At 42.3% G+C, this 144,179-nt stretch overlaps 4 protein-coding genes and 1 pseudogene across 4 annotated transcripts; 3 read left to right on the top strand and 2 right to left on the bottom strand.

Moving 5' to 3' along the window:
• Positions 1-39,447: 39,447 nt before the first annotated feature.
• LOC139573764 (zinc finger protein 385D-like) lies at positions 39,448-82,217 on the top strand. Its single transcript, XM_071397599.1, has 8 exons — positions 39,448-39,838; positions 47,372-47,517; positions 68,061-68,168; positions 72,513-72,681; positions 77,351-77,701; positions 77,967-78,148; positions 79,778-79,879; positions 80,619-82,217. The coding sequence occupies exons 1-8, from the start codon at positions 39,817-39,819 to the stop codon at positions 80,862-80,864; spliced, it is 1,326 nt and encodes a 441-aa protein (XP_071253700.1). The 5' UTR covers positions 39,448-39,816; the 3' UTR covers positions 80,865-82,217.
• A 5,786-nt stretch (positions 82,218-88,003) lies between these two features.
• LOC139572599 (protein phosphatase 2C-like domain-containing protein 1) lies at positions 88,004-90,860 on the top strand. The gene is made up of 3 exons (XM_071395297.1): positions 88,004-88,014; positions 88,185-89,002; positions 89,113-90,860. The coding sequence occupies exons 1-3, from the start codon at positions 88,004-88,006 to the stop codon at positions 89,922-89,924; spliced, it is 1,641 nt and encodes a 546-aa protein (XP_071251398.1). The 3' UTR covers positions 89,925-90,860.
• LOC139573763 (ras-related protein Rab-5A-like) lies at positions 90,015-98,928 on the bottom strand. The gene is made up of 6 exons (XM_071397598.1): positions 98,730-98,928; positions 94,751-94,978; positions 94,373-94,524; positions 91,907-92,029; positions 91,674-91,767; positions 90,015-91,563 (listed from the first exon to the last, which is right to left on the bottom strand). The coding sequence occupies exons 2-6, from the start codon at positions 94,914-94,916 to the stop codon at positions 91,448-91,450; spliced, it is 651 nt and encodes a 216-aa protein (XP_071253699.1). The 5' UTR covers positions 94,917-94,978; positions 98,730-98,928; the 3' UTR covers positions 90,015-91,447.
• On the top strand, positions 96,617-108,692 carry LOC139572598 (EF-hand domain-containing family member B-like). The gene is given in 11 exon segments (XM_071395296.1): positions 96,617-96,760; positions 101,413-101,590; positions 101,706-101,816; positions 102,056-102,185; positions 102,330-102,394; positions 102,521-102,598; positions 104,393-104,547; positions 106,672-106,879; positions 107,003-107,140; positions 107,336-107,487; positions 107,764-108,692. Coding segments are annotated over 11 exon segments (1,506 nt in total). The 3' UTR covers positions 107,911-108,692.
• A 2,654-nt stretch (positions 108,693-111,346) lies between these two features.
• On the bottom strand, positions 111,347-113,025 carry LOC139572597 (m-AAA protease-interacting protein 1, mitochondrial-like; annotated as a pseudogene).
• Between the last annotated feature and the right edge of the window lie 31,154 nt (positions 113,026-144,179).

The following is a 144,179-nucleotide window of genomic DNA, read 5'->3' as shown; positions in this document are numbered from 1 at the left end:
AGTGCAATATGTGCCATGTAAGAAAGCTAACATTTAAGTTCCTTGCTCAGAACATGAGAACATATGAAAGCTGGTGGTTCCTTTTAACATGAGTCTTCAATATTCCCAGGTAAGAAGTTTTAGGTTGTAGTTATTATAGGAATTATAGGACTATTTCTCTCTATACCATTTGTATTTCATATACCTTTGACTATTGGATGTTCTTATAGGCACTTTAGTATTGCCAGTGTAACAGTATAGCTTCCGTCCCACTCCTCGCTCCTACCTGGGCTCAAACGAGGAACACATCGACAACAGCCATCCTCGAAGCAGCGTTACCCATGCAGAGCAAGGGGAACAACTACTCCAAGTCTCAGAGCGAGTGACGTTTGAAACGCTATTAGCGCGCACCCCGCTAACTAGCTAGCCATTTCACATCGGTTACACCAGCCTAATCTCGGGAGTTGATAGGTTTGAAGTCATAAACTGAGACTGCTCTTCTCTGTGTCACGGAGGCGCTCCGCACTGCTAAAGCTAACTCTCTCTCCTCTGCTCTCATCCTTCTAGACCTATCGGCTGCCTTTGATACTGTGAACCATCAGATCCTCCTCTCCACCCTCTCCGAGCTGGGCATCTCCGGCAAGGTCCACGCTTGGATTGCGTCCTACCTGACAGGTCGCTCCTACCAGGTGGCGTGGCGAGAATCTGTCTCCGCACCACGTGCTCTCACCACTGGTGTCCCCCAGGGCTCTGTTCTAGGCCCTCTCCTATTCTCGCTATACACCAAGTCACTTGGCTCTGTCATATCCTCACATGGTCTCTCCTATCATTGCTATGCAGACGACACACAATTAATCTTCTCCTTTCCCCCCTCTGATAACCAGGTGGTGAATCGCATCTCTGCATGTCTGGCAGACATATCAGTGTGGATGACGGATCACCACCTCAAGCTGAACCTCGGCAAGACGGAGCTGCTCTTCCTCCCGGGGAAGGACTGCCCGTTCCATGATCTCGCCATCACGGTTGACAACTCCATTGTGTCCTCCTCCCAGAGTGCTAAGAACCTTGGCGTGATCCTGGACAACACCCTGTCGTTCTCAACTAACATCAAGGCGGTGACCCGTTCCTGTAGGTTCATGCTCTACAACATTCGCAGAGTACGACCCTGCCTCACGCAGGAAGCGGCGCAGGTCCTAATCCAGGCACTTGTCATCTCCCGTCTGGATTACTGCAACTCGCTGTTGGCTGGGCTCCCTGCCTGTGCCATTAAACCCCTACAACTCATCCAGAACGCCGCAGCCCGTCTGGTGTTCAACTTTCCCAAGTTCTCTCACGTCACCCCGCTCCTCCGCTCTCTCCACTGGCTTCCAGTTGAAGCTCGCATCCGCTACAAGACCATGGTGCTTGCCTACGGAGCTGTGAGGGGAACGGCACCTCCGTACCTTCAGGCTCTGATCAGGCCCTACACCCAAACAAGGGCACTGCGTTCATCCACCTCTGGCCTGCTCGCCTCCCTACCTCTGAGGAAGTACAGTTCCCGCTCAGCCCAGTCAAAACTGTTCGCTGCTCTGGCACCCCAATGGTGGAACAAACTCCCTCACGACGCCAGGTCAGCGGAGTCAATCACCACCTTCCGGAGACACCTGAAACCCCACCTCTTTAAGGAATACCTAGGATAGGATAAAGTAATCCTTCTAACCCCCCCCCCCCCCTTAAAAGAGTTAGATGCACTATTGTAAAGTGGTTGTTCCACTGGATATCATAAGGTGAATGCACCAATTTGTAAGTCGCTCTGGATAAGAGCGTCTGCTAAATGACTTAAATGTAAATGTAAATGTAATAAACAGCAGAGCTGCTGGCAAAACGCACGAAAGTGCTGTTTGAATGAATGCTTACGAGCCTGCTGGTGCCTACCATCGCTCAGTCAGACTATATTTCACTGGTCATCCCCAAAGCTAACACTTGCTTTGGCCGCCTTTCCTTACAGTTCTCTGCTGCCAATGACTGGATCGAATTGCAAAAATCACTGAAGCTGAAGTCTTATATCTCCCTCTCTAACTTTAAGAATCAGCTGTCAGAGCAGCTTACCGAACACTGTACCTGTACACAGCCAATCTGGAAATAGCACACCCAACTACCTCATCCCCATATTATTACTTACCTTCTTGCTTTTGCACCCCAGTATCTCTACTTGCACATCATCATCTGCACATCTATCACTCCAGTATTAATGCTAAATTCTAATTATTTTCGCCTCTATGGCCTATTTCTTGCCTACCTCCCTACTCTTCTACATTTACACACACTGTACATAGATCTTTCTATTTTTATTTTATTTTGTGTTATTGGCTGTACGTTTGTTTATGTGTAACTCTGTGTTGTTGTTTTTGTCGCACTGCTTTGCTTTATCTTGGCCAGGTTGTAAATGAGAACTTGTTCTCAACTGGCCTACCTGGTTAAATAAAGGTGAAATAAAAATGTTAAATAAAAACAATTTATAGTATTCAATTTTGCATCATTTTGATAGAACCACACAGAAAAATTCCCTGTTTTATAATATGTAGAACTACTCTGAATAATCTTAAGAGGTCCAGTGCAAACTTCTAGCCGTTGAGATAATTGAGCTATGAAATGCAATAAAGAAAATTTTATTTGCTTGAATTATCTGAGGAATCCCTTAGGAGTAGAGAAAGTAAGGACTGGAGCCTCTTGAAGGTCCTGCCGTGTATGTGTGTGTCTGTAAATGTGCGTCTGTGTGTGTGTGTGTGTACTGACATGTGCATGTGTGTGTGTACGTGAGTGCATGTGTTTGTAGCCTACGTGTGGATGTGATCGTCTGTGTCCCGGCTCCCCCTGTGGGGACGTGTGTGAGTGATGGCTCTGTGTCTGAGACGCCGTTGTGTGTGAGCAGCAGAGCGTGTAATGAACGTTACCGTCACCCCCACTCCCCCCTCGTTCTCCTTCATCCCTCACTCTGCTACAGCAGATCCTGTACCGGGCCATTCCCATCACACACATCACAGTACATCCCTCCTAATCACTCGAAGTTATCAGACCACACATACTCCACTGTACACAGACGCATAGGCTACAAGGAAGTGTGATCATCTGATTCACTCCTTCAATGTGTCTACATCTAATTAGCTCATTTGAACACAGTTGATTTCATTCTGTGAAATTTAGGGGAAATATGATATGTAATGGAGACTGGATGACGTCCTCAGAACAATCTCTATGACAATGACAGAGTAATACTGTTGGCTACATGCGGCAGGATGGAAACAGAAAATGAGCTGTGTCAGGTTGGATGGGGAGCGTCGCTGCACAGCTATTTTCAGGTCTCTCCAGAGATATTCGATCGGGTTCAAGTCCGGGCTCTGGCTGGGCCACTCAAGGACATTCAGAAACTTGTCCCGAAGCCACTCCGGTGTTGTCTTGGCTGTGTGCTTAGGGTCATTGTCGTGTTGGAAGGTGAACCTTCGCCCCAGTCGGAGTTCCTGAGTGTTCTGGAGCAGGTTTCCATCAAGGATCTCTCTTACTCCACTCATCTTTCCTTTGATCCTGACTCTCCTCCCAGTCCCTGCCGCTGAAACCCCCCCCCCCCCCCCAGCATGATGCTGCCACCACCATGCTTCACCGTAGGGATGGTGCCAGGTGACGCTTGGCATTCAGATCAAAGAGTTCAATGTTGGTTTCATCAGATCAGAGAATCTTGTTTCTCATGGTCTGAGAGTCCTTTAGATGCCCTTTGGCAAACTCCAAGCGGGCTGTCCTGTGTTTTTTACTGAGGAGTGGTTTCCGTCTGGCCACTCTACCATAAAGGCCTGATTGGTGGAGGGCTGCAGAGATGGTTGTCCCTCTGGAAAGTTCTCCCATCTCCACAGAGGAACTCTGGAACTCTGTCAGAGTGACCATCAGGTTCTTGGTTACCTCACTGACCAAGGCCCTTCTCCCCCAATTGCTCAGTTTGGCTGGACTGCCAGCTCTAGGATGAGTCTTGGTGGTCCCAAACTTCTTCCATTTAAGAATGACGGAGGCCACTGTGTTCTTGGGGACCTTCAATGCTGCAGACATGTTTTGGTACCCTTCCCCAGATCTGTGCCTCGACACAATCCAGTCTCGGACCTCGTCGGACAATTCCTTCGACCTCGTGGCTTGGTTTTTGCTCTGACATGCACTGTCAACTGTGGGACCTTTATATAGACAGGTGTGTGCCTTTCCAAATCATGTCCAATCAATTGAATTTACCACAGGTGGTAGAAACATCTCAAGGATGATCAATGGAAACAGGATGCGCCTGTGCTCCATATCAAATCTCATAGCAAAGGTTCTGAAAACTTACAGTATGTGAAAAGGTATTTCAGTTTTTTATTTTTAATACATTTGCATATATTTCTAAAAACCTGTTTTTGCTTTGTCATTATGGGGTATTGTTTGTAGATTGACAAAGATTTTTATTTATTTAATCCATTTTAGAACAAGGCTGTAACGTTCCAAAATGTGGAAAAAGTCAAGGGGTCTGAATTCTTTCCAAATGCACTGTATACCCAGATAAGCACACCCATTCCTAGAAAACCTTTAGTAGCGTCGGCACACCTGAATGCTCCAAATATACATTATGCTTTGTGACACACATTCTGCTTTTGAATCAGTACTCTTAAAGGCAAACAGTTTGACTTTAAATGCTCCACAAAAGGCTATGTTGACCAATTCCCAGCAGCTCCACTGTTAAAACATGACCCACTCGATCATAGATCTTTGGTGCCCTGATGCATGACAACCCAGTTCTGGCTAGTGTTAAAACCCCTTCAGTGCAGGCAAAGCAGCTCTCACTGCATATGGGTTACAGCCACCTTTCTTTACATATCAACATATTTCCTGAGTTGGTTTAGAGGTCCTGATTGGGTGAAATTTCAAAATCACCACTACATACAGGCATTCCATTACCACAGCTACAGAGGGAGAGTCAGGCCGCTTCCCAAATGGCCCCCTGTTCCCTACACTGTGCCCTACTTTTGATAGGGCTCTAGTCAAAAGTAGTGCACTAAATAGGTAATATGGTGTCATTTGGGATGCAGACTGACTCTCCCTCTGTAGCTGTCTTAATGGAATGCCTCTAAGTAGTGGTGATTTAAAAATTTCACCCAATCAGGACCTCTATGCCGTCTCAGGAAATATGTTGATACGTAAAAGAAAAATGTGGCTGTAGGCTTTAAGGCTGACAGGTCACAGTTCGACGTGGAGGTGTTACCTGTTCTGAGGAGATTGGTTTTGTGATGAATTGTTCGATGCTTGTCGTCGCCTGCAGTGTATGCTCTTTTCTCTTCCCTCCACTTAGTTGAAATGCAGCCGGGGCCAGAGGTCCTTCCCATTCATCAGGAAACTGATGCCATCATCCAGCAAACTGCTGCATATGGGAGAAAATGTGGAAGAATGAAAATATTGTGTGTAGGAGGATTGATCCAAACATGTGATCTGTGATCAGTAGAACTGTCAAGAACCTGAGGGATCAAAATAGATACAATGCTGACTGGATTCAATCTATGAAACATCCAAAAATGCATGGATGGATGCTGGGGTGATTTTGATTGGACGGGTCAAGAATAATAGGAATGAATTCCTTATTGTTTACATTCCTGCTGGGTATACAGATCTGCGAGCTGATATGTGTTATGAGACTTTGCTGAGTAGCATTAGTTACAGAGGCAAAAACATCACACACACACACACACACACACACACACACACACACACACACACACACACACACACACACACACACACACACACACACACACACACACACACACACACACACACACACACACACACACACACACACTAAGAGAGCAGGAATTCCATCTGCTGGAAATATTAAAGCTCATAATTTTCTCTGACCAAAAAGAAAAACGTGCAAAAATATTGACGATAACATTTTTTGGAAAAGGTTTGACGAACGCAGAGAATACAAAGATCTGCGACGTGTGTTACTTTCCACAGCTTTTGCAATTTATCCTTATTGTTGCCATTATTGTCAATTAGTTGAACACATGGCTCATGGAACATGACTAATGATGGTGAGTTATGTAAGCATTATAAAGACCAGAAGGTTGTCAGAGATTACTGATGTGGTGGGGAAGGATTTTTGTGGCGTTCTCGCTGGGCACTGCTATTATCAAAGAGAGCTATCTCCTCCAACAGATGCTAATTGATACCAGCTCTGGCTTCTGGGAAATGTTGGAGACAGTTTTTTCCCGCTCCTTTAAAGAATCCATATGTTATGTTAGATGTTATGACGTCACAACTTTAAAGGGTCTGAATCTCATTTTCGGTGATTGATACCACCCTTGTTTTTTTTTTTTTTACAGTATTTTTATTGGAATTTCACAATTTTCACCCATATTAAAGAGATACAACAACAGAGACAAGGCAAAAAATAATAATAATAATAAAAAAATACGGCACCCGCCTACACATATCTGCGCATACATATATATATACACATATACCTATACACACATACGCACACCACTTTCCTATCCCCGCTTCTCTCACCCTATCCCCATCATTGCGTCTCTCAATACATACATTTTAAACAAACTTACAAACAGAGATTAAACAAAAAAGCTCGGTTTAAACTAAGAAGTTAGGTTCCACACATGGAACATACAGTGTAGTTCTGAATACATAGATCACCACCATTCTAAGAGAATCCTTGCAGCATAATAGCTGATACCTCAGGTTCTAGGTAATTTAGATAGGGTTCCCACACTTTGTAGAACTGATCTGTTTTAGAATGCAATGTACATGTCAGATATTCCAGAGGCACCCATTCAAAAAGTATCTTATGCCAATCTTTAATAGAAGGAACCTTATCACTAATCCACCGTAAAAGGATGTTTTTCCTTGCAGCAAAGGTAAGGATGTTATAAAGCCTCCTCTTACTCACAGAAGTAACATGCCTACTAGGGAGACCCAACAGTAAAGAAACTGGGTCCAATTCTAGATCAACCCCTAGGATCTTTTCAATTTCTTGCAGAACACCAGACCAGTATCTTTGTATTTTGGTACATGACCATAAACAATGTGTTAGGGTGCCTGTATCAGTTTTGCATTTAAGACACTGAGGAGAAGAGGAAGAGGGGCTAAAGGCATGTCTGCGATTTGGGGATATATGCAATCGGTGTATTATTCTTAATTGGATTGCTCTAGTACGATTACATATAGATATTGTTTTTGCATATCTCCAAATGTCCTCCCACATCTCTTCGTCAATAGTCACAGACAATTCTTTCTCCCACACTTGTTTCACCCTCTGTGTATCGACAGCAGGAAAGGACCTTAAAGCATCATAAAACAGACTTACAGACATTTTCCTTTGTGGAAAGAAAAGCATTCTCTCAATGACAGACATATCAGGGTTACCAATTAAGGTGGTGCTCTTCACAATATAATGTCTTACTTGTAGGAAGCGGAAAAAGTCCTGCTTTGGGAGTCGGTATTTCTCCACCATCTGCTCAAATGACAATAGAATCTTATCAGCAAATAAGTCATTTAGTCTGCGTATGCCCTTATTAAGCCAAGAGTTAAAGCCAGCATCCAGCAATCCTGGACCAAAATCTGGGTTGTTAAGAATTGGGGTAAGAGCAGAGGTCAGTTTGGACCTTCCCAGGAAGCGCCGAACTGACCTCCACACCTTGAGTGTGTTAAGTGTAATAGGATTATTGCAGTGATCTTCTACAGACTTGAAACTTCTGAAAAATAAAAGATCCTGTAAGGGGTATTTTGAAAGAGAAGTCTCAATGTCTAACCAAATAGAGGAGTCATCGTTTGTGATCCAATCAGAAATATAACATAGGTGGGCACACCACTGATAGAACCTGATATTGGGCAGATCCAAGCCCCCCATAGAACTTGGCAGCTGCAATATTGCCATCTTAAGCCTTGGCTTGCGTTTACTCCATATGAAGGAACTTAGCCATCCATTTACATCCTTTATTACCTTATTGGAGAGTAATACTGGGATCATTTGGATTGGGTAAAGTAGTCTAGGTAAAATGTTCATTTTCAAGAGGGATATTCTACCCAACCAAGAAATCGGGAGAGAGTTCCAGCGCTCCAGATCCTGTCTTACTGTATCAAACAAGGGAACAAAATTGGCTTTGTACATTTGCTGGAATTTAGGAGTTACAAATATACCCAGATACGTAAAGCCTGAGGGAGACCATTTAAAAGGGAAGGGGGGAGAAGTATTAGGTACAGAGTGAAGGCTACCAAGTGGCATAGCCTCTGATTTAGTTAAGTTAATCTTGTAGCCTGAGAATTCGCTGAATAATTGAATAATATTAATAAGAGATGTAGTTGAGGTCTCGGGATTAGAGATGAATATCAGGACATCATCAGCATACAAGCTTATTTTATGGTGAACATCACCAATGAGCAGCCCCTGTATAGCAGGCGTTACCCTGATGGCCTCAGCCAGTGGTTCCATAGCGAGTGCAAATAGGAGGGGGGACAAAGGGCAGCCCTGTCTGGTACCTCTGTATATAGAGAAGCTATTTGACCTTAGCCCATTAGTAAGGACAGCAGCCTGAGGATCCTCATATAAAACTTTCACCCATTTTATAAAGTTGTCCCCTAGACCAAATTTATTTAGAGCAAAGAGTAGGTAAGACCACTCCACACGATCAAATGCTTTCTCAGCATCTAGGGAGAGCACAAGACCATCCCTAGCACTTTGTTGGTAGGCTTGAATTACATTAAGAAGCCGCCTGACATTGTTGCACGACTTACGGCCCTTAATGAAGCCAGTTTGGTCTCCTTTCACAATTAGTGGCAGTGAGTCCTCTAATCTTGTGGCTAGAATTTTAGAAAGTAATTTTCTATCCACATTCAGAAGGGAAATTGGTCTGTACGAGGAACAAGACTCTGGACATTTTCCCTTTTTGAGAATAAGTGATATGTTGGCTTCCCTCAGCGTTTGAGGGAGCTGGTCATTTGAAAATGAGTGGTTAAACATATCACGCAATGGCTCAAGGATCAGGCCATGAAACTCTTTATAGAATTCACTACCAAACCCGTCTGGTCCTGGGGCCTTACCGTTTTGCAGATTCTTAATTGCGAACATTATCTCTTCCTCGGTAATAGGGGCATTAAGGAGAGACCTCTGGTCTTCGGAGATAGTAGGGAGCTCAATCTTAGAAAAGAAATTCTCCATTAATTTGGGTGCGTCATTTGGCAGTTCTGAGGCATAAAGATTTGCATAAAATTTCTTAAATGAGTCATTTATCAATTTATTTTCATATAACTGATTGCCATCCGAATCAGTAATAGTAGCAATTGACTGTGAGTCAGCTCTCTTTTTAGCTAAGTACGCCAAGTACTTTCCTGGCTTATCGCCATGTTCGTATAGCTTTTGCCTGACAAATCCCATTTTCTTTTCAGCGTCCTGTGTTAGGAGAGAGTCCAACGTTGATCTAAGAACTGATATTTCCTTTAATAGGGCAGGAGTGGGAGTTTTAATGTAGTCCTTCTCTTTAGTTCCTAATTCACCCTCTAACCTTTTTTGCTTTTCACGCTTTTTCCGCCTCTTAGTGGCTGTGTATGACATAATCAGACCCCTGGCGTACGCTTTACAGGTTTCCCAAAGGAGCGAGGGATTATCTGTTGATTGAGAGTTAATAGAGAAAAATGCTTTAAACTCTGTAATAAAATATGATGTGAACGTATGGTCTTTAAGGATGGTTGTATTCAACCTCCAATGTCTTGACAGATTGAATGCCCCGTTGAGTTTTATGTCCAGGATCACCTCCGCATGATCAGATATGACTATGCTTCCTATCCTAGCAGATAAAACAGACTGCAAAGACGTCCTGGGCATAAAAAAGTAATCTATTCTAGTCTGACATCCATGAGGTGCAGAGAAAAAAGTGAACTCTCTGTTGGAGGGGTGAAAAGTTCTCCAAACATCAGCATACCCCAGATCATCACAAATAACTTTAAGTGACTTAGCTCGAGGGGAGAGTGAAGCTATACCGCTGGGAAACTTATCAATAAGGGGGTTCAACAAACAATTAAAATCTCCTCCAACCACTGCAGTGTCTGAGTTTAATTCTGAAAAGTCTAGAAATACCTTGGTGAGGAAATCAGGGGGGTGGGCAGGGGGGAAGTAAATATTCATTATGGAGATGCTCTGCCCTTGTAAAGTACCATTAATTATAACAAAGCGACCAGATTTATCTTTCACACAATTCAAGACCTTAAGTGGTAAGTTCTTTTTCACAAGAATTGCTACACCTCTACTTCTGGATGTAAATGATGAGAAAAACACTTGACCAAACCCCCCTTGTTGTAATTTCAGATGTTCCTTATCATCCAAATGAGTTTCTTGCAACAGGGCAATATCAACATTTTCTTTTTTCAAAAAAGACAGTACCTTCTTCCTTTTAATGGGATTATGGCTCCCTCTAATGTTCCATGTACATACACGCAGTGTATTACCTGCCATTGCACTTTGACCGTTTCATATTCAGACTGAATCCCACTGTAAAAATGGGGTGGTACCTTTTTCCATGTGTTGAACTCTCTTCTATCTCACCGAGCATAAACAAACGATATGAACCCTGAACTCTAACTATACTAAACCCAAAAATTAAACATGTAAAGATCCAAAAGGGGGTTTTCCCACTAGCTAACATGCAGGGGATTTCAACTTTCCAATGTAGACTCTTAAGTCTGCATTGCCACTCAATAGCCTCGTCCTTTATACATATGAAAATGAAAATCAATATATGAAGATTGAGGCTCTTCCACCTAAAACCAAGCCTGGGCACCAATATAGATTCACCCATATCTCAGCCTGAGCTATAGCGGCAGTTACTTTAGCAAGAAAAATAATAAAAATACGAATATTACTGAACCGGAGCATGTGAGAGCTCACACCACTGTTTCATGATCAGGTTCAAATAAGATAATAAAGTTATCCAATGCTGCGGCGGCGCAGCTTAAAGTTATTTACCCGAGAGAGTCAATAAACGCAGCAGCCTCTTCAGGTGTGGAGAATTTCTTAGGCGATCCGTTGACCATAATCTTCAATGTGGCCGGGTACAACAGTGCGTAGTCCATCTTCATTCTCCTGAGTCGAGCCTTCGCCTCATCAAACCCTTTGCGTCTTCGTACAACCGCTGTGGAGTAATCATTGAAGAATGAGACCTTTGGACCTTTACGTTGACTACCGTCAGAGCCGATATTTCTAGCCGCATCCATAACGCGCTGCTTGTCGGTGAAGTTGTGGAACTTTATAACCACTGGCCGTGGGCGCTGGTTGGGACCGGGTATCGGTGCTTGAGAGCGATGAGCTCTGTCCAGCTTCACACGACCAGCCTTAGTGTCCATTTGTAAGTAGTCAGGGATCCATTCCTCAAAAATTTTTACTGAACGTGTCCCTTCAGAATTTTCCGGGAGTCCCACAACACGAATATTGCATCTGCGTCCTCGATTATCCAAGTCGTCAATGTGCTCCGCCATTTCGCGCACCTGTTTCTCAAGTGCTTTCATCTTAGTGTCCATAGATGTAGTTGAGGCTTCCACTGTAGCGATTCTTCCTTCCGCCTCATCGACACGTTTGACCACCCTCTGTAATTCAGCTGAATGGCCTGCTATTGCTTCCAAGACCGTTCTTATCTTAACATCGATCACTTTAGTAATGTTGTCCGTCATCTTTTGAATCACCAGGTCCATTGTGCCTGGATCCGCAACGGTGCTAGCCTCGCTAACGTAAGCTAGCTCCTCCTGCACATCTACAGGGATGGTGGTTTTGGTCGAGTTCTTAGTAGCTCTGCTGGGCATGTTGTCGGAGATTTTTGAGAAATAACCGTCAAGACTCATTGCAGGATAACTTATTTAGCCAATTCTACCACTTTTTCAAGCTAGGAGATTAATGAAAGAATATAAATTTACGAATGCCACGGGAGCTCGCTGAAACACAGTGTTCTCTCTACGGCGCCATTTTGTCCCCCCACCACCCTTGTTTTTGAAGAATTGACATAGACTTTAATAGGTACAGTACTAGCATTAGAGAGATCAAGAAAGGTATTATAGTTATAAACAGTTTATTATGTTCTTGAAGCAATTTTGAGTAAGGAGATTTGCTCATCTCCGCACGTGACCCAGTAAATGTGTTTCGGATTGTGTGAAAAGGAAAGAGTAAAGGTTTCAGGACAAACAAACAAAGGGGTCAATGTGTACATCTTTGTCTGTCTGTCTGTCTGTCTGTCTGTCTGTCTGTCTGTCTGTCTGTCTGTCTGTCTGTCTGTCTGTCTGTCTGTCTGTCTGTCTGTCTGTCTGTCTGTCTGTCTGTCTGTCTGTCTGTCTGTCTGTCTGTCTGTCTGTCTGTCTGTCTGTCTGTCTGTATGTATGTATGTATGTATGTATGTATATCTCCAAGCATTTGTTTGTGTATGTGAGCGTGTCTGATTTAAAAAAGAAAAATACATGTAACCTTTTTATTTTACTAGGCAAGTCAGTTAAGAACAAATGGTTATTTACAATGACAGCCTACCGGGGAACAGTGGGTTAGCTGCCTTGTTCAGGGGCAGAACGACAGATTTTTACTTTGTCAGCTCAGGGATTCGATTCAGCAACTGTTCGGTTACTGGCCCAACGTTCTAACCACTAGGCTACCTGCCACCCCAAATACACTGATACACCGACAGGTTTGGAATGTTCTATCTCTGATGAGACAAGGGGCATTGCTCTCTCTTGTCAACATCATTTCCAAGCAGGGCAAAAAGGAAAACCCGCCCTTTCTTCTCTGTCATATTGAAGAATGGCTTTCATTTTAATTCGTTAATGCTTTCAAATGTTTATGAATAATTCTCTAAGAGCTGAGGACCATAGGCTTCCATATCTTTATATATGAGTTCCCGTAATCATACATCTATTATGTTGACTGATGTATATATACTGTATGTATAATAAGAGCTATATCTGTATCCTTACCATATATGGTTATCCTTATGTCTTTCTATGTCTCATTATCTTGCCTTTGCTGCAGAGTTCGTTACATGAAAGGACTTGCTTATCAGAATTGCTTATTTCATTTAAAATCTCAGCATTCTTCCACATCCCCCTCTGCTAACTCATCTGCAGATTATCTGTACTTGCAAGGTTGTAATCTCAAGAAATACTGCCACCCTCCATCGACTCCTTCAGGGTAGCTCCTTGATCGTCATTGGCCAGGAGCAGGTGATGTGCAGATCAAGCCATGGAGACGTTACTAAGAGGTTTGAATAATGGATGAATCATCATTCAAATGTAATGCCAAACGTAGGGCAAAAAGGTGCACCGGTTTTACTACTTCCTGTATTAGTTGTTAACGAACCAGGTACCCACACTCAACAGATATCAGTCTCACTGCAGCACTCACACACAAGGTGACAGAGGCCAGGTAGATCATTGTGGGAGCTTCCATCATCCATGCAGAAAGGACAGGGAACCTTTCAGTCACCAGGCCCCCATTGTTCAATGAAGGTCAGTGGAAAGGGGGAAATTAAATAGGGTGACACAGCAGAGAGATAACACATAATGGAGACGTAATAACACATATGCCAACATAAAACATATTCATAACCACTATATATCACTTACCAGCAGCTGGTAAAATCCAATCATTTTATTTATCACATTCTTCGTAAACAACAGGTAGACTGACGGTAATGTGCTTACTTACAGGCCTTTCCCAACAATGCAGAGAGAAACATAGAAGAATTATAGAAAGGTAACAACACAAGGAATAAATAAACAATCAGTAATGATAACATGGCTATAGACACGGGGTACCAGTGCCAAGTCGATGTGCAGGGGTGTGAGGTAATTGAGGTAGATATGTGCATATCTTTATTTAACTAGGCAAGTCAGTTAAGAACAAATTCTTATTTTACGATGACGGCCTACTCCGGCCAAACCCTAACCCGGATGACGCTGGGTCAATTGTGCGCCGCCCTATGTGACTCCCAATCACAGCCGGTTGTGATACAGCCCGGGATTGAACCAGGGCCTGTAGTGATGCCTTAGACCGCTGCACAACTCGGGAGCCCACATATGGGTAGGGGTAAAGTGACTAGGCAACAGGATAGATAATAAACAGTAGCAGCAGTGTATGTGACGAGTCAAAAGAGTTAGTGGGGGGTCAATGCAGATATATCATGTAGATACTGTACAGTCGAAAAACACGTTTATTGGGTAATATTTGGACTAAATCAAAAGACTGGTTGGAGGCATGGGCAAACTAATGGTAAACAACATGCTGCATACAGTACTCTGGAGTCATAATTCTGTCTGGAAAGCTTCCCAGTCAAGTCGGGCTCAGCATGAGTCATTATGTACAGTCCTCTTTGAATTAGATCCTCTGGAATGATTAAACCTTTACAACCTATAGGGGTAAGTGAACAGCGCACAAGAGGGGATTTACCCCCCGTCCCCCCAAGCAAATCAGAACCTCCTGTATACTTCACCAATAATGATTTAGTCCCAAATAATGACTTTCATATTTTTGGATACAGATATTATTAAGAGTCCTCTGCTCTTTATCGAGAGCTATTATTTTAATAGGAAATGACATCACTGGAAGCCCAAGGTGGGCCCGTTAAGGGACAAAACAACTGCACTGCCCATTGGCACAAACATGCTAGGGCCGGTTGTTTTTTTTTCACAGATGAGGGAACTGAAATTAAGGGTGTTTTGTTCACTCACGCTAGGGTCCGAAAAAGATTATGCTGGGACTTGCAGAGACAGCTGGATAGTAAAAAAAAAAAAGAAAAGAAAAGAGGAAAATCCCCAGAAAGAAGCCTGGTCTTAATTACAAAAGGCTGATGGGAATGGTTGAATAGAGGAGCTTTGGAGAACAGATATTTGCAGCGGGATCAAAGGAGAAATGAAGGATGACAAATAACCCCCGGCCCAAGTCTGCTGGAATCCAACTGGTAGACAGTCTAACCCCAGGGATACGGAAAGAGAAGGAGAGAGAGTGTGGAAGGGGAGATGCGGATTGCATCCATCTATTTGAGTTTGCCCTTTTCTAGATTTTTTCCAGCAACGTTTTGGCATTATTTGTATTCAGAAAATAAGGAGCAGGTGGACCTTGCCAGTACTATCTTTTAACCAATTGCAATCCCCTCGAGTTATACCAATATGGTACTGTTTTACAACTTTATTTTGCAATCGCAGCATTTCAATGACGTCATCAACAAACGACAGCAGAGTAGGAGAGTTTCTTTCAGCTCTTGTTGTGATGTGTATTCAATGTCCAGTTCAATGTTTCACCAGCGCTGTCAATGGAACTGTCACTTTAGGCAAGCTTTGGTGAATTGAGTGCGGGTTACAAAAACAGGAAATAAAGTCACCCGTTTTTCCTCTCATTCCGAACATGCAATCTCCTCCGGCATTTGGAGAATTCCCAGCCCAGCCACACTATGAGTCCCGATTGTTTACACACTTCCTCTATTCAACACCAGGCCGACTTTATGAGAGGCTTTATTGTGTATTTGTAGGCTGTTCTTAGACCAAGAGTAGGGATCAAGACTAAATGAAAGAGGATTGCCAATAATGTGACAAAAGGCAATCCTTTTTGTTTGACATCTGTTTCCACTGCCGAGTGGTATCTTGAGTCATAGTCGTGGGAAGTAAGGGTGCTGAGGACGCTGCAGCACCCCTGAAAACTGCGAATATTTTTTGTTGTTTCCCACGAAAGTAGTATACTTGGCCTTTAATAGTTCTGTATTAGTGGACTGACATAGCCGTCTGTAGCGCAAACACAATTTAAAAGGATTCCACCTGATCATCTACTGTACATACCTTTGAAATTACTGTAAGATGATTCAAGTACTGAGCTAACGCAGTATATTTTTCTTCCTGTCCTGTTCATGTAACTAACTGAGCCCATTGCTTAAAAATCACCCATACAAAGGATTGCAAAACCGGTGTCAAATTGTTTCAAGGGGTTCGACAGGAAATCACATTCATCTACGGTATATCATTATTGTTACAGGTTTAAAAAAGAACCAAAGTAATCTTCTTCTTCAATAATTCCAGATGTCAGTATGGTGGTAGAAGACATACCCCAGTACCAACCCCATTCTAAAACACACCACAGGAAAGAGAAGAGTAGCATTACAAAACGGTCCGTAGGGAATCTCAAGTTAGTCTATATAAAATAAAGCCGTCTGGTAGGGGAAATGAGCGAGGAACCTGCATTAAGTTACCTAAGAAGTAATACCTTCATCCAGTCCATTGATTTAAAGTGGTGGCTAGTACTCTATGTCACAGTAATTGGCTTTTTAGATAACAAAACAACTTTAATAGGTTTGTGCTGACTGGCTGAGCAAGCTTGTTGTTATCAGTAGTGCAGTGCACTTTGGATGATGGATTAAGTGAGTGGTCTCAGTCACAAGACAACCGGGTCTTTGAAAATTTTACCCTTATCTCGCTGATGTCATCAACGAGAGACTGTTGTCATGACTCATGATACAGCAATCATACATGTCTGGAATGTACAATCACAAGGGCAAGGTAATTACTTTTCCTGCGAGATATTCAGGACTATTTCCTTACTGATTTACTGGAGTAAAGATACTTGACATTGGTTATGAATTTGGAATTCAAATATGCCACTTGTATTACAGGATAGCCATAGTCATTGGTCTTAATTTGGTGTAATTGGGAAAAAAGTTGAAAGCACACAGAGAGATTTTAAGGTGCTAAAACATAATTGCTGCGGTGAAGGAGAACTAATGAATGCCGGCCAAACAGTTTCCACCCTAGAAAAGAACATGGTTAACTGAATCTCTGCGTGCTCCACTGTATCTGAGGCAAATGAAATTCTAGAAGCGCTGTAATGTATTGTGCTGTCTGTTATTGTATTGTGCTTTCAATATCCGCCTCAGCTGGGGCAATACAGCCCTTCTACTCAGTGCCAAAGTTGCCGTTAGCCCAGTGAAAGTAGCCTGTTGCTTCCTCCCTCAGTTTTTTCTTTAAAATTTGATAAAGCCAAAGTTGTCCAAGTTGCTTCAATATGCTGACCCAAAACAACAGAGCAGTAATGGGAAGGCAAGTTTGTCGAAAACACATTGTTATTTGTGTGATTTTTTCATTTTGGGGCGTTTTGCGATCCAGCATGTAAATCCATGTATGTAAAATGAATAACCACTAACCAGTTATGAATATCTATCGCACATCAGATGTTGCCTTAAGTTAATATTATGTCAAGTGGTTATTTAAAGCCCATGTTCCTCAGACACAAAGCAGACCCTTTAATTCAGAAAGTACAAAATGATGTCAAACTACACTTTTAAAACTTCTCTGGGATATGTGGGACGGTAGCGTCCCAACTAAGCAACAGCCAGTGAAATTGCAGGGCGCCAAATTCAAAACAACAGAAATCTCATAATTCCTCAAACATACAAGTATAATACACCATTTTAAAGATAAACTTCTCGTTAATCCAGCCAAAGTGTCTAATTTCAAAAATGATTTACGGCGAAAGCACACCTTGCGATTATGTTAGCTCAGTACATAGCCACATAAAAACACAGCCATTTTTCCAGCCAAAGAGAGGAGTAACAAAAAACAGAAATAGAGTTAAAATGAATCACTAACCTTTGATGATCTTCATCAGATGACACTCAGAGGACTTCATGTTACACAATACATGTATGTTTTGTTCGGTAAAGTTCATATTTATATCCAAAAATCTGAGTTTAGGCGGGACGCTACTGTCTCACTTGGCCAAAAGCCAGAGAAAATGCAGCGCGCCAAATTCAAATAAAATACTATAAAAAATCTAACTTTCATTAAATCACACATGAAAGATACAATATGCATATATTATCTTCTGGGGATGAGTAGCTGGCAGTTGGATTTGGGTATGCTTTTCATCCAAATGTGAAAATGCTGCAGAGTCCTCATACATATTAGGACAAATCATTATCATTGTCTGCTTAATTTTTTATCAACCAGCCAGCGAAAAAGGATTATACATGAAACATACTAAATTGATGTGTGGTCGGGTTTTCAACCCCAGTCAATCCTTTGTGGCTTAGTTATGGAGAGTTTCAATGAACATTATTGGATAAGTTAATTACTTGCCTGTCATCTTTGCTGCATCTTTGCCCAAAAAGAACATTAGTAACATTAAAGAGATTCTCTGGTACTTTTGTTTACTTTTTAGCCAGTAGTCTTGAAAGTAGCACTCACATATGTACAGATATGTGCACCCTGTCATTATTCTCATTCTCACTCTGCTGTGTGTGCATCTTGCTAGCTGTCACTCAAATGGTGAGGGTATGAAGCTCATTGGCTAGAACTCAAATTGCTAGGGGGGTGGCCCACGTGGGAGAAAATGTAAAGAAAATGGCACAGCACAGCTTACAGAAAACAGCCACTTTCAAACTAGGGACTTTGTGGCTAATTGAGGTAATACAGTAATTCTGCTCATAGATTTTGCATGTAGATGAGCTACATACACATTGACCCGTTCAGCCCAAAACAGAATCCTTTAAAAAAGAGTCAGTAGTCGCCAAAGATCCAGAGCATTTCTTTAAATGAAATCTGTGGAAAGGATCAGGGAGTCATCATAACACATTATAAGCCCTACAATAAGACATTATAAAGGCGCATACATGCTTATAACAAGTAATAGCATTATAAGCAGGTGTTAAAGTGGAACTAACAGCATTTTAGCAACATGAAATGTAAATATCTTCATTTACACCCCCAGGAAGAATATGATGCCTTTTTTTATTCTGAGAAGCGAGCACTTAGCTATGACCATTTTCACGTTTTCATACTTCCATAGCATGGTTGGGAATGAAGTAGAGTAAGGGATTTGTGAAAACTCTATAGAGTGTGAAAGCAGCCGTGCGTTTGGACAATTGATAGACACTGCAGTAAATACACACGATACCCGATAATGACAAAGTGAAAACAAGTTTTTAGAAATGTTTGCAAATGTATAAAAAATAAAAAAACAGAAATACCTTATTGACATAAGTATTCAGACACTTTGCTATGAGACTCAAAATTGAGCTCATGTGCATCTTGTTTCCATTGATCATCCTTGAGATGTTTCTGCAACTTGATAGGAGTCCATTTGTTGTACATTCAATTGATTGGACATGATTTGGAAAATAACACATCTGTCTATGTAAGGTCCCACAGTTGGCAGTGCATCTCAGAGCAAAAACCAAGCCATGAGGTCGAAGGAATTGTCCTAGAGCTCCGAGACAGGATTGTGATGAGGCACAGATCTGGGGAAGGGAGCCAAGAAATGTCTGCAGCATTGAAGGTCCCCAAGAACACAGTGGCCTCCGTCATTCTAAAATGGAAGAAGTTTGGAACCACCAAGACTCTTCCAAGAGCTGGCCCGCCCGGCCAAACTGAGCGATCAGGGGAGAAGGGCCTTGGTCAGGGAGGTGACCACAAACCCGATGGTCTCTCTGATAGAGCTTTAGAGTCCCTCTGTGGAGATGGGAGAACCTTCCAGAAGGACAACCATCTCTGCAGCACTCCACCAATCAGGCCTTTATGTTAGAGTGGCTAGACGGAAGCCGGTTTGGAGTTTGCCAAAAGGCACCAGAAGGACTCTCAGACCATGAGAAACAAGATTCTCTGGTCCGATGAAACCAAGATTGAACTCTTTGGCCTGAATGCCAAGTGTCATGTCTGGAGGAAACCTGGCACCATCCCTATGGTAAAGCATGGTGGTGGCAGCATCATGCTGTGGGGATGTTTTTCAGCGGCAGGGACTGGCGAACTATTCAGGATGGAGGGAAAGATGAACGGAGCAAAGTACAAAGAGATCCTTGATGAAAACCTGCTCCAGAGTGCTCAGGACCTCAGACTAGGGTGAAGGTTCACATTCCAACAGGACAACGACCCTAAGCACACAGCCAAGACAATGCAGGAGTGGATTTAGGACAAGTCTCTGATTGTCTTTGAGTGGTCCAGCCAGAGCACGGTCTTGAACCCGATAGAACATCTCTGGAGAGACCTCAAAATAGCTGTACAGCAGCACTCCAACTTGACAGAGCTTGAGAGGATCTATAGAGAAGAATGGGAGAAACTCCCCAAATACACAAGAAGACTCAAGGCTGTAATCGCTGCCAAATGTGCTTCAAGAAAGTACTGAGTAAATGGTCTGAATACTTGGGGTATTGTGTGTAGATTGATGAGGGGAAAAAACGATTTAATCCATTTTAGAATAAGGCTGTAACTTAGCAAAATGTGGAAAAAGTCAAGGAGTCTGAATACATTTCGAATGCACTGTATATGAACAGATTTTAATAAGATTTCATGTTGCTAAAATGCTGTCAGTTCCACTTTAAAGTGTGTTTTTATTTCACTTTGTCAGTCTCTTTGGTCCAGTGGAAAAACAACCACCTTTTAACTTTGATTCTCACAGCTGGCGTCAGTTAGATTTGTTAGGTGTGGTGTGAGCACGGCAACCGATACATATGTAAAAGTGGAATGCATTTTAAGTTCTACATGGTTCATATGCAAGCATGACTTAGGTATATATCAGGTTTCTGTTTGTGTATTCATTGGATGGAAGTCACAGAGTCAACATTGAAGTAGCGATGGTGTTGTTATGCAGTGCTTCCTGTAGTCAGGGAAGTTGAGGGAACCATAGAGGCAATCAACTAGGAGACAGACATCATATTGAGTTCTGGATGCTGGTTGGATGTTTGAAGATACTGAAGTTGAGCAACACTGTTTGGTGTATGTCACTGTGTTAGATAAGGGCTCAATGAATTGCTGGGTTCATCACATTGAAGTGGATGAAATTAGATGTCTCATTGGCCTGCTGGTAAGTGCAGATCTCATCAAAGCAGAAAGGTCTGTGTTCTGAGAGCTTTCGATATCTACAGCAAGACCCCCCCCTTCTTCTCTCATCGCTGTGTTAATCTCTTTCATACTATGACACAGTCCTGGTGTTTCGTATAATAGATCTCACTATAAATACAGTTAGTCCTGGTTGCAGACATTTAAACATTAGTCTCCATGTTAGTTTTAGGATGGGAAAGGCCTGTGTTTTGGTTCAACTGAAGTTGGTCAGACCCTGAATTATGCACTTAGTTCCTAGAAAGTCAATTTAGTATACTGTATGTACCCATTTACAGCCTTCATACAGGTGCACTGTAAATTTAAAAAAAAAAGAAAAGTGGGATGGCACTGTCATCTGAAGTGCTTTTCTGATCGGTAAGGTTGCTAGATCGAATCCCTGGGCTGATAAGGTAAAAATATATCGTTCTGCCCCTGAACAAGGCAGTTAACCCACTGTTCCTAGGCTGTCATTGTAAATAAGAATTTGTTCTTAACTGACTTGCCTGGCTAAATAAATACAAATAAGATGACAGCCTTGCAAACTCTTGGCATTTTCTCAACCAGCTTCATGAGGAATGCTTTTCCAACAGTCTTGAAGGAGTTCCCACATATGCTGAGCACTTGTTGGCTGCTTTTCCTTCACTCTGCGGTCCAACTCATCCCAAACCATCTCAATTGGTTTGAGGTCGGGTGATTGTGGAGACCAGGTCATCTGATGCAGCACTCTATCATTCTAATTCTTGGTAAAATAGCCCTTAAACAGCCTGGAGGTGTGTTGGGTCATTGTCCTGTTGAAAAACAAATTATTGTCCCACTAAGCCCAACCAGATGGGATGGCATATCGCTGCAGAATGCTGTACTAGCCATGCTGTTTGAGTGTGCCTTGAATTCTAAATAAATCACTGACAGTGTCACCAGCAAAGCACCCCCACACCATTACACCTTCTCCTCCATGCTTTACGGTGGGAACCACACATGCGGAAATCATCTGTTCACCTATGCGTCTCAAAAAGACACGGCGGTTAGAACCAAAAATCTCAAATTTGGACTCATCAGACCAAGGGACTGATGTCCACCAGTCTAAGGTCCATTGCTCGTGTTTCTTGGCCCAAGCAAGTCTCTTCTTATTATTAGTGTTCTTTAGTAGTGGTTTCTTTGCAGCAATTCAATTATGAAGACCTGATTCACGCAGTCTCCTCTGAACAGTTGATGTTGAGATGTGTCTGTTACTTGAACTCTGTGAACCATTTATTTGAATATCCAATAAAGTGCATCTTTCCTCACTAACCTTGACAGAGGCTGGGGGAGGATGGAGGTTGCGTCCATTTATCTTGCAGTGCCTTGGCGGGCCGGCACATTTATTAGGATTTACGTGTCACTCGCTGACAAGGTGCACATTCTTTCCGTACATTATGGGCTGGATGATAGCGGTTCTATTTTATTGAGTTATTGAGTTATATATTGTGTCGAATCTACGATTGGGACGAGGCCCACAGAGAAAACGACACAACTACAATGTCCAAGGGAGTGTATAAGGATGTGTAGAAAAATATCTGTTTTCCAGGGGGGGTTCTTGTTTGGCTTGTATCATGTCAAATGTTATGAATAAATTCATGCCAATACCTGGACGTGTCAGAACAAATTCATTCTGAGTTAAATTATGTGCACTCACACTGGATTGAAATAGCTAATGTATGTTCACACTATCTATGAATACAATAGTAACGGTATAGCACATTTGAACTCTGTGAACCATTTATTTGGGCTGCAATCTGAGGTGCATTTAATTATCGATTTCTGAGACTGGTAACTCTAATGAACTTATCCTCTGCAGAAGAGGTAACTCTGGGTCTTCCTTTCCTGTGGCGGTCCTCATGAGAGACAGTTTCATCATGGCACTTGATGGTTTTTGCGACTGCACTTGAAGAAACTTTCAAAGTTCTTGAAACTTTCCGTATTGACTGACCTTCATATCTTAAAGTAATGATGGACTGTTGTTTCTCTTTGCTTATTTGAGCTGTTCATGCCATAATATGGACTTGGTCTTTTACCAGATAGGGCTATCTTCTGTATACCACCCCTACCTTGTCCCAACACAACTGATTGGCTCAAACACATGAAGACAGAAAGAAATTCCACAAATTAACCTTTAACAAGGCACACCTGTTAATTGAAATGCATTCCAGGTTACTACCTCATGAAGCTGGTTGAGAGAATGCCAAGAGTGTGAAATTCTGTCATCAAGGCAAAGGTTGGCTACTTTGAAGAATCTCAAATATAAAATATATTTTGATTTGTTTAACACTTTTTTGGTTACTACATGATTCCATATGTGTTATTCCATAGTTTTGATGTCTTCACTATTCTTCTACAATGTACAAAATAGTAAAAATAAAGAAAACCCTTGAATGAGTAGGTGTGTCCAAACTTTTGACTGGTACTGTATTTTCTTAAATATTAGGTTTTATCAAAGAAAAGTAAGTTGTGTGTTGAAGAAGTAGGTTGCAATTTGAAATATAGGTTTGTTAATAATCAAATACAACAGTTGGCATTGAATCATCTTGGTTTCAACAAATGTAGTAATTGTTTTAGATTGAGAAAACCCAGCTCATTTGCTTGTACCAGTTGACACCATTTTTTTAGGTTGACCCAAAGAGTAATTGTTGTATAAAGTGGTTGGTGAACATGTCTTTTTGCAGCTAAGTTTTTTTCCAAATTGTTCGGCGCTGTAGTCACGTTTTTTTCCTTCTCCTCTCTCCATCTGATGTGGAATTTATTTGTTTGCCTGATGCCGATTGGACAGTCTTGGAACCAGGCTCACCTCAAAGCCAAGATGTCAGCACTGTTTCCAACCCTTTGGCATTACTCAACGACGGTCGAGTCAGTGTCGACTACAAGCTCTCCTCCATTCAGCTCCCTGACGGGTAATTACTGCATTGTGATCTGTGTGTCCGCCTAACAAACAGCCCACCGCTCATGATTGGCCAGCTCAAGGGCGACCGGGCGGCCCAACCTGTCTGCTGCCATTGCTCAACTGTCGGTCCCGGTTCACCGCCGTTCATGCACCCTCACAGATTCCATGATTCGCCTTCCCTGTGCTATCCTCCTTCACCCTGCCAGGGACGACACATCAGGATGTTTCCACACAGATATCTTGGTGATCGAGTTGGAGATGGAAAATAGGTTTGAATATCCAATAAAGTGCATCTTTCCTCACTAACCTTGACAGAGGCTGGGGGAGGATGGAGGTTGCGTCCATTTATCTTGCAGTGCCTTGGCGGGCCGGCACATTTATTAGGATTTACGTGTCACTCGCTGACAAGGTGCACATTCTTTCCGTGCATTATGGGCTGGATGATAGCGGTTCTATTTTATTGAGTTATATATTGTGTCGAATTTACGATTGGGACGAGGCCCACAGAGAAAACGACACAACTACAATGTCCAAGGGAGTGTATAAGGATGTGTAGAAAAATATCTGTTTTCCAGGGGGGGGTTCTTGTTTGGCCTGTATCATGTCAAATGTTATGAATAAATTCATGCCAATACCTGGATGTGTCAGAACAAATTCATTCTGAGTTAAATTATGTGCACTCACACTGGATTGAAATAGCTAATGTATGTTCACGCTATCTATGAATACAATAGTAACGGTATAGCACATTTAGTGATGAGCCGTGCAGCAATTGGATGTGACTATAGCGATAATGAGATATCTGCAGAACTCATTCTTTGTAAGGATATAAATTACCTCATGATTGAATGGTGCACTGGTGTCATCAGGTTAGACAAATATGGTATAATATTTGGGTGTTGCATTACTTCTACATTGGAGCACTCAAATCCAGGAATGATTCAAATGATTTAAATAAGCACAACAACCATTGTCTCACATATTTTACAATAGCAACCTTTATGGACCTGCCTGGAAAGTTTGTATTGGGCTAACAATATTGGGTGTCATCGATGACGTGTTTGACTGGAGAGACTGAATCCTTTAGTTTTGTACGTCCCTCAGCCAATCGGTGTTATGGAAAAATACTAACAGTGGGGGATTCAAGATGGAGATCGATTGTTCAAAGTCCTACTCAAATTACAGTTTTTCATGAGTAAGCAAAACTGGAATCAACGACTTGATTCTATTATAGTTGGCTCTGGTTTCTGATGGGAGGAAAAGTGTAAAGAAGTGTTCCCTGCAGGAGAAGCTAGATAACTCATGCTTGGTTAGGTTCTTCTGATCAAATCCACAATGTCTCTTAAATGAATTGCCTGCACACTCAGCAACCTCAGAATACATCTGTACGTTTCAGCTAAGATCCAACTCATTTCTGTGTTGCACAAATCAAATCCATATTGACCCGGCGTCCTGAAGGCTTGGTGAGCTGAGGAGGCTGCCAATCAATAACCCCCACAGCTCAGATCGGCTTTAGCACCGAGACGCCATCTGTCCGTCACCACACTACCTCTGTGATTCATAGCAGCTAAAACTCCCCACTCATGTCAGCAGCAATTAAGGTCCGGCTATGCCAGCTGTAATAGAGAAAAATAGATGTTGAGATGAGATCCAATCAGTTAAGGCCGGAGCTTTTTCTTGTAAGACACTTTCCCTGAAATGTCCTTCATGAAGCGACTGTCTGTGTCATTTGACACTGTCATGAGAATGACATAGCTTATGCTATGAGCAGCCATAAAACTGTAATCAGTGTGTGTGACAAATGACGTGGCACTGTTCTCCATTGCAGCAGTACGCAACTGATAACCATGATCAGGTGATTGGCTATATACCTAGCCAATCATAATTCATCATGGGCAACCAACACACAGGACCCATCCAACCAATTTGTCCTGTTTGCGGTACTTGTCCTGAGTAATGTAATGTAAATTTGATCATATTACTCCAGTGCTAGCCTCTACACTGGCTTCCTGTTAAGGCTAGGGCTGATTTCAAGGTTTTACTGCTAACCTACAAAGCATTACATGGGCTTGCTCCTACCTATCTCTCCGATTTGGTCCTGCCGTACATGCCTACACGTACGCTACGGTTGTAAGACGCAGGCCTCCTTACTGTCCCTAGAATTTGTAAGCAAACAGCGTGAGGCAGGGCTTTCTCCTATAGAGCTCCATTTTTATGGAATGGTCTGCCTATCCATGTGAGAGACGCAGACTCGGTCTCTTTATTGAAGACTCATCTCTTCAGTAGGTCCTATGATTGAGTGTCGTCTGGCCCAGGAGTGTGAAGGTGAACGGAAAGGCACTGGAGCAACGAACCACCCTTGCTGTCTCTGCCTGGCTGGTTCCCCTCTCTCCACAGGGATTCTCTGCTTCAAACCCTATTACGGGGGCTGAGTCACTGGCTTACTGGTGCTCTTCCATGCCATCCCTAGGAGGGGTGCATCAGTGGGTTGAGTGACTGACGTGATCTTCCGTTCCGGGTTGGCGCCCCCCCCTCGGGTTCGTGCCGTGGGGGAGATCTTCATGGGCTCTACTCAGCCTTGTCTCAGGATGGTAAGTTGGTGGTTGACGATATCCCTCTAGTGGTGTGGGGGCTGTGCTTTGGCAAAGTGGGTGGGGTTATATCCTGCCTGTTTGGCCCTGTCCGGGGGTATCATCGGACAGCCAACTGACATTTACTCCTGAGGTGCTGACCTGTTGCACCCTCTACAACCACTGTGATTATTATCTGACCCTGCTGGTCATCTATGAACATTTGAACATCTTGGCCATGTTCTGATATAATCTCCACCCGGCACAGCCAGAAGAGGACTGGCCACCCCTCATAGCCTGGTTCCTCTCTAGGTTTCTTCCTAGGTTTTGGTCTTTCTAGGGAGTTTTTCCTATCCACCGTGCTTCTACACCTGCATTGCTTGCTGTTTGGGGTTTTAGATGGGTTTCTGTACAGCACTTTGTGACATCAGCTGATGTAAGAAGGGCTATTTAAATACATTTGATTGAAGTGTGTGTTTTTTGTTTGGTTTCTGGTTCTACCCAACATTTCAAACGTTACTAACTTCCACCCAGTTTATCCCAGTTTACTTTTTCTGGTCTTCATAAAGTCGATGTTTAAATAGCAAAGCCATCTTCCACAGCATGTACTTTGTCTTTTAGGCCGTTCTCTCGGCCCTAGATTTGCGTGGGCTTCTAACAAGAGCTCCCAACTGGCTGGAATCAGACGATGTCGAGTCCACATCAGTATCCAATTAGCAGCTGTTAAAGCTTGGAACCTCTCATGTCGAGTTTGGCTCGGCTAAAGGTTCAGAGACATTGCTTTTTCTCGTCCAGTGTCAGTGGAGAGGGGAGAAGAATGTTCCCCTGGTAGTCCAGCAGTGACAGAGCTGGCAGATGAAGCCAAGATGAGATTAAATTAGTGTGAAACGCCTGTTTTCAGAGATCACATCATCCCCAAACCTCTGGATGTTTAATTCCCATGTTAAAAGGTAACAACAATATGTAAGATGTATTGTTTTGACATGTTTCTCCTGACATGGAGTGACTTCATAACTCTGTATAGTGTTGTACAGTGCCGTGAAAAAGTATTTGCCCCCTTTCTGATTTTCTCTATTTTTGCATATTTTGATATTAGATAAAGGGAACCTGAGTTTACAAATAACCCACAAAAAAATTATACTTTTTTAAATATAATTAACAAAGCTATGTAACACCCAATTCCCCTGGGTGAAAAAGTAATTTTCCCCTTACACTCAATAACTGGTTGTGCCACCTCTAGCTGCAATGACTGCAACCAAATGATTCCTGTAGTTGTTGATCAATCGCTCACATCGCTATGGAGGAATTTTGGCCCGCTCTTGCATGCAGAACTGTTGTAAACTCAGTGACATTTGTGGGTTTTTGGGATTAGGTCCGGATGTTGCCGAGGCCATTCCTTTTAGACATTTTCATGTAGACTTGATTGTGTGTTGCTGCATGACCCAGCTGCGCTTCAGCTTCAGCTCACAGATGGATGGCCAGACATTCTGCTGTAGAATTCTCTGATACCGAGCCGAATTCATGGTTCCTTCAATCAAGGCTTGTCGTCCAGGTCCTGAGGCAGCAAAGCATCCCAAACCATCAGAGTACCACCACCATGCTTGACTGTTGGTATGAGGTTCTTACTGTGGACTGCAGTGTTTGGTTTTCGCCAGGCATAATTCTTTTACATTTTTATTTCACCTTTATTTAACCAGGTAAGCTAGTTGAGAACAAGTTCTCATTTACAACTGCGACCTGGCCAAGATAAAGCAAAGCAGTGCGACAGAAACAACAACACAGAGTTACACATGGAATAAACAAGCGTACAGTCAATAACACAATAGAAAAAAAAGAAAGTATATATATAGCGTGTGCAAATGGCGTGAGGAGGTAAGGCAATAAATAGGCCATAGTAGCAAAGTAATTACAATTTAGCAGATTAACACTGGAGTGATAGATGAGCAGATGATGATGAGCAGATGATGGAGTGTAAGTAGTGATACTGGTGTGCAAAAGATCAGCAAAGTAAATTAAAACAATATGGGGATGAGGTAGGTAGATTGGGTGGGCTATTTACAGATGGACTATGTACAGCTGCAGCGATCGGTTAGCTGCTCAGATAGCTGATGTTTAAAGTTAGTGAGGGAAATGTAAGTCTCCAGCTTCAGCGATTTTTGCAATTCGTTCCAGTCACTGGCAGCAGAGAACTGGAAGGAAAGGCGGCCAAAGGAGGTGTTGGCTTTGGGGATGACCAGTGAGATATACCTGCTGGTGCGCGTGCTACAGGTGGGTGTTGTTATCGTGACCAGTGAACTGAGATAAGGCGGAGCTTTACCTAGCATAGACTTATAGATGACCTGGAGCCAGTGGGTCTGGCGACGAATATGTAGCGAGGGCCAGCCGACTAGAGCATACAGGTCGCAGTGGTGGGTGGTATAAGGGGCTTTGGTATCAAAACGGATGGCACTGTGATAGACTACATCCAATTTGCTGAGTAGAGTATTGGAAGCTATTTTGTAGATGACATCGCCGAAGTCGAGGATCGGTAAGATAGTCAGTTTTACTAGGGTAAGTTTGACGGCGTGAATGAAGGAGGCTTTGTTGCGAAATAGGAAGCCGATTCTAGATTTGATTTTGGATTGGAGATGTTTGATATGAGTCTGGAAGGAGAGTTTACAGTCTAGCCAGACACCTAGGTATTTATAGTTGTCCACATATTCTAGGTCGGAACCGTCCAGGGTGGTGATGCTAGTCGGGCGGAGGGGTGCGGACAGCAATCGGTTGAAAAGCATGCATTTAGTTTTACTAGGGTTTAAGAGGAGTTGGAGGCCACGGAAGGAGTATTGTATGGCGTCGAAGCTCGTTTGGAGGTTAGTTAACATAATGGGACCCATGTGGTCCAAACGAGCAGTTCATGCTTGAAAACCCACAAATGGCGCTGAGTTACAGCAGTTCTGTATGCAAGAGTGGGACAACATTCCTCCACAGCGACATGAGAGACTGATCAACAACTACAGGAAGCATTTGGTTGGAGTCCTTGCAGCTTAAGGTGGCACAACCAGTTATTGAATGTAAGGAGGGGAATTACTTCTTCACAGAGGGGCATTGGGTGTTGCATAAATTTGTTTATGAAATAAAGGAAATAAGTATGTCATTGTGGTGTTATTTGTTCACTCGGGTTGTCTTTATCAAATAGTCGATTTTGGTTGAAGGTCTGATAACATTCAGTATCAAAAGTATGCAAAAGTAGAGAAAATTAGAAAGGGGACAAATACTTTTTCACAGGACTGTATGTCAACTGTCATGTGCCTTTTACTGAGGAGTGGCTTCCGTCTGGCCACTCTACCATAAAGGTCTGATTGGTGGAGTGCTGCAGAGTTGGTTGTCCTTCTGGAAGGTTCTACCATCTCCACAGTGGAACTCTGGAGCTCTGTGAGAGTGACCATCGGGTTCTTGGTCACTTCCCTGACCAAAGGCCCTTCTCCCCCAATTGCTCAGTTTGGCCGGGCGGCCAGCTTTAGGAATAGTCTTGGTGGTTCCAAACTTCTTCCATTTAAGAATGACGGAGGCCACTGTGTTCTTGGGGACCTTCAATGCTGCAGACATGTTTTGGAACCTTTCCCCAGTTCTGTGCCTCGACACAATCCAGTCTCGGAGCTCTACAGACAATTTCTTCGACCTCATGGCTTGGTTTTTGCTCTGACATGCACTGTCAACTGTGGGACCTTTATATAGACAGGTGTGTGCCTTTCCAAATCATGTCCAATCAATTGAATGTACCCCAGGTGGACTCCAATCAAGTTGTAGAAACATCTCAAGGATGATCAATGGAAACAGGATGCACCTGAGCTCAATATCGAGGCTCATAACAAAGGGTCTGAATACTTGAATACATTTGCAAACATTTCTAAAAACCTGTTTTTGCATTGTCATTATGGGGTATTTTGTGTAGATTGATAAGGAAATGTTTTTATTGAATCAATTTTATAATAAAGCTGCAACGTAACAAAATGTGGAAAAAGGGAAAGGGTCTGAATACTTTCCCAATGCATTGTATCTTGCTCTTTTCTGCACACACAATCATGCCTTTCCCCTTTCCCCTTTGTATATTCCTCTGACAACATCACCCCTGGGTCTCGACCCCGCCCTGTGCAACTGGGTACTGGACTTCCTGATGGGCCATCCCCAGGTGGTGAGGGTAGGTAACAACATCTCCATCCCGCTGATCCTCAACACTGGGGCCCCACAAGGGTGCGTTTTGAGCCCTCTCCTGTACTCCCTGTTCACCCACGACTGCGTGGCCATGCACGCCTCCAACTCAATCATCAAGTTTGCAGACGACACTACAGTGGTAGGCTTGGTTACCAACAACGACGAGACGGCGTAGGTCAGGGGAGGAGGTACAGGGAGGAGGTGAGGGCCCTCGGAGTGTGGTGTCAGGAAAATAACCTCACACTCAACAAAACAAAGGAGATGATCGTGGACTTCAGGAAACAGCAGAGGGAGCACCCCCCTATCCACATCGGCGGGACAGTAGTGGAGAGGGTAGTAAGTTTTAAGTTCCTCGGCGTACACATCACGGACAAACTGAATTGGTCCACCCACACAGACAGCGTGGTGAAGAAGGCGCAGCAGCGCCTCTTCAACCTCAGGAGGCTGAAGAAATTTGGCTTGTCACCAAAAGCACTCACAAACTTCTACAGATGCACAATCGAGAGCATCCTGTAGGGCTGCATCACCGCCTGGTACGGCAACTTCTCCGCCCTCAACCGTAAGTCTCTCCAGAGGGTAGTGAGGTCTGCACAACGCATCACCGGGGGCAAACTACCTGCCCTCCAGGACACCTACACCACCCGATGTCACAGGAAGGCCATAAAGATCATCAAGGACAACAACTACCCGAGCCACTGCCTGTTCACCCCGCTATCATCCAGAAGGCGAGGTCAGTACAGGTGCATCAAAGCAAGGACCGAGAGACTGAAAAGCAGCTTCTATCTCAAGGCCATCAGACTGTTAAACAGCCACCACTAACATTGAGTGGCTGCTGCCAACATACTGACTCAGCCACTTTAATAACGGAAAAATGGATGTAAAAAATGTATCACTAGCCACTTTAAACAATGCCACTTAATATAATGTTTACATACCCTACATTACTCATCTCATATGTGTAACGGATGTGAAATGGCTAGCTAGTTAGCGGGTACGCGCTATACTGTACTCTATACCATCTACTGCATCTTGCCATCTTTATCACTAGCCACTTTAAACAATGCCACTTTTATATGTTTACATACCCTACATTACCCATCTCATATGTATATACTGTACTCTATACCATCTACTGCATCTTGCACTTGTGTGTATAAGGTAGTTGTTGTGAAATTGTTAGGTTAGATTACTCGTTGGTTATTACTGCATTGTCGGAACTAGAAGCACAAGCATTTCGCTACACTCACATTAACATCTGCTAACCATGTGTATGTGACAAATAAAATGTGATTTGATTTGATTTGAATTTCCATGTCTCTCTATTTATCAAGTTTTCATTGGATTCAAACCAGTGAGATCTATTTGTAGTGGGAAACATTTGTCTGAGGGAATGTTATTTTTAGTGGCATGATAAGCTCTTGACTGCAATGTGTGTGTTAGATTGCAGTACTTCCCTGTTCTCTGGAGATCAATACTTCCCTCCTTTCTTTCCAACTGCTCTTCTTATAAGCAGATAAAGAAGAGAATAAAGGAAAAATAGAGAGAGAAAGAGGGGAATGGAGAGAGAACAAGCACATTAAAGAATCTGGAATTGGTTTTGAATGCCGGAACATGTCTTGACGTTGTTCTTGCCTGTGTTCTGCCTGTGTTCTGCCTATGTTCTTGCCTGTGTTCTTGCCTGTGTTCTGTCTGTTGGCTCTATGATGAGATAAAGTGTGGAGTGGGTGAATGAGGGTACTCTCCTCAAACTCTATCTAACTATGTCCATCAGGGTACTTTATCCCAACAAAGTGATGTGCTTCAAATCCCCCAACTGTGTACAGAGCTATAGTACACTCACCTGATGCAGAGGATGAGGTGTGGTTGCTTTGTTCCTCACTGCTGAGAAACTTAGAATAAATTACTGGATGATAAATTCATTGATTGACAAGTGAAGCAGATTGATTAAATATGATTAGAAAAATAGTTAAAACATGTTGTGCGACAGTTTTGTTTAAATGGCCTCATACTGCTGTTGGTCTTGGCTGAGACTCAAATAGAAAATATGGAGCATATAGGGCCCAAACCATCTCTATTTTGTTAAAGGTGTTTCTGCATATTTGTAGGTGGTTATAAATGCTACTTTGCGAGCGTTCTACCCTCTAGGTATGAATGGTATCTCCCTGCTGTACGCTATTGACCAGATGATGTAAAACACATGGTGAGGAAATGGTGGGAACCCAAGTTTTACTCCCAGAAGACACTGCAGGAGGGAAGCGGGCCAAATCGCCGTCCTCACACATGGAGGGATTGCACACAACTCGTGGTACCGTTTGCATGTAATGTTTCATTTCAGAAACAATGTGTAACTGTCAACTATCATCAGCGTAATACGTAGTTTACCTACCGAGCGTGTGGTTAAGTTAACATGGCCAATGGTGTTAATTTTCCAGTGCTGTGGGTGATATTTTCTGTCTTTGAATGACTCATGTTCTTGAGAAAGAGTTTGACCTAGTACTGTTTCTACTTATTCTACGGTTGTCATGACAGTCCTACTCTGTACCCACAACACAGTTCCAACAGTATGTTACAAAATCTTACATTACACCAAGTTTGTCAGTATAGATAACATCTATTAATATTCACACGATGCCTAGCATACATTTTTTTCTGAGAGAATCTTGGGGTTTGACTAACGCTGAGACGAGGGCTTGAGTACCAAACAGTATGGCCTAATAAAGGACAGAACCAGAATGACATGCCTGTAGGGCATTTCTCTCTGATGGGTTTCTTCACTTGTGGTGTAAAGTACTTAAGTAAAAATACTTTACAATACTACTTCAGTATTTTTGGGGGGTATCTGTACTTTACTTTTGTCACGTTCGTTAGAATAAATATCGGACCAAGGCGCAGCGGATGTTGAGCTCCACATAATTTAATGAATAAAGTGAAACTAAGCAAAGACAAAAACAAATAAACAATAAACTAACAACGAACCGTGACTACAGAGATGCTACGTGCACTAACTCAAAACAATATCCCATAAACACAGGTGGAAAAAAGCTACCTAAGTATGATCCCCAATTAGTGACAACGATTACCAGCTGCCTCTAATTGGGAATCATACACAATCACCAACATAGAAAAACAAACCTAGAACCCCACATAGAAATAATAAACTAGACTAAACCCCAGTCGCGCCCTGACCTACTCTACCATAGAAAATAAGGACTCTCTATGGTCAGGACGTGACAACTTTACTATTTATATTTTTGACAACTTTTACTTGACATTCTTAATGAAAATAAATTTCCCTGACACCCAAAAGTACTCGTTACATTTTGAATGCTTAGCAGGACAGGAAAATGGTCCAATTCACGCACTTATCAAGAGAACATTCCTGTTCATCCCTACTGCCTCTGATCTAGCGAACTCACTAAACACAAATGCTTCGTTTGTAAATGATGTCTGAGTGTTGGAGTGTGTCCCTGGCTATCCATAAATTAAAAAATAAACAAGAAATGTGAAATGTATACATTTACTTTGCATTCTTCAGTATATTTTAACAATTACATTTGCTTTTGATACTTAAGTATATTTAAAACCAAATACCTTTAGACTTTTACTGGGGGACTTCTACTTTCATTTGAGTCATTTTCTATGAATGTATCTTTACTTATACTTAAGTATGACAATTGAGTACCTTTTTCACCACTGTCAAAATGTCTATGTGCACTGTTCACCAGGCGTTTGAAAGGGGTCTGAGTGTGTGATTGACAGCATGGCGGTGCTGAAGGCGACACTGGCCACTGTTCCGTGAAACCATAGTCTTTATGCAACTCTGTCAACCCCCCCCCCCCCCGCTCCCGCACACATCTATATGTGAGTTGGTTTAATCATTAGAAAGGAAATTACGGACTCCTCTTTAAATCTGCGTATTCCTCCAAAGCTCAGTTGTCCTGAGTCTGCACAACTCTGCCAGGACCTAGGATCAAGGGAGACACTCAAGTTTCTTAATACTATATCTCTTGACACATTGATGAAAATAATCATGGCCTCTAAACCTTCAAGCTGCATACTGGACCCTATTCCAACTAAACTACTGAAAGAGCTGCTTCCTGTGCTTGGCCCTCCTATGTTGAACATAATAAACGTCTCTCTATCCACCGGATGTGTACCAAACTCACTAAAAGTGGCAGTAATAAAGCCTCTCTTGAAAAAGTCAAACCTTGACACAGAAAATATAAAAAACTATCGGCCTATATCAAATCTCCCATTCCTCTCAAACATTTTAGAAAAAGCTGTTGCGCAGCAACTCACTGCCTTCCTGAGGACAAACAATGTATACGAAATGCTTCAGTCTGGTTTTAGACCCCATCATAGCACTGAGACTGCACTTGTGAAGGTGGTAAATGACCTTTTAATGGCGTCAGACCGAGGCTCTGCATCTGTCCTCGTGCTCCTAGACCTTAGTGCTTAGTGACCTTAGTGTATTTGATACCATCGATCACCATATTCTTTTGGAGAGATTGGAAACCCAAATTGGTCTACACGGACAAGTTCTGGCCTGGTTTAGATCTTATCTGTCGGAAAGATATCAGTTTGTCTCTGTGGATGATTTGTCCTCTGACAAATCAACTGTACATTTCGGTGTTCCTCAAGGCTCCATTTTAGGACCACTATTGTTTTCACTATATATTTTTACCTCTTGGTGATGTCATTCGGAAACATAATGTTAACTTTCACTGCTATGCGGACGATACACAGCTGTACATTTTGATAAAACATGGTGAAGCCCCAAAATTGCCTACCCTGGAAGCCTGTGTTTCAGACATAAGGAAGTGGATGGCGGCAAATGTTCTACTTTTAAACTCTGACAAAACAGAGATGCTAGTTCTAGGTCCCAAGAAACAAAGAGATCTTCTGTTGAATCTGACAATTAATCTTGATGGTTGTACAGTCGTCTCAAATAAAACGGTGAAGGACCTCAGCGTTAGTCTGGACCCTGATCTCTCTTTTGATAAACATAACAAGACTTTTTCAAGGACAGCTTTTTTCCATCTACGTAACATTGCAAAAATCAGGAACTTTCTGTCCAAAAATGATGCAGAAAATGAATCCATGCTTTTGTCACTTCTAGGTTAGACTACTGCAGTGCTCTACTTTCCGGGCTACCCAGATAAAGCAATAAATAACTTCAGTTAGTGCTAAACACGGCTGCTAGAATCTTGACTAGAACCAAAAAATGTGATCATATTACTCCAGTGCTAGCCTCTCTACACTGGCTTCCTGTTAAGGTAAGGGCTGATTTCAAGGTTTTACTGCTAACCTACAAAGCATTACACGGGCTTGCTCCTACCTATCTCTCCGATTTGGTCCTACCGTACATACCTAAACGTACGCTACAGTCACAAGACGCAGGCCTCCTTATTGTCCCTAGAATAAGCAAACAGCTTGAGGCAGGGCTTTCTCCTATAGAGCTCCATTTTTATGGAATGGTCTGCCTATCCATGTGAGAGATGCAGATTCGGTCTCAATCTTTAAGTCTTTATTGAAGACTCATCTCTTCATTAGGTCCTATGATTGAGTGTCGTCTGGCCCAGGAGTGTGAAGGTGAACGGAAAGGCACTGGAGCAACGAACCACCCTTGCTGTCTCTGCCTGGCCGGTTCCCCTCTCTCCACAGGGATTCTCGGCCTCTAACCCTATTGCAGGGGCTGAGTCACTGGCTTACTGGTGCTCTTCCATGCCATCCCTAGGAGGGGTGCGTCACTTGAGTGGGTTGAGTCACTGACGTGATCTTCCTGTTCGGGTTGGTGCCCCCCCTCGGGTTGTGCCGTGGGGGAGATCTTTGTGGGCTATACTCTGCCTTGTCTCAGGATGGTAGGTTGGTGGTTGGAGATATCCCTCTAGTGGTGTGAGGGCTGTGCTTTGGCAAAGTGGGTGGGGTTACATCCTGCCTGTTTGGCCCTGTCCGGGGGTATCGTCGGACGGGGCCACTGTGTCTCCCGACCCCTTCTGTCTTAGCCTCCAGTAGTTATGCTGCAATAGTTTATGTGTCGGGGGGCTAGGGTCAGTCTGTTATATCTGGAGTATTTCTCCTGTCTTATCCAGTGTCCTGTGTGAATTCCAGTATGCTCTCTCTATTTCTCTCTCCCCTTTTCTCTCTTTTTCTCTTTTTCTCTCTTTCTTTGTCTTCTTTTTTTCTTTCTTTCTTTCTCTCTCTCGGAGGACCTGAGCCATAGGACCATGCCTCAGGACTACCTGGCCTGATGACTTCTTGCTGTCCCCAGTCCACATGGTCATGCTGCTGCTCCAGTTTCAACTGTTCTGCCTGCGGCTATGGAACCCTGACCTGTTCAACAAACGTGCTACCTGTCCCAGACCTGCTGTTTTCAACTCTCTAGAGACAGCAGGAGCGGTGGAGATACTCTGAATGATCAGCTATGAAAAGCCAACTGACATTTACTCCTGAGGTGCTGACCTGTTGCACCCTTGACAACGACTGTGATTATTATTATTTGACCCTGCTGGTCATCTATGAACATTTGAACATCTTGGCCATGTTCTATTATAATCGGCACAGCCAGAAGAGGACTGACCACCCCTCATAGCCTGGTTCCTCTCTAGGTTTCTTCCTAGGTTCCGTGCTTCTACACCTGCATTGCTTGCTGTTTGGGGTTTTAGGCTGGGTTTCTGTACAGCACTTTGTGACATCAGCTGATGTAAGAAGGGCTTTATAAATACATTTGATTGAATTTGATTGATTGATTGATTGTGGTTAAGAGTGTCGGGCCATTAACCGAAAATTCACTGGTTCGAATCACGGAGTCGACAAGGTGAAAAATCTGTCTGTGCCCTTGAGCAAGGCACTTATCCCACTCCTGTAAGTCACTCTGGATAAGAGTGTCTGCTAAATTACAAAAAAACAAAAAAAAGTACTGTAGTGTTTTTGCGGACTGTATATTACAATAGTATTTACTGTAGTGTTTTTGCGGGCATTACTGTAGTATTTACTATAGTGTTTTTGTTTTATTATCTTTGACATAGAAGTGGAGGCTTTCTCCTTCTGGAAACCTACTTGAGAAATACTAAAATAGCTTATTTTCCATAACCTGTTGGTAGGTAGGACTGGGGTCTGAACGGATAGTTCAGAGCTTCTGCTATTTCTATAACCTGTAGGGAACACAATAATGTTGTATACTTGGCATGTAGGTTTCTCACTTATTGGTGGCATATGGGGGAGAGGAATGGGCAGGGTATATGCAAATTAAATACTTTAGTATTTACTATGGTTAAAGTGTAGTGTTTTTGCGGACTGTAGTGTTTTTGCAGATATTACTGTAGTATTTACTACAGTGTTTTTTTGTGGATAATACTGTAGTATTTACTGTATTTTTCTACCGTATACTAAAACATTCTAAGTACTACACATGATCGAGGGATACTACAGTGTGTAGTATAGTATTCTACAGTATACTTACTACAGTTTTCTATGGAATTCTATAGTAAGTACTGTAATATTCTAGAGTAGGTACTGTAGTATTCTAGAGTAAACTGTAGTATTTGTTCATGTGGGTCTCTCTCTCTCTCCTGGCTCTTTCCCCTCCTCAGCCTCCCTCTCCCAGATAGCAGTTTAAAGGCTTTGAAAAGCCGGAGACTCTGCCTGTTGATCAGATAGCCCCATAACTAATGAAAAGCGTCATGGAAGGGACAGCAAGATGAATGAAGTAGCCCAGGCTGCACTTGCACGTGGTGCAGTGGTGCTCCTCGGGCTGCGTCGCTGCTCTAACCGCTATTCATGGTGACAAGTAATGCACCATCACTGACACCTGCAAGTCGAGGTTAAAAAATACATTCGCCCAGCCACCACAGCCACTGCCAGTGAAAGAGAGAAAGAATGACCAAGAGAGGAGGGAGAGAAGGAGAGGCTGCCGCTTCAGATATGGAATAAACATATTTACTGGAAGTGGGCTCGGGGGTTGGGCGAGACAGAATGGGAATTCAGGATTAATTGAAAACATCTGTGCGACGCGAGATGGCCGCCATAGCGGAGCCTGAGGGGATAGGAGGAGAGAAATCGCAACACTTGAGAACATTGATTTCTTTTTGGGTCTTGAGGAGACAGTTATGATGTCACTAATGGCTGGGCTGGCTATCTCGGGCTGTGTGTGGACAGACATCACTCTGATCAGGACTGTCTCATTTGTAGTCGATAGCGGTGGCCAGACTTTGGAGCGGTCAATGCTGCTGTCTGACCTTCAGAGGCATTACAGTGAACCAATCAAAGTGATTGTGTGAAAACAGAGCCAAGGGCGGTGAAGGTTAAGTGGGTGGATGCTGATACACACACATATATACAGGCGAACCCTTGTTGTGCATCACAAAACCTAGTTGGTATTTGTGGGTAACAGCGACCAGCCGTCTCTGTGTGGCCGGTGGCTGTCCCTTGTGCATGGTGCTGTTCTGTGTTGTGTTGTGCCTGAGGAGCCACCAGAAAGAGACGGAGAAGAGCAGTGGAGGTCACACCAACAGCACTAATATCAGCCCAGCTCCAGGAGTCAGATTACAGAGAGAGAGCGAGAGAGAGAGAGAGAGAGAGAGAGAGAGAGAGAGAGAGAGAGAGAGAGAGAGAGAGAGAGAGAGAGAGAGAGAGAGAGAGAGAGAGAGAGAGAGAGAGAGAGAGAGAGAGAGAGTAAGAAAACAGACAGAGGAAGAGAGAACAGAGAACAGAGGAAGATAGGTAGTTAAAGAAAGAAGTAAAGAAAGAAAGTTATTAAAAGGAGAGAAAAGGAGGGAAAGATATATAGAAAGTGTGAGAGAGGCGACAGGGAGAGTTTTACACAAAGAAGAGACGGACAGAGAAGAAACCCAGAGAGAGAGAGCGAGGCTGTAGCTGGAAAATGTAGATAGACACCTTGGAGAGAAGAGAAGCACGCAGAAGGGCCAGCGCTCAAGTAGAGTAGAGAGGAGATTGTACAGGAGGACGGGAGGAGAAAAGAGGGGAGGAGAGACCGGCAGAACCAGCAAGACGAGAGAGAGAGCAGTGTGTGGAGAGAAAGAGAGAGCGAGAGAGACGAAGGAGGGGGACACAGACCACTGTGAGAGGAGGGTGCCGGCTTTGCACGGTAACGGCTGCAGACACGACACGCAGACAGAGAGACGGACTACAGAGCTGCACACACACACACTCACACAAACACACATAAAGAGTGTGTGAGACATGCCCAGGCTGCTGCCCATGGACACACACAACCTGGCAGGGCATCCGAGAGGACATACAGACCCCTATGTCTAAGGAGTCATGGAGAGCAGCATGTTTTTCGGTGAGTTTGTGTGTGTGCGTGTGTTTGTGTGGCATTAGCAGTGCATACATCATCTTCAGAGATGGAGCGGATGGTTTGGTTAACGTAAAAGGAAGGAAAGTGTGAAGTTCCACACTTACTAGATTTGACACGGTTGGATAAGCCCTAGGCACCGTGTCTATTCCCCCTAGCCATGATCCATCCTGCCAGACTAGATCCATGTGTGGGGTTGAAAGTCCAAGGTTTGGATTTCATCTCACATGTTTTATAGACTCTCGCTGATGTGTTTATAGCGAAGGAATTCAAAGAAGGACAAAGCTAGCTCACGGTCGGCTTTGAGAGCCGCTTGATATGCTGTCTAGAATAGTTTGAGAAATGAAGGAATTAGACTTCTTCCATTAGATTCGTGTTTGATGAGAGGCTTAGGCAGACTTAAAGCAGGAGTGCTTTCCTTTCAAGTGCTCTTCACATCGCTGGCTTACATTCTCACGTTAGATGAATAATTGCATTGATTCTTGCCGCAGCAAATTACACTGCAAACCTTATAGAGTGAGATTCTGACATCATAAGGGGTTCATTATACATCATGCTGATGACAAGACTTATAATGCATTATAACTGCATTACAATGCATTACACCTGCGGGCTTTAAGTAAAGTGTTACAGAGAGTTTTTGTTTTGGAGCCAGGTGACATTGTGAGCAGACTGTTAATGTGTCCTTTAGGAAAGAGGTTATGATGTAGGATGTGTGTCAGGTGTGATGTATTAGCTCTCAGAGACCTGTGACTGCTGGTTGTCTGGCAGGTGTTCAGCCACAGGAGTATTTTTTGTTGTTGTATCTTATTCGGATCACCATTAGCTGTCGCTGAAGCAGCAGCTACTCTTCCTGGGGTCCACACAAAACATAAAACATGACGTAATACAGAATATCAGTAGAAAAGAACAGCTCAAGGACTGAACGACACACTGAGAATAAGAAGAATAGTACACACATTACTGACAGTTACACACACATCAGTACATATACATATGCCTCAAAGCCTAAGTGCTGTGCGTGTTGTTTTATTTGTTTGCTTGAATATTTTGATAGAAGGGAGTTATTGGCTCTATATGATCATGGATCTATATAATACTGTGTTGCCTTGAATTCATTCTGGATTTGGTTACTTTAAAGAGACCCCTGGTGGCATGTCTGCTGGGGTAAGTATGTCTGTCAGAGCTATATGTAAGTTGATTATACAGACCATTTGGAATTTTCTACACAATAATATTTCTCACAGAAACAAGAATTGATGCAGTCAATCTCTCCTGTACTGATATGCATACTGTTGACATTAGCCCTCTGTGTACATTGAAGGGCAAGGAGTTTTGATGTAGTGGGGACGTGACTGGTCTGGTGTCCTTGGTCTGTGGAGTCACCTCCCTGGTGCCGGCTCAGCCTCGTGACTCATCAGCTTTAGTCAACACACAGGCCCACCTAGAGACAGGGGTAGCCTGTCGGTAGTGACGATATGGTGTTGAAACGCAGTTTTGTCACTTTTGTCAAATGTACAAGAAGTGCATTGTGAATAAAATAATCAAAAGTATATTATGTCTGGAATTATTTTGTTCTTGTACTAATGCCTAATGCCATCATCGATAAACAGCAGCCTCTGATTGGGAACCATACCAGGCCAACATAGAAACAAACACCCTAGATACAACACCCCCCCTAGTCACACCCCGACCTAACCAAAATAGAGAATAAAAAGGCTCTCTATGGTCAGGGCGTGACATTACACCCCCCTCCCCCCCAAAGGTCTCCGGACTTCGGCCGCAAAACCTGAAACCAACTGGGGAGGGTAGGGGGGGTGACTAGTGTCGGTGGCGGCCGAGACCACGGGTTCGGCCATGGAGCTGGGTTGTACGCTGCACCCGGACTGGGCACCGGCGCCGAAGAAGGCTCCGGCCATGGAGCTGAGTTGACTGCCATGCCTGGACTGGGCACCGGCGCAGAGGAAGGCTCCTCCCATGGAGCGGGACTGGATGCCGTGCCTGTACTGGATATCGGCGCAGAGGAAGGCTCCTGCCATGGAGCTGGACTGGATGCCGTGCCTGGACTGGATATCGGCGCAGAGGAAGGCTCCTGCCATGGAGCTGGACTGGACGCCGTGCTCGGACTGGGCATCGGCACAGAGGAAGGCTCCTGCCCTGGAGCTGGAGGTTCTGGCCTGTGGACTGTCGCAGGAGGTTCCGGACCGTGGACCATCGCAGGAGGTTCCGGACCATGGACGGTCTCAGGAGGTTCCGGACTGTGGACCGTCGTTGGAGGTTCCGGACTGTGAAACGTGGCCGGAAGCTCTGGACTGTGAACCGTCGCCGGAAGCTCTGGACTGGGGACCGTCGCTGGAAGCTCTGGACTGGGGACCGTCGCCTGACGCTCTGGACTGGGGAGGCGCACTGGAGGCCTGATGCGTGGGGCCGGCACAGGTGGCACCGGACTGGTGACACGCACTTCAGGGCGAGTGCGGGGAGCAGGTACAGGACGTACCTGACTGGGAAGGCGCTCTTGAGGGAGAGTGCGAGGAGCAGGCACAGGACATACTGGACTGGGGACACGCACTTCAGGGAGAGTGCGAGGAGGAGGCACAGGACGTACTGGGCTGTGGAGGCGCACTTGAGGCCTGGTGCGTAGAGCTGGCACAGATGGTGCCGGAATGATGACACACTCCGCACGGTGAGAGCGGGGAGCTGGCGCAGGACGTACTGGGCTGTGGAGGCGCACTGGAGACCTCTTGCGTAGGGCCTGCACAAATTGTACCGGAATGGTGACACACACTTCAGGGCGAGTACATGGAGGAAAGACAGGACGTACGGACTGGGGAGGTGCACTGGAGCCCAGATGCGTGAAACTGGTGTAAATGACACCGGACTGGTGTCACGCTCCTCAGCACGCCCACGCTGCAGCACTCTCATCGCCACCACCTCTCGCCGGAATCTTTCATCGAGATCCTCCTTCGACTCCCTGACGGTCTCTGGCTCATTCCTCGGCTCCGCCGACCACCCCATGTGCCACCCCCCCCAAATGTTGTGGGGCTGTTCTCCCTTCTCTCCCTGCGTCTGCTTCCACGGAAGGCTTTCGTCTCCAGCCATAATTTCCTACCAAGTCCAGGATGTCTTCTCCTCCTTTATATATACCTTCTCTTCCCGGGCACGCTGCTAGGTCCTGTTGTGGTGGGATCTTCTGTCACGATCGTTGTACGAACTGGAAATATACTCAGACCAACGTGCAGCGTGATTTGGGTTCCACATGTTTAATAAAGGAAACTCACAAAAATAAAAAACAGCAAACGAAACGTGAAGTCATGGAGTGCTCACAGGCAACTAAACACAAACAAGATCCCACAAAAACCAGTGGTGAAATGGCTGCCTAAATATGATTCCCAATCAGAGACAACGATAAACAGCTGCCTCTGATTGGGAACCATACCAGGCCAACATAGAAACAAACACCCTAGATACAACACCCCCCCTAGTCACACCCCGACCTAACCAAAATAGAGAATATAAAAGGCTCTCTGTGGTCAGGGCGTGACAGTCATTGCATAATGGAGGAAAAGGGAGGAAGGAAGCTTGTTAGGTTTTGGTTGTGGAGAACGTGCGTTGCTTAAGCATTTGTGGATGAAGATATTAATATAGTTTGCATAATATGTTAAACTATAAACAAAGCTAAATTAGCTGTTGTGTCAGTGATAGAATACTTTTAGAATACAAATCCAAGTTTGTGGTTTTCCTCAAAGATGTTTTTGGTTGAAAACTTTTTGAATATGCATTTTGAATGATATAAATTCTCATGTCACATAATACTTCTACAAATCCCTACGAATTTGATCCCTTAGAATTTCCGATGGGAAAAAAGAAACAAAAATCAAGGGGGAGAATACCCCTGTGCCCCCTATGCAAATAACCCTCTTCATGAACCAAATGGATGAAGAAGGCCAATGAAAAGACAGTAACTCAGCAGGAGTAATGTCTCCTAGTGTGAGCTGTAATCATAAAAGGGATTAGTGTTGAGTTGGAGGCCCAGAGCACGTATCTGGTGTATCTGGCCTGGCGGTTGGAGTTTAAGAGCACGTAAACATCTCTTTGGTTAACCTCAGATTACAGAGCACAGTGGAAGTGATTGTTGGATCAAACTCCGAGACAGCTGTGTTTATTAGAGGTTACACCGCGAAAGTCATGACAACAGAGCGGGTTACGTTGGGAGGGTGGGGTTCTAGTGTTAGCCAGGCTATTCTAGTCTGAGCCCGGAGCTAAATGCTAACTGTTAGCAATGCAGCGGAGAGCTTAGTGAAATGGATACAAACATGTAGCCTAGGGGTATATTGGCATAAATGTGTTTCTAACTGACCAATCTTCAAATGTTATTGATTAATAGGAGATTTCAATGTTTCTACATGCTTTGTTGTTTTTGTAAATGGGGTGAAAGCACTGTAACCCCTGCATCTTAATTACAGTGATTGATCCTGAGTGTAATTATATGGTCATGGAATTACAATCAGACAGCCCCTAAGAACACAATGCTGTGAAACACATCTGAATAGACATCATCAGGATATTAATGTTTTTGACACGCAGTTGAACTCATATTTCCCAATAATTGGATTTATATTTGCTCTGTGAAATAGTAGACCGTTGCATCGTACATTCTATAATCCATGACAGCAGTTTTCCGGCTGTGTGGAATCTCGGCCCTTTGGACAGATCTTATCGGAGAGCAGTCGGGATCAGGACCAGGAGAGGTGGAGGTTGGAGAGTGCAGTGGAAGACGATTAATTATTCACGTTAGTCTGTGTCCTTCAGACATCTTTACTCTCGCTCGACACACTGCCGCAGGATTTTAGTCCCAGATAAAGACATTTTTAAGAGGGCCGATATGCAAGGCGCCCACATGCACAGGCATGTATGAAAAGACGCGTGACGCACAACACGTTGACAGATACACATTAAACAAACTTACGAGTACACGTTTACATGTATTTATGAGCAGCACACATATCTATTTTACACATGTTTCAAAACACACCACATGAAAACACACTTGCACACTCCCCATAGGAGAACCCTTTGGTTCCAGGTAGAACCTATTTTGGGTTTCAATATAGGACCGTTTTCAGAGAGGGTTCTACCTGGAACCCAAAAGGGTTCTACCTGGAACCCAAAAGGGTTCTACCTGGAACCAAAAAGGGTTCTCCTGTGGGAACAGCTGAAGAACCCTTTTTCTAAGAGTGTATTATACACAGCTAGAGAGTCTCATACCTAGAGACAGGACTTGCTCAAGGCTACAAGCTCCACTCTTAATACTACAATGAGCCATGAGCCAATATAATGTTCAGGTCAGGGAGTTGAAACACTAGCCTTACATGAGGCTGTGTTAAAAGATGGAACGTCTCCTTGTGTGTTTGTGCATGTTGGGAGATCAGTGTTGCTTTGTTATCCTTCGGAACGGAGGAAGTGAAAATGAACGCATGAGGTTAAAGTGTCTTGTCTCAGTACGCCATCCTGAAATGGGGAAATTGTTTTTTGAGTTACTGCACTCTGTTAGGGGAGACTAAAAGATTGGCTCAAATATTGACCGATGTAATTTGTTCGCTTTTTGTCATTCAGAAGAGCTGAGATGTTGGACTCCTATGTGCCTCTTGTAAGTGCAAACATTTACTGTATAACAATTCCATCACAACCAGATCCATTCTTTCCTTTTTTCTATGGACACGTTTATATTTGAAACACCACAATGGATACTGTAGCTCACTCCTCACTCCTCAACCAGAGTACAGTTCTGGTTGTTTTAATAGGCTGTTTTAACTGCACGTTACATTTCTGCTCGGCAATCTGGCTTGTCTGCAACGTGTTTCCACGGTGACGTCAGGCAACATGTCAGTGGAGGATCCTGCAGGGATGATGGCTGCAGAAGGACATGCTTTGTTAGAGGAGAACTGGGACGTGTCTCCAAATGAGCATCAGCATTTGCTGCTTTCCAACAGATGGCAGTGCTCCTCCGAGCGGAGGGAAAAAAAGACTTGTGGTTTCCCTCCCTCTCTCTCCCTCTTTCCTTTTTACAACTGTTTCTTTTTATTCACCCTTACCATCGCCTGGGGACTTGATGTGGCAAACATCGTTTTTATTTGTCTCAAGCCGGTGTTTTGATATGGTATCTGCGCTTTTAGTCATGCTGGCTCTGAGTTCGTCATGTTGTTAAATGTGCTGTGGTAAAAGTCATCCCTGGTTCTAATTAATGGGTACGGAATGGCTTTCTTTAGTTCCTAATGTTTTGGAAAGCTGCTTTCTAATCCCCTGGTGTTGAAGAAAGGCTCTGATGGTTGTAATTCATGGCTTATAAAGCCCACTCTGGCTTCTCTCATGTAGATGACAATAAAAGTATTTACTTTGGTTTTTCCAGACAGTTTTGCACCCCTTGTTATTGAATCTTCTTAGTTATTGATCTGTCTGGTCCATTGCACTCATTTCATATTTGTAATTAAGAGGATGGTTTCAGCATTAAGACATTTCTCTCTTAAAGATGCACTATGCAGAAAACGCTTCGCCCTTTCCTGGTTGCTAAAATTCGAATAGTTCGCCTAATTTCAGTTTCTCTGGCAAAACAAGCAACTATAGTGTAGAGAATCATTGTACCATCAAAACCGCTGTGAAATGTATTTTCCATGACCAAAAATATTGTATTTTCAGCTGTTTGAAGCTGGTGTACTAAACCGAAAGTAGAAGACTCAAAATCAAAACTTAAGAACGGGAAGCATAGAAATAGTGCACATAGAACATATCTGCCTCTTAGACTTGGTTTCAATAAGAATGACAGATTTATAACTTACATTTATTTCTATGTGAATTTGGTCGGGTCACCCAAAAAGCTCCATATATTGATTGCAGCTTTAAACAGTGCTGATGAGAAGGATTATTAAAGAGTCAAATACAACTGGATAAGGCTGACATGGCATTCCCATGATCCAATTAACATCATACTGTATTTGTCTCTGTAGGCTATGTCTGAATTGTCTCGGTTTATCTATAACTTGTTCAGACTCAGTCCAGAGGCCTTGTTTTCATTAGAAGAGAGGTCACCATAGTTAGAGAAGGCAGACCAATATCAGATTTTTTAAATATTTTATTTAACTAGGCAAGACAGTTAAGAACAAATTCTTATTTACAATGACGGCCTACCCCGGACGACGCTGGGCCAATTGTGCGCCGCCCTATGGGACTCCCAATCACGGCCAGATGTGATACAACCTGGATTCAAACCAGGGACTGTAGTGATGCCTCTTGCACTGAGATGCAGTGCCTTAGACCGCTGTGCCACTCGGGAGCCTCCCAAATACAGTCGGGAGCCCCCCAGATACAAGTGCTCTCATATTTAATCTCATTTGAATCTTACTTTTTTGGTGGTTTGGTCTATGAGACATTTTAAATTTTGCTCATAATATCATACTCTTGTTTAACTGAGAACCACCACAGCACAGACCATCGAACAAGGCCCATTCTCTTTCTTCTCCTCTACAGGTAATGCATGTCAAAATGTCCTCCTGTCGACGCTGATACGTCCTGCTCTACCCACCATCCAGCAGTCTCTGGGCATGAAGCAGTTCCAGCTCCCGTTTCCCCTGGATACGGCCTCAGCAGTCAGCCTCTTCCCCGGCTTCGGCACGGTAAGTCCCGGGTCATGTAATAAGGGTCAGCTCAGGTCATTGGGCATTACGATCCTGGTTAGGTCTGGCTAAGGTCATAAAGTATGGTATCTGATATCGTTGGTGCAATGATTTAGATTTAGTGTGATGACATTCATGTTAGAGGGCATGTGATTTGTCTTTTGAAGTGTGAGCCTCTTTCAAACATTTGACCATACATTTCCAATAATTTCAGCTGCTGATGTAAACAATGATATAGGACAGTCGTAAATGTGTGCACTAAACCAGAGCAGGCAGTCAACCAGGGTAATTTAAAAGAATATATTGGAATTGGGACTCGTTAAATACATTGTATATGAACAGACTTCACACATATCCAATGTGCACTTATTGTAGAAGTTGACTGTATTCTCTTGTACTGTTTTCTTTGTACGCAGATATAAATTACAGGCAAATACTGTATGTGGCCTCATCAGGTTTGAATTTAGCAAAATCATCACAAAATGATGACTAGTGGAAAATATTTGACAGATAAAAGTCTACGGCTTGAGCTTTTTGCCTTTGAATTACGGGGGATAGCTCAATTTAAAGTCTGCTTGAAACAGAACCAGAAATATGGAGCACAGCTGCAGGAAAGCACAGGAGACAAGTGGGGACATCATTACGGAACAAGGCTTGGGTAGTCCAGTTGAAAGCCAGATAGTATCAGGAATGGATTTCGTGAGAAAGTTCAAATTTTGCCTCCATTCCTCTTCTCACCCTCTAATCTGCATTTAACAGACCTTTCAGCATATAATGAGTAATGTACTGGGAAGCCTCCAAATCACGGAAAGCTGATACTGGATTAACATGGGGTAATCACCTCTCCCATGCACTCTCCATTTCTCTCTCTCACACTCTCTCTCGCACTCTCTCTCTCTCTTCTTTCTCTGTGCCCTTGACGTTTAATCACTGGCAGAATGAATGTAGGGTGATTGTAAAAGCTAGCGTTGGCACGATCAACAGCGCTATAAAAGTGTTTATGCACAAGTTATTGTTCCATGTTTGGTTGTGCTGCTTACACTTGCATATATTTTGTATTGGTTTGGTTTCAGGGACATAACAAAGTGGTGATGTCTGTTTCTTGCATGTGGGATGGAACGCTTTTTTATGTGTGTGTCCATTTGAAATGATCCATGGTTAGTTTTGTGTGAAGAGGTTTCACAGCATTGTTGCGAGTGGGATCAATTCAATGTTTTGAAGGAAGAGGCGCGACTCTAACTCACAATTGAAAACTCAATGCTTTATTGGTTTAATTTGAGTTCAAATCGTGACGTTTCGACCGTTAATGCCCTTCATCAGAAAGAAGGGATCAATTCAATCAAATGATTGATGAAGTGGGTCAATAACATGTGTGCTAATCATGCAATGATTTCCAGTGTAAATAGAGAGGTATTGGATGTTATTAAATGTACTATACAAGGTTTAGCTGAAGCTACTTACCATCATCAGCTATTGGAAAGGTAGCAGTTTTATCAGATATAATGTCAGTTTTGCTTATGCGCCTCTAGGGCACAATAAACATTTATGCACTCTGATTCGCAAAGTACAAAAGAATCATATAGACTACGATGATGACTACAGTTTTCCGTTAATCTACTCCGGTGTAATAAAGTGTCAGTGTTCTGGCATGATATTCAGCAGATACATTTTCCACCTTCTTTCCAGACCCGGGGAGTTACGTCCATGACCACACCTGCATCTGATGAGATAGATTCCAGTCTCCTTGCAGCTCTCAGTCAATGTTGTTTTGTAATACAGTATGTGACTGACATCATCAGGATACGTTTCCCCTGAAGGGATAGCAGGAATCTTTTCTCGATGTTTTGTTATACTCCTCCTTGGTTGCTATTCCTTCTTCTTGGGCTGTGATACTTCTCATAATATAGAAATGTGTCCTTGTGTAATATGACAGTGTATATATAATATATGACATAATACATGTTTTTTGACTCATTTGCTGTATAGAAGCTGTGCAACACCCCGCTAATTTCCTTTGCATATTAAATTCTGGGCATTGTGCTGCAGTATTTTATGTTAGAAAGAATTGGTTTGTAGAATCTCCTCTCTGCATTTCCTAGAAAACATTAGGTTTATTTGTCAGGATGAGAAATATTGTTTTTGTAGACAAAGAAACAACAGAGCAGGAAGGCCGTTCACGGCTAAGGTGAAACCAACTGTGAAATAGGTGTAGAACTTTAGATTACAGCAACTGCAGTAGTGATATTGAGCTGGCCAGAGTGAAAGAACAGAAACAAACCAAATAAAAAGAGTTAGAGCTCAACACTCAGCACAGACAGGTGTTGGTTTGGGGGTGTAATGAAAGGAGTGAATGGGAAAAGTAGTTTCCAGTTAAGGGGGCTTTCTTCACCGCTGAAAATACCATGTATCTTGCCAGGGGCCTACATTTGTCTTGAAGAAACAATACAAACTATATTTCCTCTGTAGAGTAATCAGGAATGTGAGTTATTGATTCCTTCTTACCGATCTGCAGGTTGGAAAATTGCTTTGTAGTCCCGGACTGAGAATGACACATGGGTTTCAGCCAGGAGTCCCTCAAGCATCACAACCCATTTCAACCCCCCCTCTAAAAGTAAATTATTCTATCAATACCAGTAATGGAAATGTAGGTTTCAAATGCACTTGCGTATAAGCATACGGCTTTATCTGTTCTTGCTTTGGATGATAAATGATAGCGGAGGAGCGCTGCGTGATTTCAAAAAAGAACAAAGGGCGGAGACTATTTGAAGATTTTTATTTGATTTACGGAAGTCTCGTAACAGCTGATAGATTCTGTAAATTGTATTCCCAGAAGGATAGCAGCTGAAACACCAAAGACGAGAACACAGTGGGGATAAGGACCACCCTGGTGGTGCGCCCTTGCAAATTCCACCTGATGTAAATACAGACTATATGGTTATTGCAATGGTTGCTATCAGTTAGCACTCGGTGCTTTTTAACCTCTGCCCCTAACAGTAGCTTTATGTGGCGAGCGCTCTCTTGACGGTTTCTCCCACGATAACATTTCACTCCCCTGGGTAGCGGCCAGCAGAGCTCTCTCAGTAGGAATGCAGAGATAAACTGTGGAGCTAAAGCCAATTCTTTATGGGGATGCTCTGTGCCAGCAGCTTGCCTGGCAAAGTATTGTTCATAATTGTTCACTTATTTTGTAGTGCTTTCTCTCGTCTCAAGATTTCTCCAAAGTAGGATATTCACAAAATTGATTTAGATGGGACAATTATGTACGTTGTAAAATGTTGTGTGAAAAAGTTGACAAGAAATCCTACTGTACTGTATGTGTTATAGTGCATTCAAGGGTCTATGTAGCCCCAATAGTCTATGATACACAGGTTGATTTATAGTGGATCAACCAATGAACCCTTGAGTTCAAAGTCTTTCATAAGAAGGAAACGTGATTCTGTTGCATTATTAGTTGCTCTTAAAGTGGGCCAAGATGAATAAGAAAAGGTGACAATATATCAATCTTAAACTGTTCATCTGGCAATTTTAAGATGTTCAGCTGTTTTCTGTGTATTACCCAACTGCTCTTTCTCACACCCCAGGTAGAGGCATCTGCCCATTGTGGGGATGTGTGCGTGAGGTTCAGGTCTGCACGGTACCATGTTTCACTGCTAAACCAGAAACAGCTGGGGAGTCACGCAAGCAGTTTGCACCTGCGACACTGATTGTTCCCTAATGTTAAGCACACTTGCCATGTACGGTCCCCGGGAAAGATTTAGCAGAGAAAATATTTTCACACCGAGACAAGGTTGACCCAGTGGATTTACGAGACTGACAATCTTTCAAGACTACATCATCGTTTAGATTGTTAGCCTAGAGCGGCTAGAGGGCTGAACGTGCCTATCGTAGGAGATGTTTTGTGGTCTTTTGCCACACCCTACTTCGAGCTGGGATTCTGTGAACATTTATACTTCCCTTCCGCTGTTATGTGAAATGTTTATGATATGTATTTAAATCTTCCTCCACGGTTATCCCCCTGAGACTCTGAAACATCCTCTGATTTGTACACAAACTACAATATCTAGAGCTCAGTAGTATTACAAACTTCAAAAGATATAATTCCTTGCATTCACAGAAAAAAAATGACCATATCACTTCAGGGCCGGCCTTAACCTTTTGAGGGCCATAGGCGAGAATCTGTTGGGAGGCCCCTCCACCTCGCGGGCAAAAGTAGTTTTAGAATTAGATTTAGTTTTAAAGTAAATTTCCTGCAATTCTACACATTTTGCCATGGAGCTGAGAGAAAACTTAGGAATTTTATAGCACATTTCATGCAATTCTACTCGTTTTGCCATGAGGCGGAGAGAAAAATGTGCAGTTCTACAGATAATTTCCTGCAATTCTATATATTTTGCCATGGGGTGGAAAGAAATTTGTGCAGTTTTGAAGCTAATTGAAATCCATGTCTTAAACATTGCTACGTTTCTGAAATAGCAACAAAAAAACTTGTAATCTGCTTGACACAATGTTACTTACCTTACAGATAACAAAGTCAGCTAATTTACACTCCATTCATATGCAAATATGTTTGATTCATACACTGGCTTGTCTGGTTGGCATGTTTTTATTTTAAGCTGCCCGTCCCTTATCCACACTGAAATAATATTATTTCAGTAGTCCTCTATTATGATAAAAATATATCTATCTATCTCGCATAGTTCATTAGTACACCCTTGTGGTTGAATATATATGTACCTATTGTAGGTCCCAGGATACAACAATGAATAATGTTGAACTAGGGATACCTTAAAATTTACAACAACAAACACCTTGTGAAACAGCTGTGAAAACCAACCTGGCAATATTTTAAGATTTAAATATATAAACTTTAATCTTTTTTTGGTTCAGTTGTGTCATTCATTTATTTTCACCAGATTTTTTGGAACACTCACATGGCAGTCATAGACTGAAATACTGAATTCTCATGTGTGTGGAATAGAGAGGAAGTGGGTGCTGTGTGGATGGGAGGTTCTACCTGTCACTTGTTCTCAACAGGCAGCCAATCTCGGAAGGGGGACTTGAAGAGGGAGACTTCAAAGTCCAGGCACTGCTGCTCTCTTTGTTCTGAGTGTTTGCAGTGCTAGTGTATTATGTGCCCAGTATGATGAAGCAAGAACACTTTCTTAACAGATAATGACAACAACAGTAGCCGTAGATGTAATGAATAGTTGGAGGGTGGTTGGTAAGGGAGGACATCCGGTAAATCCACGTTTGGGTGTTAGGCAGAACCCCTAGGTCCTGGAGAACAGGAGCAGAGTAAAGGGAACAGGGTCGGAGACAGAGACATAAACAAGCAAACACACAGGTTACATTTAATGTGATGGATTAGTGCAGTGTTATAAATGGAAGAAATGTAATTTTAAACAGTTTTTGAAGGTATAACCTACCTCAAGCTGGTCCCCCTCAAGCTGGTCCCCCTCCGACTCAGAGCACAGAGAATCAGACTGATACAAACTCAATGGCTCTGTTGGGTGAGATACCTCCTGGGTATCGATAATCGATAGTTGTATAGTCATTCGGAGAGGTAAATGAAGGAGGTACATTTTTATAAGCTTTCTCAAATGTCAACCAAAGCTTAACATACTTTGTCTCATGGGCTTCACCAAAGTGTAGGCTTTCAGTGGTCGACCGTCCAACCACTCCAACTGGAGAAGATTGTTGGCTTCCACCGAGGTAACTCTAGGAAGACAAAGAGAAAAAATCTGCGTCAGGTTATTTTGTGTGCAAATGCAAATAGTTATTATCTGAGATTTTTATATTCACCTTAACAGATGGTGACCCCAGCTAGGAGCGAAAGAGCAGCGAGGTTTCCCAGGTCTCGTCTTCCTTCCGTCCTTCTTCCGAACCAAGTCATTTGCCTCCACATCCTTCTCAGCCCGTGCCTGAAGGTGGTCCTCGAAGGCGTTCTGATCTGGTTCGACAACTTCCACCACATCAGGTGGAGTTTCAGTGATCTGAAAGTATGTTATACAAAAATAGCAATAGACAAATAACACTAAGTCAATCACAAATTTTAAAGACTACAGTATATGCAATAATTGTATATACAGTACTATTGCATTGTTTACCTCAGTCAACAGCTGCCGCTACCGTCCGTACATCAGGCGATCGGCGAGTACTCTGTGGAGGCCTGGACGCTGCTGTTGTGTGCAAAGAGAATTACCTTCAGGTTGTCCTCCCACCGTTCCTGGTACCGTCAAGGGATTTGCCCATGGCAATCTTGAGGGTCTGGTTGGTCCGTTCATCCAAAACCTGAAGAAGGGGGTAGGAAAGGGATATCTATTGACAATGTAAGATATTGAAATATGTCTTATGTACCATCAAATACAATTAAAAAAACCCGAATATAACCAATAACATCCGTACCTTGTTTCACTCAAGATGGCCTCAGGAGAACTGTGGGTGTTGAAGATGTCCATCATCACCTTGAGGTGGCCTCGCCAGTCTCGTTCTTGATTGGTATCATACAAAACAAAAATCTATTTTTGGTTCCAAGCACCGTTTTTAATAGGTTACAGAAGGAATTTAGAGTTAAGCACATTCTCTTCCTTTACTGACCTTAATGGATATTGCTTCCACCCACTTGGTGAAGTGATCGGTCGCTGTCAGACAACAGCTGTTGCCATTCCTGGATTTTGTGAAGGGTCCGATTAAGTACACCCCTAACATTTAGAGTGTTAGAGAGAAGATAATTTTATTCTTACCCGTATCTGTGTAATGCAGTATGCAGATTTTCATATTTGTAAGAATACTAACACACACACACACGCACACGCACACGCACACGCACACGCACACGCACACGCACACGCACACGCACACGCACACGCACACGCACACACACACACACACACACACACACACTATAATAAATAAAGCAAGCATTACAAAACAACTTATCAGGGCAAAAATTGTATTGTTACACTTACTGATCATGGTGAAACAACTTTGATGGGCTTGTCGTGTCTCTGACTTCTTTAATGAGATGACATGCTATTTTCAAATTGATTACCTAACGTGTAATTGATTTTGTGATTGAATTAAACCATGCAACAGTTAAACCATTAATAACCTGGGGCACCACAGAAGCATTAGTTTATATAGAGTGTCTATCTCCCGAATCCACTCCTAAAGATCTGAAGATCTTTTATATCAATAGCAGTCAATCAGTCATGAATTATTCTTTACCAAATATCAGTCTCATCTGAACGTCATAAAATTCTTGGTTATCTGCACAAACCCAGCCTTTACTTATGAGTAATCCGTACACAAATTGGCTCAATTATTTATTTACTAAGTAATTAAACAATTACAGAATATACAATACATAATAACATTATACAGTAAATACCGTCCCTAGTGGACTAAACAAAAACAGTTTGGTTATAACACAATAGATTCAGAGAGAAGAGAAGGGGGTTTTGGAAGGAAAACTAAGGACCATGGGTCTCTATCAGACCTGGGAAGCTATTCTCACATAAATACATATGCCGCTAACGATCGCTCATTCGGAAAAGCAATGCATTGTATTTACGTGAAGCTGGCTTCAAGAGTTGAGCTGGTGATGTGAGGCTCTGGTTTTCCCAGTCAATGTCGCCATCGTCCTTTGAGGAATCTTCCGTTTCATCGTTTGAGAGGTTCACGTGGTCTGAGAGGTTCATCTCACTCTGGAGATGCTTCCTCGTCGGTCAGTGTTCTCGTACTGGATTTGTGCATACGTTCAGCTGCAGTCTGATATATGCTAGTTTAGTATGCGCTTCTTCTTTAGGTGATCAATAGTTCAGAGTTCATACCATTTCACGTGTGGAGCAAGCTCTCACGTTTCCTGGCCTATATAGTTATACAAATTCAAAAAGGCACTCGCACATCTGAGCAATCTTATTTGCAGGTGCATGGCAACAATTGAACAAGATGAAGGAAAAAGGAAACCGCACACTGCTCTTGATAGTATCACCGATATTAAATAAGCTTACGTATCGGCCACACGGCCTTCGTCAGAGCTTTTGGGATTTTTTGAAAGTTGCACCCTTATGTAGACCTGGCCCCACCCACATCCGTTCTACACATCGAAGGGGGTTGGAGGCAAAGGAAAATAAATAAGTGCTACCAAATATAACAATGTGCATTTCATAAATATTACAAAAGTGTATAAATAAGGCGTATTGAACACTTCTGTATAATCTCAATGAGGACATAGCAAGTTCATTAGTCATTGGGTACATCATATGAAAAACGTCAGAATAATCTACAAGAGACACACATTTCATGTTCCAATTCACAGCATAACATACAAAGGCATTTCATCATTAAGTCCTTTTGGAAACAATGTCTGGAGGGTGAAAATCCAAAAACATTCTCTTTTACTCAGAGTATTATTAATATCACCTCCCCTGTCTGATATCTTAACTTTCTCTATGCCACAAAATCTAAAGGTGGAAATGTCATGCTTCATGTCATTGAAATGTACAGCGACTGGATAATCCCTGTCGTTTCTCCTGATTGAACTTTTATGTTCACTAATTCTCTGTTTGAGAGAGCGGGTGGTTTTACCGACATAACAGAGCCCACATGGACATTTAATAATGTAAATAACATGGGTGGTGGAACACGTAATAATGTCATTTATTTGGAACCTTTTTCCTGTGTGTGGGTGACAGAAATATTGACACTTCATCATATTGTTGCACTGTGCGCATCCTCTGCATTTATAGCTACCATTTGGTAGAGGGCGTAAAAGTGCTTGGCTAATTTTCTTAAGTGGCTGGCAGTTGGCATGAACCAATTTATCGCGTAAATTGCGACCTCTCCTATACACAATACGTGGTGGATATTTAAATTCAGCCGGCAAAGCTGGGTCCGATGATAAAATATGCCAGTGTTTCTTGACCACCTCTCCCACTTTTCGCGAATTCAAAGTATATGTAGTTGTGAACATTACGGAGTGTTCTGTAGCTTTAGCGGGTCTTTTTTGTAGCAGTTCATCTCGTGTTTTTTCCAATGCCAAGTTATGAGCTTCATCCACACATTGTGACGAATAGCCTCTTTTTAGAAACCTCATGCGCATCTCCGCTGCTTTTTCTAGATAATCCTCTGTGGAGTGGCATATACGGCGCAGTCTAAAAAATTGGCTTCTTGGAAGTCCTCTTTTTAATGGCTCAGGGTGGAAGCTGTCACCCTGTAATAGAGTATTTCTGTCCGTTTCTTTTCTATATAGACTTGTAAACAAGGTTCCATTTGATTTCTCAATCCACATATCGAGATAATGAACACGTTTAGTGTCACGTTCAATAGTGAATTTGAGATTGGGGTCAATGTCATTGAGTAGTGCCATAAAGTCTGACAGTTCTTCTTCAGTTCCTACCCATATACAAAAAATGTCATCAATATATCGATACCACTTAAGGACTTTATTCAAAAATGGATTCTCGTTTTCATTATTAACAAAACGTTCTTCAAAAAGACCCATATAGAGGTTGGCATAGCTCGGAGCAAATGTAGAGCCCATCGATGTTCCATTAGTTTGGAGATAGTATTCATCATCAAACCTGAAATAGTTGTACGTCAAAACATATTCAGCCAACTCTAGAATGAAGTTTGTTGGTGGATATTCATTAGTATCTCTGTCTCCCAAATAGTGTGCTAGTGCTGCCAGCCCCCCCACATGGGGAATGCTGGTATAAAGACTCTCGACATCTAATGTGACCAAAATACAGTCTTCTTTTAAACCCGTTATTGGTGAGATCTTGTTTATGAAGTCTATAGAGTCCTTTACATATGATGGCAATGATTGCACATGAGATTTAATAAAAGAGTCTACAAAGTTTGACAATGGCTCTAGCATTGAGTCTATTCCTGCAACCACTGGTCTGCCTGGATAGTTGCCTTGTTGTGTTTTAGGTTTGTGTAATTTCGGTAAAATGTATAAGCATGGACGTATGGCACATTTGCAACAAGGATATTCATATTCAGGTTTTGAGATAAGGTTGTTTAATAGGGCTTGCTCCAAATTAGAGCAAATATCCCTTTGGAACACCTGTGTGGGATCAACACTCAGTTTTCTATAGAAACGTTCATTGCTGAGTTGTCTCTGAATTTCTTCTTTATATTTGTCATAGTCTAAAACAACCACAGCACCACCCTTGTCTGCAGGTTTTATAACCAAAGATGAATCTTTCATTAATTCTTTGAGTGCCAGTTCTTCTGTTCTAGTGAGATTCTTCTGAATATGTTTTGTTTGTCTTGTATATACTGACATGGCTTCTTGTTCGACTAACCTACAATAGGTATTAATCGAGGAGTTGTTAACCATAGGACAGAATTTGCTTTTGGGCTTAAAATGGGTGCCAGTTCCTTGATGTGTTACTAGGCCCGAATCAGTGTTTTGCGAAAACACATGCTTAAGTTTAATCTTGCGAAAGAATTTAAACAGATCTACTTTCGTATCGAATGGTTTATCTGTACATGTAGGTACAAAAGAGAGGCCCTTAGATAAGACTGAGACTTGAGCGTCAGTAAGGTCTTTTTTGGAGAGGTTAATTACCGCGTCCCGCTGTAGCTCCGTGTCCACGGCTTATTTAATATCGGTGATACTATCAAGAGCAGTGTGTGGTTTCCTTTTTCCTTCATCTGGCCTATATAGTTGAAATTAGCCGTCTTCAACGTGGAGGATATGTCCTCCCATTATTTGTAACTGAGGTGACTTTTTGTCAAGGAGGCTTTTATTCAAGAGTGGAAAAGGGGTTGATTCATAATTTCCAACCAATGTCTATTCACTTGGGCGTGGCTACTGACTTAGCTAAACTTTATGTGGAAGGCCAATTCTCTCATTTTAAAGGTTAACATCACATTTCATCATTTCGCTAATAGTTTCATCTTTACTCATTCATTTTATACAAGAATTAGATGCAAGCCTCGTAACTGAGGAACCCGTATAAACAGAGTTAGGGTAATGTGGCTGTATTGTCTTTCATGAGGTCACAAACATGAAACAAAACGGACCGGGTTGTAGCTGGCTTCTCCACCAACCGCTTACACATTCTCCAAAATAAGAATATTTATTGTTTAATTCTCAAATTCTGGGATGTAGTAGAATTTGGCAAGAGAGTTCCTTTGTTCTACTGTGACCCTCTCTCTCCCATATTGCATGGTCAGGGAGACAAGAGTCTCTGCATGGAATTTAGAACGTGGTTGTAAAGTTGTAAAACTGCCCCCCCCCCCCCCCCCCCCACCCTCCCCTCCTAACAAGAGAAGGGGGGTTGTTCACATCTCCGCTAGACAATTCACTGAAAGGGCTAGCGTCATGACAGGCTTCAACTCTGGCGCCACAGTCTTCACCCTCTCAAACTTCTGGCAGGCTAGACAGGTACTGACCTTTTAGCACAAAGTCACAAATTGAAACACTGTGTGCTCTCTGATATGACATTCATTGAAATCACAATAATTTCAGATATAATCAAATGTGATTGATAAACAAAAGGTTATTTCACTTGCCCAGCTGTCTGTCTGTATGTGTCTGTCTAGCAAAGACACCTAGTTAAGTGCAGTTGTAATTATCATAATTGCTTACACCTATCCATTTGATTGATCAGGGTTAATTATAGCTAGATACATCAATATGACAGATACTGTATATAACTACATGTTTTGCTAGCAACATGTAGATGACCAAATAATTAGATGGAAATGGTTTTTGAAAAAGTTAGCTGCTTAACATTCACCCGGAATTGTGAATTTGTGAATTTCTTTGCCCCCTGCGAATGTTGCGCCTCTTGTCGAGATCAGTAGTGCCTTCATAGTGCTTTGCCTGGTTGGAAAGATAAAATAAAATCTCTTTGAGGGATGCCATTGAAGTGCAAGCTACATACAAACAGACTGCTACAATACCAGGCCTCCTGGAGGTCAGTGCCCCTGGACACCCTAGGCCCTTCGTGCTGTTGGTAATTCAGCCATGATTACTACAAGTTTAGATAGCTGGGTCGACTGACTTACCAATCTAAAAAATATTAGCTAACGTGGGCTAACGAAACGGTCACTGAGTTTATCAAGAAGTGTATAGGAGATGTTATACCCACTGTGACTATTAAAACCTACCCTAACCAGAAACCATGAATAGATGGCAGCATCTGCATAAAACTGAAAGCACGAACCACCGCATTTAACCACGGCAAGGTGACGGGGAATATGGCAGAATACTAAACAGAGTAGTCGATCCCTCCACAAGGCAATCAAACAGGCAAAATGTCAATATCGGGACAAAGTGAAGTCGCAATTCAACGGCTCAGACACGAGACGCATGTGGCAGGGTCTACAGACAATCACGGACCACAAAAGGAAAACCAGCCACGTCGCCGAGACCGACGTCTTGCTGCCAGACAAGCTAAACACGTTCTTTGCCCGCTTTTAGGATAACACAGTGCCAACGACGCGGCCAGCTACCAAGGACTGTGGGCTCTCCTTCTCTATGGCCGACGTGAGTAAGACATTTAAACGTGTTAACCCCCGCAAGGCTGTCGGCCCAGACGTCCTCAGAGCATGCGCAGGCCAGCTGGCTGGTGTGTTTACGGACATATTCAATTAACCCCTATCCCAGTCTGCTGTCCCCACATGCTTCAAGATGGCCACCATTGTTCCTGTACCCAAGAATGCAAAGGTAACTGAACTAAAGGACTATTGCCACGTAGCACTCACTTCTGTCATCATGAAGTGCTTTGAGAGACTAGTCAAGGATCACATCACCGCCACCTTACCTGTCACCCTAGACCCAGAATTTGCGTTCCGCCCCAATACGTCCACAGACGATGCAATCGCCATCACACTGCACACTGCCCTATCCCATCTGGGCAAGAGGAACACCTATGTAAGAATGCTGTTCATTGACTATAGCATAAGCATTCAACACCATAGTACTCTCCAAGCTCATCATTAAGCTTGAGGCCCTGGGTCTCAACCCCGCCCTGTGCAATTGGGTCCTGGACTTCCTGACGGGCCGCCACCAGGTGGTGAAGGTAGGAAACAACATCTCCACTTGATCCTCAACACTGGGGCCCCACAAAGGTGCGTGCTCATGTAACCGATGTGAAATGGCTAGCTAGTTAGCGGTGGTGCGCGCTAATTGCGTTTCAATCGGTGACGTCACTCGCTTTGAGACCTTGAAGTAGTGGTTCCCATTGCTCTGCAAAGGCCGCGGCTTTTGTGGAGCGATGGGTAACGATACTTTGTGGGTGACTGTTGTTGATGTGTGCAGAGGGTCCCTGGTTCGCGTCGGGGCGAGGGACGGAATAAAGTTAAACTGTTACACTCAGCCCCCTCCTGTACTCCCTGTTCACCCATGACTGCGTGGACATGCACGCCTCCAACTCAATCATCAAGTTTGCAGATGACACAACAGTAGTAAGCTTGATTACCAACAACGATGAGACAGCCTACAGGGAGGAGGTGAGGACTCTCGGAGTGTGGTGTCAGGAAAATAACCCCTCACTCAACGTCAACAAAACACAGGAGATGATCGTGGACTTCAGGAAACAGTTTTAAGTTCCTCTGCGTACATATCACTGACAAACTGAAATGGTCCACCCACACAGACAGTGTGGTGAAGAAGGCACAACAACGCCTCTTCAACCTCAGGAGTTTGAAGAATTTTGGCTTGTCGCCTAAAACCTTCACAAACTTTTACAGATGCACAATTGAGAGGATCCTGTCGGGCTGTATCACCGCCTGGTACGGAAAATGCACCGCCCACAAACGCAGGGCTCTCCAGAGGGGGGTTCGGTCTGCACAACGCATCATCGGGGGCAAACTATCTGCCCTCCAGGACACCTACAGCACCCGATGTCACAGGAAGGCCAAAAAGATAACCAAGGACAACAACCACCCGAGCCATTGCATGTTCACCCCTCTATCATCCAAAAGGCGAGGTCAGCACAGGTGCATCGAAGCTGGGAGCGAGAGACTGAAAACAGCTTCTGGCTCAAGGCCATCAGACTGTTAAACAGCCATCACTAGCACAGAGAGGCTGCTGTCTATATACAGACTTGACATCATTGGCCACTTTAATAATAATAAATGGAACACTTTAATAATGCCACTTTAACAATGTTTACATATCTTGCATTACTCATCTCGTTTGTATAGATTGTATTCTATACTATCTATTGCATCTTGGCCTATGCCCCTCTGACATTGCTCATCCATATATTTATACATTCTTATTCCATTCCTTACTTAGATGTGTGTGTATTAGGTTTTTGTTGCTGAATTGTTAGATTTCACTTGTTAGATATTGCTGCACGGTCGGAACTAGAAGCACAAGCATTTCGCCACACTCGCAATAACATCTGCTAACCATGTGTATGTGACCAATAACATTTGATTTGATTTGACTGTCAGTAAGAAGAGGAAAACTGCTTGATGCACCACTAAACTTAGAAATGGTGTATTCCACTATTCTAACTCTCAACAGTAAGGGCCTAGGCCAGAGTCGCCTAAGCAGGGTTTCCCAAACTCGGTCCTGGGGCCCTCTCTGGGTGCACGTTTTGGTTTCTGCCCTAGCACTACATAGCTGATTCAAATAACCATCTCACCATCAAGCTTTGATTATTTGAATTAGATGTGTAGTGCTAGGGAAAAAAACAATGCGTGCACCCAGAGGGGGCCCCGGGACCGAGTTTGGGAAACCTTTGCTTAGGCGACCGCCTATGTAGCTTACAGTATGCCAAGGGCCAGCACTGCTTCAATCAGTGTAGGCATGTGTGTAAAACCCTTGAATTCATTGGTATTAAAGTGTTCACCATTATTATATTCTGTGTTTGCAGGTAAGCCATGCATTTCTCTATTTCAGGGCATTGATTTGGAAAAGAGGAATTCAAATGCAATGTCGGTTTTTCTTTCATTATCATGAATATTGTCCTTGTTTGATATTCATAGTATAATATTATGAGAAGATACATTGTTTCATCTTAGATTTCATTGTACCATGTCACGAGAGAATAACTCCCCTCGATCCAGTGGGGTGTTGCCAGAGAGGTTTGATAGATTGATCGATTAGAAATCGGGTTATGGAAGAAATTAGCAAAACACGATCGAACCACATCAACTTGACCTCTACGGTACACAGATGAATTGTGATGTATATTGGAATGTATACACCTTTTTATTGTGGTGAGTTTGGCTCAAGACCTGTGAAGACATTGCATTGCTGTTGTAGATGGATTCATTCAAATAAGATGTGGGGGGGGGGGGGGGGGGTGCAGTTAAATGTATTCAACCCCTATCTAAGCGTTGTTTCATAACGTTTGAAGTAACTTTTTTTTAGGTGTTATGGCTTTTATATCATGTCACGCGTGACAGCACTACGGATAAGGACAATTTGATGGAGCTCAGATGTGCTTTGTTCTGAGGCAAGGGGTGGGTGGGGCAGGGGTTAAGGGTTAAGGTGTTACATTTTCATCTGAGCAGGTCGGGGACAGTGTGAGGCAGCCAGGTGGCTCTGGAGAGCAGAGGAGACACCGTAGTTCAATATTTCATCCTAACAGATCTTGATGGTGTGAGAGGGGTCAGCGGTGGAGACCGATGGGAAAATGCTAAAGTACCACTCATACTGGAGAAAATACAATCTGAGACAAGAAGCAGAAAGCAGGGGGATAGATAAGTGGAACGAGAGGCACATTGGAGAAAAAGAGCAGAGAGAGGGGGGGAGAAAGAAGGGGTTATAAGGAGAGAGGAGAAATAGAGGGAGAGATAGAATTGTCCTTGTGCTTGCTCTGTGTTCGTCGAAAGTAGTCCATTCAGTCTCTCTCTATCTCTCTCTCTCTCTCACTCTCGCGCTAACTACTTACATTTTAATCATTTAGCACTCTTATTTAGCGTTACTGACTAAGTGCCTGCATCAAGGGGAACAACAGCATGAAACTTAAATCATTTTATAGAATCCCAAACCCCTTATAACCCTTTAAAAAGCAGCAATATCCACAGGAGCAATATGCATAATGAACCCCCACTCCAGCCTTCTGTGTGGTATATTGAATAAGAAGCCCAATTGAAGAGCTCAGTAGTGCTACTGCCCCTTTGCATAGTAATGATAAACACACACACACACACACACACACACACACACACACACACACACACACACACACACACACACACACACACACACACACACACACACACACACAAGTACAGAACACACACAAATTCCACTGAGATCCACTAGACCTATTTTCCTCTATACATGATGAAGAAACACACGTGAATCCCTTTCAGTTTGGGATGCTTCAACCCCAAGGAGGAGAGATAAACAAGTGCAGCAATAGAAAGAAAACAGACTGTTCCCTGGGGCTTTTTGAGCCAAGTTAACACTTTGAAGAAGATCAAATAGATCTGTACTAACGGAATAATAATCCTATTAGAATATTAAATTGAATCAAGATTCTATGAGTTTCATTCTACTCACGGTCACTGTGAATTTTCCTATCCAGTGACCCACTCAAGTACACTATGGGGAAATTCCTTCTCGTCTCTCTCTTTTCTCTCTCATTCTCCCTCTCTCTCCTCCTGTTGCAAACAAATCCATATCACACCAAACATATTCACTTCTCACAGTATGTGATTACGAAAAAGAACTCAAAGTTTAACAGTTGTACTGAGACAGGGGGGGAAATGGATTGATCTTTCTCTATCTCAGTCTATCTCTTTCAGCATCTTTAGGGGATAAAACCACTAGTAGTGCACTCAGTTTACAGCAGACACTCTGCTCACCCCTCAGACATCATTGCTTCCTCTCTTCCCCTCTCAACTTCCTCTCATGTGATAAGGGTCTGCGTTTTTATTAACACCTGGGAAGCTTGTTGTTTCTCATTATAAGTTATGAGCGTCCCCCGCATTTGACTTGCAAATGTTTTGGTGTGGCAACAATCTATAGCGGCATGTCTGCTGATAACTGACTGGCCTAGGCAGCGAGGTAATTGGGAAACGCATAGGAGGGAGGATTAATTTTGACAGGTCATTCATACCACTTTAGTTAATGGTAAGCGTGCGTGGCGGCCGTGAATGGAACATTCAGACCACACGGTGGGGGCTGGCTCCGTGTGTTGACCAGTCATTCCCTCTCGCTCTCTCCCACTCTCTCTCATTCTCATTCTCTCTCTCTCTGATGCCGTCACATTACTGCAGTGGTGGAATCCTAAACAGTAAACTACGAGACCACATAAAGAATATGTAACTGGGCAGCATTTGAGCTGCTGGCCACAATCTTTTACTAAATGTATAAGAACACAAAATACTATAATTCTTATTATAATTGTGACACTTTGCAAAAAGGCTGATCTATGGATTCATTTGACCTCATGTTTTATGCAGTGATGTGTGGGCGTTGTATGGGCATATAGAAAATATCATGTTGATAAATTAACAAAAATAGTGCTCAGTGTTGTGTTTGTCCAGTTTATCACAGTTGGGAAGTGAAAGTCACCCACCCATACACTGCCACCTCGTCTCATCACTGTCTAGTCTTGTTGCATTATCTTCTGCTCTGAGTGAACCGGTCTCACGGCCGGCGCACTGAAGTGTCCGACAGACAGGCTGCTGTCGGCTGTCAGATAGTATCCATTAAACAGCCTGGTTATTCCTCTATCGTCAGGGGTGATGGTCCCCCGACATCTCCCCAACACATCAGCATGAATCACAGAGGACACATGAATGAAAGGAGACACTCGCTCGGAGAGAATAAAATAGGGAAAACTACACTTCCGTGGGCTTTGATAGCAGGCGTGTGACTTAGCATGAAGACGTGTGTGTGGATGGGGAGATATCTCAATTGGAGCCGGCTCCCAGCAGGAGGTTCTCTGTGGAGTATGTGGCGCAGTGGGTGGCTGATGGGAGAGTCTGATGGAGGAATGATGTGTCGCTAGGAATCCAGCTGTGCCGGCTAAGGCCCTGTTCACACTCAAGTGTGAACTGATTTACAACACATTTGTTTAAACGGTTGTGATACAACAGAGATAAACGGTTGTGATACAATCAAAATAATTACACAAGCGCTGTGGAGACACCGTAAAAAATGTTTTGCAGACAAACTCTATCAGGTTGTATCACCATTGTGCAAATACGTTGTACATCAGTTGTACAACCGGAGTGTGTACGGAGCCTTAGACTGCAGCTGAGTGTGCAGCTGAGTGGTGGAGGACTGTGTAATGGACAGATTTTATACAGTAGATCGAGAAGAGAGTTCTGTGAACGTTATGTGATGAGGCTATGTGAACATACACTGAATATACACCGAAACACACCAAGGTTACTTGTGTGAAGTACTTCCCTAGTAACCTTGGTGTATTGTGTATTATTCTAAGTCTACATAGCCTAATATTCATTTGACACTGACTGTGATGGTATTTCTGACACTCAAGCCCAGTGCGTGTTTTAAGTAGAAGGTCATCCTTTTTCCGTGGCACAGATGTTTCTCACACTCGATACGTTTCCAGTCCTCCATATTAGCCTATTTCCCAGCAGGCTGTAGCTAATGTATCCGTACTGAAGCTTTCAATGCCAGGGACCTGTGCCAGGTTCATGTGTCATCTTCTCTCCAAAACTTGGGTGAGATTTACAATGGAAGAATGTTGCATAACACACCTGTTTCTTCAATGCACCCACAGTATAGCTCTACTCACAAACTTGTGTAAACGTTTTATGATTGCGTTAATCCAATTATGTTCTTATAGAATGTTCCCTTTTAACAGTATGGTTACAGCCCTATAGATCTAGATCTATAGACAGGTGGGATACTTAGCAATAAACCGATGCGTGCGTAACTGTGGAGCACAACAGGCAGGGTTGGCTTAAAATCAAAGGAGTGTTGACAACATGAAAACTATATTTCCTCTCCAAATCTTTATTGAAAACATATTGTCACTTATTGTCACTCGTTGTACACTCAAATACATCGTTACAGTAGTTGGTTAGCTAGCTAGCAAATTTTTGCAGCTTCTTGTCATTGTTGCTAGCTATCTGACGGTCCAGAATCAATACAACACACAGACTTCTGCTGTGGACGCGCGTGCATCGTTTTTGTGACATTGTCAGCTAACCCGTCTATATACACTATCGTTCAAAAGTTTGGGGTCACTTAGAAATGTCCTTGTTTTTGAAAGAAAAGCTAATTTTTTGTCCATTTAAATAACATCAAATTGATCAGAAATACAGTGTAGACATGGTTAATGTTGTAAATGACCATTGTAGCTGGAAACGGCTGATTTTGAATGGAATATCTACATAGGCGTACAGAGGCCCATTATCAGCAACCATCACTCTTATGTTCCAATGGCACGTTGTGTTAGCTAATCCAAGTTTATCATTTTAAAAGGCTAATTAATCATTAGAAAACCCTTTTGCAATTATGTTAGCACAGCTAAAAACTGTTGTGCTGATTAAAGAAGCAATAAAACTGGCCTTCTTTAGACTAGTTGAGTATCTAGAGCATCAGCATTTGTGGGTTCGATTACAGGCTCAAAATGGCCAGAAACAAATAACTTTCTTCTGAAACTCGTTAGTCTATTCTTGTTCTGAGAAATGGCTATTCCATGCGAGAAATTACCAAGAAACTGTAGATCTCGTACAACGCTGTGTACTATTCCCTTCACAGAACAGCGCAAACTGGCTCTAACCAGAATAGAAAGAGGAGTGGGAGGCCCCCGGGAGGCCCCGGTGCACAACTGAGCAAGAGGACAAGTACATTAGAGTGTCTAGTTTGAGAAACAGACGCCTCACAAGTCCTCAACTGGCAGCTTCATTAAATAGTACCTGCAAAACACCAGTCTCAACGTCAACAGTGAAGAGGTGACTCCGGGATGCTGGCCTTCTAGGCAGAGTTCCTCCGGTCAGTGTCTGTGTTCTTTTGCCTATCTTAATATTTTCGTTTTATTGGCCAGTCTGAGATATGGCTTTTTCTTTGCAACTCTGCCTAGACGGCCAGAATCGCAGAGTCGCCTCTTCACTGTTGACATTGAGACTGGTGTCTCAACGTCTAACCCCCGAAGAAGCTCTAAAGCAGGGCTCATCAACTATATTCAGCCGCAGGCCAATCTTTTCTTGAGCAGATGGTCAGGGGGGCGGGAACATAATTACAAATCATTTGTAGACAGCAAATTTGCCGCAAGAAGCCCAAACAGATATAATATTTGACTAAAACATAATCATTTTAAACATGGCTTTGTATGCGATCACATATACTGTATCTCTCTACTATGCGTGGGAATACTTTGGAACAGATTTCCAAAATTAAAATCACTTGGAGCTGATGATTTGCTGGTGTTTTTACAGTCTTTTGTGTCCAGCAATAGAAGAACATTTTAAAAATCCATATAAAAAAAATCACCTGCCTGAGTTAGGGAACCCTGCTCTAAAGAAAATCATTTTCTCTTTCCACCACACCAAAGGATGTAAGGAGGTTGATTTAGAGGTCCGCTCTAACACTGTATCTCACTTAGATTCTATACTCTCCTCTCTACCCCCAGATGGACCCAGTTCAGAAAGCTGTTATGCATCACACGTTTGGAGTTCCTCCCTTGACGAAGAGAAGACACGTCTCGTGCAGCGTGTGCCAACTGAGATTCAACTCACAGGTGAGTGAGCTTCTGGAGATCACACGGGTCCAAATGCCCACGATGAACCTGTGTTGTGTTGAGTCGGATTAGACTGAATAACAAAGTACAAAGGTCCACTCCTACTTGTTCAACCCATATTTACAGGATCCCAGAAGATGTTGATGAGGTCATACTTCAAACAAAGTCTTGCTTGAAACATAAGACATAACGGGCTCATGAATCTTCAAAAGTATATGTAATTTGTTATAAAAGGGGACACATTGCATTCTTATATAAGATGTCAGTTGTGAAATAGCACATGATGTCACTTGTCTCATATGGGGATGTGTCCTGAATAATATATCCAGCACAACATGCCGTCTTTGTAATCTAGGGCAACTTTCTTGTAAAGACTTTAAAGTTGGAGTAAGCAACTGTTATCTTGCAATACATGACAGCAGTTGTTTAATAATAAACAAAGTAGTTCTTATATAACCCTCATTACTAAAATGCATGGAATCTGACTGTTCAATTTCCTTGTTCTTACCATCAAATCATATTTTCCTACAATTTAAAACACATTTTTGAGCCAGGGGTAGTTAATCCAGTAGCATTACAAAATGGCATTGTCATACTTCCTCCTCTAAGGAAGCTAGCTATCTATTCAGGGCCCCAATGTGCTAGTGATTACTCAATGCGGCAGTTATTATTTCTTCAACATTGAGGTCTAGCTCAGGATAATCATCATCCATCCCAGCCATCAATCACAGCTCCTGAGCAAACAGATAAAGATGGTGTTTACCTATCAAATCTCCGTGGTACCGAGATAGGGAGAAGACATTTCAGTTTGATGTCACTTAGACATCAAAAATACTTTATCATCTTTGCAGATTGACTATATAGGAGTTTAAGTTGGATGGAGAAACCTGGTGGACTTGGAGGTTGTTTGGGTGGTGGATGGTGTGTGTAGCTTAACTTACTTTAGTGAAGAACAGAATACCTGGACTTTTGAGTGGTGAAAAAAAACTAAAATACATGCAATATGATTTAATTAAAGGGGTCTTTCCATTGTACCATATTATTGGGATATTCCCACAGTTTTCCTCTGCACTAAGTCAAAAGTGCCTCAATAAGCTCACAGCTCTCAAATTTCTTGCTCAAACAGTAAAACAATTTTTACCTCAAGAGTCATTCTTCAGAGGAGGATGTCTCCTCCCATTTCAACCTGAGGAGATAACTACTGATGTTCTGATTGGTGACCAGTAAAACACAAGCCACAAACACACTCACTACCACCAAACCAGTCTCACGCTGTGGAGAACTTCACACTGATTCTCTCCACCTCTTGCTTGGCTGTTGACAGGAAATGTCAGTCTATAAAAAGGGCCTGAAGTATCTGCTTTTCTTTGTCTTCAACTTGCTGCCCTGGATCGATGAATGCTTCCTTATGAGTGTCTCCATCTACCAAAGTGAATAGGGATGGAAGCAGTATTGCAGATGAAGCAGTCCCAGCTCTAAACCTGAGTCATCATCATGGTGTTTGGCTTCCTGGGTTGTGTTGGAGCTGTTGTTACAAGGTAGGGGTGGTATACAGAAGATAGCCCTATTTTGTAAAAGACCAAGTCCATATTATGGCAAGAACAGCTCAAATAAGCAAAAAGAAACGACAGTCCATCATTACTTTAAGACATGAAGGATAGCCAATCCTGAAAATTTCAAGAACTTTAAATGTTTCTTGAAGTGCAGTCGCAAAAACCATCAAGCGCTATGATGAAACTGTCTCTCATGAGGACCGCCACAGGAATGGAAGACCCAGAGTTACTTCTGCTGCAGATGATAAGTTCAATAGTTGCCAGCCTCAGAAATTGCAGCCCAAATAAATGGTTCACAGAGTTCAAGTAACAGACACATCTTAACATCAACTGTTCAGAGGAAACTGTGCGAATCAGGCCTTCATGGTCGAATTGCTGCAAAGAAATCACTACTAAAGGACACCAATAAGAAGAAGAGACTTGCTTGGGCCAAGAAACACGAGTAATGGACATTTGACCGGTCCTTTGGTCTGATGAGTCCAAATTTGAGATTTTTGGTTCCAGTTTTGATGTCTTTACTATTATTCTACAATGTAGAAAATAGTAAAAACAAAGAAAAACCCTTGAAAGTGTAGGTGTGTCCAAACTGTTGTCTGGTACTGTATATATAGAAATAATTCCAATGCAAGTCATTGGAGAGTGAGGCCTGCTACAGCATTCTCCCTCTTTCTCTCCCTCTCACAAGCACACATAACTCTGTTATGCCTTTGTTTGGACTTCTTTGTCCAGATTGGAATCTTTTTCCTTACACATAGTTTTATTGATCTAATTACACCGCCAGCAAGATATTTCCATACATCCACCCATATACTGTAACATAGTGACTACAACCCAACCAAAAAATGTCATATTTTGTATATTTTAAGCAGGATTTAAAGAATGCACAGAACATTAAATACCACGTGGGAATGCACTTTAATTTTCTGTGTGTTGATTGACTGACTAAATGGCTATTTGCCAGTCTTTTTCCATAAGATGTCTTTCTCACTTATAGACCATCCAAAAACGAATTGCCTCCTTCCCCACCTTAATCAGGTCTGTGTCAAACCGCAAGTATCATTAAGGCAATTTTTCCACATCATTGCTCTAATGAAAGATGAATTATGGTCTTGATTAGACTAAACACACATCCATATCACTTGTGTCTTCTGGCAAAAATCTCCTGATGGCTTGGATACCTGGAGCATGATATAAGGAAGCAATATATTGGTGTAAAGATAACATAGACATTAACCAGATTTCCATCCAACCTTTTTATGCGTGTGAACAACATGTCGGATAAAAAATGTCATGACAGGCCTGATGGAAACAGCACATTTGTCGGTAAACTATCCAAATGTCAAACAATCAAAATACGCTCGACAAAGTGGGATATTTTTGTTTCTGTAAAATATATAATGCGAGAAATGGCGGTGGAAACGGCTTTATGCGCAAATATTGATATAATAACCATCATATCGAAGTAAATTTGAAGTCACGCGATGATATTGTGTGGTCCTTCCACTACGACTCGTTACAGCAGGCTGTATATTAGGCTACAGATTAAATAAGGGATGATGAACTTTACAGGGTGGTAAAAGTGCAAGTTGATGAGCTTGATGCTCCTTTCCAATAAATATCTACCGTCTTATTCTGATGACATGATAATCGATGCTTGGCTGCCGTTTGAAAAACAAAAATAATCGTGCTCTCATCGTGTAGGTAGCCTACCCGCACCGCACGTGCCAAGACCAAAGATTCGCTATAAAACGCAAAATGTCTTTTGAACAAACGATCCGTAGAGTTGAAAATGCGATGGAAATCCATTTAATTTATATTTAACAGCAATAGTATAACAAAATATGTTTATATGTACTATGTCATCACACACAGATCTTTGGTGGGAAAATATCTTAATGCAGATTTTAGAATATTTGCATGAAAATCTGTTGCCAATTGGATGGAAAACTAGCTAGTGCCATGCTTGGCTTTTTTTTGGTTCCTTGCAGCAGAGGATTAGTATTGTATGCATTTTCCAATGCCAATAATTGTCTATGACCTCCACAGACTAAATCAATTTAGGTTGAGTGCAGAGAAAAGAGGTTTTATCTGGAAATTTCCATTTGGTTGATTTGCTCTAATTGGCATGGAGAAAGCAAATTTTCTCCTAAAAATTGCAAACAGCAAGTAAGAATTCTTTGTCTCAATGGTTTTGATTGAAACTTCCCTCGTAGCCCATACAGATGCTAACAATGCCCTGCTGGGGATGCGGTTGGCACAAAAGGCAATAGCATTTTTCCTAATACCTTCCTTTCCTGCCACGGGCAAAGTCAGCCAGGAAGTATGTGGAGGTAAACAAGGACGACTGAAAGTTTTTGCATGTGGTCCAGTCCACGAGTCCGGGTAAATCCGTTGTGTGAAGGTGAATCTTGGACGAATCGTGTCTGGACTCTAAATTCAAACAGCTACATAAATAATACATCAGACTATTACAGATTCACCCATCACAAGGCCACTGATACTATACTGAGATGTGAGATAAAGAAAAAAATCACATAACAGGCAAAGGAGCATGGATAACATTGTATATATAATTGGACTAAACTCTGCAGCGCATGGTCCTTGTTAATGTCATGGATGTTCTTTTGATGCTGAAGCCCTTTAAAGTTTGTGTTTACTCAGCACTATAAAAGGCAATGCTTTGTGATGCCTGCTCACTGTGTTGTATATTTCATGAGTCACTGATTTGAGTTAGTTTTTGGTCATAATTTGGCCTGGTTTAAATTGAGCCCGCTATTTGTTCTTCTCACAGAGCCAGGCCTTAGCCCACTACAAAGGAACAAAACATGCCAAGAAGCTGAAATCTCTGGACGCTACCAAATGTAAGCTCAAAGGTACAGTGGTCACCAAGGAAACCACTAACCAGGAAGTCCCTAAGAGCATCAACCCTCCAGCAATGTGCTACGGCACTGACAGGAAAGGTTGGTAATTTTCCTTTACTTTCCTTCCGTATCCGCTGTTTTTTCCAATCCCCATCCACTCTCTCTGTCTGTCACTCTTCTTTGTCACATCCATCCAACAAATTTCAAAAGGTGCCGAGTCTGCCGAAATACCTTGACCAGGTCCCTTTGGTGTAAAGGTTACAAAAGAAAACTGTGGGAGTACAGAAACTGTGTGTTGATAGTTCTCTTTCTGCACATCCATTTGTTTTCACCTGGATAACATTACTGTAAATGTTGTATATCTGATCATGGTGTCACACTAGAGGAAGTTGGGAGCAGGAGGAAGTAGATACAGGAGACGTCTTGATGATGTACATTTACTACAGGAGACAGGCACCAGGACCAGATAAGCTTGACTCTCTTTTATTTTTCTAAAATGTAGTCAGTAGAGGCCTGGAGGATGACCTCTGTCAATTCCATTAGTCTTACAGCTAAACCCATAGGACCTGGAGAACCAGAGTGCTCTCTGGGTTACCTCTGTCCACTACTAAAGTCTTCCTGTATCCATCTTTAATTGCCTCATAAAATGGCACCAATGAAACCTTGGACCATGGCTTTCCAGGATTAGGTCTGAGTGCCTCAGTCTAGGACCTACAATCCAATGTTCCATGAGTAAGCGATTTTAAACCAGGAGCACATTTCTGGAGCACATACAAGCATCCATAATTGAGCTCAGGTTCCGCGATTCCTGTTCACACTCTGAAGGCACTGTATTGTGAACCCTCTGGTCCCACATGCTCACACCTGCAGAATAGGATAATTCACAATTTACAGAGAGAGTATCAACATATTTCATAAGTTATTTATTCCAATGGGATAATGTTTTGTCCCCAAATTCTAGTCACTTTACCCCTACCTACATATACAAATTACCTCGACTAACCTGTACCCCTGCACATTGACTCGGTACCGGTACCCCCTGTATATAGCCTTGTTATTGTTATTTTATTGTGTTACTTTTTAGTATTTTTTACTTTCGTTTATTTGGTAAATATATATTTATGCATGTGTTAGAGAAATGCAGTCCAGAGCTCACTCATAGGTGTGTCTCAAGAACAAGCCCACGTCTCACTATGTGGAAAATATTGTTCGCAAAATAATGTTTCAAAATAAGACCCTGAAAGGCCTCAAAGACAGACCATTAAACACTGTATCGGGAAAAGGAACAAATAGCCATAAATCATTTTCATCACTGACCTCCCAAAACACAACAAGCAGGTTTCTCCTCCACCTCACTATCGTGTCTACAAAGCGTGGGAGCGTCCGTTTGTCAAAAGTGGTGTTGGGTAATGAATATTAATGGGCTCAGATGTCAGGGAAATTAATTGGCGAGGCGGGTAAACGCCACATTATCTTTGGGGCTGAAGTATTTAGCGGTATATCAGTGCCCGTGAGCTCCTCTAATGAAAAGCGGAGGTCAGGGAAGAGGAATGGCTACGGAGAGCAGATATGAGGAATGGGGAGAAGAACTGCAGTCTCTTTTGATAGTGGGCTCTCAGTGTTGATGCAAAACTTCTGCCAAATAGCCATTATAACACACATTCTGTGTACATGTGAGTTCATGTATTTTCTGTATGCATTTTGAGGATGTGTGTGTGTGTTTTAAACTTGTGAACTTGTGTGTGGCTTCGAATGGACAGCCGGCCACAGTGAGATTGTATAGATTAGCCAATGGCTTAGCCACTGCTTGTCAAGCTGTGTGTCTGTGTGTGTGTCTGCGTGTGTGTCTGTGTGCGTGTGTGCGCATGCACGTGGCTAAGAAAGAGAAGAGTCGCCCATAACACAGTCGCCATCTCTCAGTTCCAGTCCAGTGCCTGAGGAAATGTACCCTGATATTAGCTATTAAAGAGCAGATTGTCAGGGGAGCTATGCCTGCACTGGCAGCAGCTGCACAATAGAACAGGCATGGGGCATGGGGGCGTGCTTAGGCTTGTTCAGCCATCAGTTAACCACTAAAGCTCCCCATGCACGTCTCCTAACCAACAAGGAATTCAAAGATCCAAATCTGTATGTACTGGGTTGGAAAAAGCCCTTAAACACAGACATGCATCACAAAGTGGCAAAGCTGATGACTCTGTGCATTAAACCTGCTTTTCACTTGCGTGGAACTAGGATTTCCTGTAAATGCCCTCATTTGTGAGAAGTTCTGAGGAGGTTTAAAGCTGTATAAACTTTCCAAAAGGATTTTGTCTGGAGAATGAATTCCAATGAGGAAGGAGGGGCTGAATGAGTCAACGTAAGTTCAATGACCCCTGCTGTGAAATATCTCAAAGATAATTTTGCTCTGTTATCCGAATGATAATCAAGACCATTATAAATACACTTCTGTATCCAAGCTACTTTATCAAGATCCTAATCACAGTAGATTCAAAACTGCCTCTGTAGTTGGCCTCACAACTGCAGGGCCTTGAGGAGTTTCTGTCCTTTAAGTCATGGTGGCATATAATGGGGCCCAATCATTTTAATTAAAGAGCTTAATCCAGCATCATTGAGAAAGGTAATCAGATCTCAGGGGGAGCTCTGTGATTGCCTGGAAGCCTAACGAGAGTGGAAGGATTTGAGAAGAGCATTTCTGCTCTATCGCCAAAGGAAATCTCCTGGGAAAACTGAGAGCTATAGAGGTATAGAAACAGGCAACGTGGGCCTCCCGAATGGCGCACCGGTCTAGGGCACTGCATCGCAGTGATAGAGGCGTTACTACAGACCCTGGTCCATTCCCGGACTGTGCCACAACAGAGTCCCATAGGACGGTGCACAGCGTCATCCTGGGTTAGAGGAGGGTTTGGCCGGGGGGCCTTTACTTGGCTCATCGCTCCCTAGCGACTCCTTGTGGTGGGGCCGAGTGCCTGCATGCTGACGCCGGTCGCCAGTTGAGCGGTGTTTCCTCCGACACATTGGTGCGGCTGGCTTCCGGGTTAAGCTGGCGGGTGTTAAGGAGCGGATGACTCTACCTTCGCCTCTCCCAAGCCCATTGGGGAGTTGCAGCGATGAGACAAGATCGAAATTGGGGAGAAAAGGGGGGTAAAAAAGAAACAGACGACAAAAAGGACGGGAAGCTCTCCAAGAGGGTCATGATAGCTGTCTCTTTTTCCCAATCGAATTCCCTCTTTCTTTGTGGCATCCTCTCTCTCTCTCTCTCTCTCCCTCTCTCTCTAATTGTCTCCCTCTCGTTTGATTTAATTTCTTCTCTTCCCCCTTTCCTTCTGGAGTCCCTGCACTTCCTCATCTTTCTTTCACTTACTGTATTTTTCATTCCCTCTTTCTCTTTCATTGTTACTTCCTCTCCCTGCTCTCTTTCCCTCTCCAATCTCTCTTTCTCGTTCCATCTCCTTAATCCTTTGCTTATTTACTCTATTACCCCTTATATCCCTGTTTCTCTCTCTCCCTCACTACCCCCCCCCCCCCCCCTCCCTCTTAGCCCATAACTGTCAGTCCCCACCCGCTGCCTCTCTAGATTGATCACAGTCATTACCTTCATTAATGAGAGGTGATTGAGTTCTTAACAGAGCCAGTTAGGTCACAGCAAGTGGGGATATGGATTACTGGAGCCTTCCCAGAGTAGAGGGCGTTTTAGGCCAGCCAAAGTACACTATAATCACCTGCTCGCGAAAGGCAAATGGCTCTTTAATGGCATTATGGAAGATGAGTGCACTGCAATGCAAGAACAGACACATGTATGTGCCTACATTGCCTTTTGAACAGGTCGCCCTTGATTGAAATAGAGGTGGGTCACTGAAATGGGATTTCCTGTTTAAAAGATGAAGCAACGAAGAGTCACATCCATGCTTGTGTGTGAACAGTACACAACCACACACATACTGTATATACTCACCACAAAAACACAGTGTACATAGAGAGAGTACATACTCAAAAGCACATGTATAGAGACACGCATGTGCGCATGCAAGCACAATACATGTATGTTGTCAGACAAACTACAAAAACACATTTAACCCTGCTTTTCAAGGACAAATCAAATCATTATCTTGTGCTGAAAACCTGCCCACAGAAGGAGGTAGGTTGACAGCTCTTGGTCTCTAGTGAGTTGGCTTTGATTGAGGGGTTGGCATAGTGTGACTGCGGGATGTTTTGATACCTGGCACTCAAAAGAAGGCTGGGAGTAGCTGGATAATAATTGCAGGGGGGTGAGGGGCACTGTTATTGTTTTCCTCTTAGCATAAATAGTATTCATCAGTGACAAGGTGAGGCCCACCATCAATTGCCATCCAATTAGGGATTCACATGGTGGCTTTATGCGATTTAACAGAAATATCAAGTATCAAAGGTGTCAACTAGAGTTAATGGTGTATACTGTAATTTGGATATTGTAGAGTATTATAAATTAAATTAATTCACTATTGATTCGCTCTCTTGGTTGGCGATCTTCACTCTGTGTCATTGCAGAGAACTGAGAGGAATTGACATCGATCAGGGGATGCTGCCGAGACTAACATTTTATTTTGGTAAATAAGGAGCCAGTTCACAGTATTTTTTATACCGACTTGTGCTGTTTCTCTCATCAGATCTTATTGATCCATAGATGCCTTTGATCTCCATACATGAGACAATTATCTTTGGTGCAGTAGTCGTCTTGTAACAGGTTTTTTCATCGGGGAAGGTAAATGAACATATCTATCGCCCTCTGCAGATGGCTTTCCAGGTGCATCGCCACTACCACTATCTCCTGTGCTCACACTGGCTCCAACCCTGGGATCCCTGGCATCAACCCTGGCACCCATGACATCAATGTTACCACCCCTGACACCTACGCTGGCATCGAGTCCCAACTCATCCACAGGGACAGAGACTACCTCAGCTACAGGATGGGATGACATGGCCTCGCCCAAACCCAGCTCACCTTTAGAACCAGACATGGAGGTGGAGCAAGAGGCTGAGACAGACCCGGAGACAGAGGAAGAGAAAGCCAGGCGTCTGCTCTACTGCTCGCTCTGCAAGATGGCCGTCAACTCAGCATCCCAACTGGAGGCTCATAACAGCGGTGAGAGACCTGCCCTCCTCTCAGTCCCTCCTGTCCCTGGGGGCTCAATCACTAACCCTGAATAGTAGCTCTTAAATAGAGTTCACTCTTCTGTCAATGTGAAGAACACAGCCAATCATGTCCATCATTTGATTGGTAGGGTCTATTCATTGGCAAATAATGTCAGTGCCTCTCAATGCTGTTTACATAATAGTGGCAAAGGACTGTGGATGCAAATGCCTGATAGACCTTATTGTGACTCACTTTTTCCTATTTTATCGTCCAGGTACGAAGCACAAGACCATGCTAGAGGCCAGGAGTGGTGTGGGATCCATCAAGTCCTTCCCCCGGCCAGGGGTCAAGAGTAAGCTAGCTCCGCCCACCAAGGCAGCCACGGGCCTGCAGAACAAAACATTTCACTGTGAGATCTGCAATGTGCATGTCAACTCCGAGACACAGCTAAAACAGGTGAGAAACACCAAGGTGTTACATGAACATTAGCCATTGTATATTATCACAGTTCCATGAGTGAAAATTGTGAATTTTGTTAATGGAAATTGTTTGAATTCACTATATTTAAATGTCATGTTCTTATCAGTGGTATAACTGTGTCTGTCTCTCTTGGGTTTGTTGAAGTAGTGTCTTATGAGAAATTATTACTAAGCCTACGTAATATAACCTTGAAATTACAGAGAACATTTTTCAGGCATTGATTACACTAAATGAATAGAAACAAATTAGTAGATAGGCTTTCAAAACTGGATGAATGGAACATGTCTTAAAATTGAATTGGCAAGTTTTTTTATATATATATTTGGACTTTTAGAGTGCTGCATTGATCATGCAATTTTGACATATTGCATTTACTGGCAATTTTCTTGTTTTAATTTGTACCTCTATGGCTGACAACCCTTCCCGAATCAATTAGTGGTGTTCTGTCCTCCTTGGTCTTTTTGAGCCCCCTTAACTCTTAAGGATGCGCCCCTTTTTTCAATTCTTGCCTAAAATGACATACCCAAATCTAACTGCCTGTAGCTCAGGACCTGAAGCAAGGATATGCATATTCTTGATAACATTTGAAAGGAAACACTTTGCAGTTTGTGGAAATGTTAAATTAATGTAGGAGAATATAACACATTAGATCTGGTAAAAGATAATACAAAAAAAAGCGTATTTATATATATATATTTTGTACTGTTATCTTTGGAATGCAAGAGAAAGGCCATAAATGTATTATTCCAGCCCAGGCACAATTTAGATTTTGGACACTAGATAGCAGATAGCAGCAGTGTCTGTGCAATGGATCCAATGAACCATTGCATTTCTGTTCAACATTTTGTATAAAGACTGCCCAAATATGCCTAATTGGTTTATTAATACATTTTCAAGTTCATAACTGTGCACTCTCCTCAAACAATAGCATGGTATTCTTTCACTGTAATAGCTACTGTAAATTGGACAGTGCAGTTGTATTAACAAGAATTTAAGCTTTCTGCCAATATCAGATATGTCTATGTCCTGGGAAATGTTCTTGTTACTTACAATCTCATGCTAATCACATTAGCCTACGTTAGCTCAACCATGCCGCGGGGGACCCACCGATCCTGTAGAGGTGGGTCCCCCTCTACACACAACCAGTAAGTCCCTCCTTGTCTCAATACTGACAAAATACAGAATCATAGGAATCACCTAAACAATCAGAAAGTCTCTACACCACAAATCTCTGTCACCAAGATGTGAGAGACACGATTGAGGGTATCTCTTTCTTGTTTTGTAATCTAAAACGGTGTTCTTCATTATTCGTTTATTCAATAACCCCTAGATATGAAGTTGATACGGTTTGTGACTTTAATACAGAAGACGATTTCAAAGGGCTCCATTGACCTTCAAACCCACACTCTCAGACACTGATTGAGTTTTTTGTTCTGTCTTTCTCTCCCTCTTTCTCTCTCTCTGTCTCTCTCTCTCACTCTGTCTCTCTCGCTCTCTCTCTGTCTCTGTCTCTCTCTTTCTCTCTTGCTCTCACTCTAAACAATCACTTGTGGTCTCTCTCTTTCTTATTATATAACATTACGGTCCTCTCCATCTCTCCTCCAGCACATCAGCAGCAGACGTCACAAAGACCGAGCGGCAGGCAAACCAGCCAAACCCAAATACAGTCCCTACAGTAAACCACCAAAAGTCCAGGCCACACAACCAGTAAGTCCCTCCTTGTCTCAATACTGACAAAATACAGAATCATAGGAATCACCTAAACAGTCAGAAAGTCTCTACACCACAAATCTCTGTCACCAAGATGTGAGAGACACGATTGAGGGTATCTCTTTCTTGTTTTGTAATCTAAAACAGTGTTCTTCATTATTCGTTTATTCAATAACCCCTAGATATGAAGTTGATATGGTTTGTGACTTTACAGGCCTAGTAAAAATGAAGGTCTGAGACCGACATGCTAAAGGTGGAATGTATTGGGGATTCATCTGGGGCCAAATGGCAGAAAAAAATGAAAGTCAAGTTTCCATCATGGGTCTCATAAAGTGGCAGACAGAGATAACTTGCGACCAGGCCCAGGGGTTGACAATCTGTGGGAAATGACACGTCTAAATCCCATCATCAACTGTATTAACCCAGAGGAGACACTTATATATGGAAAGAGCAAAGCTTCCTCCCAGTAGGTTAGAATACATGAGTCAGTTGATTGACAGCACATAACAATTTCCATCTTGGTGTTCAGAGGAAGCTCCATTTCCCTATCACTAATACAGAAGACGATTTCAAAGGGCTCCATTGACCTTCAAACCCACACTCACAGACACTGATTGAGTTTTTTGTTCTGTCTTTCTCTCCCTCTTTCTCTCTCTCTGTCTCTCTCTCTCACTCTGTCTCTCTCGCTCTCTCTCTGTCTCTGTCTCTCTCTTTCTCTCTTGCTCTCACTCTCCAGGTGAAGCTGACAGTGGGGAAGGAGTTGTGCCAACCTCAGATCACTCAGATAATGCCCGCTCACCTGGCAGCATTGGCATCAGCAGCAGCAGCCATGGGCTCGGCCTTCCCCGGCCTCCGCTCCACCCACGCTCCGTCCCATGGCCTCACCCTTTTTCAGAAACACACCCTCCCTGCTGCCCTGCTCCGCCCCGCCCCCGGGCCTGTCAGGACCTCCCATACACAGTTACTGTTTGCCCCCTACTGACTCACAACCCCACCCTATAGACTCCATGGACTCCCCATGACGGCCGTGCCACGGAGGTTGTTATGAACCAGAGTCCCCTTCCCTCTGCTTATCCCTTTATAGATTTGGACCACAGGCCACCTTCACCAGAATATGGGGATAATAGGCACACAGGTATTGTTTAACCCATACTGCCAGATAAACCCTACTGGGCTGGCCAGACCTCCCGTTATGGATTTCCCAAGGAACCCATCAATGGCCTAGAATTGATCAGTGTCCCCCTTCCCTCTGCTGTTCCCCCTACATTCAGAGAAGAACCACACCGGAACGAATAACGGCTCAAATAAACAGATGGACGCGGTGTGTTAGCCATCACCTGCTGGGTGTGAACGATCCAACATGTTTAATCATGTGGAAATAACCTAAAATAATAGCCGATATTCTGGTCAGTGGCGATAGGACGGCCACACACGGCTTTTAACCGTTTGTCGTCCTGGTGTGTTTCCTCTGAAGACTACGATCTTCACCAAAACATATGGACTACAGACAACCTGAAGCATTACATCTGGACTACTGCCCACTCTATTCCATTTGGATTACTACTGCTCTACAGTATTAACCCTGCATTTCCCGTTCCACTTGACTACAGGCCAGTCTCGTCATTACTGTAGGACCACCCTGTCGAATCTACTCGTTCATCTTCACAGAGTCATTGACTCATCACAATTCCCTCCAATAGTAGCTAGTACTTAGTAGTACCCACACAGCCACCCCTTCTAGTATTACAGGGCTACTTAGCCCCAAACATTCCTGTGCCATTCTCTTGCCCTTGAATCATACCCAAGGACAGGACTTGGAGTTATATTGTACTGCAATAATGTATAAGACAAACCAGTGAACTATGCAGTGTCAATTCTGTCTAATGCAAGGCACAGTTTGAGCTATAAATGTGCTATAGGGATATCATGTTTGTAAAGATAGTGTCGTACTAAGATCATTGCTTCAGTGGAGGTAGCTATCGCTCACGACTGATACGGATCTCATCTTTTGCTCTATGCACTTTAAGTCCCCCCTCTGTTGACGTCTGCAGTGCATTAGATGGCTAGAGTATGTGTTGTAGTTTCTCTTGCATTTACGTGTCTGTGTCTGTTAGTGTGTGAGTGTTTGTTTCTTTGTGTGCGTGCGTATGTGTGTGTGTGTATATGGGTGTTTGTGTGTGACCTTGCCCTCCACCTTAAAGCCATCCCAGCTGACACCCAATAACCATTCTGAATGACCACGTCATGGTTTAAAGGGACCACTAATGCTTGTGTATAATATCTGTTAATGTGTAAAAGATGAACAATTTCAAATAAAAGAGTCTTACTTTGTTAACTTTGTTGATGCTACAATTCACCAATGGGACTGTACAGTTGCACATGCATGTGCAAAAATGTATGCACTACTGTAAGTCACTCTGGATAAGAGCCTCTGCTAAATGACTAAAACGTCAAATGCACACGTTATAGTGTCATATAGACATACAACACAATTGAAGGCTCTCAGCTTGCTTGACGGTTAGCGTTTTTTGTCATGAGTCTTATTCTGGAGGCAGCGCAGCAGAGTGATCACTAGCTGGCACAGCCACAAAGTCATAAAATCTGATGTTTTACCAAACCCTAATGCCTAACCCTAACATTTAAATTAAGACCTAAAAGCAACAAAAGAAATGAAAAAAATGAAAAAACATGATTTTTTTTTACAATATAGTCAATTTAAGGGGATTAAGGGGAAATCATCCTGTTCTGCCTCCAGGACAAGACTCATTACAATAAACGTCAACCTGCAGATGTCTTCCCCTCAAGAAGTAAAATCATTGATAAACAGGTTTCGGCGCCAGCAATTTGAGCTAACCAAAACACTATAAGTCATCAGGTACATATTGTAGACATTTTTTCAGTCTGTCTGTGGTCCAGTCCATGATCCCATAAGGCTGTGCGTCAATCCCCAGTCTGAAGTATATCTGCCCAAAAGACTCCTGACAACATTCCTGACACACACAACTCCCCTCTTCAGCCAGAGGGAGCTTACTTCCAACCCTAATCCGACTCCAAAAACAACAAAGCAGGCCGCCTGATGACCAGAGAGCAAGACATTGAGTGTGTGACAAATGGGTATTGAGGTTCCTTGGTACCACACAGTAACATACAGAGGGGTTTATTTCCAAAATATTAGCACCTTACATTTATCACCTGTTTATTAGGACTCCTGAGAAAACCACAGATTGGATTGATGACCACAGAAAACATTCATTTTATGATTGTGAAGAATTGATCTGGTGGACTGTGGATGTGTGACAGCAGGCGTGTTTATATGCAGTAGCACACACTGCTGAACTAATAGCTGGTTGTTTTCTGTCATCTTAAAAAAAGACACAAGTTCATTGCGCTATTGCTTCTATTGAGTAGGTCTTCCCTTTCTATCCTGTAGGCTGTAGAAAACGGTGTCGTGCTGGAGGACTAATGTACAGGCAGGGGGATGCTTAGTAACACAGTAGGAACAGGCTCTGAAGTCGGATACCCTTGGGACACAAGGGCAGATTCAGACAGCGTGTCTGTCCATGTTCACCTCGGATTCCACATTATGATAAATGCCTCAATTAACATTCCACATCCATTAGAACTTCATATTTCTTCCATCAGGTTTTATACAGTTTTGAAACCTGCTGCTGTTATCTTAGACTGAACACCTGCATCACATGCCAGTTGGTTTTTACAGTCTCATGTCTCAGCAGACCGCTTTCATGCCTCTCATGGTTCAAGTTAGGATAGGGATTTGATTAGAAGTCCCAGTCAAATATTTTTGTGAGAAGGTAGAAATATTGGAGTGCTCAAAACAACAAATGAAATCCTAATGTAATCCTAATGTAATCCTAATGTAATCCTAATCCAAACATAGGTCAGAACACAGAGTTTTTGAGGTTTGGTTTCGAAATTCCACAGAGTAATGTGTGTAAAAATGTACCGTTTACCTTTTCTTTTTCTCAATCTTAAAGAGCTATACAGTACCTTTGACCTTGGCAATAACGTTGGCCTTAATGATGAGAGCAAAGCCCACAAGCTTCGGCTTGTTTAGGAGTCTATGGTTACCATGCAGTTCAGATCGACCAAGACACAACAACATTACAAACATGTTTCCCCAAATGTATTGGGATGAGTTTGTTTGAATGGAACTGAGATCCAAACATAAATTAAGGAAAGCATTTACATGCAAACAAATAGCCCAACTAAGTTCTCTGCTCTCCACATTGTACAGTATAGCTATTGTTGACATCTCCCATTGGCTCCAAATCCACCTTCATTCCGAGGCTTTGTCATGTCCAATATCAACATGGGGAATCACTGAGTCAGAGGGAAAAGAAATTGGCACAAATAGTATACAAATAAATAAATAATACTAGCCTACATGATTACTAATGTTGTCATGGATTCATTGCATGCATACATAAACCCTTACTCTCTTAGCTCAGATTACTACTGGCTGACCCCTCATACTAAATTAGTATTTTCAGTTATATGACCCGCCCTTGCCTTGCTCTCCTTGGCCACATCAATTATTGAGCCATTAATTATTGGCTCAAACAGATGTCACTCAAGTGAGACGGAGACTGTGACCCTAATGAATAACCTGCCGCCATAAACACACAGAGAGCGTGTTGGACGAGTCTGAACGGACCTGAGAGGTACTATAAATTACAAGGACAGAGAACTAGTAAAAGGCAATGGTTCCATGTCAGTGACTGGCCAATATATCAGCCAGTATGATGTTATAAATGTTTATACTGCTCCATGTCTCTTCTAGGAACCAAATAAGCGTTCCAATAGAACATATTAATATATCTAACTGAGGCAATATGGGAGGAGTAGCCTACCTATAAAAGGACACTGGGTGTGCAGTAACTACTCAGCTAGCGCACAACATTCTGAGAACCATATGTTTCTTTGAGCTTGGTGAGAGCGTGGTTGTCTTATGATTATTTTGCATACAACATTCTAGGAAAGGTGCAGGATACCCAGCTAGAGCGAAACATTCTGAGAACCATATGTTTCTTAGGGGGGAATTTCAGTACTTCAGCATAACATTTCCTAAGGTTTCCTCATGGTTCTATTTAAAATAATGTTCTCAAATTGTTCCCGAGAACGTTAAGAAACAACGTTCTTCTGTGGGAATTTAAGTACTTAGGACATAACGTTTTCTGCAGGTTTCCTCGTGGTTCTATTTAAAGTCATGTTCTCAGAACATTAAGAGAACTTTCCATAAAAACCACAAGAAAACACAACGTTCAAAGAACATAATAAGAATTTACACTCCGTTCTCTGGGTCAACAAAACTCTCTCCATCCTCTGTCTTGTTAAGTGTGTTCAGATGTGTTGGCCGCACACACTAATTGGCCACACCTGATCTTAATGAGTGAGGGTTTTCTTTGAAATGGGGTTTGTTTGAATAGACAAATATGTACAACTTTGTATGAGTAAACAGGAACATTCTTTATTTTAACCAGTAAGTTGACTGAGAACACATTCTCATGTAGAGCAACGACCTGGGGAATAGTTACAGCGGAGAGGATGAATGAGCCAATTGGAAGCTGGGGATAATTACATGTCTAGGATTTGGAATTTAGGCAGGACACTGGGATTAACACCCCTACTCTTATGATAAATGCAATGTGAGCTTTGGTGACCACGTCGTCCCATCCGAAAGATGGCACCCTATACAGGGCAATCCTCAATCACTGCCCTGGGATATTTGCTTGTTTTTCAGACCAGAGGAAAGAGTGCCTCCTACTGGCCCTCCAACACCACTTCCAGCAGCATCTGGTCTCCAATCTAGGGAGCGACCATGATCAACCCTGCTTAGTTTCAGAGGCAAGCCAGCAGTGGGATGCAGGGTGGTATGCTGCCCACTTCTGTTCTCAGAATGTTTAAAAAACGTTCAGTTTTACCGGCCAGGAAACTTACAGCTTAATTCCCAGAACCAATGGGAAACCAAAAATGTACATTCCCACAGCTTCCAAAGGATCTCCAAAGAACCAAATGTCAAAATAACCATGCTGGGTATGATCTAGAAGGCAAGGTTATACACTTTATAGAGTGCTTAAGAAAATGAAAGTGCCCCTGGGCTGAGTGTAAGGTTGTGTAAGGTCTGCGGAAAGGTTGTATAATTGTGCGTGCGTGTGTGTGTTCAGTGTTCTCTATCAATGTCAAGTGCCAATCAAGATTTAGCTGACAGGAAATATTCAAGCTATTATTAAAAGTGGAGATGGAGATAATGTGAACTGTTTACCAATGACACATTTTGTTTAGTCATTTTTTGAAACAACTTACTGTAGATGACATATCCCTGCATGCAACTGCCTGGTTCTGATAGTTGGGAATTTGTGTTAGTTTCAGTGTCGCTGTCTCCTTCTCATCACCTGCTATAGAAATGTAGCAGTAATGTATGCAGGGCCAGGAGAGTTATCATGGTAATAGAACTGTCAGGGAAGTGACATCTCAGGGTTACGGTGATGACATCTAGGATAGGTGATGCAGGTCGCCAGCTAAGGAGATCACACCAGGTAGCAGCTGTGACTTTCAGGAAGTGTCACCTTGTGTTTCATGTCAACTGTAGGTTTTATTTTTTAATAATTTTTCATTTAACCTTTATTTAACTAGGCAAGTCAGTTAAGAACAAATTGTTATTTACAATGATGGCCTACCCTGGCCAATTGTGCCTTGCCCTATGGGACTCCCAATCACGGCCGGTTGTGATACAGCCTGGAACCGAACCCAGGTCTGTAGTGCCACCTCTAGCACTGAGATGCAGTGCCTTAGACCGCTGCACCACTCAGGAGCCCCTGAAGGTAAGAAGGAAGTGAACACATTCTTGCATCCCACTGCTTCCCTAATGCTCTATTGACTGTGTGTCATGCAGTAATGTCTGTACATTGCAGCAGTATGTTATAGCAACATTTTCACAAATGTTCTGTAAGGTACACTATATATACAAAAGTTAGTGGATTCGGCTGTTATTGTGAAGTGGAAACGTCTAGGAGCAACAACGGCTCAGCCGTGAAGTGGTAGGCCGCACAAGCTCACAGAACGGGACCGCCAAGTACTGAAGCACGTAGCGCGTAAAAATCCTCCATCCTCGGTTGCAACACCCACTACCAACTACCAAACTGCCTCTGGAAGCAACGTCAGCACAATAACTGTTCGTTGGGAGCTTCATGAAATGGGTTTCTACGGCTGAGCATCCCGACAAAAGCCTAAGATCCCCATGCGCAATGCCAAGCGTTAGCTGGAGTGGTGTAAAGCTCGCCGCCATTGGACTCTGGAGCAGCGGAAACGCGTTCTCTGGAGTGATGAATCACGCTTCCCCATCTGGCAGTCTGACGGACGAATCTGGGTTTGGCGGATCCCAGGAGAACACTACCTGCCCCAATGCATAGTGTCAACTGTAAAGTTTGGTGGAGGAGGAATAATGGTCTGGGAATGTTTTTCATGGTTCGGGCTAGGCCCCTTAGTTCCAGTGAAGGAACATCTTAACATTAGAGCATACAATGATATTCTAGACGATTCTGTGTCCAGATACTTTTGGTCATGTAGTGTGTTTGAGTTGCCTTTAACGATGGTATGGATGTAAAATTCTCATTCTAATTGTTTAAGGATTATTTCATTAAACTCCAAGTATGAAATTATAGATTTTGTCAACATTTCAAGAGTAGCCTATAAGGTAGGCTGGCTCACACTGACTCTTATTCCATGGTCCCCTTTGAGATGGTGTACTACTGCTGCCATCTGTTGGATAAAAGAGGGGCATACAGGTGCACAAAGCCAGCTCTTTAAGTACTTTAAGTAAATTGACAAGCCTATACTCTTTTTGTTTTGTTGTTGTCCCCTTCCCCTCAACACTATTAATCAGACTACTACTTTACTCTAAATGTCCATAATGACCAAAAGCCTACCAAACATCTTTCTTCATTTGATTCCGGAAAAAAACACACTTATTTGGAAGGCTCTCACACAAGCTGCACAATTTTGTCATAGTGCCTTTAGTTGCCAAGGAAACTGTTTCCGTGGAAAGGCCAGTAAACAGCTGAACTCAATCTAAAGTACTGCCATTACTTGAGGCGAGCATAAATGGACTCATGGTACACCCCTTTACATTGTCTGGAAATATTCACTAGGCTAGTTTGAGAAATAAGTCATTCTTTGTTATTAACATAATGGAACTTGTGAAATGGAAAATGAAAGGGCGACACATTTCAGTCCTGATTTGTTTGTGTTTGTATTCCCATTCTTTGACTAATTCTCACTCCAGTATTCCCATAGAGGGGCTCCCTGGGGAATCCTTTGACTCCAGTCCTGACACAGAAAGCCCTTACCAACACCATGCCCTCCACCACAGTTGGAGCAATATCCATGGCAACCCATCTTCCAATTTGGAGAAAGGTAAGAGCCGCTTCAGCGTCAGGGTCCAGTGTGTGGACTTTGTCCAACTTCAGCGCATGGCAGAATACAGCGTTACCACTTACAAAGGGAGCAACCCGTTAATCCGTGCTGTGGCAGTGTGTGAGGAGAAAAACTCCACATGGAAAAAGAACATGGAGGATGTGACCATTTTTCATGAGGGGTATGGAGGCAAAGAGGGGACCAGCTTTTTTGGGGTCTTTGACGGGTTTCACGGACAGATTTCTGCAGTTACGGCATCTAGGGAGATGCCTGTTTTAGTCCTGGAGCAACTCTCCAAACAGGACCCCTTGCTCTCCTTGGAGAAGGACCAGGTGAAGCTACTGTCAAGCTTTGAGGCCCTGTTCCAGAAAGACTACAACAGACCTTACCCAGGCCAGACCCAGAACATTGGACTAGGCCTAGGCCCTGAGCAGCTGGAGAATCTGACCAAAGTGGAACAGGTGAACCTAGCCTTCACCACAGCCTTCTGGAAGATGGACCGGGTCCTGGGGCTTGGCAAGAACGAGACCTCCAAGATCCGCTGGAGTGGCTGCACAGCGCTCCTCTGCCTGATCGACAGTGGGCTGCCCTCCTCAGACGGGAAGGAGCAGGGAACAGGACAGGAGAGTAATACACCAACCACCTCACAGGAGTTACAGGGTGGAAGAATTCTCATTGCTAACTGTGGTCAGTATTTTACTAGCATACTGATAATACACTGAAAATATGATACAGAACAAGTCTTATTCATTGACTACTATCAATTTCCAAATCTCTTGTTGATTCCCATTTCACAGGTAACGTCCATGCGGTGCTGTACAAACAAGGTAGGGGCTTCCGTCTGACCAAAGACCACAGCACGTCCAACCCTAAGGAGCGCAAACGCATCCTCCAGTCCGGAGGGGCAATCAGCGTCAACAAACAGCACGGTCTGGTGGAGGGGCTGACCAAGGCCACCCGAGGGCTTGGTCATTATGGCGATCGCAAGCTGAAAAAGTCAGTCATCCCTGTGCCTTACTCTGTGTCGCTGCCCACGGACCCATCCTTCCAGCTGCTGGTCCTAGCGTCCAGTGGCCTCTGGGAAGTCTTGGATGAGCATGCAGTGGCTGAGAGAGCTCTGACTGTCATTGAGTTGACTCAACAGAAATTAATATTGAAGACCCTGTGCGTCATGCAAACTGTTGAGGATTTGTCCGTTTCAGATTCTCAAAGTTGCATACAGTCAAGAGCAGGGTCATCTATTTTTGATAGTGAAGAACCTTCCAGTGTTAAGGATGAGGACAACCCACCAGAGTTGGACATGCCAGAGCCTCTGGGGGTACAAGCTAGAGATATTCAGAATGCAGAGGAAACAGAGAGACATCAATCCTCAGTCCTGCAGCAGGAGAGTGAGGTCAATGTGAAGGGAACTATGGCTGACAGTCTGAAGAATCTTACCTTGGACTACGAGCGCCTTGCAGCTGACATCTGTAGAGAGCTAGTGGACACAGCATTGGTCTCAGGTTCAAGGGAAAACATTTCAGTCATGGTCATACTTCTTCATGGGTTGGATGTGCTCAGAGAAAACACTCTCAAAGGAGAGTTGACAAAGCAAACAAATACCATGTAATTATAACTTCAGGACAATTTTTCAAGTTTTGCCAAGAATGAAAGCTCTTGCAATTCTTGTGATATTGAAAACATAAAGGCATGCAATATACCTAATTTATTGAATTTATTGACTTGTACCCTGACACTCAAACTGATCAGTCCTTCTTCACTAGTCATGTTTTACATTGTTAAATCCACCTGGCTTCAGAAAGACTACCAGTCAGTTAGTCCCACTATCGGTTGTTTGAGGCAATAGGTTAGCAAGTCCAACACAGTGTATCAGTTTTATAAAATGTAACGGCCAGTCATTAATTAAAATATAACCAACAATTGTTCAATGCAATAAGAGTCCCCTGAAATATGAACAGACCATTTTGAGAAAAGTACCAAGACACAGGTGAGTTGCAATTGAATTGTTAATAACACTACATATTTAAAAAGACCACCATTGATTAGCATTTAACCAGTTTGTGACAAGGTAATAAATCCATAGCTGACCTAGACCTACAATGGTGTACTGTACAATTGTTCGAAATCTCTAGACATCTTCCAGACAAGCTTATGCCCTCCAAGATGTATTGGTAGAAGACAACATTGCAACACCCTATGTAACAGAGTAATATTCCACAGACTGATGATAGGTAATAGTCAAGACTTATGTTGGTGCATGTTTTGAGGCCTAATTTTAAACACCACTAATTCTGACAAGTTGATAGTTCAACAATAGCAGTTTGGGGAAACAAAGGACTAGTCATATGTAAGGTCTTAACAAGACAATTTACAATGCTTGTCTGAGCATGTTCAACTGTCTCAGTGTTCTTCATTAAATCAATGCATCAACCAGAGAATGTTGTGATTTCAAGAGGGACTTCCCATGATGCACAAGCCAGTCATCATAGATGTGACAAACTTGCAGAGTCACCAGCCATCCAATCACAAAACCACCCTTAAATCCTGTGCAACCGTTTGCAGTGGGCCAGTTGTGTAATGGCGTTGGATGTTCTCGCCAAACTTCTCTGCAGACGAAGATGTCGTCGTCTCGGCAGCAGGTGCCAGGAAGTGGAATGCTTGGTTTGACAGTCCGTGCCTGACACTGCTTCAATAATGTTATTATACTCAGTACAAACAGTCATAGCCTCCAGGCATTTAACAATGGGGGAATTTGGTTTGTTTTGGTTGGAAGAACACAACTTACTTTTATCCCCAGTCCACTAACCCTATGACCTAGTTTACACTTTCTCTTCAGGGAATCAGACACACACCTTTCTCTCTCTCATAGAGGTTAGTCTTCCAACTGAATTAAGTAAAAAAAAAAAATGTTTTAGGCCTTGTAGTGATACATTATACTGACATTCATTTTAAAAAGTGTAAGTAAAAACAAACAAAAAAGTTTTAAATGCAGCTATACAGAGTCTTTAGCTATTCTGGGGAGAAAGGACGAGAGGTGGAAGGTCTGATGTCAGAAAGGGGAACACCATGTCCAGATGTTATTCAAAGTTAGGAGGAGAGGGGGAAGGTGCATGTGGGAAGAGTGGGCCAGGTTTAGGTACTGCAGCAGGAGCGACTGGCCGGCTGAGCTGCCTCCGTAAGATCCACTCCCCGGTTCCGCCCACTGTACGCGCCGTCAGCTTGAGGCTCGTTCTTGGGTAATTTCTTTGCTGTGAAGCGATAGGGAAAATGTTTAGGACCTGTGTTTCTATTATCAGATTGATAGACTCGTTAACATTTTCAAACAAAGTGTAATGAACATGGAACATAAAACACTTACCAATAGCCATGAACATCTCATTAACGTTCATAGAGGTCTTTGCTGATGTTTCCATGAACAGTAAACTGTTATCATCTGCATATGACTGGGCATCCTGGAAGAAAACCACCAAAATCAGTCAATATGCAACAAAGGTTGTGTTTAACTGCCTTATAGGTCAAATTGTATGATGACTCCATTGAGAATAAAACTAGCACAGTGTAATGTTCATTAGCAAATTCACTGGCACGAACCTGAAAATCCAATGCTCTTTTGTTTGCAAGGTCAGCTTTGTTCCCAGCCAACGCTATTACAATATTTGGACTGGCTTGTCTCTGAAGTTCCTTAACCCAGTTCTTTGCTCGTGCAAAGGAGTCCTGGCAAACAGCAGAAGGACAAGAGATTAAATCAGACAATAACAAGGTCCTTGTGGAAGAATGACAACACAACCCCTCCCTTAATTCCCTGGTTATGCTATTGACTTTGCAGGATATCCAAGATGTGGTCTCATTAAAGGAGAACCTCTATAAAATATGACAATTAAATATAATGTTCCCCAGCTTACATGTATGGCGAGTTTGTCAACAAGATGTATCATATTGCTGAGTTGAAGTCATGCTCTGCTCCAAACATTGGCTTAAGCTTTGTGTACAAAGCATTGATTTAGAAAACCAAGTTCGTTTGACAGCTTATTTCCATGAAATACTACGTTCTAACAATTTCCCAGCAAACGTCTTAGCAAATAAAGCTAAAGCAGACATGGGGATCAACCTAGAATTTCTCATTGGAGTTGCTCTTTTTTTTTTATACCTTTCATTTTACCCGGTTTGTTAATCTCAATGAGACTCTCTTTTACAAGAGAGACCTGCCAAAATTGCACCACAAAGTATCAGAAACATTTACAACATAAAAAGATCCATTTACACATTGAACAGAAAGATGGTTTGGGAAAGTGTGGTACAACTAGGGGTAAAAACAATGACAGCCCCTCAATTCATTTGTTAAAACAAAAGTGCCCTAGATGTAACAAGTTTGTTAGGACCAAATTAAATGAATAGGGATATTTTAGAATTGGGTCAAATCTAAGAACTACAGAAAGATGCTTGAAAACATGTCAGCAAAACGAGGCTACCCTTTTTCCTTTATATTTTCTTCAGATTCTCAACTAGGCCTATTAAAGAGGGCCTAATCAAACTCCTGCTAAATTTTCACAAAATGTCTTCAGCTGTACCTAATGCTATACAGTTAATTCGGAAAGTATTCAGACCCCTTAACTTTTTACACATTGTTACGTTACAGCCTTATTCTAAAATGGATTCAATTGTTTGTGCCCCCTCATCAATCTACACAACATGACAAAGTAAAAAGAGGCGCAGAAATTATTGCAAATGTATTAAAGATATGTAAAATGTGATATTTCAGTTCTAGAAGTATTCAGACCCTTTACTCAGTACTTTGTTGAAGCACCTTTGACAGAGATTACAGCCTCGAGTCTTCTTGGGTATGACGCTACAAGCTTGGCACACCTGACTTGAACCCTCTCAAGCTCTGTCAGGTTGAATGGGGAGCTATTTTCAGGTCTCTCCAGAGAAGTTTGATCGAGTTCAAGTCTGGGCTCTGGATGGGCCACTCAAGGACATTCAGACTTGTCCCAAAGCCACTCCTGCGTTGTCTTGGCTGTGTGCTTAGGGTCGTTGTCCTGTTGGAAGGTGAACCCTCGCCCCAGTCTGAGGTCCTGAGCGCTCTGGAGCAGGTTTTCATCAAGGAGCTCACCGTACTTTTATCTGTTCATCTTTCCCCTCGATCCGGACTAGTCTCCCAGTCCCTGCCACTGAAAAACAACTCCACAGCATGATGCTGCCACCACCATAGGGATGGTGCCAGGTTTCCTCCAGACGCTTGGCAGTCAGGCCAAAGAGTTCAATCTTGGTTTCATCAGACCAGATGATCTTGTTTCTCATGGTCTGAGAGTCCTTTAGCGGGATGTCATGTGCCCTTTACTGAAGAGTGGCGTCTGTCTGGCCACTACCATAAAGGCCTGATTGGTGGAGTGCTGCAGAGATGGTTGTCCTTCTGAGAGGTTCTCCCATCTACACAGAGGAGCTCTGTCAGAGTGACCATTGGGTTCGTGGTCACCTCCCTGACCTAGGCCCTTCTCCCCCGATTCCTCATTTTGGCCAGGCGGCCAGCTCTAGGAAGAGTCTTGGTGGTTCCAAACTTCTTCCATTTAAGAATGATGGAGGCACTGTGTTCTTGGGACCTTCAATGCTGCGGAAATGTTTTGGTACCCTTCCACCAAATCTGTGCACTGTCAACTGTGGGACCTTATATAGACAGGTGTGTGCGCCTTTTCAATTGAATGGACATGATTTGGATTTACCACAGGTGGACTCCAATCAAGTTGTAGAAACATCTCAAGGATGATCAATGGAAACAGGATGCACCTGAGCTCAATTTCGAGTCTCATAGCAAAAGGTCTGAATACTTACCTTATTGTTTGTTTTTTATTTTTAATACATGTTAATGTCTAAAACCCTGTTTTGCTTTGTCATTATGGGATATTGTGTGTAGATTGATGAGGGGGAAAAAATATTTAATCCATTTTAGAATAAAAATGTGGAAAAAGGGAAGGGGTCTGAATACTTTCCAAATGCACTGTACCTAATTTAAGAGTCTCTTTTAATGTGTGACAGAGTACATAAACCCGGCTGCTGACTCACTTTGTTAGTGATGTCGTAGACCACGATTGCGGCCTGGGCACCTCTGTAGTACATGGGTGCTAAGCTGTGGTAGCGCTCCTGACCAGCTGTGTCCCATATCTCAAACTTGACTGTCGTGTCATCCAAACATACTGTCTGAGTCAGGAAGGCAGCTGAGAGGAGACAAACAGTCAAAGCAGCATTTAGAATTTTGTTTGCAGTAGGCTATAAGAAAACATCTGGCTGTCCAGTTTCCAACAATGGACTATATATATATATCTCTCATGGGAGATTGCATAACCTACAGAATGTAATCAGAAATGTAGTCAGAATGACTACAGGACAAAAAGATAACCCAAAACCATTAACACATGAATCGAAGATGTCAGATCAGCCTACCTCCGATTGTGCTCTCTTGGAATTCATGAAACTGGCCCTTGACGAAGCGAAGTACAAGACTGGACTTTCCCACGGCGGACTCCCCTAAGAGTACTAATTTGAACTGGGAGATCTTGTTGCCTGTGTTCGGCCCATTGGGTCGTGTTGCACCACCCCTACTTGCCATGTCCTACACCCGAGTCTCTTGCTCTGGATGCAGAAGTACCGCTTGAATGGTCACTCCTAGAACTGCCAAAAATGAGATGTCACATAAATTGTCAATAGATCAGTGAATAAAGTAGTGGGGGGAAAAATAAATACAACTACAAAATAATCCAAACTATCAACTTTGACATTTAATTGGTTAGAAATTGTTAAATTAGCTTTGTCTCTGATCATCATTGTAATATCATTGAATCACAGGATGTAGCTAGCTAGTTAACTACAGACAGTATTTGGAAATGTGACGACGACTTTCACTTGGCAATTAGCTAGTAACATTGGACTTGTTTACAAAGAGTATATTACACCTATTTCTTAACTGTCCCAACTAGGGTTTCAAAAGGGTCGGAAACTTTACGGGAAATTTCCGGAATTTTCTATGGGAAGTTGAGCCCGGGAATTTTGCTTAAATTCATCATCAAAAAAAAAAGTTGGCTTATAACAGTGAACCTTTTTTGAGGGATACACATAAGGCAATTATAGGTCTTGTGGCATATTTTGGTTAAACTATCCCCAATTCAATGGAATTGCAACCCTCTGCATGCACACTGCATTCTTCCATCACATGTACAGCTGATTCTCAAGATCTTGCACACTAATGAGATGAGCCCACACTACTACACTGTCTGAGCCAAGGACTACATGCTTTCTGGTAAGTTTTGATTACAATACTGGGTTGGGTGAATATATTTTATATGACATACATGATTTTTTGTTAGCTAGTAAATAGTAGCCTACAGCAAAGTGTGTTTAAATCATTTCTAACTTGTTAATCATTTCTGCTAGTTCGTTTTTGCTACCATTTGGGTTTTAGCTTGCTTGAGCCTGCTAACTGAGGAGTGTTAATTCACCTGTTTCCATACATGTTTCACTTAAAAAAGAAATGTCTTACAAAAGGAGTTGTTTAATCTAACTGCTTAACTATTTATCTGTACATGAATTGTATTAGTTGGTTTTTATTACTCATTTTTTTCTAATCTTTACAGGAAAATGCCATGGGCACTATCTGATGTGTGGAGACATTTCACTGCAGCTAATGTAGAAAGAAAAGCTCTGTACATTTGCAAATACTGTGCCAAATCATATGTGAAGAATGCAACAAAAATGCAGAATCATCTGGCCAACTACATAAAGTTCCCTCAGCGCTCACAACAAGCAACCTCAAATAGAAGTAGAGAGACTTTTGTCAGAGGTGAAAATTATTAATTAGACACCTTATCGATAGCAACAGCTCATGGTCCTCCTGGAATCAGAAGTTTTTTTGACTCAATGGGGGAACGTAGTCAGAGAAATGCTGAAGAATGTCTTGCTTGAGCAGTGGATGCAATTGGAAGAGATTTCTGAATGTTGTTTGCCCAGCATAGAACCCTCCAACCAGACATGCTTTATCTACTCATTTGCTGGATGCAGAGTTCAACAGAGTGAAGGTCAAGCAAATCATAGACAAAGCAGACTGTATTGCAATCGTCTCTGATGGGTGGTCAAATGTTCATGGGCAAGGAATAATTAACTACATCATCTCCACCACTCAACCAGTATTCTACAAGAGCACAGACACAAGGGACAACAGACACACAGGTAGTGTGTGATGCAGATGAGCTGAAGGCAGTCATCAATGACCTTGGACCGCAGGTATTTGCACTGGTGACAGACAATGCAGTGAACATGAAGGCTGCTTGGTCTAAAGTGGAGGCGTCCTACCCTCACATCACACCCATTGGCTGTGCTGCTCATACATTGAATCTGTTCCTCAAGGACATCATGGCACTGAAAACAATGGATACACTCTATAAGAGAGCCAAGGAAATGGTTAGGTATGTGAAGGGTCATCAAGTTATAGCAGCAATCTACCTCACCAAGCAAAGTGACAAGAATAAGAGCACCACATTGAAGCTGCCCAGCAACACCCGTTGGGGTGGTGTTGTCATGTTTGACAGTCTCCTGGAGGGGAAGGAGTCTCTCCAAGAAATGGCCATATCACAGTCTGTATGGACAGCCCCATCAAGAGGATCCTCCTGGATGATGCATTTTGGGAGAGAGTGGTAAGCAGCCTGAAACCTACAGCAGTAGCCATTGCATGGATTGAGGGAGACAATGCCATTCTGTCCGATGTTCAGACTCTGCTTGCAGATGTAAAAGAAGAAACCCGTACTGCCCTGCCCACTTCACTGTTGCTCCAAGCAGAGGAAACTGCAGTTCTGAAATACATCAAAACACATGAAGACTTCTGCCTGAAGCCCATACACACCACAGCGTACATGTTGGCAAGAGCATCCTGTCTGGTGCAGAGATCAACAAGGCCTATGGTGTCATCACTACCGTGTCTCACCACCTTGGCCTGGATGAGGGCAAGGTTCTTGGCAGTCTGGCGAAATACACTTCCAAGCAAGGGTATTAGGAAGGAGATGCAATATACCAACATATCTCATCAGCCACCTGGTGGAAAGGACTTTGTGGATCTGAGGCTCTTTCCCCTGTCGCCTCCATCATCCTTCAAATCCCACCTACATCAGCCGCCTCAGAGCACAGCTGGTCCTTGTTTGGGAACACACACACCAAAGCACGCAACAGGCTGACCAATACAGGGGTTGAAAAATTGGTGGCCATCCGGGCAAATTTGAGGCGTTTTGAGTCTGACAACGAGCCATCCTCAACAAGGTTGGAAAGTGACAGTGATGATGAGGCCTCAGAGTCTGATGTTCAAGAGGTGGACATTGAGGAGTTACAGGGAGAAGACATGGAAGCCTGAGAGGCAGACAACCAAAGCTTTAGTTTCTAGAATATCATTTTACAGATGTATGTTGAAAACGTTTTTGGGAGATGCGATGGATCATTGGGGATCATTCAATATTCCCTTTCTTTTGTTCAGTGAAATCATCCCATGTGAAGAGTCAACTAACTCATTTAGATAAAGCTCAATTCGTAACTGAATAGATTTTTTTTTATTGGAAGGATTTAATCATTTGCATTTATGTCTACTTATGATAAGGTAAAATGTTTGTCTCCATATGATATGGTAACGTTAAATATATCAAATGCAAAAAACATCTACATTTAAATGTTTTTAATCATATATTCCCGTTAATTCCCACGGAAATTTTCCACCTCTGAATATTTCCCAAAATGTGAAACCCTAGTCCCAACAAGTAAACACAACAAGCCTATGTGTCTAGTCAAAAATAATTGCAGTGAAGACATGTGGGTCGAAATCGTGTTACGTCAGTCTTAACCACAAATAACCACTGTGTTGACTAGCTAGCTAGTCAGTCATGATGGCGGATAGAACCTATCATCAAGCACTGTGTCCGTCAAAAATAATCATTAGCTTCCTCAGTCCCACCCATTGGTCCAATCTTGTCTACGACAAATTGGTTAGTTAGCACGCTAGCTAACCAGCCAGTTACAACTAGCTAACGTAGCTAGCTATAATTATTTAGATTATGTGGCTACTGTTAGCGAGCTAGTTTACTTTAGCAAACTAACTAACTACAGTACATTGAAAACATATGGTAGTTCGTACACTAAAACTATCGGTCTTACTGCTAGCAAGCTACATAAGGTTGAACCACACCTCACCCTGCTTCACGCAAATACGTAGAAGCTAGCTACATACATACATTTCAATGGTCAACTCACAGCAGTATATTAAGAACGGGTCAACTGCTGGTTTATTATTTGCTGTGAGCTAGCTAACAAAACATAGCTTTCGGCCTAGCCAGGGCTAGCTAGCAAGCTAGTTCTGCCGGTAAACTAGCTAGCTAAAATGATATCTGCTTACCTTATCCGATATAATTAACTAGGTAGCTGAAGGGATTTACAAAAAATATATATATTTCCGGCACTCCACAATCTTTTCAAAGGTCGATAAATTTCATAAAGCTTGTCCCTTTCCCACTTCCCGTTTGTTTAGCATGGTACGGTGTATGATGATAAATCGAGTACCTACGTAGCGCTGAGAATAAACCAATCACACACTCGTGTTAAAGGGGCAATCTGCGATTTAAACAACAACCTATCCCCGCCACTGCTTCAGTAAAAAGCTGAGGGATGGGGCTTGAGAAATGTAACCGCTCTCAAATTAATAGACAGAGCTATGGATACAAGGACTGGCCATCCATGGTATCAACATTATAGTTTGAACTATGTTTTGAGGTTATACGTTTGTTTACATTTACTTTGTTGGAGTAAAACAAACGTATATTTAGGGTTCTGATGGGGTCCGACAGTTGAACTAAGTTCGAGGCATTTATAAGTTATATTCTTAAAGAATCAATTTGTCCATTTAATTAATTTACAAGTCCAAAAATCGATGTAGCAACTGCAGATTGCAACTAATGAAAGGATCCGGAAAACGAATCGTTTTATAAGGCAAAGAGGTAATGTTACACAAGTGTGATAACTAATTCACAAAACATTTTTTTTAAACATATGACATGACTTGATGTATGCAACTTTATGTCATAACACGTCATATTGTCAAAGTGTAGGCTAAAAGCAAACATTTGCAATGTTCATAATCATACAGGTCCTTAATTGTTTTTATTTATTTATTTATTTAACTACGCAAGTCAGTTAAGAACAAGTTCTTATTTACAATGACGGCCTGGGAACAGTGGGTTAACGGCCTTGTTCAGGGGCAGAACGACATATATATATATATTACAAACACTTAAATTATTCAATACATTTTAAATCACCATAACATAAATCAGCATAGACGCGGTAAATGGACGCACATCCAAAAACTCCGTTATGATGTATGTATTGTAGAAGGCCCACAATGTGGTTACTTAAGTCCGATTTTGATATATTTAGCTGTTTTTTCTTTAGAAGTTGTCCCTTTTCAGGTTTAGAAGTGACTGCTAAATGCTAACTCCCTTTCAAAAAACTGGTTAGCATAGCTAGCATACAGAAATCGGTAGTGGTAATCAGTCGTTTTTAACTGTAATGCAGTTGATTTGTGACAATGACAATGACATGAACATGTGTTGGGGTTAACATCTATACAAACATTATACTCCGATTTTTATCTCAACATAGTGTGAAATACACATAAACAATAGCCTAAATGTAGACTAATGTTGCTGGGGGGCAATGAGAAGATTCGGGATCTTTCCCTCACCGCCCTTCCCCCACGCGTTTCTATGTCAATTCCATTGTTTTGATCGAGTTCGATTGATCTCTTTGCGCTGGAGGCACTTTTTTCCCGCAATAGTAATTATAACAAGGTAGAATGTTGATGGTTTTTTTCTAGAACACAGGCACAGTAAGCCTATAATTATAATGCCAATCAGATCAGACTTCGGTTTCCTAGTGGCGGAAATGTGAATGTGTCTGTTTGTATGGGTGTATATTCACTGTCTCACACACCTTCCTTTTAAAGCCCCAAACCCCAACAGTAGTGAGGACGTTTCTCAACACAACATGCCCAGGTGCAGGGACTATCCGAGTGTTCCATGGGAAAGCCAACGACCCTGACATTGCCAGTACTCTAGTTCATGGAGAGAGCAGCCAAGCTTCTATTTCAGTGAGTAGAGGCCTAAATAAACAGACATGTGTAACAGTATAACTTTAGTACGTCCCCTCGCCCCGACACGGGCGCGAACCAGGGACCCTCTGCACACGTCAACAACAGTCGCCCACGAAGCGTCGTTACCCATCGCTCCACAAAAGCCGCGGCCCTTGCAGAGCAAGGGGAAACCCTACTTAAGTCTCAGAGCAAGTGACGTAACTGATTGAAATGCTAGTAGCGCGTACCCGCTAACTAGCTAGCCATTTCACATCCGTTACACTCACCCCCCTTTCAACCTCCTCCTTTTCCGCAGCAACCAGTGATCCGGGTCAACAGCATCAATGTAACAGTATAACTTTAGTACGTCCCCTCGCCCCGACACGGGCGCGAACCAGGGACCCTCTGCACACGTCAACAACAGTCGCCCACGAAGCGTTACCCATCGCTCCACAAAAGCCGCGGCCCTTGCAGAGCAAGGGGAAACCCTACTTAAGTCTCAGAGCAAGTGACGTAACTGATTGAAATGCTAGTAGCGCGTACCCGCTAACTAGCTAGCCATTTCACATCCGTTACACATGCATAGTGAGTATTAAGCGAACTAAACCCAGGTTTTAATTTTACAGATGTAGGATCTTAATTTGATCACTGTTGCTGAGAATGTTTACTGCATAACAGGAAATGCAAACTTGTAGTGTATTCATGATTTAAAAAGACTTCTAAAGTTTCTAATTTCCAGACTTGATTTGCCCTAACAAAAAATGTATCAACCGCTACAGAAAATGTCCATTAATTATAATCCACATAATAATTAAAATTTCCTGTTGCTGCAGGATTGTTTTCCTGCTGTAGCAAACTGGCTAAAATTAAGATCATACATCTGTAGATACATTTAACATGGTAGAGATCATCAATGGTCATATGGTCGCATTTGTTTCTGTATTTCCTACAGGGTGGATTAGTGATCAACCCACCACCTAAGACCATCTATCAACAGAGGTTACATCAGATCTGGTATTCCACCAATCAAAAAGCCCCCCTGGGCAGGTCACGTGATCAGAGCCCTGGGCTTGCAAATTGGTTCGACACCCACACCGGTAAAGCCACATTTGGTGTGAAATCCCCCAATAGTGAGTCAAACAATAAAGACCCTAGAAGCTACAATGTGTCGCCATGAACATTCATATTATGACTGAAAGATATATCCACAAGCCTTCATGTACAAGTGTGTTCCTTCTGATCCAGCTGCAGCTGCAGGTGCGATTATCAACCCACCTAAAAGCGTGGAGCAGGTGGAGACAGAGGCTCAGGAGGGACACCAGTCTTATATCCGCTCCCACAATGCCTACTTTGTCGGTGAGTATTGTGGACATTTGTCTCTCTTTGGTTCTGACAGTGTTCAAATGGGGACTTCATTTAGGCTTGGAAGTCATTTATATGCTATTCAATATGTTGTTTTACACATTGATTTAACACCCATAATTTTCAGACACATTTCTGTAGAAACACCATAGCCAGTGGTTAATCACACCTGTCGATATTTCTCTGTTTGATTTTAGCCTGGGTAAATCCATCATAACTGTGTTGTGTCCCAGGTGAACAGGTTGATAGGAAATACAAGTGGAGCAGTTATGGAAAGGACGGCAGGTTCGGAGTGCCTACTCCCCACCACAACGATGGACGCAGTGTCTCCAAATCTCTCCACTGGTTGTGTGATACTCAGAAGTAAGCACTTATCCTACCTTAAGTTTATTCAAAACACTTGACTTCTCATCACCATTCAATGTCACACAATGCATTGCCAATAGTCATGACATCAAATGTTGATTTGTGTACTGCTATTTTTCCCATACTCATAACAGTGCAAAGTTTGTTTCTCAGAGATGTGATGACAGGGAAAGGATACAGCCACAGATTGGCAAAGTGCATGACCCGTAAGTCTATCACATTAGCTCTTTAATGCAGATCTAGTTAAATGCCTGTTCAGTATATGTTCCAGACCTGTGTATTGTACAACTCATGCCCAGCTACTACAGTAGCTTTAATTCCTCTATTCCCAGCCTTTTATAGCATAGCAGACACATTGAAAGTGCCAGCAGGTCATACATATGGAATCTTGATGCGGCCAGAGGACTTTGGTGAGTAAAATGTTCATTAATAAAAGGGCAGATATTCATAAAAGGACACATACAGTGAGGGAAAAAGTATTTGATCCCCTGCTGATTTTGTACGTTTGCCCACTGACAAAGAAATGATCAGTCTGTAATTTTAATGGTAGGTTTATTTGAACAGTGAGAGACAGAATATCAACAAAAAAATCCAGAAAAACGCATGTCAAAAATGTTATAAATTCATTTGCATTTTAATGAGGGAAATAAGTATTTGACCCCTCTGCCAACAAGGGTTTTGCCACCAAGTACTAAGTCATGTTTTGCAATCACAGAGGTCAGATGTTTCTTGTAGTTGGCCACCAGGTTTGCACACATCTCAGGAGGGATTTTGTCCCACTCCTCTTTGCAGATCTTCTTCAAGTCATTAAGGTTTCGAGACTGACGTTTGGCAACTCGAACCTTCAGCTCCCTCCACAGATTTTCTATGGGATTAAGGTCTGGAGACTGGCTAGGCCACTCCAGGACCTTAATGTGCTTTTTCTTGAGCCACTCCTTTGTTGCCTTGGCCGTGTGTTTTGGGTCATTGTCATGCTGGAATACCCATCCACGACCCATTTTCAATACCCTGGCTGAGGGAAGGAGGTTTTCACCCAAGATTTGACGGTACATGGCCCCGTCCATCGTCCCTTTGATGCGGTGAAGTTGTCCTGTCCCCTTAGCAGAAAAACACCCCCAAAGCATAATGTTTCCACCTCCATGTTTGACGGTGGGGATGGTTTCTTGGGGTCATAGGCAGCATTCCTCCTCCTCCAAACACGGCAAGTTGAGTTGATGCCAAAGAGCTCCATTTTGGTCTCATCTGACCACAACACGTTCACCCAGTTGTCCTCTGAATCATTCAGATGTTCATTGGCAAACTTCAGACGGGCATGTATATGTGCTTTCTTGAGCAGGGGGACCTTGCGGGCGCTGCAGGATTTCAGTCCTTCACGGCGTAGTGTGTTACCAATTGTTTTCTTGGTGACTATGGTCCCAGCTGCCTTGAGATCATTGACAAGATCCTCCTGTGTAGTTCTGGGCTGATTCCTCACCATTCTCATGATCATTGCAACTCCACGAGGTGAGATCTTGCATGGAGCCCCAGGCCGAGGGAGATTGACAGTTCTTTTGTGTTTCTTCCATTTGCGAATAATCGCACCAACTGTTGTCACCTTCTCACCAAGCTGCTTGGCAATGGTCTTGTAGCCCATTCCAGCCTTGTGTAGATCTACAATCTTGTCCCTGACATCCTTGGAGAGCTCTTTGGTCTTGGCCATGGTGGAGAGTTTGGAATCTGATTGATTGATTGCTTCTGTGGACAGGTGTCTTTTATACAGGTAAGAAACTGAGATTAGGAGCACTCCCTTTAAGAGTGTGCTCCTAATCTCAGCTCGTTACCTGTATGAAAGACACCTGGGAGCCAGAAATCTTTCTGATTGAGAGGGGGTCAAATACTTATTTCCCTCATTAAAATGCAAATCAATTTATAACATTTTTGACATGCGTTTTTCTGGATATTTTTGTTGTTATTCTGTCTCTCACTGTTCAAATAAACCTACCATTAAAATTATACACTGATAATTTCTTTGTCAGTGGGCAAATGTACAAAATCAGCAGGGGATCAAATACTTTTTTCCCTCACTGTATTGAGTTTTCTGTTACAATGCCAGTATGAAATTGGTAAAAATGGGTAAAGCTATAATGTAGTCTAGAGGGGTGACCAAAATGTAAGCCTTCTGTTATTGTTTGAAGATGAAGAATTTGGTTTAACTTTCTCCACAGGTGCGGGTGACCTTCTCCACTCCACCCCTCCAGCAGAGTACCAGAAAGGTACAGACAGACAGCGCACCCTGGTCAGTGCTGTACACCAGCACCTCAAGAAGGTCAACTTCCACAACTTTAACTCCCTGCTGCAGGCCTTCAGGCACGACGACAAGGTTACATACAGTGCATTCGGAAAGTATTAAGACCCCTTGACTTTTTTGCATTCGGAAAGTATTAAGACCCCTTGACCTTTTCCACATTTTGTTACGCTACAGCCTTATTCTAAAAGGGATTTTTTTTTAAATCAATATACACTCATCAATCTACACACAATACCCCACAATGACAAAGTAAAAACAGGTTTTTAGACATTTTTGCTAATTTATTACAAATAAAAAACAGAAATACCTTATTTACATAAGTATCCAGACCCTTTGCTATGAGACTCGAAATTGAGGTCGGGTGCATCCTATTTCCATTGATCATCCTTGAGATGTTTCTACAACTTGATTGGAGTCCACCTGTGGTAAATTCAATTGATTGGACATGATTTGAAAAGGCACACACCTGTCTATATAAGGTCCCCGAGACAAGATGGTGTCGAGGCACAGAACTGGGGAAGGCTAGATCACAGTGGCCTCCATCATTCTTAAATGGAAGAAGTGTGGAACCACCAAGACTCTTCCTAGAGCTGGCCGCCCGGCCAAACTGAGGAATCGGGGGAGAAGGGCCTTGGTCAAGGAGGTGACCAAGAACCCGATGGTCACTCTGACAGAGCTCCAGAATTCCTCTGTGGAGATGGCAGAACCTTCCAGAAGGACAACTATCTCTGCAGTACTCCACCAATCAGGCCTTTATGGTTGTAGCCAGATGGAAGCCACTTCTCTGTAAAAGGCACATGACAGCCCGCTTGGAGTTTGCGAAAAGGCACCTAAAGGACACTCAGACCATGAAAAACAAAATTCTCTGGTCTGATGAAACCAAGATTGAACTCTTTGACCTGAATGCCAAGCATCTGGAGGAAAAGTGGCATCATCCCTACGGTGAAGCATGGTGGTGGCAGCATCATGCTGGGGGGGATGTTTTTCAGCGGCAGGGACTGGGGGACTATTCAGGATAGAGGGAAAGATGAACGGAGCAAAGTACAGAGAGATCCTTGATGAAAACCTGCTCCAGAGCCCTCAGGACCTCAGACTGGGGCGAAGGTTCACCTTCCAACAGGACAATGACCCTAAGCACACAGCCAAGATGACGCAGGAGTGGCTTTGGGACAAGTCTCTGAATGTCCTTCAGTTGCCCAGCCAGAGCCCGGACTTGAACCCGATCAAACATCACTGGAGAGACCTGAAAAAAGCTGTGCATCGACGCTCCCCATCCAACCTATCAGAGCTTGAGAGGATCTGCAGAGAAGAATGGGAGAAACTCCCCAAATACAGGTGGCCAAGCTTGTACTGTAGTGTCATACCCGAGAAGACTCAAAGCTGTAATCGCTGCCAAAGGTGCTTCAACAAAGTACTTAGTAAAGGGTCTGAATACCTATGTAAATTTTGAATTTTTAATACATTTGCAAAAATGTCTAAAAACCTGTTTTTGCTTTGTCATTATGGGATATTGTGTGCAGATTGATGAGGGAAAACAACAATTTAATCAATTTTAGAATAAGGCTGTAATGCAACAATGCGGAAAAAGTAAAGTTGTCTGAATACTTTTCGAATGCACTGTATTTACAATTCTACTGTATTAACTTGATAATATCACAGAATTTCTAAACACCAGGACCAACATCGCAATACTTCCGGGAAAGCTTTGCGAAGCAGACTCGACCGACCAGACATGGGTTTGGGGTCTGCAAGTCAATGGGAGAAGTGAAAAATTCTTCCATAGTTGTTAATTTTCCTTAAATCTAAAGGCACAACCTAGATTCAAGCCAATGTCTGAAGTAGCTGAACATGTTATTACTCCAACGTTGTGAAAGTGACAAACTGACACATTTTCATTTTCATCAAAAACAACTTAACGTCGAAGGAGTGCCTTTGATTTGATTGCCTGCACATGTGCAGTTCGGCACGAGACTACCGTTAGACCTGATGACATGTTTCTGCGCATGAGCTTAGCTAACCAACGTCGCCATGACATCGCCTACAAGCATTTCTATTGGAGAAGCAGTTATCTTCATACTGTACTGTCTTTGATAATATTAAGTTCGTTTGAGATTGTTCACTGTGTTCAGTCTGAGGTGTGTCTGTCTGTGTGTGTGTGCTATGTGCATGTGTCCGTGTGTGTGTGTGACTCCACAGAAGGGTCAGGGTGTGATCGACGGGGAGGACCTGCAGGACGTGTGTCATCAGTTTAACCTGGACCTGAGTGGGCCGGTGCTGGATGACTTGATGGAGTACTGTGACATGGACAAAGATGGACTCATCAACTTTCAGGAGTTCGCCAACTTCCTCAACTGGAAGGACAAAATGCCCATCAGTAAAGCGGAGCAGCGTATTCTGACCAGTGGTCAGTTAGTGTCTAAGCATAGAAATATAATTACTAGAATGCTCATTCCCATTCAAGTAAATTTTCTGTGATTGGTGGACTGGTGGTAATTCTATTCCCTTTTGATTGACAACTCTACCTCAGAGTGTAAGATCAGCACAGCCCCAGATAACATGCAGAGAGAGGCTCTCCCTGTGAGACCTGCAGCCTCAGAGGCTTTGGCCAGACCGGAGGACCGGGAACCTGCAGAGGTGGGCAGCATGCTGAAGAATAGATATTTAGGTGAAAGATGCATGAAGAATTTGAAATAATTCCCACACTTCTCAAAAACAATTCAGGGAGGGAAAATTCTCTGAGATTCAGCACACGATTTCTCACATTTGTATCTTAGCATTACAATGGACTGGTAGTCCTTTTCCCCCTGCTTCTCTACATTGTGTGAATCTCACTGTATAATTATGACATCTTTCCACATAGACTATCGTATGTACGGGACTCCCACAGTGCGCGTCAGCGACAGCACTAACTACGGTGACCAGACCACAGCCTTTGACCTCCTGTTTCCTACGCTGTCCTCCCTAAGGGGAGTCCACATGGAGCACTTCTTCTGTCCCCGCACCTAAGAGTAGGTACAGAATACCAATGAACCCACTGAAGAATCAAGGGAGAGAAAGAAAGATATGGTCTAGTAGATTTGATAGAATCCCACATACAGTACCATGTGGGATTTTGTTACAGCATTCAAAATGTAGGAAAACGTTGTTTCAAAAATATAATTGGTATGAACAATTCTGCCATTGGAGAAGTGATTGACGCAAAATGTTATTGAAATAGGACGGAGCATGAGCAAATCATTTGTCAAAGAGATCTTCTGATTCTTATTTCCGCCTCCATTTCCTTTTCAGATCACTGACATATTCCGAAATGTGGGCGCAAGTATTTCCGAGGAGACATTTGTGGAGGCGTGGAAGCTGGCATCCATGAGACACCCCACTGGGGACATGTGTGTGGAGATTTTCCGGGACGTTCTAAAGGAAATTCAAGCTAATTAAATCTGAATAGTATCTTTTACCTCCTCAGTATCTATTCCGTGAAAGAATGTACTTCAAGTATTCCATATACAACACAAGTGTTATACTTCTTTTTTGTCTTTGAGACTAACTATTAATTGTCATAATAACGGTCATTAAAATTATTTTCGATTGTGGACTGTAATGTATTTTCTTAGGTTGAGAGCAATAAGCTGTTTCTAGAATAAGTAATACCTTTTTGTCTGCTGCTAACTAAATGCTTACCCTTCCTTCATGTGATAATATAGAGTATCTACTCCTGAAAACTAAGTAAATACTGAGAATTATGAGTACCATCATGCAATCGGAGTCTTATCATTTGAAGTCCTGTTTATTCTGTCATACTCTTTGATTAGATTTACACACATATTTACTCTATGGTTTTATTAGTCAGTGTTATAATGTTAATCTGTCAATCCTAATTAAATATGTGGCCACAGCCTTAGACACACAAACACACAGGCGTGCGCACATACACACAGGCGTGCGCAAACACCCACCTACTGTACTGACGGCATATTGAAGTAATTGTTTGGATAACAATATCAACTTGAATAACCAGATGAATAAAAGGTACCGGGGTGCATACACTAATCCATGTCAAAACCCAACAACACAGGAATATAACATGTTAATAAACAACACATTAGCTTTTTGTCAGTGTTTTATCACTTGAATTATTCCACTACTGTAAATTACCATTTAACAATCTGACACCCTGGCGTGGTGAATTGGCTAATATGCTATAAACATATTCACTAGCATTTTAACATAAGTAAAGCTATGCACACTCATAATCACATTAGGAATAACCAGGAAGCGTCTCTAACCAGAACCCCCTACGCACCTGCCCATATTACCACGCCTGGAAATTATAATAATCCCCAACCATATTTCATTATGCATGAATTAATGCTTACTAATGAAGGAATTGTCTCTCTTTTTGATGCATCATTAATAGTGTGATTTAAGAGTTGACAGAATTGGATGAAACACAGTGTTCAATAGCCTGTCAGTGTAATTGTTTTACATTGTATTTTATTAAACATTTATTTAACTAGGCAAGTCAGTTAAGAACAAATTATTATATACAATGACGGCCTAATAGAGGATGTTTGATTTTGGCACTGGCATAATACATTACAGTACACCAACATCTGTGATTCCTTTGAGACATTTAATCATAATGTAAGATATTTGTATGCTTCATAACCACTACATAAAACCTTCACAAATCATCTAAGCATCTGTCATACTATCTAAATGATGTATAAAGGGTGACATAACCAATACCATTGTAGGGTGAATTGCCAAATGTGACATTACACACTTTGTATGTTTTTACAACATTTATAGAATATGACATATGCTTATAGATTATTTGTGAAGCATTTATGTAGTGCTTATGTATGCTATATAAAGCCTTTCCAAGTTGTACTTCCTTTAAAGTGGGACCGGTATGTGTATACTATCCTACCTTTGTTTTTTCCCAAACTAAACCGAGGTCACTCATGTAAAATGTGTATCATATAAACATCTACAGGAGGATAAGGAGACTTGCCAGTTATTATCCAACCGCCTCAATAAACACTAATTCATATTGTGATTTGTGTAACACCATCGCCCCCTTCTGCTGAGGATTGTTGTGTTTATGAATTGTGTCCTACCTTTATAGATGCTATGTGGAATCAATTTTACTTCTGAATAATCAGACAACTAAGGTGTTTCTGAACAATACAGAACAACAGTTTAACCTGTGATACTGTTTCAAAGAGACAAAATACCATACAGTATCACCATGAAGCAGTTTATTTTGTTCTGGGACAAACTATAACAGCAGGGATATTGTAGGCACTAATTGTTCATGCTGAGGGTCATAGAAAGTCTATTGTTCCCAACAAACCTGAGATCGGAGAACTTACGGAGAAATAATATGTCTGTATTTCAGTGTGTAGGGCTCTGGTTCCATCCAGTCCACCCTACAAAGCAGCTAGGATTCAAGGTGACTCTTCTGTTGGCTTGTAATGGTTCAGTTGAGTTTGGGTGCGCTTGGCTGAGTACAATGGTCCTGCTGATTGAAGTCCTGTTGGTTAATAACGTTTTGTTGAGTTGAATGTTGTCAGAACTGAATTAGGTAAAATGTGCTGTGTATGCTTGGTCTGATGCTGTATCCTGGTGACAGAGGTGTTCATGGGTCTTTGTCCAATCACCCTATCAGTTTCCAGTGCCAGATGTTAGTGACTGTCCAATCAGGTTCAGCTCCCCTGGTCAGCTCCCAGTGGAATCTGAGAGGAGCGATGGAGGGAGGGAGGGAGTGAAACACATTAAAATTAGATCTAATAGGAATTGCTTTAGATTTGTCTATGGTGTTTTAGCACCTCTGCAAAGCGACAAGAGAAGTAGAGTGAATGAGACACAGAGAGAGTAGAGAGAGCAAGAGAGACAGAAAGAGAGTGTGACGACAAATATATTTTATAGTGTATACTTTTGAAGATGTTTCCAAAGAGCTGAGGGAAGACCATTTAAACCAATGCTGACAAACAACCAAACTAATCTTCCCACCATCACCTTGAAAATAATGTGAAGCATCTTAACAGAGCTCTCTTATCCTGCCAAACTGTATCTCAGCAATGAAAGGGAAAACATGTGAAGTTTGACAGGCTTTTAGAAAAGAGTTTAAGACCTGAAACAATGAGAGTGAGATTCTGGCCAACTACATAGGTGGGTATTAGGTATGACAACCAAACCGTGTGGCCCAATTCCTAACGGGATTTCTGATCAGGAATGGAAGAAGAAGCTTGATCCTGCTCCGTGGATCGGAAGTGGATTTAATTCCTGTCATTGTGCTTGGAGCAAATCGCGTAAGTGATTTAGACTAAATCAGAAGTTACAGCACTGAAGCGTTCTCTTCAATTGGTTATACACAGGTGTACTTTTATAGCACTTAGGAGGTGTTATAACACATTTCTTACACTGTCAACATGGCTGTCATAACACACTACAATACTATGAGACGCAATACAAAACATATAAAAGCAGCAAGAGCAAATACAATGTGTTTTCTTTATACACAATATAACTAACTACCTCGCGTAGAGGTTTGTATGTTTCCATACTTCCCCCAACCTTTCTCTATGAGAATGCAGAAAATGAAGTCCCTGGTTAAATGTTTGCATTACTTATTGTGGGTTCACATACATGGAGAAAGTAAATAAAATATTGACAAACTCTCGCACATCAAATCTCTTGGCTTATCCATCAAGATCCAGTAAGAGATTAAGAATTTGTAGAGACACAGCACGTAAACGTTTTTAATTCATATTTAAACATATTTAAGTAAAATTTAGGGAGACTTAATAATTATAATCCAAACATTTGGATGCATGAAATGAATATTGATTAGTCTTGGATGCCATGCTTACTCATAGACAGCTGTCACTATCTTCTTCTGTAGGCCGTCTTCTTCAGTGGTGGCCATTTTGAAGATCTTGGTACTCTCCTGGTCCTTAGGAACATCAGCAGTGGACATATGCCAGAACCTCACCACAATGAAGCTGTCACACCCTGACCTTAGAGAGCTTTTATTGTCTCTATTTTGGGTTTGGTCAGGGTGTGATTTGGGTGGGCATTCTATGTTCTATTTTCTATGTTTTTGTATTTATTTGTTTTGGCCGGGTATGGTTCTCAATCAGGGACAGCTGTCTATCGTTGTCTCTGATTGGGAACCATACTTAGGTAGCCCTTTTCCCTCCTTTCTGTGTGGGAAGTTGACTTGTGTTTGTGGCACTTTGCCCTCGTGAGCTTCACGGTTGTTTTCTTCGTTTGTTGTTTTGTTGGCGTCATTTTCTATGATAAAAGGATAATGTACGCTCACCACGCTGCTCTTTGGTCCGCTTACGTTGACAGCCGTGACAGAAGCAAAACTTCCTACCTGAGAATAAGAGAAAGCAGGAAAACAGAGAGTTAACAAAAGACAAATTGTCACGCCTTGACCTTAGAAATCTTTTTAATTCTCTATTTGGTTAGGTCAGGGTGTGACTAGGGTGGGCAATCTGTTTTCTATTTCTTTGTATGGTTCCCAATCAGAGGCAGCTGTCTATCGTTGTCTCTGATTGGGGATCGTACTTAGGCAGCCTTTTTCCACCTGTAGTTTGTGGGATCTTGTTTTTGGTACTGTGCTGTTTAGCCCTACTAGACGTTACGTTTTGTTTTGTATTTGTTGTTTTTTCGGTGTTCATTTAATAAATTCAAATGTACGCCTACCACGCTGCACCTTGGTCCGATCCTTCCATCGACGAACGTAACACAAATATACAGAAACAGTGAAGTAGGACACGTGTCACACTAACTCACACACACACACACACACACACACACACACACACACACACACACACACACACACGCACACGCACACGCACACACAGCAATACCATTTTAATCAAAAACTATGGAAACTTCCTCTGGCAGAATAAATATAATATTGTCCAATGAGATAGCTAGATGCCTTCTTTGAGTTTCTGAGAGAGACTTGCACCTCTGTTGCGCATAGACCACTATCTGAAATGAAACCAGATAAGACACAGCTTATGGGACATGGCTATAACATGGGCCATTGATTCATCAGAAAACTGATCAAGGAATCTAAAACAAGACACAACACTTTGTCTTTACAATAGACTAATTTAGATGAATATAAATAGGACTTTGGAGATGGTAAGAGTACCTCAGGTGATACCACCCCTCTCAGCTCCTCAAAGTTGCCATTGGACATCATGGTGGAGACATGGACCAGTGCCTATTGCAAAGACCAGGTCAGGTGTCTAGTTCACGTTTGCCAATGTGTAGTTTCTAGTATCCCAAACATGTATGATGAATACAGTGAGTTATGACCCTGTCATAAAGTTGACATAATCAAATAAGGGATATGATGCACCAAAGAGCAGCCTATATATAACCCCAGAGAAACCATACCGGTTTGATTCCATTGTCAAATTCCACACTGTTAATGCCCAATTGAAAATAGAGTTATATCAGGTAGATGTGGACTTTATTCCAGATCCACGTGAGTGGATCAGGGATGCCGATCACTGTCATGTCATGATGACCATGGCCGCCATTGCGCTTCCGTTCATTCTCGCTCTCTGTGCCGTATTGTCTGTATTTCTGATGGGAGAAAACCCCACTTTGTCGCAGCAAGTTATGCTAGCTACATAGTGTGGTCAATTCTCCAAGCGGACTCGCGGTGCGCGTATAAATAGACGTCAATGAACGGCATAGGGGCTGTTGTGGCATTGTGGAATAGGTCCTATTCCAAGGGTAGGCCAACGATGATAAGTATGAGCGCTTTGCCAACCCGCCGAGTTCACGGCAAGTGGCGATACATGTAAACCGCTGCATCATGCAAAACGATATAGTATAATTTTCATTCAGGATTTTGATAGAGAGCAAGATGCATTCTCCTGTGTGGTTCTTCAGATGCATTCTCCTGTGTGGTTCTTCAGTCAACTTTATGAAACTATCCGATACTGTACCCACAATCCTTATGGTAAAACATTTACTGTACCTACAATATCCAGTAGAGGGAACTAAATGTCTACAATTCAGTCTTGTACATGGATAGTTTCACAACTAAAATTGGCTGGGGAAAATATGCACGTTTCTTAGCGTGAAATCAGATTCCCTAAGCAACCTTGAATTGCAGAAGTTCTGTAAGGTCTTATTTCTAAAACCTTGCATTCCAGACCCATGCCTTTAAAGCTGCAATATGTAACTTTTTGGGTGACGACCAAATTCACGTAGAAATGTGGGTTATAAATCTGTCATTCTCATTGAAAGCATGTCTAAGAAGCGGGAGGTCTGTTATATGTGCTATTTCTATTCTCCATTGTTAAGTTTCGTTTTTGCATCTTTTACTTTCAGTTTTGTAAACCAGCTTCAAACAGCTTATAATACAGTATTTTTGGTTATGGAAATATATATTTCACAGCAGTTTAGATGGTACAATTATTTTCTACACTCTACTTGCTTGTTTTGTTACATAAACTGAAATTAGATGAACTATTAGAATTTGAGCATTCAGGAAATGGCGGAGCGATTTTTGCATAGTCCATCTTTAATCATTAAGTCCAGAAAAACAACATACAGCCCAACACAAATAGACTTACTGTTAGAGATTGTTGTCACACATGCCCATGAATCAATGGACAATTTAGTTCAAATCAAATAAAATGTTATTGGTCGCATACACATGTCTAACAGATGTTATTGCGGGTTTAGCTAAATCCTTGTGTTCCTAGCTCCAACAGTGCAGTAATATCTAACAATACACAACAATACACAAACATCTAAAAGAAAAATTATGGAATTAAGAAATAATGAAATATTAGGACGAGCAATGTCAGAGTCCGGAGTATATATAAATATATACTGTATATATATATACATATACAGTATATTACTGTATGTGATGGCATGTATAGACATTATGGGCAGTATGTGGGTAAAATATATAGTATATCGGAGGAATACGTGGATAGAATAGTGTAAATACAGCAATAGTTGAATAGGATGGACTTGACTAGAATACAGTATATACATATGAAATGGGTAAAACAGTATGCAAACATTATTAGTGACCAGTGTTCCATGTCTATGTACATAGGGCAGCAGCCTCTAAAGTTCAGCAATGAGTAACCGGGTAATAGCAGGCTAGTGATCGTGACTAAGTTCAGGACAGGGTACTGGGTGGAGGCCGGCTAGTGATGGCTATTTAACAGTCTGATGGCCTTGAGATAGAGCTGTTTTTCAGTCTCCCGGTCCCAGCTTTGATGCAGCTGTACTGACCTTGCCTTCTGGATGATAGTGTGGTGAATATGAGGTCCTTTATGATCTTCATGACTTTCCTTTGACACCGGGTGCTGTAGATGTCCTGAAGGCCAGGCAGTGTGCTCCCGGTGATGCGTTAGGCTGACCGGTGCGGTTGCCATGCCTGGCAGTGACATAGCCTGACAGGATGCTCTCAATGGTGCATCTGTAAAAGTTTGTGAGGGTCTTAGGGGCCAAGCCAAATTTCTTCAGCCTCATGAGGTTGAAAAGGCGCTGTTGCGTGTGGGTGGACCATTTTAAATCGTCGGTGCTATGTACGCCGAGGAACTTTAAGCTTTTCACCTTCTCCCTCCGTCGATGTGGATGGAGGGAGAAGCAGACATGCTCCCTCTGCTGTCTCCTGAAGTCCACAATCAGCTTCTTCCTTTTGTTGATGTTGAGGGAGAGGTTATTTTCCTGGCACGACTCCGCCAGGGCCCTCACCTCTTCCCTGTCTCGTCTTTGTTGGTAATCAGGCCTACCACTGTTGTGTCGTCTGCAAACTTGATGATTGAGTTGGAGGCGTGCGTGGCCACGCAGTCATGGGTAAAGAGGGAGTACAAGAGGGGGCTGAGCACGCACCCTTGTCGGGCCCACAAATGCTTAGGCCTACATTGTGTGTGTGTGTGTGTGTGTGTGAGTGACAGAGAGAAAGAGAGAAAAAAAAACTACAATGGTTGAGTAAACATACAACTGTGTTCAAATAGCTTTGTTTTCAGACGGATGTTTGTGCACAGGTGCACAAAATCATTGTCTCAAAAGCTGAAATTTGATCAGTAGACCAAAACATAATTAAATTCCCGCTGTTCTTGGTGATTACAGGTCACGAACATTTGTGTTTGCTTGATATTTCGATTTCCTTTTAGTGTTCAGGCGAATTCATCTGAAAATATATTCTAGTTTGAGATAATATTCCCATGCATGAAAACAAGCGGAGAGAAGCCTGTGCGTGTCCACACCCCTTTAAGTTCTGCAAGTCATTTTATTGATACATAATTGCAAGCGCAGCACTTGATTATTGAAATTGCGTTCAGATATGGAAACCTTTCTGAGAGTATTATAGTAATTATCCATGTCAGTTTAAAATGCTTTTACACCTGTGGGTTGAATGGAGCTAAATAATAAAATATATTGCTGCTCTGATTCCACACGATTGCCAAACTATTTCTATATTAGAATGAAGCCTTCTTCATGTGCAGTATGTGGGTAAAATATATAGTTAGTAAAGCCATAGTTAGTAAAGCCATAATCTATTTTGCCACTTTTGTCCACAACTTTGTCAATAAAACATCCCCATTAACAGGCCAGCAAATGAAATACATTTAAAACATTTAAAATAAAGAAATATGACAGGGTAGGAACTATAGTTTTGGTCAGTGTTTCCCTTGGGACTATAATGAGTGGTGAACATGTAAACTGGTATAAAAACCCTCCTTGTATACCTGTCCCCCCCACTCTTCCCCATTAATCTAATATTATTGACTTTATTATCATCTATTATCTATTTTTTTAGTTATCTATTTCATATTTTAACCTAACAAAGTTTGTTTTAAATAAAATAATTTTGAGAAATCACATTAGTTGAATGCATACAGGGAATCTACCTGACCCAAGAGCACCTTTAAAATCACAATTAAAATCCACATTAAAGCAGAGAAATGCCTTGATCTAACCACACCCTCCCTCCTTGATCCTTGCCTGCCTCACGTCTTCCTCACATCCAAGATAACTAAATGGACAGAAAAGAGCAGAAGCTCTGAGCTGTCCCATCAAGCCCAGTTAGTCTTAATCTCTCTTAGTCTCTTAGTGTCCAGATGAGAGCTTTTGTGCCGAAGGTACTGTGTGGAGTCATTAGGCTACTGCGTTGTTGCTGTAGGCCCTACTAGTCTACAGTGTATTTGTGTGAGACCAACCATTTTCTGAACATGCTGTTTTTAAGAAGAATTTGGGTTTTGGGTTTTCTGAGAAGTTATGGTTGTTTTTTATATATAAATATACATTTAAACAGTACCAGTCAAAAGTTTGGACACATTTACTCATTCAAGGGTTTTTCTTTATTTTGACTATTTTCTACGTTGTAGAATAATAGTGAAGATGTCAAACCGACGAATTAACACATATGGAATCATGTAGTAAGCAACATTTTTTAAACAAATCCAAATATATTTTATATTTGAGATTCTTCAAAGTAGCCACCCTTTGCCTTGATGACAGCATTGCACACTCTTGGCATTCTTTCAACCAGATTAATTAGGAATGCTTTTCCAATAGTCTTGGAGGAGTTCCCACATATGCTGAGCACTTGTTGGCTGCTTTTCCTTCACTCTACAGTCCAACTCATCCCAAACCATCTCAATTGGGTTGAGGTTGGGTGATTGTGGAAACACTATATATGCCTCCAACTCCCTGTAGGCCTAAATGGATAGTTTGAATCAACCCTTACAGAAAAATCACATTATTTCACATGTGGAATCATGTGAAAACGTGTTTTTTGAACACTTCTCATGTGCACTCTTAGAAAAAAGTGTTCCAAAAGGGTTCTTCTGCTATCACCATAAGAGAACCATTTTTGGTTCCAGTTAAAACCCTTTTTGGTTCCAGGTACTTTTTGGTCTACAAGGAACCCAACACGTTTCATGGTATTACATGTTGTCAGGTTTTATCATTAACTTCACATAAGATCACATGTGATTGCATGAAACCATGTTTTTGGAACACTTCATATGCTCATGTAAAATCAATGTGGTTTTTCCGTAAGGGGATTAAATAAAGAAAGAGATAAAGAAAGAAAGAAAGAAAGATCAATGCAATATCCACATTTTAAATGCAAATCCATGGATCAAATTTAAAGGGAAATTCTGCCACTTTCCAACCTCATATTCATTATCTCGAGCACCATACCAGTCTACATATTTGAAAACAGCGTGTTTCTATGATCTGTAAGAAAGATTGCCCCCGCCCCCCCCCCACACCCTCCAAAAAAAGAAAATCTGTGACATCACAGGGATTCAAAGTGAGAAAAACTGTGATTTTCAAAACCTGCAACAATGTTTTGTATTTTCTTGCTGCCCACATCACTGCGAATCTCATAGTGTTTGAAAATCACTGTTTTTAGAATGTTTTAACTTTTGGTGATGTCAAAAAACTATATATTTTTTCTACTGAAACAATGAAATGCACTATTTTCATAGACACTGCTATTGTCCTGGAGATAATGAAAACGAGGTTGACAAGTGGTGGAATTGCTCTTCAAGACAGTCATTATCATCCTATTGTGGTTATAAGAAGCTGAGGCCTTATCTGCCTCATCAGCACTCTGTTAGTCAAGTCTTTCCCATGTCATGCCACTGAAAGGCACTGTTGTCCACAAATGAACCCATGAATACCATAGGTTGATGGTGAATTACAAATCACTGTTGATGAACCGCATAACTGCTGTCTGTCTTTCTTAAAGATTCTGATAAACAATCGAAACACTTGCTACTTCTACAAATTGTCCTAGCATACTTGCATGCCACCAAAAACCCTCGGGAACCTGCATACGTTTCACATTTTTGTTGTGGCCCTGAAACTAGCTCATCAAATTCACCTATTCAAGGGCTTAATGATTAGTTGACGAGTGGAATCAGGTGTGCTACTGTAGCTGTGGAATAGTTCAAATACATTGAATGGCTGCGGTCCCCGAGGAGAGGTTTGAAAACCCCTGGCCTAGACTTAACTGTATTGATTGAACGATGCATGAGGGCTTCTGAGTGCGTGTTCAATGTGCGTCCTCTCCCCCTTAAATGTGCATCCTCTCCTCAAGACCTGTGGCCTTTGTTAGTACGTTGTCAAGGAGGGCGTTCACATGTTTTGGGGAGCAGAGGATCACTAGTTCGAGCCTGGTATGGGACAGGGACAGTGGAGGAAGCTGTACTGTTAGCAGCACACTGACATCGGTTTCGCTTAGACAACCGAACAGCCTGCTTTTACTATTTAACACAGCTTTCTTACAATAACTTTTATGCCATGTACACTACAGGTTTGGCATGTATTGTCTGTCTATTGGCAAGTGGCCACTTGCACAATCCTCGGCACAGGTGTGTCGATCAAGGAGAAAAGAAAAATCCACATTTAAAAATTGAAATTGGAGTGACGGTCACCGCAGGAACAAGGTCAAAGTGAAAGTGCAAAATCGATTCTGGAAAATAAATATATTTATATATATATCTTAAAATAATATAGAGCTTGTTGATCAAGATTCTGAGCAAAGATGTCTCTTTAACTTTGGTGCAGGGTAATGAGAGAAATGAGTGCAAATGCTCTAAGTAATAGTTCCTGATTTTTTCACATCACAAATTATTTTTTCAACTCGTTTTTGTATCTATGCATAAATTAAAATATCCGCTGAAATTTATTATTCATCTGAGATGTGATTAATATGCAAAATTATGTAAATTAAGATGCAATTAGGCTCCAATTCTCTAGTGGAATTTTCCATTATAATTTAATACAAAGTAACAGAGTAATTGGTGTCACGTGTAATTACGGTTACTCAAGTATACTTTCAGGCATGCAAATGATTTGCTATATGTTGGTTATCCTATGCAAATGTACCATGTGGTGCTTTAACAAGTTGGGAAATATGAAGGGATACCAAGAGGAATTAACAAAAAAGGCAACTACACCAATGTGCATTTCTTTATTATGAATGGACATTCTAGGTGCTGTAAGTTTTAGGATGAATTTACCAAAGATACTTGGCTGGAAAGCAGTCAACTGAATGTTGAGGAGATAGATGGGGCCTCTTATATTGAAGCTTATAAAACATCACCTGTGCACATCACTATCATATTGTATCTGATCAATGAGAAAAGTAACATCACTTTCAGAGATGGACGAGCTAGCATAACAGTTGGATATAAACAATTTTTTGTTTTCGAGGCCTAAGGTGGGCATTGAGTGTCACGACTTCCGCCGAAGTCGGTCCCTCTCCTTGTTTGGGCGGCATTCGGCGGTCGACGTCACCGGCCTTCTAGCCACCGCCGATCCACTTTTCATTTTCCATTTGTTCTGTCTTTGTCTTTCACACCTGGCTTCACTCAACCAATTACTTGTTTATTATTTAACCCTCTGTTCCCCATGTTTTGTTTGTGAGTGATTGTTCATTGTACATCGGTCCGTTTTTATGGGCTCGCTATGTTGCTGTGTATTTTTGGTATTTTTGAGTAAAGTACGTTGATTAATCATATCTGCTGTCCTGCGCCTGACTCTCTACACCAGCATCACACAGGACGATTACATTGAGTAACATTAAAACTGTTGATTGCCAATCAGGGAAGATCATGCTAGAGAAATTAAAGGTGCCATGAATATTATACTATATTTGATCAATGGAACTAAAAATGTCACAACCAATAGTAGGCCTGCAACATAATGTATGAGCTCAATTACTCTGCACAGGGCGACTAACTTCACCGTGGCAGTCTGCTCTGAGGGGAGAGAAAAGCGATTATGTAATTGATATCTATTTAGATAGAATAAAAGTCCTTTACTGCTTCTTGGGAAATTCCTTTGCGGAGAGCAACTCCCTCTCAGGAGCCAAATTGATTTAAAATTGTTACATGGCTGGTTACATGTCCTGACATCTTGCTTTGCGCGCTCTCTCTCTCTCTCTCTCTCTCTCTCTCTCTCTCTCTCTCTCTCTCTCTCTCTCTCTCTCTCTCTCTCTCTCTCTCTCTCTCTCTCTCTCTCTCTCTCTCTCTCTCTCTCTCTCTCTCTCTCTCTCGATGACTTTCTATCTATATATCACACACACACACACACACACACACACACACACACACACACACACACACACACACACACACACACACACACACACACACACACACACACACACACACACACACACACACACACACACACACACACACACTGCTATCTGTCTTGTTCATGATCATTGCACTGAACAAAGACGTCCTTCCCCCCTCTCCCAGCGCTCTCTCCGCCTCCACGCTGTGTGCCTGCCTGCTTGCACAACTCTCTCAAAGAACATAATCCTTCAACAAAATGCCAACACAAAAGAAACTTGAGCTCAATCCTATAACACACGGACACAGCAGACAATGCCCCCTCCCACCAGTCCCCCCCCTCCAACCCAGCTTCTCTCCCAGCAATAAATGCCCCGTGGCACAGATCAGGCTTTATCAGCCCCCCCCCCCCCCCATTCCCCCTCCTCCATCTCCATCCCTCTCTCCCTCCATCTTTTCCCCAACCAGGATGATAAGAACCCCCACTCCCACAGACACACACACTACAATCTCCCCTTCCCTCCCCAGTCTCTCCCATACCTCCACACACACAACCCATCCCCATCATTGGAGCTGAAGAATGGAGGCTGCAGCTCCACAAACAAGGGTCTCTGTGACCTAAAGACAGACTGATGTGTCATGAAGATAATGGATCATTTACTGTAGGTTTCCAGGGTGATACTGATGATGGACAGCCAGATTAGAGAAATGTAATGCCGCCGAATGAATCTGCATGTGTTTATAATGTATGCCACCTTGCACAAGCTCTCATTTTATTTTCTCTGTGAGGGTTATTTAACTACAGCACAGCTGTCATGTGTAACGGAGGTAACACCTCATGTGACGAATGACCTTACCTGAGGTTGGCTCTCCACGTGAATGTCTAGGCTTTAGCGCGGCCTTGTCTCATGCAGTGACCCGGGTTCAAGTCACACTGTGTGATAGTGAGATTTGTGGCCTTTTTTTTTTTACATAAATGGAGGGTGATTCACTTATTTGACTGTCAGATTGTCAACATTTGTTATAAATGCACAAGGCTTCATAGGAACATGGAGATGTGCTGTTATGCATGGCACGACAATGCAAAAGATAACCATCCAAAGAATGACGTTTGTGGCTTTTGTGCATGTAATGTAGGAAGAATAATGGTGGTTTGCTTCTGCCTTTGTTTACTTCCATTTGATATTATCGCTCATGCTTCTCCAATGCACTGATTCCTGCTCCCCATGTCCCAGCCAAACCCCTATTTTCTCTCTGTTTAGTGTGTGATGTCAGCTCTGAGCTTTTGCTGGCATAGCTACATGGTGCGGTTGGACGAGTGAGTGGGTGAGGTGGGTGAGAGAGGGGCGGAGGTCTGATGTAATCTCATGTCGGAGGCGTTGGCACGAGCAGGGCTCTCATTCACTGTGTGGTCTTCTGAGAGCGTCTACACCCCCTCCCTCGGTTTCGGGGCGAGACGTGCGCTCTGCCCCCCATCTGCTGATTACATCAACAGTGCACTGGCAGACGTGACACCGAGAGAAAGTAGGCCACCTTAGCACCTCGTTGTCACAGGAAGTGGAAGTGTACCGGTGCACCTTCTTCACCTGTCTCTGTCTCTGAGCTCAGTGATGTAGCCGTCGGTACTAGTCAGGCACACATCACTGTGACGCTCTTGTGCAGGATGTGGTAGCTTTCAAAAAAGGGTCCTAGCATGTTTGAATGGTCATATGGCCTCAACATCTAACTAAAAATACATATAGTTGTGTATAGATGATTTTCCATTTAATATCGAATGACTTTTTAAAATATATATAAGTAAAGTATTGTGCACATGTCTATTCCAAAAGTAACACATTGAATAATGCAAGAATAGTATATATATTAATTACAATAAATATATTTTATAAATTAATATAAGACTTTAAAGTGCATTAATGTTTATTACATTATAATAACTGCACAAAATTAGAAATATATATATATATTTTCATCGTTGTATTTTTATCCAAAAAGCAGAGCAATTAACTCTAAATTAATGTGACATTTAAAAATCATAGTAAGGCATTTTTATGATTTTTGGAGGACGCACAAGGCTATTGAACCTCTTACCAAAAATAAAAGTCAAAGACATCAGAGATGGGGAATGGAGGGTTCAAAATACATTCTATACATTTGTGCTCTTTTTCATGGATTACTGTCATTTCACATCCTCCATTGTGAGTGCCTGCCAGCCCTGCTTGCCATTTCTGGGCCTGTGTTTGGAACCTTGATATATTTGCCAAATGAATATTTGAAGCTTTAATTAAATGCATTCCACCTCTACACCTTCTGTAAGACGGCCAAGGCCACCTTGCACATTTCTCATATTTCACATTGGGTCTATAAATTACCTGCTGGTTAGGGTGAAAATCTACAGCATGTTGCCATTTCAGTGAATATTTCCGCTAGGTTAAATTGACTGATTTGTGAACATGTATAAAGCTGTGAATATAGGCTTTACTGTAACAGGATCATTCAAAGATGGCTTTAGTCCTAAAACATATAAAACAAAGAAGTCAGTCATTATGACCAAAAATAAGATAACAAAGCACAAATCAGAAATATAATTGAAGCATACATATGAATGAAAACCGTGATGATGCAGTAGCACTGTGCTGTGATGTTCTTCTGGTGCTAATCTCCACTCTCCTGACAGACGAGGGACTATTTCCAGCCAGCCAGGGGAGGACGAGCTAGCATACCTTTAACCAGGACAGAGTAATAGCTCTTACTCTGAATACTTACTCAACAACCTAGAGCATTTCCCTTTCATATACCCACAGAGATGGTAACTTCCATTATATTGGAATTGTTCAGGGGTGAGGGGTTATATTCCAACTGTCATCGTGTTTGCCAAATGAAAAGTCTAATTAACCATGCTTACAGTAGATGTGTAATTGACTGTGTACATGTAGGTTATACAGTGGTTGTTCCACTGGATATCATAAGGTGAATGCACCAATTTGTAAGTCGCTCTGGATAAGAGCGTCTGCTAAATGACTTAAATGTTATAGATGGGTGGAGGGATATGAATAGGAAGTGTTCTGTGAATACTATTCATGCCTACCTACCATAACAGTAGTATATACAGTACAGAAGAGCTACACTCTGACAAACAAACACTTGTTTATGGTGAAAGAGGGCATTGAAGTAATGGTACAGTAGGACCCTGAAAACATCAAATACATATTTGATTTCAGAATACAACATTTGTCTGACTGTTTGAATCACCTCATCAAATCCTAGCCCCTCTCCCGTCCCCAACCCATAGTATTCAATAAGTACACCCTACGCACCATCATCTTCCCTAGGAATCTTGTTAGGTACCCTTCAAAGACATCCTCACTCCTCTCCCTATCCCCCCCAAATGCCTCCTCTCCTGTCTTTAGATAATTACCCCACCGGTTCCCAAGCATTTTTAGATCGCGGTTATGGTGACATAATTCATTAGTGTTGGCCCAAAGAAATGATTTAAACTCTTTAAAGTGCTCCTCCAAGCAGAATAGCTATTACTGGAGCCATATGCACCAGCTTAAGTATTAAACGGTTTGTTGAAGTCAACTACGGAACAAGAGATGATAAACATAAATTATGGCTAATATACTGCACCAGTGGTTTAAAAAAAAAAAAATATGACTGACACAGGGAAATCACTTTGTAGTCACCGTCGCAGCAAAACTGCCCCTCTAATCCGTGACTGGTGAAGCGAGTGCCTAGAAAACAAAACACAACATGGCACCGCGTCACCTTGAACATTCAGACGGGTTACTGCATCGTTTACGCCTGGGTACACCAGTGTGATTAGCGACTCCTGGTTTGGCATAACTTTGATTTGTTGAGATATATAGGAAAACAGAACTAAATAGAATGTATCAATTCTATGTTTTGGGTTGCTCCTAGTAAATCACATTTTACCCTCAAACATATTGTGATAAAAGTAATGAACGCTAACTAACACTGTCTTGTAGGTGTGGTTAAGATTGATGTAATTATTATCCTTCTATATAAAAACAATCCCCCAAGTAAGGATGTGTTTTAAATGTCAGAGAAGAAAGGTCTTTTTACCATTTAATAGCAGTTAAATCAAATTTTGACGAGTCTAACGCCACGTACTTTCAATTATTATTATGATATGATTAACTGATACTAATGTTCTACATTTGTTGCTCTACTCAGGGAGTTAAACAGTATTCTTCTAATGTTAACTGACGTGTATAACTAACATTGTTGTTTAACTTTGTATCCCACACTTTAACTGTTTGTTCTTCTTTTCATCATGATGACCATGACAGTGAAATATGATAGCGTCAGAAGGGTCCAGTCATTTTATCTCTTATCTCCTCACCTTGTAACTGTACCTTGTCGCTACAGCCAATCAGGTGTGACATTTAGTTCCAAGAATTTCCAGTGATTCTGAGGGGAAAACTAGAGGGTACTTTGTGCAGGTTCGCTATTATGAGGGAACTGATGTGACCTAGCAGCCACTCCCAGTAGCTGAGTGGTCTTTGTGAAGGCCTGGGGTTCATTGTCAGCATGGCCTTACTATTACCATATACAAGCATTCATTACTTTGTCTCGCCTTTGTGTGTATCGCTTTTTTAAGGGAACTGCAGGAATTATTAGAGGCTTAGCATTGAAAGGGCCTCTAAGTAGCTTGAGGGGTGTAAGCCTCTTCCCCAAGTCAAGGCCAACATGCACACTCTGATCCCCAGTCCTATTCAGTGATAATGTACATGTCAGTGGGGACATGCAATGATCCCGCACTTCTCCATGCTAAATGATCACTCTCTTTCTTCCCCTCTTTCTTTCATTTAACTAAATCCATTCCCTTAAAACTCGCAGCAAATATTACCATGTTGCCAAACAATAGTCCACAGAAAGCATGAATCAGCAGACAATTCCCAATTCCAGGCACACAACAGGGGACTGTGTAGGGGAGGGGGGAGCTCTGTCGAAGCCTCCATCTTAAAAAATTCCAAACCCTGGAATAGGGGGGATTTTGATCCTGGGAAAGCCAAAGCGAGTTGCGAGCTGTGCCGCACAACTCCGTGTCTCCAGACGGCCTGATTTGGGAACGCCGTGAAATCCGTGGCACCTCTCCTGCTTCTCCGGCTGAATCGGTGCCATATCTGTGATGGACTGAGGCAGGAAAAGGAGGCAGCCAGGGATGAATACGGCTTAATCTTTACCCAGGCCACATGTGTGTGTATGATAACATGGATGCTTTCTTCCTGTGCAGGGCTATATTCAGCCAGCTGCCAGGTTGCTGCTTCGCTGCGATATTTGCTCACACTAAAAAGAACTATTGCACCTAAGGAGGGGGTTAATGCATGTTTTTGGAATAGGAGGCTCAAATGGTGGTAATTCCTGACACATTTCGAGAGACAGATAGGGTTGTCTTATGGCTACTGACAATATGTAAAAGCAACTACACATGGCGCTTTCTCCCCTCGAGGTCCTTATATCTGATTTGTGCAGATCACCTCACGTGGGGTTATTTTTGTACACAAGTGACAGTGTTGCCATAGATGCACTTGTCAATTAGAATAAATAAGACATTTTAGTCTCCACGCACGAGGAGAAATGCTACCTGCAGCGTAACACCCCACCAGGATTCTATGGAGTATAAATGTAGGCCACGTTCTGTTTACCTTAAATCCTCTGATTTAACAGAATATAATCAAATGTATCCTCCTAAGCATGTATGGTGCCATAACAAAATACCTGTGTGAGTGTGTGTGTGTGTGTGTGTGTGTGTGTGTGTGTGTGTGTGTGTGTGTGTGTGTGTGTGTGTGTGTGTGTGTGTGTGTGTGTGTGTGTGTGTGTGTGTGTGTGTGTGTGTGTGTGTGTGTGTGTGTGTGTGTGTGTGTGTGTGTGTGTGTGTGTGTGACATCTTTCACCGCATACTGCCTATATGCAGTAGTCACTTGGACAGCTTTGTTTTAAAAAATGTAAACGGCCTCCCCATTCCCCACCCTTTCCCACATCAAGTCCCTCCCGCCCCCCGCCCCCCACCCAGCAACAAAAGCCATTTATTATGATTGCATTACCATAAATGACTTTATAACATCTGCTTGTCAATAATTATCGTACAAATTCCCCTACCCTCTGACCCCTGGTTTGGATGAACCCCAGGTGTATGCCACAGTCAGGCTAATGAGTAGCACAGCGCTAGCACATTGTCCCCACGTCACTGCACACAGCCACCCAGCCACCCAGCCACTTCAATTAAAACACAGTGTGGGCCTTAATATTAAGAGGAAATGAGGAATCATGAGCTAATTGAAAATACCACATTCAAGAGATACTGTAGCTTCTAAACAAAAGACTTGGATATTTTATCTAATATTGCTCAAATAGCTCATCAGTAACATATGGAAGGATGGTATGTATTGTATGTGATAGTTACAACAAGGTGATATACGAGTATTATTAATTTTATTTAACCTTAATTGATCTAGGCAAGTCAGTTAAGAACAAATTCTTATTTACAATGACGGCCGACCAAAAGGCAAAAGGCCTGCTGTGGGGACGGGGGCTGGGATTAAAAAATATATATGTATATAAACACTACCATACAAAAGTTTGGGGTCACTTAGAAATGTCCTTGTTTTGAAAGAAAATCACTTTTTTTGTCCATTAAAATAACATCAAATTGATCAGAAATGCAGTGTAGACATTGTTAATATTGTAAATGACTATTATAGCTGGAAAGGCTGATTTTTTATGGAATATCTACATCGTCGTACAGAGGCCCATTATCAGCAACCATCACTTCTGTGTTCCAATGGCACATTGTGTTAGCTAATACAAGTTAATCATTTTAAAAGGATAATTGATCATTAGAAAACCCTTTTGCAATTATGTTAGCATAGCTGAAAACTGTTGTGCTGATTAATTAAGCAATAAAACTGGCCTTCTTTAGACTAGTTGAGTATCTGGAGCATCAGAATTTGTGGTTTTGATTACAGGTTCAGAATGGCCAGAAACAAAGACCTTTCTTCTGAAAATCATCAGTCTATTCTTGTTCTGAGAAATGAAGGCTATTCCATGCGAGAAATTGCCAAGAAACTGAAGTTCTGGTACAATTCTGTGTACTACTCCCTTCACAGAACAGCGCAAACTGGCTCTAACCAGAATAGAAAGAGGAGTGGGAGGCCCCGGTGCACAACTGAGCAAAAGGACAAGTACATTAGAGTGTTTAGTTTGAGAAACAGACGCCTCACAAGTCCTCAACCGGCAGCTTCATTAAATAGTACCCTGTGTTTTGCGCGTACTATTTAATGAAGCTGCCAATAAACATTTTGAGTGTTTGTTGCAGCTCGTTCCAGTCGCTAGCTGCAGCGAACTGAAAAGACGAGCGACCAGGGATGTGTGTGCTTTGGGGACCTTTAACAGAATGTGAGCGGCAGAACAGGTGTTGTATGTCGAGAATGAAGGCTGCAGTAAATATCTCAGATTGGGGGAGTGAGGCCTAAGAGGGTTTTATAAATAAGCATCAACTGGTGGGTCTTGCGATGGGTATACAGAGATGACCAGTTTACAGAGGAGTATAGAGTGCAGTGATGTGTCCTATAAGGAGCATTGGTGGCAAATCTGATGGCCGAATGGTAAAGAACATCTAGCCACCCGAGAGCACCCTTACCTGCCTATCTATAAATGTCTCCATAATCCAGCATGGGTAGGATGGTCGTCTGAATCAGGGTTAGTTTGGCAGCTGGGGTGAAAGACGAGCGATTACAATAGAGGAAACCAAGTCTAGATTTAACTTTAGCCTGCAGCTTTGATATGTGCTGAGAGAAGGACAGTGTAGCCATACTCCCAAGTACTTGTATGAGGTGACTAACTCAAGCTCTAAACCCTCAGAGGTAGTAATCACACCTGTGGGGAGAGGGGCGTTCTTCTTACCAAACCACTTGACCTTTGTTTTGGAGGTGTTCAGAACAAGGTTAAAGGTAGAGAAAGCTTGTTGGAGAGAGGCAGTTAGCAAACCAGGCCAAAGACCCCTCAGAGACACCAATACTCCTTAGCCGGCCCACAAGAATGGAATGGTCTACCATATCAAAAGATTTGGCCAAGTCAATAGAAATAGCAGCACAACATTGCTTAGAATCAAGGGCAATGGGGACATCATTGAGGACCTGTAAGGTTGCAGTGACACATCCATAACCTGAGCGGAAACCAGATTGCATACCAGAGAGAATACTATAGACATCAAGAAAGCCAGTCAGTTGATTATTGACAAGTTTTTCCAACACTTTTGATAAACATGGTAAAAGTAGTGTTTGAAATAAAAACCATCAGTGCTTGGATTTTGGGTTTTATTAGTGTTCACTGGATTTATAACTATCATTTTCCAGACTAAATGTCATTATGTGTAACGGTTGTCGTCTGGAGGAGAAGAAGAGGACCAAGGTGCAGCGTGGTAATTGTTCATCTTGTTTAATGAAGGTGAACACTCAAAATACAAAAACAACAAATGTGAAAAAACCAAAACAGTACTGTCTGGTGCAGACACACAAAGACAGAAAACAACCACCCACAAAACCCAACACAAAACAGGCTACCTAAATATGGTTCCCAATCAGAGACAATGACTAACACCTGCCTCTGATTGAGAACCATATCAGGCCAAACACAGAAATAGAAAAACATAGATAAACAAACATAGACTGCCCACCCCAACTCCCGCCCTGACCATACTAAATAAAGACAAAAACAAAGGAAATAAAGGTCAGAACGTGACATTATGAGAGCTAATTACAATATCTCACAAAGTTTCAAAGCACAACGCTTACATTACAAAAATAATATATTTCAAACGCCTAAATAGTGCAAAGTGTGTCAATCTATTACCCAAGTCTCCCTAAACAGCAGTCTAGTTGCTTGACTAGACACCACGGCAATGTCAGATGCAGCACTAATTGAAAAGTTAATTATCTTTTCTAAGCCATCAGCTGTCATTTCGGCAGATCAGATTCTAGCACAGCCTCTCGGGACCAACTTTATTTTCTTCTTAATGGCTCGGGGCCTTCCATTTAGCTGTGTGGGAACATTTGGTCATTGAAAGTACCATTTATACAGCATTGTTTAATTAAAGTCAAATTAAGAGAACTGTATGCAGAATTTAATTTCTTGTATAAATGATTGTCTAAAAAACTGGGTGCAACTTAGATAATCAAACTTTTCATTATCTTTCCCATCTCTCGAGGTGCATCTGTTGTTTCGCTGACGCCTCTCTGCATCTTGTTGACGGCTCCCGAAACATAAATGAGAGGAAATCACCCACAATGCACTGCATATCTCTTCAATGAATTCGTTTTTTTGCTGTACCTTTTCCAAAACATGGAGTAAAATAGGTTGTGAGAACTTGTTTATCTAATTTCCTTGTCAAAAATGTCGCCCTGAATTGTATCACTACAAAGGAGGTTTAAGTCTAGAGAAGATATCTGTCACTAAAGTGTTGAAATCAATGGCTATTTGAAATTCCAGAGGATTTAGGTTTACAATCCATTTAAGTAAGTAAGGATTAAGCCATCATGATTACAAGGGCACAACAAAATGCATTCTGCCAAAGTTTGAGAGTGGCTTAGACCCAAAACTGCATTATTGAAATCTCATTACAGTGCATTGTGCATTGTGTACAATATAAACTCACAGACTATTTCCTCCCGTTCTTATGGTTCACATCATGACTTTAGAAAGGCCTTGCGTTGGTGCTGAAGTAAAAGATAAATACTCCATCCCAAATGTTGTTTTGAGACAAATGCTTTTGTGTACCACATTGCTTTCCGTAGTCACATTCCTTCTGAGGGTCAGCATCAGTGTAATTGATTCTGCTTCATCTTATTCCATTTGTTATTAGGGCCACATCGCTCTCCATGGGAACGCCTAATTGGTCTTCCCAGGTGGCCACTTGGAGAAACAGACAGAGGCAGTCTAACAGTCACTCTCCGTGTCCAGCGAGACAGCAGCTGATAAAACGTGTACTTCATCTTGCAACTATAGGATTCTGCCTGTGTTGCGCTCATATTAAGGTATCTCGCTCAAATGAATTGTGTTTTTTGTTTGTTTTGAGATTTGCATTTGTGTCAATCAATGTTCCCTCAAATTCTTTCGGCACTGAGTAAATTTTTTCTGTGCAACTTCCAGCAAGCGTTTACTGTGAACACTGAGTCTGTACCCGCTTTAACTGACAGTTTTAACAGTTACCATGTAGGCTACTGTGGCTATTTGATCATAATGTAGGTCTACCAGAGTGGCCTAACATCAGAACAATGGAGAAAATGCATCTCATTATAACATGGAAACAGCTGTTCTATCAATCAGCCTACAGTAGCAGCCAATGTGTGGTGTTCAATGTAGGCCTACATTCCATGAGACTTTTGAAAAAAACATGCAGGGCTTGAAATGAACCTGTTTATCCACTTGTCCTTCAGACAAGGAGCTGACTGAAAATGTTGTTGTGTTGTTTGATGCAAGAAACCACTTTACAAAATAAAATGCATTATTATTCCCATACCATTACAACAGAGAATCAGACAAATTATGTTAGCTACCCTCTGCCTGTTGGCTACTTAGCTTATTCAAGCATTTCTCAAAATACAACACTGCCCTTTTATGACGTAAAATCTCTTTACCTGACTCACTTTTCAAAGTGTTGTGCTCTTGTAGGAAGCAATCACTCCCCTATTGCTGACTACAAATTATCTATAAGTGGGATAGTAACTCACTAACTAGCAAAGGATATTAACAAAATAATGTAGGTCTAATGCAGCTCTGATTGGTTATGCCGAGTACGGGCTGAGTCGGGCTGGATTGTGCAATAGAATCTACTCCAATGTGTTCTGCCTACAACAAAATCTCTTGCATCGTTTTGCATGCTGAGTCTTGCATAGTTCGTTTTGTTTTTCAAGTGGATAATATTGTGTTGAGTCGATCACAATTGCCACAGTAAAGGGAAACAGTTGATATAGTGTTAACTAACAGGGAAAGTTGAGTGAAGTTCAATCTCGTGCTTCGTTCAGCAGGCTTGTATTTCTTCTGCTTTCTTCTACAAGGCAATCCCAGTTTCGAGGGTCATTGGTGTCAACCATGTTCAATGTCTTCATAAGAGCATCTTTTTTTGTAGAATAACTTAGTTTGTACGTACACACTGCACTAGTGTGCAATTTGAGGAGATTGATGCTTGCGATCATGCCTTACTTTGTAAGGTAGACGGGTTATGACGATATGTGTACATTTATCATTTGCTATGTGTAGGCCTATGGAACACAGTGACATTTTCAGGTCAGAGAGAGCAGCTTGCGAAACGTTTTCTAATATAACAGCCATTAAACTGTAACTGTTTTAAAATCTCCATCGGCATCATGGTGAAATCCCTGACGGGTTTCCTTCCTCTCCAACAACTGAGTTAGGAAGGACACCTGTATCTTTGTAGTGACTGGGTGTATTGATACACCATCCAAAGTGTAATTAATAACTTCACGATGCTCAAAGGGATATTCAGACATTTTTACATTTTTACACATCTACCAATTAGTGGCCTTCTTTGCGAGGCATTGAAAAACCTCCCTGACCTTCACTACTCAACTGAGGAACCGTACAGATAATTGTATGTGTAGGGTATAGAGATGTCATTCAAAAATAATGTTAACCACTATCATTGAACACGAAATGAGTCCATGCAACTTATTATGGGATTTGTTATGCACATATTTACTCCTGAACTTATTTAGGCTTGCCATAACAAAGTGTTTGAATACTTATTTACTCAAGACATTTCAGCTTTACATTTTTTATTCTTTTTAAACATTTCTACAAACAAAATTCCACTTTGACATTATGGGGTATTGTGTGTAGATCAGTGACACAAAATCTCAATTTAATCTGTTTGAAATTCAGGCTGTAACACAACAAAATGTGTAAAAAGTAAAGGGGTGTTAATAATTTCTGAAGGCTCTGTCAGCTCGTATTACTTAGCCAGCTAGAAGGATGAAGTAATAAGCTAACGTTAAATGGGCCTTCCTCAGCTGGAGCAAAAAATAGGATATTAAGTTCTCATAATGACTTTGCTTTACAGAGAGTAGGCTACTGAGACAGACAGTGATGTGGTGCTCAGTGGTGAGGCTGAGGCAGGCTGCAATCACTGTGGTATAATAAGAACCGGAGACTGCGTCCAAGATGCCCAATTGTTGTTTTCAAGGTAATCTACTCACGTTCTCATACGCCAATTCATGGACCATGTATATCTGGGTTGACCAACATCACATGAGCCCTAGCAATCAGTGTGCACAGGGAGCAGCGCAGGCAGCACCAAAGTCATCACGTCATCCAAAAACCTGGCAGACGTTGGATGAATATAACCTTTGAATATCTTCGACTGTGAGTTATGAAGAAACAAAATAGGCCTCAGCGACTAGTATTCGGATAATTAAATGGATGTTTTGTGGACAGAGGTGATGACTAAAGAGTCTTATTAGGAATTTTCAAATCTGACTTCTCTATGTGGCCGTCTATGGAAATTGTCTTTCTGGGCCGGGCGTCAGTTCAACTGCAGTACTGAAGCAAAACTATAGGAGCAATCAAAACCGTGCTTCTAAACCGGAAACCCTGGCTTCTTGGCTGCAATGCATGCAGGAGGAAGCAGAGCAGACAGAGAGAGAAGAAGCAAGCAGAGACAAAGGTAGGACAGTGGTTCCCAAACGTGGGGTTAGGGCCCCATGTGGGGCCCCTAAGAAAATCTGTTCTAATCTTATCAAACAAGTCAGGAACAAAAAAAAAGAAGATATGTTTCAATATGCTATCTTCCCTGTAAGCCTACATTGAAATACAATCAAACAATACAGTTCTAAAAATGTCATACGTTTTCATTTATATCGGTGGTTGTTCATCTTACCTCGATCACCCATTGGAGTTTATAGTTAACCCATTACCCACCTTTCTTTTACCACTACATCACTGATATTAATACAGAATCATAAGTAATATTCTAATACATCATGTGAATGTGATAATATGATCATCTGTGTGCTCTGTTGATGTCTGTTTGTGAGTAGTTTTATTAGAACCTCCACCCCCCCACCCTCCCCTTTCAGACCTCACTAAAACTCAATCCCTGCTTACAGCCCTATTTGCCATGATTACGTGCCACTTCCCTCAACTTCAATGTTGCCCAGGTAGCTACTGTTTGTCTATCTGTCTGGTGCGTCGTGGAACATTGTTCTCTTTATCTGCTTCCTGTCACAATTGTCACAAAAATGTCCTCGGTAGCTAACTTACAATTTAAACTTACACAATCAGTTCTCACTCCTCAAATATATCATTACCTCCGCAAATGAAGAAGAATGCAGTTGCCTGGTATCCATTTAACCTATCAGTCATGATCAATGGCTGATCAGTGATCGTGCTACATAACTGGGGGTTCTATTCATATAATCTCACAGTTTATTTATTATGGCAAATTTTACAGTAAATAGATTAATACTATATACTATCCAAATGTCAAAATGAACTCTGAAAATGACACCCCACCACTTACAGTTCCTATGGTATGACTCAGCATATGAATTGAACAAATACTTTGAACTTTCCCATGCTTTGTTGTGGCAGTAATTCTTTTCAGAACGCCCTCAATTTACCTGAAGTAATTCAACACAATTTTTCCAGTACTTTGCTAGACCACAAAGAAGTCAAGGTACAAAGACAAGTGAACTGAGAGAAACAGAGCCCCAAACGTTTCTGTTTTATCCTCACATACCATTCTGTGCAAGATAGCATGGGTTTATTCCATGAAATCACATCAAACAACGTAAAATGAGAAGAGATAGTGACAGAGATGTGTACTTTAGGAAGTTGTTTTAGCAATAAAAAAAATGTACATGAGATAGAGGTCTCAACAGTAACATGGGCATGTGAAAGGTTTTCAGTAGTATCTTTCTTCCCGACAATAAATATTGATTTGAAAATGAACGTACACATGTTTGGAGGATACAAAACGAGCCAATTTTATTAAAATGCATCAGAGTTTAAAATGACATTATTATAGTATAAAATGACAGTAGTATCTTTCTTCCCGACAATAAATAGTGATTTGAAAATGAACGTACACATGTTTGGAGGATACAAGAAGAGCAAATTTTATTAAAATGCATCAGAGTTTAAAATGACAATATCTGAATACAGAAATCACTGTGGGTCTCCCATGCCCAGTTTTAGCATCTCAGGGTTAAATAGTATTATCTGTTGTGATTAAGGAGTGTGTAAAGGATACCTGATCTACCACTGAGACAGCCATGGGTGTCAATAGGACTAATTAGCTCATTACACCGCTATTTAACTGTGCCATAATCATTCCATGTCATCACTTAAGCCTTGGTAGAGCATTGGGGCTCTGAGGGCTGAATACCCTGCAACCCCTGAAATGATCTATGGAATACTTTAGTTTGAGTGACTGGTTGAAAAGTTTGTTTGTATAGCTTTTATGGACTTATCTTTTTCCTTTCAGTGTCCCTTCTCCAGCAACATACCCTCATAAAGAAAATCACCCCCCAAAAAAGTTCTATGTGATGCTCATGGCTTTCTCTGTGAGTCTGTGGATGTTAAGGGCCACTTCTATACTCAGAATTCTCCTCTCTATGGACTGATAGCACGCATTTATGCAAAACAGACACAGAAACATTCGGCAGAAAAATGTCAGTGCAGTCACATTGATGTATTTATCAAACCTTTTTACTCCCCTCTCTTTTTGTCAACCTGCCACTTGTATAATTCCATTGATTCAATTCACCATGTTATCTTCTCATATCCCACATATTCCATAGGACAGTCATGCCTTCACTGACAGTCTCTAGTTGAGGAGAAGGGGAGATGACTTCGGTGCCTGAGTGCTGGCATGGTGTTGACCGTGCCTCTGCTCTCTGTGAAAGGAATGTGTTTGGTGTGGCATCAGCTCACTGCTGGCATCTAGGAGATGGGCTGCCAGTCCCCCATCATATGCCACCGTCACACACACACACACACACACACACACACACACACACACACACACACACACACACACACACACACACACACACACACACACACACACACACACACACACACACACACACACACACACACACACACACACACACACACACACACACACACACGCAAACATCGACACACACACACACACACAAACATCGACCGTCACACTCGGCTCTCACCTTGTGCAGGGTAGTGATAGGCAGAGGAGGACGATCGAGGCCTCTTATCGACGCCAATCCAGATGAACCTAAAGACACGCTCCCCAATATCGCAGGCTCACTCGCTCTATATTTGGCCACCATTAGTCGTCTTTTAGCTTCAGCAGTCCTAAGGCTAGGGGGGCCCCACTGCCAAGGTGCTCTCGTGATCTGCTACGTCTCCCTGGACTACGGGGCCTGTGGGCTTACTGGCCCATGGAGACTTAAGCCCCGGCCTCCCTGGGGCTCTCGACCAACTCAAGCGCTTGGCATGGGCTGAACCGCCCCACAGATCCTTCCCAGAGCAGTGGATGACTATAATATCCTTCCACCGAGGGCCATGTCAGTCACGTGTCATTTGAAAGGATGAAGGGAATGTGTTAACCGGAGCTGGCCTGCTGGAGAGAGGGAGTTCACCTGCCTCACATCACATCCCTCTCTCATAGGGTTCCAGTCAATGATGGCTTAAAATGGACCCATACTTAACTCTAGAATAATTGCCATTTTGGTATTGAAGTGTATAATGTACCTCACATGTCATTAGTGAGGCATGGTTTAGATTATAGTACAACTAGCTTAGTTGACAGTTAAAGTCACATTACCATGTACAATGGAAAGCAAGTGTTAGTTTTACATTATATCAATTATGTCAATTTCGCCTCTATTCTAAATGTACTCACTGAATCAAAGGTAGTTATCAGCATTGCATTTTCTTCATTGTCTGTCTATTGCAGTAGCAACAGCTTTCTCCTTTGTGAGACTTATTATCATTATAGATAATTACTTGAAGACATATATCATTTCATAAGAACTGTCACAAGTAACAAAATAATTCAACCGAGACTGCGTCACTTCAACACGAATATATCCAAGGGGTTACAAACACATTGAGAGATTACTGTAATTTTTTATTTAGACATGTTGTTTTTTTAATTCTCTCCGACTGCTTTGCCTTGATGGTTTTGATTAATATCTCTAGGAAGTGTTTGTGAGTAAGATGTATACCGCGATTCATCTGCAAAATAATCCAATCATTACCAGCTAATGACAGGGGGGTGAAAAATGACGCGTCTACCCGGGTACTCCCCAGCATGTGCGATGGCCCAATAGACATGGTGGATGTGGGCCCCACCTGTCACAGCATTGCAGTAATTGCATTGTGGGTCCTCTCGCTCTCTCCTCTTCTCGCTGTCTCCCTCCATCCTTTGCAGTTCAGCTGCACAGACAATACTGGTCTTAATGAAGCCGTCTGACGAGGTGGCAATTACAGACTTCTGTCGCCATCACCGGGGGCAACCAGGAGCGAGGGGAGGGGCGTGCTGATGCCCTGAGGGCCCTCCACACCCCCTGGTTGGGTTTAATAGGAGGGAGGAGGGAGTAGGGAGGCTAAGCTGCTGTCAGAAGCAACTTGGAGCATAGAAGGATGAAGGGTTACTGTATGGGTAAACTAGAACAAGATAGTGTTAACGTGGAGATGGTGGGACTGAGGAACTCAGCAGGGCCTAGTGCAATGATGTAGCAATATGATCAGCTTGAAACTCCTGTGTAAAACCTTCATCTTTGCCTGTTGACTTAACACGCATGTGATATACAGTGCTTTCAGAAAGTTTTCATACCCCTTGACTTACTACACATTTTGTTGTGTTACAGCCTGAATTTAAAATGTATTAAATTGGGTTTTTTCTCACCCATCTACACACAATACCCCACAATGACGAAGTGAAAACATGTTTTTAGAACTGTTTGTATATGTATTGAAGATTAAATACAGAAATATATTGTATTATCTTGTATATTCAGAAATATCTTATGTTGTAGAAGCACCTTTGGCAGGGATTACAGCTGTGAGTCTTTCTGGGTAAGTCTCTAAGAGGTTTCCATACCTGGATTGTGCAGCATTTGCCTATTATTATTCTTAATTCCATAAGCTCTGTCAAATTGGTTGTTGATCATTGCTAGACAACCATTTTTAGGTCTTGCCATAGGTTTTCAAGTAGATTTAACTCAAAAATGTAACTCGGCCACTCAGGAACATTCAAAAACTCCCCAGTCCTTAATGATTACAAGCATATCCATAACATGAGGCAGCCACCACTATGCTTGGAAATATGTAGAGTGGTATTCAGTAATGTGTTGTATTGGATTTGCCCCAAACACTTTGTATTCAGGACAAAAAGTAATACTGCTTTGCCACATTTTTTGCAGTATTACTTTAGTAACTTATTGCAAACAGGATGCATGTTTTGGAATATTTGTATTCTGTACAGGCTACCTTCTTTTCGCTCTGTCAATTATGTTAGTATTGTGGAGTAACTACAATATTGTTCATCCATCCTCAGTTTTCTCCTATCACAGCCATTCAACTCTGTAACTGTTTTAAAATCACCATTGGCCTCACGGTGAAATCCCTAAGAGGGTAATTACCTTCCTCTCTGACAACTGAGTCAGGAAAGACACCTGTATCTTTGTAGTGACTGGGTGTATTGATAGACCACCCAAAGTGTAATTAATAACTTCACCATGCTCAAAGGGATATTCAATGTCTGCCTTTTGTATTTTTTTGAGGTAGTCATTCAAAAATAATGTTAAACACTATTACTGCACACAGAGTGAGTCCATGCAACTTATTATGTGACTTGTAAAGCAAAGTTTTACTCCTGAACTTCTTTAGGCTTGCCACAATAAAGGGGTTGAATAATTATTGACTCAAGACATTTCAACTTTTTATTTTTAATTCATTTGTAACATTACGGGGTATTGTGTGTTGGCCAGTGACCCAAAAATCAAAATTGAATACATTTTAAATTCAGGCTGTAACAGAACAAAAGGAGTTAAAAAGTCAAGGGGTGTAAATACTTACTGTAAATACTATGTTATGGATCATTTATTACTGCTTTGGCGTTTCATGTTTCATGTTCTGTATGATTCTAGAGTACAACAGTTTGGCATAACGTATAATAAGGCAAAGTATGGACGCGAAGAAATGACCTGCCACATAGTATTTATATCGCACAAGCCTTACGTCAACATGCAGCAACATTTAAAGGTTTTACACAGGAGTTTTACACTGCTGATAGTTGCATCATTGTAATGGGCAAAGTATGGAAGCAAAGATATAGCAAAGAAAGAATGGATGCCAAGAAATAAATTAAAATCAGTGAATTCTCTTTATATGTCAACAAGTGTATGTCTACTCTCTATAAAGTTGGTTAATTGTTTAACACGGATGCAATTTTTTCTCTCAATTATTTATCTTCTTGGACAAATGTTAATTGAATCAGGTCGTAAATGCTAGGCTGAAGTGTTTTGATGGCTTTAATGAAGCTGACACTTGCGACACGCTCCCTCACTCCTCCTCTCCCCCCCGTCACACCACCCCACCCCTGATTGGCCTCAGGTGTGCCCTGACGCTTACAGACGTTGCCATGGTTACATCATGCATTCCACTCCTATATAATTATGTGGAATAACTTGACGTGGCTCCTCAACATAACAAAATAGTGTAAATATATCTCTCAGTACAGTACGTTCCACTCTCCTCACATCTCTACCCACACAGACTTCTTACTCTTCTCTCTCAAACTATTTGAGCAAAGTGATATGATCCATGTCATCTGGAGTGTAGGCTACATTATATTTAGTCATATGTGACTTTACTTAATTGATGCTCTTACTGTCTCACATATTGACAAAATAAAAAGAATGACAAGTATGAAAGTAACTCTTGGTAATTGCATAAGTAAACTATTGGAAGAAATATCGGCGACCTCATTAGCTTGAATAGCGAGTCACCCAATACCATATGAGGGCATATTACCTCATGCCCTGTCAGAAGTCAAAGTCCTCATTTTGGTCTGAGATAGGATAGGAAGACTATTGTTCAGAAAAAAATCCAATGCCCTGGATATCTTGAGTTTAGCTGGCCCTTTAGTAATGAGTTCATTGTTAAACGACTTCAACCAACATATCCTGAGATGCATGGGCAGAGAAAGTTCAAATTGGAACTCAATGTGCTCCCCTGTTACTTTTTGGAACTCTGTTCATTTGCAGAGCTACTTCTGACATCTTCAATATACTGTATGCCACTGTTCTGCTAATGTGCTGTACTTTACTGCTACTGCTACTGTACCAATACTACTACTGTACTGTAATTCTTTATTTTTTTACAGTAAGTAACACAGTCCAGTATGTGTTGGTAATTGGGAGTCATTTGAATTGAGTGATGACTCATTTCCCCTCAATAGCTTTAAGGGCAAGGGAAATTAGGTCACATGTTCAAGCAAAACTACTGGCCATAGGCTTAAAGTACCTCACACTCAATGACTCACTCATACTCAATGACTCACTCATACCCAAATGACTCACTCATACCCAATGACTCACTCACACACTCAGTGACTCACTCACACTCAGTGAGTCACTCACACTCACTCACACTCAGTGACTCACTCACACTCAAGGACTCACTCACTCACTCAATGACTCACTCACACCCTCAATGACTCACTCACACTCTCAATGATTCACTCACACTCAATGACTCACTCACACTCAATGTCTCACTAACACAATGACTCACTCACATTCAATGACTCACTCACTCTCAATTTACATTTACATTTAAGTCATTTAGCAGACGCTCTTATCCAGAGCGACTTACAAATTGGTGCATTCACCTTATGACATCCAGTGGAAGAGCCACTTTACAATAGTGCATCTAAATCTTTTTAAGGGGGGGGGGGGGGGGGGGGTGAGAAGGATTACTTTATCCTATCCTAGGTATTCCTTAAAGAGGTGGGGTTTCAGGTGTCTCCGGAAGGTGGTGATTGACTCCGCTGTCCTGGCGTCGTGAGGGAGTTTGTTCCACCATTGGGGGGCCAGAGCAGCGAACAGTTTTGACTGGGCTGAGCGGGAACTGTACTTCCTCAGTGGTAGGGAGGCGAGCAGGCCAGAGGTGGATGAACGCAGTGCCCTTGTTTGGGTGTAGGGCCTGATCAGAGCCTGGAGGTACTGAGGTGCTCACTCACTCACTCAATGACTCACTCACACTCTCAATGACTCACTCACACTCTCAATGACTCACTCACACTCTCAATAACTCACTCACACTCAATGACTCACTCACACTCTCAATGACTCACTCACACGCTCAATGACTCACTCACACTCTCAATGACTCACTCACACTCAATGACTCAATCACACTCAATGTCTCAATCACACACTCAATAACTCACTCATATTCAATGACACACTCACACTCAATGACTCACTCACTCACTCACTCACTCAATGACTCACTCACACTCTCAATGATCCACTCACTCTCTCAATAACTCACTCACACTCTCCATGACTCACTCATGCTCAATGACTCACTCACATACTCAATAACTTAATAACACTCAATGACTCACTCACACTCAATGACTCACTCACACTCTCCATGACTCACTCATGCTCAATGACTCACTCACACTCAATGACTTAATAACACGCAATGTGTCACTCACACTCTGAATGACTCACTCACTCTCTCAATGTCTCACTCATACCCAATGACTCACTCATACCCAATGACTCACTCGCACACTCAGTGAGTCACTCACACTCTCAACAACTCAATCACACTCAATGACTCACTCACTCACTCACTCACTCACTCACTCACTCAATGACTCACTCACACCCTCAATGACTCACTCACACTCTCAATGACTCACCCACACTCAATGACTCACTCACACTCAATGTCTCACTAACACAATGACTCACTCACATTCCATGACTCACTCACTCTCAATGACTCACTCACTCACTCAATGACTCACTCACACTCAATGACTCACTCACACTCTCAATAACTCACTCACACTCAATGACTCACTCACACTCTCAATGACTCACTCACACTCTCAATAACTCACTCACACGCTCAATGACTCACTCACACTCTCAATGACTCACTCACACTCAATGACTCAATCACACTCAATGTCTCAATCACACACTCAATGACTCACTCACATTCAATGACTCACTCACACTCAATGACTCACTCACTCACTCACTCACTCACTCTCAATGACCCACTCACTCTCTCAATAACTCACTCACACTCTCCATGACTCACTCATGCTCAATGACTCACTCACACTCAATGACTTAATAACACTCAATGTGTCACTCACACTCAATGACTCACTCACACTCTGAATGACTCACTCACTCTCTCAATGACTCACTCACACTCTCCATGACTCACTCACACTCAATGACTTACTCACACACTCAATGACTTAATAACACTCAATAATTCCCTCACGCTCAATGACTCACTCACACTCAATGACTCACTCACACACTTAATGACTTAATAACACTCAAAGACTCACTCACACTCAATGACTCACTCACACACTCAATGACTTAATAACACTCAATGACTCACTCACACTCAATGACACACTCACACACTCAATGACTTAATAACACTCAAAGACTCACTCACACTCAATGACTCACTCATACACTCAATGACACACTCACACACTCAATGACTTAATAACACTCAAAGACTCACTCACACTCAATGACACACTCAATGACTCAATGACTTAATAACACTCAATGACTCACTCACTCACACTCACTGATTCACTCACACACTCAATGACTTAATAACACTCAAAAACTCACTCACACTCAAAGACTCACTCACACTCAATGGCACACTCACACACTCAATGACTTAATAAGACTCAATGACTCACTCACACTCACTGTCTCACTCACTCTCTCAATGACTCACTCACACTCTCCATGACTCACTCACACTCAATGACTTACTCACACACTCAATGACTTAATAACACTCAATGACTCACTCCCACTCAATGACACACTCACACACTCAATGACTTAATAACACTCAAAGACTCACTCACACTCAATGACTCACTCATACACTCAATGACACACTCACACACTCAATGACTTAATAACACTCAAAGACTCACTCACACTCAATGCCACACTCAATGACTCAATGACTTAATAACACTCAATGACTCACTCACTCACACTCACTGATTCACTCACACACTCAATGACTTAATAACACTCAAAAACTCACTCACACTCAAAGACTCACTCACACTCAATGGCACACTCACACACTCAATGACTTAATAAGACTCAATGACTCACTCACACTCACTGTCTCACTCACACACTCAATGACTTAATAACACTCAAAGACTCACTCACACTTAATGACTCACTCACACACTCAATGACACACTCACACACTCAATGACTTAATAGCACTCAATGACTCCCTCACACTCAATGACTCACTCACACTCTCAATAACTCACGCACACTACATGACTCACTCACACTCTCAACAACTCACTCACTCTCAATGACTCACTCACACTCAATGACTCACTCACACTCTCAACAACTCACTCACACTCAATGACTCACTTACACTCAATGACTTATACACTCTCAATGACTCACTCACACTCAATGACTCACTTACACTCAATGAGTCACTCACACACTCAATGACTCCAAACAAATCAAAATAATGATATAGAGAGAAATTCTGCTTTAGTGTTCATCAGTCATTGATTATCAGCATCCTTTGGGTCCACCCAAAATTTGAAGAAATGTATGTAATTTGCCAGTCACAAGCTTTCTAGTTTACAATACGAGCATTGCTTGCTCTATCGACCAATATTCATCATTGGTTTTACAAAATCTGAAAAACTTCAGATACAGTAGGCTACATCCCAAGCATTTATTTCACAAGTAGACACATTATCCACGCACGAGCTCTCAAGCTCAGCGGGGAGCGTATTACTGTGTAATAGGTAGGCCTACCATTAATAATGTCTAGCCAGAGGATGTGGCAACACTACTCCTCTCATGGCCGCTTCCTTATCAACGATTCAGTTGTGTGAGTTTGGATATGTCTAATTACATTAGTTTAATTAAGCACGGCTAATAGACTCTCCTGGAAGATATGATGTCTTGCTGTGACTGGAGCGCTGTGCTGAGGTGCATGTCAAACACACAGACAGGGGCATTGTGGGGACTTTAAATGCTTAGTATTGGCAGGCATGCCAGACCAGGCAGTTCGGAGTGGAGGGCTGCGGGTTAGATAAGGTTCAACTACTGGGAGAGTTAATCAACAGAACTTACTGTAATTGTTTATGGAATGTTTCAGCATACTGTAAACTCTGCTTGTAGCCTACCAATAACTGAGTTTTGACATGTAAATGTCATTTGCTTGTGTGATTGTAAAAACTGAAAGATCATTTTTTTTCTC

Source organism: Salvelinus alpinus, chromosome 4, assembly GCF_045679555.1.
Source record: "Salvelinus alpinus chromosome 4, SLU_Salpinus.1, whole genome shotgun sequence".
In the NCBI taxonomy this organism is placed as follows: domain Eukaryota; kingdom Metazoa; phylum Chordata; class Actinopteri; order Salmoniformes; family Salmonidae; genus Salvelinus; species Salvelinus alpinus.
The sequence above is the reverse complement of the archived record's forward strand: the minus strand, read 5'-3'. Positions and strand labels throughout refer to the sequence as shown.

What these genes read in the sequence shown, in the direction of transcription:
- LOC139573764 (XM_071397599.1), top strand. Translation starts at nt 39,817, where the DNA reads ATGGAGAGCAGCATGTTTTTCG. An exon ending in CTACGGCACTGACAGGAAAG is followed by an intron (nt 72,682 to 77,350) that starts GTTGGTAATTTT and finishes CGCCCTCTGCAG; the next exon opens with ATGGCTTTCCAGGTGCATCG. An exon ending in CCGAGACACAGCTAAAACAG is followed by an intron (nt 78,149 to 79,777) that starts GTGAGAAACACC and finishes TCTCTCCTCCAG; the next exon opens with CACATCAGCAGCAGACGTCA.
- LOC139572599 (XM_071395297.1), top strand. An exon ending in AATTCTCATTGCTAACTGTG is followed by an intron (nt 89,003 to 89,112) that starts GTCAGTATTTTA and finishes CCCATTTCACAG; the next exon opens with GTAACGTCCATGCGGTGCTG.
- LOC139573763 (XM_071397598.1), bottom strand. Translation starts at nt 94,916, where the DNA reads ATGGCAAGTAGGGGTGGTGCAACACGACCCAATGGGCCGAACACAGGC. An exon ending in CCAAGAGAGCACAATCGGAG is followed by an intron (nt 94,525 to 94,750) that starts GTAGGCTGATCT and finishes GTCTCCTCTCAG; the next exon opens with CTGCCTTCCTGACTCAGACA. An exon ending in TGAGATGTTCATGGCTATTG is followed by an intron (nt 91,564 to 91,673) that starts GTAAGTGTTTTA and finishes ATCGCTTCACAG; the next exon opens with CAAAGAAATTACCCAAGAAC.